Source organism: Ammospiza nelsoni, chromosome 1, assembly GCF_027579445.1.
Source record: "Ammospiza nelsoni isolate bAmmNel1 chromosome 1, bAmmNel1.pri, whole genome shotgun sequence".
In the NCBI taxonomy this organism is placed as follows: Eukaryota; Metazoa; Chordata; class Aves; order Passeriformes; family Passerellidae; genus Ammospiza; species Ammospiza nelsoni.
This window is the reverse complement of record NC_080633.1, coordinates 124,500,034-124,644,212: the sequence shown is the minus strand read 5'-3', so window position 1 is coordinate 124,644,212 and position 144,179 is coordinate 124,500,034. Positions and strand designations below refer to the sequence as shown.

The following is a 144,179-nucleotide window of genomic DNA, read 5'->3' as shown; positions in this document are numbered from 1 at the left end:
CAACCTGCATAAACGATCTCATTTTGTAAACACACATGTACGAAATTGGAAGAACTACCTGCCTAGAAGGAAAGTTGATTTTGGTGACACAGTTTTGTGTGACTGGAGCTTCATAGTGCATTGTTTTCAAAACATTTGACTATTGAAAGTGCAAGTCTCTAAGTACCAGACCATAGAACAGATATTCACAAATTTGCTTGCATTACACCAGGCGCTAATCTCCTCCCATAAGAAGAGTTCTGTGGCATTCTCTGAGTCACACATGCCAGCAAATTGAAATGCACAGAGATGTTTTAAGACAATATTTGACAGAAGAGAAAAAACAAAACAGTAAATGAAAACAAGCAAAAAAGTGACACCTTAAGACACAATAAGAACTAGATAATTTAGCCATGAAAGAGGAAAAATCCTTGTTCAAATTCAAGAACTGAACACAACATCACATCCAAGCTGGCACTCATTTAAGGAACAAGCAAGCACAGGCGCTCCTTGTGTTGATACTGATCCCTGTTCTCTGCAAAATCGTAGTCACGGGTAATCATTAGTGAAATCAAGCAGCTCAGAGCTGAAGGGTGGAAAACCATCTCTCTCTTGAATCTTGACAGAATACTTCTGAAGAAGAATTGACTAAATTCTTTTCCAAAGAAAAAGAGAAATGTATAGCCAATCTAAAGCAGAGTCTAATTCACAGACAATAAAGGGGACAAAGGACCTCCTCACACAGGAAGGAAGCAGCACAATTTCAGTTCAAGAGAATGGGAGGAAGCCATCCTGAGCATTCCACATATTTGCTCCTTAATATTCTCACCTCACTCTCTACCTCCCCTTAGAAAAGCACTTATGTGAGAAGAAAGAGGGGTTAGGGAATCAGCTCTCTGTGCTCATGCAGAGCAGGAAAAGTGATGCAGAACTCAAAACTCAGAAAGTTTTGGGGCAGGACGTGTGAAGGGAACTCTACTAAGATATTTAATACCCTGTTTTATTCCAAGCCTTTTGAACTGCACATGAAAATTTTTGCATTTTGAATTTACCAAGAAAAGCACATCTTTCTACATGTTTGCCTTATAGAATTTGGGTGTCTTCCAGGCTGAAACACCTTCCTGAGCCATCCACCATTCTTTCTCAATCCTTTCAGATTCCACAAAATGATTTTGAGGGGAAAGAGAGCAGGAGGGTGGGGGGGAAAGGGTGCAGAAGACAAACTGTGCAGAAACCGTCCATCTTTCGCTTCTGAGCCCATGCCAAGAGCCTGGGGTAACCCTTGACCGGAGACAGAGCCCTCTTGGCAGTCCCGCCTTCCACAACCGCTCCAAGGGCAGCTGAGGGAGCGAAAGGGCAGCGCATCAGCTTTCAAGCTAAGCCGCTCCCCTCTGAAAAAGACACTCCACAACACGCAGTGATTTTTTTTTTTTTTTTTTTTTTTTTTTTTTTTTTTTTTTTTTTTTTTGCAAGGATATCCTCCCCGCGGATGAGCGGCTCTTTCCACGCGTAGTGCCAAGATCCATCCTTCCCTCCCCGGCCGCACACACACGGCACTCGCTGGGCGTGTAGCCGGGGCTCTATGTAACCCCGGGCGGCACAGCCCGGCCCGCCACAGCCGCTCTCGGGGATGCCGCCCGCCCCGGGGGCCGCGCCGCCGCCCCTGCCCGCCGCCGGCCCGCGGGCAGCACCGCCGCGGCGGAGCAGAAAGTGAAAGTGCGGCGGCCGGCGGAGCCCCATGGGAAAGGCGAAGCGCCGCCGTCCCGCCGCCGCTCCGGACAGCGCCGCGGTGCCCCCGGGCGGGCGGGTGCCGGGGGGCTGCTGAGCCCGGCCCGGCCCCTCCCGGCCCCTGCGCGGCGCTCCGCGGGCTGCGGCCGTCATGGCCCACGCGGCGCCGCCACCATGACCGCGGACCCGTCGGCGCAGCTCCCCGACAGCCTCCGCACGGACCATGTTCCATGGTAAGGAGCGCGCCCCGCACCGCCCCGCACCGCTCCGCAGGAGGCGCCCGCCTCACCTGCCCCCGGGCCGGCCGCGCTGCGCTCCGCACCCCGGCCGCGTTGGCTGCTCACCTGCTCCGCTGCCTCCGAGCCGGCCCGCCCGCTCTGCCGGCGCGGTGCTTCCCGGTGCCTTTTAAACCCTCGGTGACGGCTGGGGAAATTCCCGGTTTTGCTTTTTTTTCCTCTTTTTCCCGTAGAATGAAAGTAAAAGAGTCCGGTTCCCATCACTCCTGCTGCCGGGAAGGGCGGCTCGGGAGTGGCAGAGGCAGCGGGACAGCGTGGGGCGGGGGAGCTGCGGGAGGCACTGCTCGGCGCCGGTCCGCGCTGCTCCCACCGCCCTTTCCATGGGCACCTCCTTTCCCGTGGGCACCTGCTTCCCGTGGGCACCTCCTTTCCCGTGGGCACCTGCCTGCCGTGGGCACCTCCTTTCCCGTGGGCACCTGCCTGCCGTGGGCAGCTGCAGCCCCGCGGGTGCCCGGGGAGCAGGTGCCCCGCAGCGCCGGGGGTGCCTCGCCCCCGGGCGGCAGCGCTCGCCGCTCGCCCCTCCGCACGGGTGCAGCGGGACGCGGAGGGAAAAGAACGGCAGTGACCCATCCCGTTCCCCGCGGGAATTGCGGGCTGCGGAGAGGGGAAGGGGGCAGAGGGAGCGGCCCCCGCCGAGATTGGGGTTGTGAGACACAGGGGCTGCTGCGAGGATCCCGCTGGGTGCCGCCGAGGGGTATATGCACAGGAGGGTGTTTTAACGTTAAAAAGCCAAGAGGTTTGGGGGGTTTTTTGTTTCCTTTTTTTTTTTTTTTTTTTTTTTTTGATATGTGGAAATACTGGAAAACTAGCTCTTCCTAGATTTTCTAGGAGAATTTTTGGGGCTTTCCAGATATGACTTTTGAGTTTCTGGGAGTTTACTGGAAAAATGGGTTATTACCAGTAATGCTGTCTTTCTTTTGAATTGCTGGCCATGTGGAGCGCCATAAACTCCCATTCTTTCGAAGTTACCCAACTTCAAGAAAATCCCTTTCAATTTTCAGTCTAGATCTCATAGAATTTTTTTATGACACATGTCTAATATTTTTTCCAGAGGACTCATTTAGGATTGTGTGAAAAATTTTGATTACCATCCTGCAGTGGCTCAAGGGACCTCATGAGTGTGCAACATGTGATCTACTTTTATTCTGTAATTTCCTCATTTAAAAAAGATTGGTGATCTGTACAATATCTTATCTCTTATCTGTACTTGTTGCTGGGCAAGCCAAGTTTAAAGTGATGGAGTCAGATTGTTTTAATTTAGAGGATTGCTATTTTCGTCCCTTCAAGTATGTTTGTGAAGCAGCATATCCAAATTGTATTACCCTACTGGTGAACAAGCATTGCAGTTCATCTTTTGCACTGGAATCAAGAGGTGCAATGGGAGATTGGAAAAATGTTGCCCTATTGTTGAGTTCTTCAATGTTTTTTGTGTCTTTTAAAATACTAAATCTTAGTCCTTCAAACTGTTAAATCATTCAGCAGAGATACAGTTAGCATAGAGATTTACAAAGATAAAGCTCTGTGGAAGTCAGGTGTGTCCTGACTTCCACATAAGATCATAATAGTCACAGAGTTTTAAAATTTACTACATGTAGCATCCATTTAAGATTCACTTAGCCCATCAGGTTAGATTTCTTGAGACATTAATAGACCTCGGTTGATCAGTATATGAAAAGGTCAGAAAATCTGGTTTTCAACCCATGAAATTTCCAATTAGAATTTCTCAGGCAGCTTGCTCAAGAATTCTGTGATTCAGCTTGTACAGGTAAAATTTTTCCAGTCCTGTTTCTAGGACAGAGCTGTACATAACCACACGTTCACATGCAATCTATCAGAAAGAGAAGGCTTCACTAGTCACTATGCATTCTTCTTTGAGGATTCAGTCTGCTGTGTGTGGTGGGAGCTGGCTGGGATGGGCTGTAAGGGACTGTGTTTCTTTTAATGGCAGTGAGCATGAGGTGTGCCTGTGGTTCTTGCATTTTGCATTGCAGAGGATAGGTGGGTCAATGCAAATTATCGCCAAGTTTCATTGCTGTTTTATTAGTTGCTCAAAATTGCTCTCTGAGGCCATGATTTACTAGTGATGCCCAGGTCCAGAGGTGCCCATCTCTTGAGTGCTGGACTGGCTGTACCCAACAGCCCATCCCTGACAGAGAGGAAGGAAAGCAGCAGCTGGGGCCAGGGCATCCCCTCTTCCTTTCCTGGCTCCTGTCCCACAGCTACTCTGTGTGCAGTTGTTGTTCTTACCCAGTGGTGAAGATGGGCAGAAACACTGCATACTCCTCCAGGAACTTGCTGTGATCTTTGCTAGTCCTCCATCATAAATTTCTACCTTTGTTTTTCCCAAACCTTCAATTTAAGCATTCTCCTAGCCAGACTAGCAATAGGCCAGAGTCCGATTATTCCTGATCATATATTATCACGTACTTGGTCTCCTTCTTTCCCATCACCAGGTGAGTCACCTGCGGCCTCCTGTCAGTTTCTTCAGGCTCTTTTGATGTTTTGATCTTTTCTCTCTGCCCATCCTCACAGAACTCATAGTTTCCTGGATGTCATGCAAAGACAGAAGACCAGGGGTCAGAGCAAGGGAAAGCAGTCCAGTACAGGGACAAAGAAAGTGATGGGCAGTGAAGTTTGCTCAAAAAGATTGCAGAAATCTTGTGGAGAAGGTTGTGTTGCTGCTTTATCTCATGTTATGGCCAGTAAGCATGGATTTGTACGTTTGGTCAGCCTGAAAATGTGTTTAAACACGCTTTTGTTATGGAGGTGTGTTCATGGGGATTTGTAGAAGTTGTCAAAGGAAAAATGGACAGTGAAGATCCAGCTGCAGGTTAAGACACTTGAATGTCTAAACATAATATGATTAAACACTCCTCTAGATGTGTCCAATGTGGTTACGGTCCAATAAAATACCATGTGAATTCAGTCAATCCTGAGGATGAATTCAGCCCAAGCAGTCACCAAGTAGCTGGTCAGCTCAATAGCTGTAGGCTCTTATCTTTCACCATGACATTTTCTGAAAAATTCCTTCGCTAGGATTTTTCTCCTGAGAAGCTGAGAAGCCTCAGAAAAGAAATGTAAACAATAATTATCTGATTGCTTGGAATGTGTTCTGGAGGTGGCTTACCAACAGGTGCATCTTTGATTGGTTCCATGTGAATTGATTTTAATTAATGACCAGTCCCAGTCCAGCTGTGTTGGACACTCTGGTCAGTCATGGGTTTTTCTTATTCATTCTTGTCTAACCTTCTGACGTCTCCTTTCTCTTTCTTTAGTATAGTTTTAGTATATAATTTCTTTTAATATACTATAATATAAAATAATAAAATCATTAATCAGCCTTCTGAGAACTTGGACTCAAATTCTCATCTCTCACCTCATCCTGGGGACCCTCAACAACGCCACAACACTTATCCACACTGGCTGAATCATGTTGTGGTATGGGAGAGTTTAGACACCCAAAAAGTGGCTTAATCTGGAGATGAATCCTTCCCTCTAGCAAGGCACAAGTCATTTGGTTGTACAAAGATCCCTTTTAAACTATTTTAACAGATTACAGAATGTATTTGTTAATACAGCACACAGTCTGTGACATTAACTAACATGTACCTTACTGTTCTTACAATCCAGCCTTTTTTAGATCTACCTTACCAGTTCTGCCACTGCTCCTTGTTCTGTCTCCAGTGAATGCATCTACTTGTGCAATGGGAAATAAAACAACAGAAATCCGTGTGAAGTATGAGAATATACTAAGTCACGACATCAATGAGCTGGTAGGTAGCAGCTCTTGGGCTTCCAAAACATGCTGATTATTTTTAGATGCTAACAATTATTAATAAAAGCTCTAATGTTAAAACATGATAAAAGACCAATTTAAAGTCACATATTATGCTGGAATGGTGGTTTTATTTGAGGAGGTGCAACAATTCAGTCTCTTTAAAATCTCTGAAATCTGTGGATAGTGCCTATTTGCATGTACAAATACTGTGATAGTTTTTTGTGCCTGTGCATTATGTACAGACATGTGTACTATTTGGCCATACATCATATATTTGATTAGAAAGTACTTTTTTCTAAAGTAATTTCATTACTACTTCTCTTTATATGATTTTATCAAGAGAAGAAAGCATTACAGCTGTAATTTGTTCTACTACTTAGAGTTCTTGACTGAAGTTTTATGTTGTCCATTGAATACAAATGCACGGTGGCACAAAATTCATATGACAGTAAAAGTTTGTTTGTGTCCTAATAGGTTTCTTCGTACCTATTAATATATCTTATTTAGCCAAAACAAATTATCTTTTCTAGATAGCAGCAGAGAAGAGCTTAACATTCTCATGTGTAAATCTCCTCCATTATGGCTTTATCAGCCACATTTATTATAGCTTTGCAAAATAGTTTCTTAACAGTTTACCAGTCCATGCCCAAAATTTACCTTCCAATTCTTCCTCATGAATTATTAGCAATTAAATTAATCTGTCAAGAACACTTCTATGGGGGAACACTTAAAACAGTTGTATTAGTAGAGGCATTCCCACAAAAAATGTGATTTTCCTGACAGATTGTCACTAAATGAGAATTCACCATACTGTTGCAGTCTTAAATCAAGATCTATTTGCATGAAATACAAATAATATACAACCTTTTTCCAAGGGAAAAATCAGGAATCATTGCATTTCTTCACACTTATGAACTACTACCATCCTTCAGAGCATTATGGCAGTGGTCTCCAACCCAAGACACATCAACCCTCATCTGGAAACAAAATACCTTTAGGGTCAAGGAATGATCTTTTAACATTTTGATCATGTTATGTTGGTTGAGATTATGAAGAGAGAAAGGTATTTCTCTGCAGATAAATGACTTTATCCTGAATGAGGCATTAAATTTAGAGAGAATATTAATGGCCATATTAGAATAGAGGAGTATTCCCTTTAGTTTGCTGTTATATTTTTGACAAAGAACAAGTATTCCCTAGAGAACAAAACCAAACTCTCTTGGTGAGCAGTTAGAAGATAGCTGACCTGTAAGAGGAAATGATACGAAGGAATAACATCCTCTGGGAAGCAGATCCTGCTGCCTTCTGGTGTTGGGGATCCATGAGGTGCATCCCAGCCCTGCTCAGGGAGGCTGGGGGACTCTCCTGGCCTGGATAGGGCAATGTCTTGCCACTGTCCTATTGTAGGATGGAGCTTGATGTTATATATCAAAATAAATACATAAATAAAACCTTAATGAATTAATATTTGGGAAAACTAATGGGAATGTACTGAGCTCTGAAGCTTTTACTTCCTAGAAGACACACACAAGCAACTACTATGTAAGTTTCCTAATTTTTTCTGCCTTTACTTTTCACTGTTTAAGAGAAATTAAGAGTTGTTTCCTGCAACTGCAGAGCCAAAGTCAGTAGGTTTCAGTTCCTCAGCCAGATGTTTGGAGCAGCTGTGGGTTTACTGCAGAGCAGGATAGTGAGTCATATACTAGATCTCTGTAAGGTAATTAAATTTTCACTAATGCCTTTTCTGAGCTCAGGATTTCCCTTAGGTTGGTTTAGACACAGCCAATGAATTACCTTCAGATGTGGTTACTGTACATTATACTAAAGGTGATCTGAGGAAGCTAGAGAGGATGGGAAAATATGGAGTTAGCAAATAAAGTGACAGATCTCTGTTGTGGTGCAAGAAAAGCTGTGCATTACCTTCCTGATGTTTGTGGTTTGGGCTTTTTAATTTGGTTTTGCTGCTTTGTGGTTTTTCCTTTGTCAGTGAATATTTGATTCCCTAAACTCTTGGTTTTAAAAATGCATTTTGGATAAAGTTCTGTTTATCTTGGGTGACCGTCTGAAATTCAGGCAATTTCTGCAGAAAAACTTTAGGAATTAACTGTCTGATGTGCTCATACGCATGGCTAAGTGAAGAGATCTAAAACAATACTGTTGTGAGCTGCCTTTTTTAAAGCCCTTTGGCTTAACTAGAATGTTTCGATACAGGCTGAAGACAAAGTTTCTATTGAGTTGACTTCCATTGTCATCTTGATGACAAGTGTGAAAGTGGAACAAAAAACTACAAGAGAGGATAAAGTGTTGATAAAATATTATAATCAAGCAAAAGACCATGTGGTGTTGCTTAGGCCATCTTCTGTTATTACATATACAAAGTGGGTGCTGCCATCTGTTTAGAGCTGAGGCATGTATTTATTGAGACAAACATTGACAAACACTGTATTCAATGCTACAATTCAATTGTAAGATTTAAACAGTGCTCTGTGTTTCAAAATTTCCAAAGAACAAAGCAATTTGGTAGAATGTGAAGATTTAAATTGAACAGATTTGTATCCATTTCTGGGCTCCCCAGTATGAGAGAAATATGGAACTACTGGAGAGAGTCAAGCAAATGGTCATGAAGATGCTGGAGGGACTGGAGCATCCCTCTGATGAGGAAAGCTGAGAGAGCTGGGGCTGTTCAGCCTGGAGAAGAGAAGGCTCACAGGGATTTCATCCATGTGTGGAAATACCTCAAGTGAGTGGGCAAAGAGTGCAGAGCCAGGCTGTTATCAACAGTGCCCAGTGATGGGCCCAGGGACAGTGGGCACACACCAGCACACAGAAGGTTCCTTCTGAACATCAGGAAAGAGATTTTTACTGTCAGGATGACTGAGCACTGACACAATACTTCCATGTCTAAACATATATGATATTTTACAGGTAAATATGTCTGCAGAGAATTATGACTGGTGCTGCAAGAAGAAAAAATATGAAAATATCAAAGTGTTTTTCTGCAATGATACTGAGGTAAAATTTAACTTTTCAGAATGTAGAGAATAGAAGCCCAAGTGAGTTCTTTTTACAGTCCAGGATAAAATAGGGTGATAGGGAAGTATTTGGTTTTAAAAGTCAAATCACAGTATTCAGGATGGATGGTTTGTTTTTTGAATCTGGAATTATATGTGTTGAGTAAATTGATATTTTAAACATTTAATATTAAGCAATTCCATATTCAAGAAATATGGGGTTTTATTCCCTACTATGAAGATTCTTCTATATTTTTTAAACAAAATAGATATTTTTCTTTTTACCAATGGAAGTAAATATTACCATTTTCCAATCTCTTTTTAAAATTTTTTTACAGAAAGTTTTATTAGCTAAACTTTTCACTTCAGACCTGAAAGCTTTACAATAGTAGTTTGGCCAGATCTCAAATAACAGAAAGCACAATTGTCAGCTGTTGCTACAGATGTTTTCACGACTTGGTAAAAGGACTGGCTGCATAAATCATTTGTTTTCCTAACTGCATCAATTGATTTGATTACAGCTGTGATTTCTCCCTAACATACTTATGCTACTATTATTACTACTAAAAAATGCTGCTTTAAATATCTCAAAAAGATGGCAGGTAAGTCAGATTACTTATGTATTTTATTGAAAAAGATGTATACTATGAAAACAAGAGAAACCAATAGTAATTGATGGAGAGTTTGGGGTTTTTTAAAGATAGACCAACATTACAAATAATTAATGGTGCACAAACTTTTCAGGACATACTTTCCTTGCTCTCTTGACAGGAAATAGAATCACTACAGAGCATGGCGTGCAACATGCTCAGGTTCTTTTATAAGCAGAGGATCAACAAAGCCTTTAGACAGAAAGCAGCATTTGTCTCATGTGGGACATTACAAGTTCTACAGTGTAAATGTGAAAGACGTAAAAAAGAAAAGGTGAGTTGTACTCAACTTTAGTGAGTAATAGTTTAACTACTTGCCTTATTTTCTAGAGCTCTTCAACACAGACTGCTCTTCAACACATCTGCCTCTAAAAGATACAACCATCTTGCACATGTTCCATGCCAAAGGAAGTTTCCTCTGTATAATATTTGTCTTGTAATAGACATTAAGCCCAGTGCAAAGACTCAGAAAATCACCTGGAGGTCTATGGTGAAGATACCTGCTCTGGTCCAGTGGTGAACTGAATTTCACTAACTAATTCTCCAGTGAGAGACAAGGACCAGACCTGTGAAAAGAAGGCATTTAAACTTCTCTGGAGTATTGTCAGAGTTGTAACTTCTCACTAACTCTAAGAGTAATGTTTAATTTGGTTTCTCTCAACAAACAATTAGGGTGAGATTCTCTCTTTTCTGTAATATCTTTGGTCTTTATTTTAACCACAATCTCTCAAATTCAACAAGAACAATTGGGTATGATAATATTTAGGTTTTTAGTCTTAGGCAGAATCTTCTTTTTGAGGTGCTACTTAAATGTAGCACAGCGTTCTACCGACTGCTGTAGCAAAGGAAGAATGTTCTTTTAAGTGTGGCTCAGTGTTACCTGTTGAACACAAAAATATTAACCAGCATCAAAAAGTCTCCTCATAGGCACCAAAAATATAATGTTTAATCAGATGGATTGAAGGCTTCATTTAGCTTTTTACTTTTCTCTTTGAAGTAGAGAGACAGCCTGGGACACGATCTTCAAAGAAATGTTGGTGTTTTATATTTTGCTTTGTCACCTCTGGTGAATCCAACATTTGCCTTACTTTAAAGGTATCCCAGTCAAGTCACAGAAGTCAGTGTCACCCTTGCAACTTCTGCCTAACCTTATGGATTCCTGCTTTTATTTAAAGATTTAATTTTAATTAAAGTAATTTAGAAAAAAAAATATGAGCAGTCATTGAATATGAACAAGAACTACAGTAGCTTTGTCTGGCTGAGATCTTGAACATTAGAGCACAGCATCAGCCCCTGGAACTGTTCTGTCTTGTTCCATTGGTCTTGACACATACAGTCAAAGTTTAGCTCACAAATTAATTTTCTCAGTCCTTCAGACAATGGAGGATAAATTTTAATCTGTGATGGAGGATGTACATGTTCTCGGTTGGACACGCTTGTTTCAGATGTCCTTATTTGCTCTGAGTTAAAGCCACATTCTCACAGTCCCATGGGCAGGGTCTCTCCAGTACTCAGGTGTAAAGCAATTGGTTTGCTTTGAAAGGTGGCTACAAAAATAGAATAAGCAGTTCTCAGATAACAATTCAATCTGTTTTCTTTCAGGTTTGCTCAGATGTATTTAGTTTAGAAGATACAGAGACAGGTGAACAGTCCAAAAAGAAATGTAACCAAGAAGTTTGTGAACTGAAAGAAAATATATCTAGCCTTCGATCCTGCTGGAATAAATTTGAAAAAATAATTTCCAGGTGATTCCAGGTGAATCCTGCTCTTTTCTTTCAAAGTGGCATTACTTGGTACCTTTGCATTTTATATGCATTCTTCAAGTAAACTTGCTCGCTTATATGAACACTTTATGCCAGAATTCTGATGGGAGGCTACTGTACCTTGTTCCTGGAGATGACAGAAACAGAAATGGCTGAACCAAGCTGCTGAAGTCCGAGAAGTGGAAATAGAAGACCAGCATTTGAAAAAAAGAACTCTGCAGAAGTCTGTGTCCACGTTTTGTGCTCTGGAAACTACCCTGAATTTTCCGATTCTTTGAGTAACTTTATAGTACTGTCATATGAAAGCAGCCACTTACATGTCTACTGGATTTTACAAAAAAATCATGGAATCTGCAGGTGAAGAAAAAAAGAGTATGAAAAAATAGCTGGTTTCTTTATATCCATGCAAAACACACCAAGGACCAAAAGTAACAATTTACCAAAGCAGCAGATTATCTTGGATATGTTCTCCTGACACAGAAGTGGTTTTGGTGTGGGTCCGATGAGTCTGCTAACTGATTTCGGTTTGGAAAAACAGGGAAAAAGTTAGCTTTTTGAAAAACTGAAGAAGGGTACTGACTTTTGAGAGATGCAGCATGCCTCTGCTGGCTGAAGCACAGGCAAGACTGAATCCTGTGGAAGAAGAAAAAGATGCCTGAATGTAAGTTGTTCAGTTGACTGGAAACAGCACTACACTCATTCATTTTATCAACCCAGTGTTAGCTGCAGGAGGAGCTAGAATTCCTTAGCTTCAGATTGTGATTTCTTATATGCAAATATTTTATGTAACATGTTTTAAGATGTTAGGCAAACATGACTTAAAATATGTGAATATTGTCAGAGAATAATATATTGGCATTTAACTAATAAAATGCTCATATTTTATTTTGAATAAATAGAAGTATTTTTATAGTTATTACACTTTTGCAGTTTCTTACTTTGATATAACTCCTTTGGTAATAAAATATTTGTCTTCTATGAAATTGGGCTGTTCACTTTTTGACTACCATTACTCGTTTTTTAGGTTTTATTCAGAGATAGTCAGTCATTTGAAGCCCAGCTTCAAATTCTCATCCTGAAATACCCATTTCTTAGCTGCTTGTAACCTGCCCAATTTAGGTAAACATTTTCATACCTGCCTTGGACTGAATACTTCAGTCCAAGGAAGTATTAAAAGCTTCAGGAAAGTATATAAAGCTTCAGGAAAGCTTTAGTTTAGTCAGCCTGTTGTTTCCTGGTTTGAAGTAAACTAACATAAATTGTTTTGTCCGTGCTAAAAGAATTTTTCTGTAAAACTATTCTGTAAAAATGTTGGTATTCAGAACAAACACCTTAAAAACCAGTAGGATGTGCTTCACAGACATGTTTGCTCAGTTGATTGTAAACAGCACTAGTTTATGTATTTTACTGGAATAAGATTGCTGTACTGAATCTGAGAGGGAAGAGGTTAAGAGCAAAGCATGCCATGCTTTCCTGAAATACACCCTCTCCAACCCCCCATGTATTTATGGTGACTATGAGGCAGGAGTGGTAGCTTTGTAAACTGTGACTGAGAATTTCACATGTCCTCTAGCTCTTTGTGTAAGAGATAGCAACTTGCTCCAAACACCTTAAAAAACTGAAACCAACCCCAACCCATAAATCTTTTATGGAACAGGGAAACATTTCCCAGTATCAACTGCAGATAAAGAGAATGTAACCGCAATTGTAAGGACTTCACTGGAAATCCTTTCTTCTGAAAGAGGACCCAGGAGACTGCGGATTCAGTTGGTCTCCGAGACTGAAGAACAGTTGTTTTGCTATTTTTTTGGAAATTCAACAACAGCTGAAAGCCAGCACTTATTTCCTAATAACCATTTGGCAAGCAAAGAGCAGTGTGAGTTAAAACAAAATACACAGATGCAGTATTAGCTACTACAAAACTGAAAGGTCAGTCAGTTTAAGTTACTTAAGCAGCAGTCCACAACTTAAAGTCTTGAGAGAAATAAAGCAATTCCAGGCCTACCCTGGGCCAAAGACCAAGGGTAGATCCAGAGCAGAAATTTAAATGAAGTGATTATGAAATTGTGGATTTCTTCTGATTACTTCTCTTAATGAATATCCTGCCTGATTTTTGTTGCCAAATTTCCTGTTGTCACCGCTTACATGTAAACATTAACTGCTAAATGCATTGATTTGTGCTCTTTGATTTGTTCCTTCAATTTGAGAACTTCCTCAGGTTTCCTGAACTTACAAATGTGGCACTAAAGCGCTTTTCAGCAACTGGCAAAGGAATGAAAACTGTGCATGGTATCATCACCATCATGCCTACCTCCCTGCCACCTTCACTTATGCATTTAGTTACTTATTTGGCCACAGAAAAGAAATGAGTAGGTCAAAACCATGATTTTGAAGTACATGGAATTTTTGGGAAAGTGTCAAGGATAAATAAAAATAGAGGTATTTAAATGGAAAGGATTTTCACAATGTTGTTGCAAGAGGTTCAGGTTTGAGACCATCTAAAGAACCTGCACAAGTCCATGGGACCTGATGTAATACACCTGTGGGTTCTGAGGGAACTGGCAGAGGAAGTGTCCAAGTCACTATCCATGATATTCGAGAAGTCATGGCACTCCAGTCCCTTTGGATGGCATCCTGTGCTTCAGCTTGCTCAGGGTGCACTCAATCTCACTGTGTCATTGATGAAGATACTAAAAGAGCACCAAAACAAGAGTTTTAAAACAAGAGTCCTGAGGGACAGCGCTCGATACCAGCCTCCACCTGGACATAGACACATTGACTACAACTTTCCAGCTGAATCCATTCAGTCAGTTCCTTTTCCACTGAACAATCTACCCTTCAAATCTATATCTCTCCAAGTACATTAAAGAGCTCAGTAGAAGGAAGTTTCCCCTAAAAGAAGAATTATAAGAGGCATTGATCTCTATTCATCCATATTTAGCAAAAAAAAAAAAAAAAGCAATCCAAACCCTTATTGAAATTTTTGCTCATATAAATGAACTTCTGAAGAAAAATATAAACAACTTTCCTTTTTTTCTTAATAATTTCATCAATACAACAGTGCTCTAATGTCATGAAGGAGAACAAACCCAGATCAAGCTAACTATCCCTTACAGTTTTATTATTAAGAAGAAGAAAAAAAAGAAAAAAAAGAAATACCAAAGATGTCATAGTGATGGGCTCTACATAAAGTAAATTCTCAGTATAGCTGGGGAAATAGTGGAGATAGAGGGTTAACTTTATATAAGCAGATCACACTGATTAAAATATCTGGTATGTTTTTCAAGGTGACTTAGGAATTCAAATCTCATCTCACTCAATTAAAACCCCTATTCTTTTTGTACCTGAGATCAGACATCACAATACAACTGAAATTATATTACCTACCTGTATGCTATGTTATAGAAGATAATTTTACATTTGACTACAAAAAATTGCACATCACAAGAAGCTTTATTGGCATATTTGCTTTATTGTTAACAAGTGCCAAATTAGCATTAGGTGGTGATTTACATTTATTAATTAAAATAGAACTGACACTTTAAAATAAACATAATATAAAAAGTAAGAGGCAAACAAATCAAGGAATGCTGGCAAAAAAAACACCTCACTGGATGGTCGCAAACAAATATCCCATGTACTGAGGGGCAAGGCAAACATAATAAATGCAATGGTGAAAAAATTAATCACGTCCAACACATGAACGAACACACAATTTAAAAACACAGAACATTAATAAATAGACTTATGAAGAGAAACATTTATGTGTCATATGAAGGATAAACACCAAGAGTTAAAGCAATCAAATAAAGTAGGTTTTGTAACAGTTGTACTGTACTCAGCACTTTACAGATCCCACCCAAATCCATTCATGGATCTGCCAGAAAGCCAAACTGAAATACAGAACTATGGTAAACCATGCACTTCTGTTTAGAACGTGCATTCACGTTCAGTGGGTTCAGTATTCAGCCATATTAAACTGAGCATTTGATTTGCTGACTAAAATGTTTAAATTAGGAAAATATAATTTCCCTATTGATTATTTTTGTTAAGAACGTACACTTACTAAGAGAAAATATGAGGAAGCTGCTTTCTGGCAAGATGAAGTAGAATGGGACTGAATAGGATCCTCCAGAAATATTATTCTGGACTGATGTAACCCAAAAAACCAAACCCAAAACAAAATAAAAAATGAACTAGTATGCAAGAGTAATCTCTTATACTGTGAATACTGGAATGAAAATATCAACCAAGTAACTATTGAATTCAGCTAATGAAGTCTTTTACCTAACACTTCTTCCAACAACACAATTAGGTCACTCAAACCTTACTTAGCAAGATGGAAAAAAAACAACCAAACCAACCAGCAACAAAACAATCACAAGTTAGAATAAGCTGTACTTGAAAGGCAATTAAACTATTTTCACCAGTCACTGAAACAAATTTTACCACAGATGAAAATTCCACCTTCTCATACAACCCATTTAACTATTCATAGCTTAGTCAAACTGGATAGAAATAAAATTGAAAAAAGTGCTCTTACTAAACACAATTTCTTCAGCCAAGATTTAAAAACACTCATAACAGGTTTGTTCTTTGCAGATATACAAAGTCTATGTGATGGAAACTAGCACTTCTTGTGACCTTTGTAATACATAGACAATACCATTCTATTTTATATGCAGACTGTTTACACAGTCTACAACAGTGTGCATGTATCTTGTTCATTTAAAGTACTGCAGTCACACCTCCTCCCTCCCGCTGACTCGGTAAGCAGGCATCACGGAAACGCTCTCCCTGCATTTCAGGCACCAGCTCTCAGCTGTGATGGTGAATTAGGAGCTAGTCCCTTGCAGATGGCAGAGCACTTCCATGATGCATAAAGCCTGGGTCAGGTGCTACAATACACCCTGTGCCTTGCCCTGCTGTGAAGGCACAGGACGTGTCGCTACGCTGGAGCAGCCGCTGCCCAACACACGGGAGAGGCTCGGAGCTGGAGCACCAAGGAGAGCTGCCCGTGCCTGACCCCCTCCCAGCCAGGGAACGCTCAGGTGCAGCTTTCCCCCTCCCTCCAGTCTCTTTGGCAAATTTGAAAAATTCTGCCTGTATGTCATTTCAAAGTTACAACCTGAAATGGGGGTGAAGCACTTCCCTGTGCCCACCTCCCTGCAGTGGTGTGTAATTATTCATATAAATACATATTTTAATTACTGTACATTTGGAGATTCCAGTTCTGAAACTACCTAGGTTGTGGGCATCATGCATAAATATAAGCCAGTGTAAGGTACATTATATAGCAATCAAGCTTTATGCTATGCCGTTTTTACTATTGAAGCTGGCATTTTTCATAACTCCATTGCATTTTATCAGCATAGTTCCAATGATCTTGCACTACTTCCTGGGTCAGAGAGGTCCTTCGTAAAAGAGAAAATCCAAAAGTAGAATGGGAATGCAAACTCCCTCAAGCCAAACACCAAAAGCAGCCTCTTCTTGTTTCTATAAATGGAATTTTACCGTTGACCTTTTACCCCCCCCACCTTCTTTAAAGAATGGAAGAACCTTAGTAAGAACATTAGGAAGATAAAATGGCAGACAGTAAATCTGTCATAAGGTTATACACTGGTATGGGAATCATCACAACGATTGCATCACTATATTTCACTATAAACAGACAGTGCATAGTTCATGTTTTTTCTTCCCATGAAAACCAAGGCATAAGGGTGTAGAGAAGACTAGGGCAAGAGGGTTTGGATGTAGATCACCAATAAATTAAATTTGGGAACTTCCTGACACATGTAATATACTAAAGATTGAAAATTCAGTCCAACTCCCTGAATTTTTTTTTCTTTAAATATAACAAATTTGTTTCCCACATTCAGTTCTTTGGGGATGTAATGAAAACCAATCCACTGTATGGTACAAACATCCACTGAGATGAAATTACACCGATCTGTGCTGATACCTTGAGTAATACAGGCTAGGGTCTCGAACATTGCAGAATTCAGAATACTATGTCATTCAGTAACAAAACCAGTTGATAAACACAAAATATATTGGGCCTTGTAAGTTTTACCATACAGCACCAAACTACACAGTCAAAAAGAATTTCATTGTCTGCTTATATTTACTGTGGATTACAACGCATACACATTATCCAGTTTTACTATCAATAGTCAATTTTGTTTCATAGACCTTCTTTGTAGGGCCAGATAAAAAGATCAGTCTTAAAAACCTTTTTTTCTGTTCAGGTTAATTCCCTATCTAATCCTCATGATAAATCACATAAGTGTAAATGAAACAAATTATGAGCTACTCAAGTAATTTACTAAATGCTGCATTGAAAGCAAAGAATCTCACAGAAGCTCACAAAGCAGAAAATACAGTAACTGTATGAGTATTGATTTGAAATTAGGAGATCTGCCACATACAATTCAAAGGAGAAAGAGTCAGTATGTTTTTTCCTGGAGTTACAATAATCCTGGAAAACCTGAAATATATTTAGTGCTGTACTAAATATTCCCTTTGTAGAAAGTATTTTTAACAAATGGAAAAATGCATTTTACAGCAAAAACAACTGCAGCTTCATCAGGCAGGAGTAGATTCACTATCTGATCAAACCTGTTCTGGATTGGTATCTTTGCTGTTGGACTCTCAGCTCACAATACACCAGTCTGCAGACCTCCATGGCCCAAGCCCAGGGCAAGATCTCCAAAGCAGGCTTATCTAAGTAAAGAATGTAGAATTCCAGTTTTTTCTAAATACAAACATGAATGTGCCATAATATGGATCCTAGAATCTAAACTCCTAGAAAATAAACTGGCCAGGATTTGTCAGTTCTAAGTATCATTACCAGTCATCCATCCTATCATGCTCAGTAGCCAGTTTACACCAATTGTGAAAAGATTACACTGAATGAAGTAAAATTTATTTTAAAAAATGTATTAAAAGTGCAAGATATTCACTGAACTTATTTTAAAACATGAATAGCTTGTGGCCTGCAACAAAACTACATAAAGTCTCTTAAATCACTCACTCTTAGATTGGTATCTGCTTTGAAGATGTTTTTCTTCAATCATGCTTTCTTCCAAATTGGCACCATTGATAACCACAATTTTTGAGAATGTAAGCAAGGACCATAAAACTATCATGGAGCACTACATTATATTTTATCTAAGTTGTAAAGAAATTAAATGAATTGAAACTAATGGTGTTTGTGAGCTGAAAGTACCAGTTTCTGACAAAAAATGTATTTACTGTGGGAAAGGCACAGTTATTTCAGATTGTTCTGTTACAAATAATGAAGATGGTGCAAGTACTTCAAAGCAAAACTTCACAAAATAAATTACAATATTAAGATACAAGTTAAGTGATTTGGCTTGTGAATGGTTTTATTACTAAATGTGTAATTTACTAATTTACTGAGTAATTAGTAAAAACCCCTACAACTTTGAGTCTCTCCCTTCTTCCCAATGGATTAATGTGAAGTCTATTACTAACTTGAAGAAACTGCTGTTTTGGGATCAGAAATACATAAAATCACCAAAAAAATTAAAATTCAGGTATTGACACATATAGCAGTGAAGCACAGTTACTCCCCTATTCATTCGCATGTGTAAGCTGTGCTATTTTCACAGGAATAAGAATAAAAAAGACTCACTACTTACATCAAGATCTACTGCTCTAATAGCATTCCTTTTTATAGAACTATTATTTTTTTGGTATTGGATACATCAAGAAGGCTGTTTTCAAAATAAGAGTTCAACATTTAGGTAGGATAAGCATAGACTTCGACTTTGGTTGAGGAAATGAGGGAAAAGGAAAAAACTAGGAGGACCTTTGGAAACAGGTCAAAGCACAACACCTTTAGATATGCTAGGCATGGTGGAGCACAGGAGGAGGAAGACAAGTATTTTGAAACAAAAGGAACTTAATAAAATGAATAATAATAAAATTAATAACATATTTTTCCTTATAAATACATAAAAATATTAACACATTTTTACTGAAAAACAGAACATGGAAAGCCACTAAAAGAAAATCTTGCCTTTCTTCTTAGATGCAAAGAGAATTCTCAGGTAGTCTTTCCACTTTGATTCTTTAAAAAATCCTAGGAAGCAACTGGAAAGTCCTATTAGCATATTCCTGTTAAAGAGTTTAAAGATCTAAACTTTTTACACTTTTATCTAGGAATTTATAAGGAGTTCCTCATGTTGTTTTCACTTAGAACACAGCATCTAAGTTACTGTCATAGATGAAAGAAATGCCTCCACAGAGAAACTTTTGAAGCCCAAGTTTTTCATGGCTAGCTCCCCATAGGTAAGCATTATCCTACATAAGAGATTTAAAAAATCCTTTGCCTAGTAGGATTTACAAAGAAAAATAGCATTGAACCTCTTCTGCTACCTAGGTTATTTAAAGCATTTTTACCTTACTTTTAAATATTTTCAACAAAGAGTAAAGAGTATTTCCTTGAATGGCACAGTTTTAGGTAGCTGCTATTTTATATACAGTATATATCATTGTTTATAAATAACTTTGTAACCAGAAGATTGCACTCAGAAAATTAGGAAGTGATGTTTTGACTTTTTCAGCATGAAGTCTAACTGGATTGAGTACTCAAGCTTTCCATGCACAGTACATAGCAGATGTTCCAATTTCTTGTTTCTGCTTTAAAGAATGTGTTCACACAGCCATTCTTCGAATTCCACACTCACAGCAGAACTTTGCCCATTCCACTGGATACTTCGTTCCACATTCATGGCAGAACTTGGATAACTGCGCAGGTGAAATTCCTTCGCTGCTTTTTGCACTTCCTCCATTCACTGAGGATGCACAGTCTCCATTGTCATACCCAGTTTTCCCATCAGACCTGAAAATTCCCAGATGAAGAACATTCTCTGTTAGTTAGTTCAGTATAACAATGTAAAATTAGTATAATCCTTGCAATGAATATAGTTACTGTTACTGTCATTTTAATTCCATCACTTCCTATAGAGAGTGGTATATTTTATATACAATGCTAGCCAGGCTCCCATACATATCTCCAGATACCCACCTTCCCTGCAAGAAAATAAAAACCACCAGAGTTTGAGGAGCAGGATCAAATATTTCATTGACTACTTAGATTAACTGGAGTGTTTGAAAACTTAAAACTTAGCTTGTCAAAAAAGGAAGACTAAACCAGCAATACAATTTTCATCCTACCTTTTAAAAGGGCAAGACAATTTGTGTGCTTAGCATGCAGATTTAATGCAGTTTCTACTGAAATATTTGGTTATTTTTTCAACAGCTCCCAAGCAGTTTTTCACATTTCCAACAGGGAAAATGCACATGACAAACGACAAAGGCGTGCTGTCAGATGATAAACATGCAAAATATATCGAGCACCTTATACAAGCCAAATAATATTGATCATCAATTAACTGCAGAGAAGAATACATTCCCTAACCTCTTTTGTGGTAGGTAATCCCCTTTAATGAAGGCTCTATCAATGACAAAGTCCACAAAGTCAAAAGGTACCTTAAGTGAATGTCTGAATTGCTAGTTTTCCTTCTGTTTGTCAAAGCACCCGTGCTCATGGCTCTTGCCACACCAGGAGGGGTTGAAGTCCGGGTTTTTGTTGCGCCTCTAAAGTAGAAGAAATATCTGATGTTTTATACACACACAGAGAAATACATCCAAATATATATGTAGATATATACACACATATAAAAGTGCATCAATCTACACATTAGTTATCTGTATGAAAAATAACTCATTTCCGACCAGCAGACAAAGGAGCTTTGGCACAAACTTGCATGGTTTAAACTGTTATGAATTGTACCTTACAATGACAAGCTAAATGAAACAGTAAGTCCCTTCCTGTTCATGTGTCTTACTTACTAACAGGTAGATCCTGCATTATTGATTGCTCAGTACATTCTAATGTCTACCTTGACAAATTGTAAGTCACTTTTTAGGACTGGCAGGTCTCTTAGGGAAATAGAGAGCAGATGACTGCGGCTTTTAATAGTTTAAGATCTGTAGAAAGGATACCATATTTTCAATACTTTGTGACCAATATGAACAAGACTTTTTTTCTTCTTAGATAATGATGTAAATACTTTTTCTTCAAAGCACAATTATATTTATGAATATAAGTAGAAGGAGAAAGTGTATCCAGGTGGGCATTAGGGCCTCAATTTTTTCTAAACTGTCACAGTGTTCATGAAGTTGGGATCAATAGTATGACCACACAGATATGGAAACTGCTCCCCTCTGGACTCATAAGTACTATGAGAAGTCAGTATACAATGATCAGCACATCGCAAACACTGAGAACATCTTGCTGCTGGCTTTGATGAGTAGAGGAACATCAGAATACCGCAAGGAGCACTAAGAAAAATAAATTGGGAGGGGCATCATTTTATCATTAGTGATCAAGGACAGAAGTTTTCATCATTGCTCAAAAGAACTACAATTCACTGGGATTTCTTCTTCTTTGGCAAATTTTCAGACTATGACATCTTGTGCATGACCAAATTTTTCTGTTCTCATTCTTGAACACCAATACATAAATAAAATTTAAGTTGGGACTCACTCAAGGACATTAAAAAATATTAAAACAAGACTCCATAAAAAAAAATTAGTCACCGAGAGACCATTCACCCCTTCAGATAAACCTAATTATAAACTGCCTGGTCTTGGTTTGGTTTTCAAACTACATACAAGGAAATGCATTCAACTCCAGTAACTTCAAATGCAACGCTGACACAATTAAGGAACATGTAATAACTCCTTAATTATAGACATGCTGCATAAAACATTTCTCCCTTCATATCATGCACATGGAATAAAGATGGCTTTTCAGCTCCTTCTATCACTTCAACCAGTGGAGAAGTGATAAAATAATTAAGCACAAAGGTGGAAACCAGCAACTAAATGCAAGATTATTTAAATTGAAATTATATCTAACTAAAGCATTCAAGTTTAAAAATAATGGCTTCTACTTGTAGCAGGTAGAGTGGAATGATCAAACATTATGGATCACTGGGCAGAACACTAACCTTCTCCATTAGTTTCCCTGTCTGCCCCCTTATTTTGCAAGGAGATTCTAAAGATGGACTTAACAGAAAAAAAAAATTGTGCAGACTGAAAAGCACTACACTAGCTATATCAGAATTAAACTTAGTAGAAGTTACGTCAGTCTTTCAGGAGTTACAGAATTCTAGAATAAAAGTTCTAAATGTAACCTAAGTTACACTGCTGCGATGTACAGATGCTCAATACTCATTTTGTGCTATTTTCCCCATCTCATTATACAGTGAAGAGGGACCTTTGCTTAAAATTGAGTAAAACTCTTTAGAGTTCCATAGTAGAAAGAACATACTGGACTGTTACTTTACCTGCTATGGAAGACAGAAAAGCATATAAAGAAAAAAAAGAACATTATGGGAAACATAATAACACAGAAACATTATGGGATCATCATGGATCAGGGATGATCATGCAATGAAGCTAAGAATAGAATTGCGCCTCAATTCCTGTTCAGACAGTTTAAAGTAATTGGAAAACAAAAATTCAAAATTATTACTGATGCCGTTTTCTCTGCATTTTCACCTTGGGACCAACATGCTACTTTTTCAAAACTAACAACATTCATTTCCTAAATTGAAGTCTCTTCAGAGTGTACTTTGAATCAATTTTGAACATTATGTTAGGAGTCCCAGATATTTGAAATAAACTGATGTGAAAACCAGTCCACTATTCTTCCCTGTACTTCAACTGTATCAAACACCCTTATCTCACTAAGTACTCTGAAAATTCACATGGTGCTTTTGTACTAGGTGTATACTAAAGAAATGTCAGAGAAATCAGTGTCTTAATACAGCATTCAGGCCACTGAGCTGGGGAGGGGAGCACATCGAAATACTGAAAAGCAGAGTGCAGAGTCCACCCTGTATAAAGGAGGTAAAGTCCCATGAACAGATAAAACATGGTTCATTAAAGGTCTAACAGGGCATCTTCATTCCAAGATGTTTAAAAACAGCTTTTTGCATATTTCTGCAGTCTTTTTCCACAACTAGTTTTCTAAAAATATAGAAGAAACCTAAAATATGTTTTCAGAACAGAAACTTCCCTTCCAACCTTACCCCTTCCGTGATTTCCGACATTTTTGATGAGCAAATGAACACAAGGAGTAGGCTGCCACTGTCTACAACTTTACTCAGCCTAAATCTGGACACAAAATCAGCATCAGGTTTCATGTATGTTTGGTGACAAATCTTGAAATTGCATCCTTAAGTAACAATCTGATCTCTAGAGACAGTTGCCTTCCAACAAAGTCAGGTATTTTTGGTTATTTCAACTTGTCCCACCACAGCTTGTTTTCTTCTGATCTGCCCCATCTCTGCCTTCTCTATATCCTTGTCCACTTCTGTTACTTTTCCTGTTTGGTTGGGTTTTGTGTTTTGTTTTTGAAAAGATATATAAATTCCTGCTCTACACTGTACCACATGAAGTATGAATAGAGCCTGACAGCAGATGAGGCTGTGTACGAACACCAGCAGGAACTCCTAAAATCTAGACATATTCTGAAGAAATTTATTATCCACTTTCTATTTTAAAAGAGATAAGATTGAAAGTGACTACCCTTCCTAAAGCAGCTCATGTTGTACATCTAGTTGAATTACCACTGCTTGCAAAATAAAAATCTGAAAGCAATTTGTAAAAGAAGCCTGTATTTTTCTATGTATGCATGTATGATTTGGTTGAATTCTATCATAAAACACTGACATATAAATCTTGCTTCTAAGAGTGCTTTCAGATATCCTTAACAGCTGTCAATATTACCCACAACAGCTCATAGTTCTGTGTAAAGTCATAAATAACTTTCTGCTGACTAATGGCATGCGTCCCAAAGTCCAGAAACCTTTGCCATAAACTGCAACCATCCACACTGCTATGCTCAATTTAAGAAAGTTTAGGAACTATTCACACTTGCTGAATGCTGTTGGCATGCAATATACTGAATAACTTACTGCCTGTAAGCCAGATTTAATTCTTGAACTAAGTAGATACTTGAGTAACAACAGGATTGTATGAAGAGCAGAAGAAATGCCTATAACTTTTAAAGAATTTTTCTTGAGAAGAAAAATCAAATCACTGCTCTATGCATAGGGCCTGTTTTAAGCAATTGTAGTAATCCACCAAGCTAAATTTTCAACCTCTTAATAATGTATAACAAAATATAAAACAGAGCTAATTTTTGATGGTTCACAGGATTTATAACTCTAACCAAGCATGCAAAGGAGCAAATAAAAACAAAGAAATTCTGTTTGTCTAAGAAGAGCTCCCATTCCTTTTATTGCTTTTGATTCTTCAAAACCAAAGTCCCTGTCTCAAAGATACTACAGCTTTGGTTACAGCATTAAGAGATTCAGACACATTTCTACTATGTAAAGCAATACATTCCATGTATGTGCCACATAATTCATTACTTATTTCTCTTTTAGAATATTAAAATGCAGCCTATTTGAATTTGGCATCTTCCAAAATACAACAAAAGCTTAGCTACAATTTAGTATCTATTTCCTTTCTAAAAGGTTAGAATAATTGGAATAACCTTCCTTTCTAACTTAGACCTTATAAAGACTTCTGAATATCCAGAAATTTTATATGAGGTAAGTTGGACTTAACCAAAGACTTCACCTTTCATTACAAAGTCTGCATTCCTCATATTTTTGGATCATCACAGCTACCTTACAGATGTAGGAGTTAGAGAAATATTTGACCTCAAGATAATAAAATTACAATTTTACTTTGTCAAAAACCAGTATAGTTATCAGGCATAAATGCTTACTTCAGCTTTGCATCATGCAAATCAGTTTTATCTCGGGTTTAGAAAGGCACCAGTTCATTACTTTTAATCTGCAATCAAGATGCAAATTTGTTACTTTTAATCTGTAATCAAGCACTGACAGAAGAAATCAAATCTGAGGGAAACCTTCATCTACCCTGTCCTAGAAGGCTGTTTACCTCACTCTGATACTAATGATATAATCTACTTTTCTCCCACAGCATTTATATGGAGGGCATACCGGCAAGCTGGTGCTCATCAAGGACACACTTTTCTCCTCAGGAGAAACATTTTTGCAAAATAGATAAACCACACTGATTTTTAATACTCATTTCTTTACTGGCAACAACTCATCTGGCCTTCTGATGGTACTGTCTGTTTTTGTATCAGTGTCATAAAACCTTTGCACATCTCTTCCAGTTCGCAGAGGTGGGCCTAACTTGTCCATCTTACTATTAAAATATATAAAGGGGTGCTCATAAAGATAGTTCTATATTGCTATTCAAGTTATGCAAAAAAAGAAATTAAAAATACTCACAATTCAACAGTTATATTACCAAAGAAATCCCATTGACTTAAAAATAAAAAAAGAGTACAATTAGTTATCCAGCAAACAAAAAGGTTTCTTATTGCTTTGATGAGGAATGGATTTCATAGACACTGGATTTCATAGAGATTGGATTAGGTCTCCAATATATTATTTAAAATTCTTTTTCCAACAAAACACTAATGTCAGTTATTCTCAAACTCTGCACAATTTATTCACATTTGGTTTCTTTAAAGAACAGCTTCCATGATATGATAAAGCTTTCCAGCTTTCATACAACACATCTAAAAAGGGGGGCTCATAATTACAAGTCACAATAAATTTAAACATTAGAAATATTTAAGAGATGCATAAGCGCAACTCTAGAACTAGCAAGAAGTAAAAATTCCTTTTTCTTTTTTTTTAAATTTGTAATAAGAATAGAAGACAGCCTGAAAGAAACCCAGCTTTGTTTTAACAACAAAAACCTTATTCAAAATAGATAATACTATATACACAGCCAATAATTTAATACTTATTTTTTAGTATTATGGATAACATTTCCAAACCAAAAAGAATAAATCAAAAATCAAATTTTCAAAACATTTTTAAAGAAAGGCAATCAACAAAATAATAAAAAAATCCCTCACATCATCATAAGGAAAACTTTTAGATTTTCAGAAATCGCAACTTAGATTGGAAAATCAGATCTTCAAGTTAAGTTCTGCATTTTTATCATCTAATCATCATAAAGTAAAACCTACAAATAGCATCCCAAATAGATGCTGTAGTTCAAACTAATTAACTCCTGTTTGACCCAATATATACTCTCTACATACTCCCAAGAAACTGAGAAGCAAGACTGAGGTCTTTGACACTGTAAGACACATACTCCAACCTAACAGGATTTTCTTAGTTATTTTTGAACTTTAACAAATTATCAGCATAATTTGTGAACTCCAGGCACATACTGAATAGGACATCAAATAAATATCCTAGAAGCCATCATGATACTGTCAAAACAAAGCATTACAGTATTCTTTCACACCTTAACAAAACCAAAAAAACAAAGGTGACAGCGCTTTCACATTCTGATGAAAAAAAAACGTGATTACAAGAATTTTTGAAATGCAAAGATCTTGAAGACAACTACTTACATATCTTGATTTCATTAAACAAAGTCCTGTAAGTTACGGTCTTCATAAAAGGAACAAACCGCTTTAAAAAGATAATGCTTTTAAAGGTTACAAATGCTTTATGGCAAACATGTAAGTGGAATTTAAAATTTACTGTTATTGATTTGGTGTGCTGCTCATATTATATTTCAGCTGTAAGACAGTAGTGGATGTATCACTAGCAGACATGATTCCCAGGAGGGAAACATTAACATTAAAATGTAGGTTTCATCCCCAAAATAAAACAAAAATTAAACATTAATTTCTAAGGGTTCATTTGCCATATTAAAAAATATAATTTCTAAGTCTCATTAAAAAAACCCAAACAAACATACCTGTTCACAAATGAAACATGTACAGACAATCTGTACACACAAAAGATCCCTGTCTGGCCACAAACAGTGTCCGGTTCTGATGGACAAAACAGTTTGCATGTGGGTGTGGGGTTCACCTGTTTGCTTATCCTTAGGTTAGGAAGAACCTACCCAAGTTTTTCTCCTGAACATCTGATTACTTCTGGCAGCCATATACCTCAAGAAATGTAAGACACCACTAACTTGTATACTGTAAAAAAATGCATGTCAAACTTTGCTTCATAACATGATATCAAATTATAAGCCTAATGACAGATAACTTATATAGAATTAATTTTCCTTTTTTCAGTTCTTCAAGATCAAAAGGATAAAAATCTATTTTCATCCAAATGAATGAAGATTTTCCTACCGACTACAACAGTCATATGCAACTCCTCACTCACTTCTGTATGACCCTGAAATGATGCCCTTATGCAACACTTTCATTCATACTGGAAGGACTGTCTGTGTCCTTTCTCTGTCCAGGCAGAAAAAGGAGAACTCAGCTGACACATCCTGATCTACTCACACAAAGCCTGACTGGCACTAGCACAGCTTATGTTGATGACACTGTACTGTGTTCTCTCAGTAGTTCTTCACTTGGGAAGCAGAATGGGAGAATTCAATTTTTTTTTAAAAAAAGGACAGTGCACAGTGAAAATAGCTTACAATAACTGAGGTCGTAAGTTAGGGTTTCACTCCTGCCTGTACACAGTAACAGTGCCAGCTGCTGCTGCGATGCTTCACACGAAGTTTACAGGCAGGGATTCAAAGCTAGGGTTCTACTCCCACCCGTATACAGTAAAAGTGCCTGCTGGGGCTGCTGCGGTGCTGCACACGAGCTTTACAGGCACGGATTCAAAGGTAGGGCTCCACCCCTGGCCGTGCACAGTAGAAGTGCCTGCTGCTGCGATGCTGCACACGAGGTTTACAGGCGAGGATTCATAGTTATGGTTCCACCCCTGGCCGTGCACAGACAAAGTGCCTGCTGCTGCTGCTGCGGTGCCGCACACGAGCTTTACAGGCGGTGGATGGGTAATTCCCAGCTCCCTCCCTGGACCGAGCTCTCCCGGCCCGGCCCGCGCTGCGCCAGCGCCACCTGGCGGGCGCGGGCGGCACTGCGCGCTCAGCACAGCGCCTGCGGCCGCTCCGCGCGTCCCTGCACGAATGGCGACCGCGGCCCCACAGAACGCAGTGGTGTCCTCATCACCCGGTACACAGAATTCATCCTTGATATTGCACAATAGAATTGCAATTGTTAAGCCCCTCTTCTACTACGTCTCTGGGAAAATCCAGAATTACAAGAATCTGGGCAAAGATGGAAGGTTACACACTAAAGTAATACCTCAAAAACCACCAAAAGTTACAGCTTCCCTTACTGCAAACTGCAGGAACTTGTCTCTTACAGCAAAACCTGAAATTTAACCTGGTCAAAATAACGTGTGTAGGCTCTTTAATATTTGTCAAGGAGAAAAGAAAAAGTGATTGATTAACATTCCATTTAAAAGATTGCCTTTAAAAATAACCCCACACAACACTGCTCAGCAAATTGTTTCACTATCAATTCAGAAGAGCACAACATCTTATCCTCCAGCATAAGCTCTGTCTGATTTCAGTGTAACAGAATCCCAAATCTCACACTAAGGCTTCATTCTACTGGTTAAATCATAAATGTAGTAAAAGAAATAGATCTTGTTTAATCCTACTGATGGGCAATGTTCAAAAGTTCTTCTATTTTAGAAAGTAATTCCAGCTGCACTTATCTATAGGCTAAATTGTAAGATGTTTTAGTGTTTAAAATCTGCCACTGCAGTATTAATTACTTTCACTCTCATGCAGGACATTGACTGTCAGCGTCTCTATCCCTGCTTTGGTAAAGTTCTGTAGGTATTTCAAGAGAACCATATATATTTCCCCTTCATGCCCCAATACTGAGGCAGAAGTTGAGATGATTAAGGTCAAAATTGTCACCAGTGACCAATCCAACAAATCTAACTTTCCCATGATGTAACTGGCTCCTACACCTCTTTGCTTCAATATAACTTCTGACAAATTTTTCCCCAGAAGTGAATACAATGAAGCTAAAAAAAGAAATGCCAGGTCATAGATGCAACACTTAGGAACCAGGCACATGTAACAGCCACCTGTGGAAGGTTGGTTAGTACAAGCAGCAAATGCCAGAAGGGTGAGTTGGAAAACAGAAGACAATAAGTTTTTCAGAAGGACTGCAGGCAGAAACACATTCATCACACCCATATTCTTTAAATGTCGAAATTGTGTAGGCAATTGAGGTTATAAGCCAAGCTAACACTTACTGTCTTTCAGCAGAGATCATTATCTGAGAGCTGTGCCAGCCAGAAGCCATCTATTTGTGCTTAGCAGAATGCATAAACAGGGAGAACCTGGGCAAACACCTCCCCAGCTGCTATTTGGCTTCATCATGTTACAGATTCTTCTCCAAGCAACAGTGGAGAAAATGGAAGACTACTGAAAACAAAGTCCAGTAGGCAAATGTGGAAAATTGCCAGACTTATTATGTCAAGATACAGAGATGATGTGAGTTTCTGAATTCTGGGGAATTCATAAAGCTGAGCAAAACTGTGAGCTGAGTCACTTGCTAATCTTGCACTGGGCTCGAGCAAGGCTTAACAACTGAATGATGCCTGGGGTGAGGCAGAGGTCTCACAGCCCAGTGGTGTATCAGGGAAGCACAGGAGTGCTCCCAGACCTCAGTATCAGCCTCACTCCACCTTAGCCATCCACAACCAGCCTCTGTCACAAATCTGCTCCTTTGGGAAGATGATGTGAGATGGTAACATGCTGACAGGAGTAATGTCAGGCGGTCTTCACTGCTCCCTCACCTGGGTGGAGGATGATGCTGAATTATTAGGGATCTGTGCTGCCTTTGTTACAACCAATTCAGCCAAAAGTATCCAAAGATAATTAATACATTGGAAAAATGCACCCAGCAATATGAAAATGAGAAAAAAGCTGCTTCTCCACCAACTAGGATCACAGTAACTGGTAACAATTATATTTGACTACAGTAATACCTCCACTTTTCCAAAAAGTCTAAAATTGGTATTTGAAATCCTCCATTTTTAGAGTATGAGAACATGACCTTACTTCATAGACAATGGCCTTGCTTCTCTCTCCCCTCCCCAAAGCAGGGATGACTCTTTGGTAAGGTTTGTGCCTCTGGCTGCATCAACAGTATAGCTGGGAACAGTTATACAACATTTTGGAGATCTACTTCATTTATCACCAGCAATCTAACAAGAGTCAATGATCTGCTGCTTCAATAAACTACATTATTTGTGAATCTGGAATTGTATAAGTTCTTATTGAACATAACTAGCCACAGTGCCTAACGGGTTACAATCAGAAATGAAGCCACGCTGCACTCAGCCCCTCTGATCTCTGAGGAATAGATGGAACACAAGGGTGTTTATTTTCTACCAAATTTCATATGTTTATTGCAACACAAATGACTGGTAAAATTACATAGAACTTCCTTGTTAACAAGTGAAGATCAAAATTGCTGCATCCTCACTGACAAATACAGACTTCAATTAGGAACGTTCAACAAGAAAAAACCCTTCCCAGACAGCTGGGTTACACTACTGGATACAGAAACATTCCTTCAAATTATTCCAGCTGACTTTTTTTACTGTGGTTTGCAGACCTGCTTGTTTGCCACTCATCAGTAGGTGCTAATTCAACTTCTAAAAAATGGAGAAACAAAGAAAATCACTGAGCAAGGGGCTGGGATTTTCTGACAGTCACAGCATAGATGCCTACAAATGGTAGTGAAGCTGACTAAAGACTAGTGAGACACCAGGAGAGGGGGGAAATAAAAAAAGCAAGATATCTGTCAACCTTATGAACTCTACTTGTGACCTGTGTCTGAAAGAGTGATCATGATTAGACAGAGCAGGGAGGGACAGAATTGAATGCTGATCTGACAGGGCATTAGGAGGGAAGCATGACAGAGCTGTAAATTCATATTCATGCATAACCTGTAAAATTTAAGAGTGATAAATTAAAAATCTCTAGTTTTATGTAATTGCTGTCCAACCCCACGAGTTTTCAAAATGTCCTTTTTCTTCCTCATGAGCTTAAGACACTGGTTTTCTTCACATTATACTGTCTTCATCAATTGGATACTCATTTTTATAGAAATAAATCTTTTTCAATCACCAATGTTATAATTGCAATCACTTCTATGTTTTGTGTTTTCAGTGCTCCTTGGTGCTCCTCAACAATTTCTCTTCAATGCCCTCCACAGATTTCTCTATGAGATTCTGTGAAATGTCTACCCCTCCCGCAAAGCATGAGTCACAGCCTTGATCACAACAGCACTTACACTGAACAATAATAATCTCCATGTAGCACTCCTTGCTGCTGTAAGTGCACTGGTTTTCTCTTATTTGTGCTCACTAATTTGTTGCCTCTTAGGAAAGGGAAAAGAGAAAGCCTCCATCCTTTTGTGCTAAGAAAGAAGATCCTGTCACAATTGCCTTCTAGTCTATGGCAGAAACCTCTTTCTTATATTTCCATGCAGTGTAGGAAATTATGCCTAATATTTTCTCCTTTTTTAAGACTCTTCACTTTTACCGACAAAAAATTCATTACTCCAATCACATCTGCCTATTCTTTCATTTTTAGTATATTTTATTTTTATCGCTTGACCACCTTTGTTGTTAAATCAACTTGATAAAACCTTTGACTTCTCCAATGTTCCTTAAACATTAGCTGTATTTACAGATAAAGAATAAATGCAAAACACTGTACTTCCAAAGCTCATAGGAAAAAAATAAAAAGTAAGTGAACCAAACCATAAATATTTCTAAAACTAGAACAACATAAACATGAAATAAAGGACAAATGACAACATTAGATGGAACTCACCCTGCCTGTGGGTTCACCGCTCCTGGTGAGTTTTTATGACCTGGTGATAATGTCTGAATTTTGCTCCCACTGGATCCAGATGAAGACAGTGCTTTACTTGAAGAGACACCTTGCAGTTGAAAAGCAAGCACAAAAATATAAGAAAATGTAAGATTTTGCTGCTGAAATGATACAATTTATTAAAAAACATTTTAATTGCAAAATTCCTAACAAGAGTTTTAGAAATACAGAGGTGTGAGTCAGTATCAAGATAATACAAAAAGAAAATGTTTCATGAAATGTATAGAAAATAGGTAATTGAGATATAGTATTTTATTCTAAGAAAAGATACTGTATCACAATTACTTTGCTCAGGAAAAAAGGGGGAAGAAAAGTCCAAGTATGTACAAACAGAACATGCTTGATATCTGATATCTGAAACCCAAATTAGACTGCTGTTTGCATCATTCTAATATACACGCCTTGACTATGTATTTTCACCAATTTATGATCACATTCAGCAGACAAATCAGTTACAGAATTAAGCATGAGAGAGATCAGTTTTTGATACAATCATGCATTACTACTCCAAAAGATTTTTCATACTCAATTCAGAAAAAAAAAATAAAAAGACCTGGTATATAAACCAGAATCCTAAGTGCTCAAGAGTCTTTTTAGACAGATGACAATCAATGCCCCTTCCAAATTTATTTTAAATGAGATTTTACAGACCACTATATCAAATAAACAATCAATTTTTACTGCATAGTTTGAGAATTATTATTTAGAAAAGACATGGAACACTTCATAACATCCATTTCATACCTACAACAGTTTTGCTAACACCACTTGGCTGTGGTAAGCGTGACGATGGTGATGGTGTTGATCCTACAGAAGGCATCTTCTTAACTGGAGCAGGTTTGTACTGTAACAAAATACAACCTAGAAATTTAAGCAATTAAATCAAGCTATCTCTATAACACAACAGGTAGTTCTTTCAGGTACTGTGGGAGAACAGAGGATGATTTCCTACCAGATAACCTGTTTCTGGTATGGGAACATGCAAACGGTTTCTGATAGTCTGTTTTCTAATACCTACAGATGATACTAGCAGGAAACATTCCCTAACTTAGTGGCTTTGTTAAGATTAAAAGTATCATCTCATTGCAAATTAATTAATTAATTAATAAAAACCAAAGCGAATACTCAAAGGTAGAATTATTTTTGTCTTTCAAAAATCCAAATCTTACTTTCACCTGTGTGGTCCGGACCAGTCCCTGCACTAATTCAAAATACTGTGTAATACATGTGAATCCCTCTAAAGTCTCTAATTAACCACTATACTGCTGTCAGTTGTCCTGTAGTCAGGTACCTTTGTCTGCCCCTTAAGCAAGTCTTCAACTGAATTTAGAAACTAGCACAACAGAAATTCAACTTCCTTTACAAAAACTGCATCTCTCTTTCCTCCTGCTATCCTTACCTGACATTTGAACATTTCTCAATTACATTTATGACTGGTTTTCATTTGCAACTGCTGCCATCTGACTTATGGATCTCTGCAGTTTAAGAAAGCAAAAGCCTCATTCGTGCTTAGTGTCTAATTTCAGAGAGTGCAAATAATAAAATTACAGAATGAAATAGTTCATTCTTTTTAAAAGCAGCACACTATTTAACCAGCTTAATTTGCTATTGAATGCAAGTTACAAGTTAAGAAAAGTGTTTTAGCTCACCTGAGTTCGAGCAGGAAGCTTCCCTTTGGCATCAGCTGCCAATTTCCCCTTATTGGTAATACGTGCAGCTTGCTCCTTACAGAAATTGATGTGCCTGTCAGCTGCATTTTCATTAAATCTCCTCTGACAGTATGGACACTGAATGTAATCTTAAAAACATAGAAATATAACATTAATAATCTGTTTTTAAAATGACAGTGTTTTAAAGTCTTTTAAAGACCAACCTCCTCTCCAGGGGAAATGATAGCTTTTTGAATCTGAAAATGAAATACAGATTGCTAAGTAAAAGCATATTCTGATTTGATGGATAAGAGTAGCTGAGGATTAGAAATAACCTAAGCAAAATCAGAAACACTTTAAGTGATGCTATTGTGCAGAGAAGGTAGCCAAAGAGGTAAAGGGACATGGCACAGAGATCAGCTGGAAGGAAGTAGAGAAGAAGCTAAACAAACAAGCAATCAAAAATTTAAAGAAATTATTAACAGTTCTGTTTGTTCAAGATACAGGAATACATTAAAACCTTTCCCACACAAGCAGCAAAAGACAACAAATCTGTTTTTTCTGACAAACTTGAAACAACTGAGAAATACCAACTGCAATACTGGAAGTGATCATTATAAAAAAAATTAGAAATTTAACAAATAAAGAGAATCAGAAGAAAATCAGCCAAAATAAGGAGCTATCTCTAGAGAGATGCAAAAGAAAGTAACAGGTGGCCATGTTACTTCTGCAAGATTAATTTAGTCACATTGCAAACAGCATTACACACATGAATCTTACTCTCATTGGGGATAAACAGAAAGAGCTACAGAAAAGCTTAATATATTAAAAGATACATAATCTGTACACTGGAAATACACACCTTAAAATACAGTGCCCTTGGAAAATGATATGTTTGGACTACAGTTTCAGACAACTGTGTATTTCAGTGCCCAGAGATATAAATGCTGTATGCTTAGATTAGACCATTCAAAACCATGCAAGCATCAAAAAAGCTTGACACCAGCAAAGCAGGGTAAATTAATGTGTTTCTAGGTCATTTTAGAAATGTATTGAAGAAAATGAGATGAAATCCAACAGTCACTGCCTCCAAAATTACAATTAGATATCATAAAATCTAAAATAAGTTTTGGATTACATGTTACTAGTCCAAATGCAGATCAGGCTTAAATACTTGCTCCTTTAAATATTTATAAACAGTTTTGAGTAAGTTAAATGATGTAATGGCCACCAAACCATGAACTGTGACCCAAGAAGTGACCCAAGCTAAGGACAAAGGAAGAACACAGAGAAGTGACAGCACGGGAATCTCATGTGGTAACAACAATAATTTTTTATTTATTTATTTTACATATATTCTGCTACTGTCAGAACACTTGAACATCAACTATACCTTAGGAGACAAAAAATCCAGAAACAGAACTGTAATAGATATGTAGTTAAACCAAAATTATTCAAAAGAAACAAAAAAAAAAAAAAAAGGAAAAAATAAAAATAAAGCAGCTGTGAAAGCCCTTGGATAATATGCCATTATTAGCTAATGCACAGCTCAATTTCCACAGAAAACTTTCAAAGCCCACAAATGTATCAGACTAGAGAGGATGAAGGTATACTTTCAGGAATCAGGAATTGTATCATCCTTTTGTAAAAACATAGTGCCAGTCAGACACTTTGCTCTCTGAAAGTACTGCTCATACTGTCCAGAAGAACCTCTAGGATTCAATGTAAGCTTTATAAAACAAAAATTAATCAAAATAAGAGGGCAGTACACATACAGTCAAGTTCAGGGTGACTTAAGGTCCTTCTTAACCTGAGGCCATTCTGCACTTTCTCAGAAAAAGTGGAAGAGGAGATGAAAGATGCAGCGATACTTGCCAGCTCAGAGCAGTTAAGTAGAAAGTATGAATATGAGACTCTTTCCATTAAAAGGAAAAAGACTTGCTGCTTATTAGAAACAAGTGTGCCCAAGACAGAGCTGAGTAGGAGAGGAGGGATACACATGTTCACAATCTTCCCACTCTCCTACATGATAAGTAGAAAAGGAGCATCAGTAGCTGCTCCTGCTCTGTTTGTAAGAAGAATATGCACTGATCATTTTGTGCATGGTCTCTTCATTCCTGGTTTCCTCTTCCTAAGTCTAGCCCACTGCAGTGGATTGAAGCAAGGAGACTAACAACTACAACTAGACAGATTATAGATATGCTTTATAGATTATTAACGATTCTTTCCATGATCAAGCCTTGTGATTCTCATCCAGAAGCATTTCCAATTGGCTTTAAGATGGCTTTACTTTTTAAAATTAGTTATATGGTTTTTCAGGATGGTGAGTACAGAATGATGAATAATACATCCTCTTAGAATGAATGCATCATTACAATCCTAATGCTGGACTAACACATCTTCTGCAAAGAAACAGGGTAGGGAACACTTCACACCCTCACTTGACCACAGAGATAGGCAGAAGCAAACACATGTTTTTTTCCAATCCTGCTGGAAATAGCCACTCAGCTAATCAAATGGTTTAGCTCTTAGGACAAGAGGAAGAAATCTATTCTTCAGCCTATTATCATATCCCAGAAGTTAAATGAAAGGTGTGTTTCCTTCTCATTCACATCAAACTGCTTGAACACTTTACCCAGGCTCAGTTCAAAGATACCCAAGGACTGTCCTGCCCTTGCTAACTCCACACATCTCACATACCAAAAACACATGAGGCATTAAGGAATACACTGCATACATTAAACTAAATGTGAATTCAGCAAGAAATGGCAGAGATTACATTTGAAAAACACAAAAGTGCATTCCCACAATGTAGATATGTTGTGGGTGTCAGTTAATCAAAAGGGCAATCTGCTACTGCTGTAAGCACAAACAAGGTATTAAACAATTTGTCCAGCCTATGATGTACAGGACAGTAGCAAGCTGCAAATTGGCCCCAGCTATCTTTCCACACGTTAAAAACAAACTCATGGGCTTTGAAATCTACACAGGGTGTGAGCCAGCCAGACCCAAAGCCACAATCCAGCATCTGCACAGGGATAGTAAGTCATCTTCAAGAACCTGTGAATGTTGCATTCCAACAAATTTGTTTTCAATTCAAACTTCTTCACATTAACTTAAAAATCTCTAAGGAACTTGACTGTTTTACATACCGGGGTCATATGATGGTGGAGGTGGTGGAGGGAGTTTTCCACCGTCTTTGAGATTCAGTCCTTTGGCTGCTCGTATAGTTGCTATAAATTCCTCATGCTTTCGTCTCCAGTTAGAAGGTTTTTTGGGTGGTTCTGGCTAAGAGGCAAAAAAAAAAGCTTTCTCTATTTGAAGTTTTTACTTGAAGCTAAGCATGCACCTTATTTTAGCACATAACATCATAGTTAAGATTTCTTCCAAATCTTAGTTGATCTAATTAACACGAACTGCCAGCAGAAATAAGTCTTACTAAAATGCATACATAGTATGCCTAAAATGCTCATATTCAGAGTAAATTATAACATACCCGTGGCTTAAGAGGTTTTACTGTGGGAATGTCAGTTCCTTCTGCTCTCTGTCGGCTGGAATCGAATGTCTTCCTTTTCTTGGCAGAAGTTTTTTGGCAAATGGGTCCATGCTTTTTCTGTAAGCAGAAGCGAAATAAAAGGAGAATACAGAAATTAGTTTTGAAAACAGAACTTATTAACACATTATTTCCCTCTTTCTTGATAAAAATATTAGCAAAAAATCCCCAACTCTTGATGAATAAGCTCAGACTGTTTTCCCTCAAACATTTATGCCAGCCACTACCTTTAAAACAGAACTACAGGAATTCACAGATGTATATAGAGAGTCACAAAACCACACGTGATAATGAAGAAATGTTGAAGGCATCTACATTTGCTCCTTACACATAAAAAACTGATGATAGGTAGGCAGCTTTTGGTGGCCATTTGAGTGCAAAACAAATCCCAGGTGTCTGAAATTCATATTCACATTTAAGGAGACTGATTTCTATTATCAATGGAGATGACAGCCATGGAAATGGCAAACAAAACACTTCATTTACTAGCTGAGACTTAAAACTACAGAAGACAAGGATTGATTCTGTAATCCTAGAAAAGATGCTTTTAGAGGCATGTATTTCATGTCTCTAAAAATGATGGGATCTTAAAAGAAAATTAAACCCCTTCTAAGGAGCTTCAAACCTGAGCCAACTGGAATCAGTAATTACTTGGGAGGGGAAAAAACACAAAACCCCTACCAAAACAAAGCACCTAGAACCATTTTATTTAGCTATAGTAAGCCCTGCTTAACTTTCGTATCAACTTATCAAATCTAAAAGACAACAGGGCTCACACCACTTACCAGCGCTGCTGGAAAGAAAGTTCTTCCACAAATCTTACATGGCAACAGATCTCCAGTTTGCACTGCAACCTCACCTTAAAAATAAAACATACTTCTTTAAGAAAATTTGATTAATGACTAAACATTATTTCAAAAAATGCTAACCTCATATACACTTAGCCATAATAACATTTGTTACTGTAACACTATACATCCTTTGACTTGTGCAGAGGCTATGCAGATGAGAAAGGCAAAAATTATACCAAAGTCTTTAGGTACTTTTGGAAGCTGTCAGGCCCAGCAACACGTTACCAGCAATTCTGTTGACTTATAATACATAACTCCCCTCCCTTAAAAGAATGCATATCAATATGGAACTAAAAAATCCCTTGTAAGTCCCAAAGACAGCTCAAATACACATCAAGAATAAAGCTGGTTAGTGGGTATTTCTGTGCCTTTGGAAAAGATCAAATTTAGTATCAAATACAGAAAGGACACATTCCATTATTTATTTTGCTCTACTAAGACAAACTATTCCACTTTCCCTGGTAAAGAAAACAGTCCTGATGCTGTTTTTACTATATATTTTATTCAGATTATTACTGATGGTTTACAGAAGTATTTCTGATGCTGCTATTCAAGCATTGGTAACAAAAATGTAAACAGTACATTTGACATACAGCAGATCCACAGAACCAGACAAAAGACCAACAAGTCTAAGTATCAAGACCTGTGCAAGCAAATATATTTATATGGCATGCATTATGCAACAGAGTTGTGGCAGAGACAAAAAACTGCAGGGCTTCCCAATAAAAGGCATCTATTATATCTAGTAGAATACCAGAGGAATACAGGGATGTTTTTATATCATGTATACATCAAGAAAGAAGCAGTAAATTTGGATTATGTTTGAGATGTACTAGTAGCTTTCTCTGTACTCAATCTGACTATGGCAGACAATAAAACTGCCTCTATTAACACCACATTAAAATAAAACCACTGCAAATTGACTTGTATTTTAGGTGAAGCAGCATCTTAAACTAACAAAGTTATTAACATAGCAATGTTCAATCATTTCATCAGCTTTTTTTCCCAGCTTCCCAGTACAAAACTGTTTTCCATCTAAACATATACACTTGCTAACTAAGTGTATGACCAGTCCTAAAAAGTGAATCATTTAATTAAATACTTCAAAGCAAACATTCAGGCAGCCATGTTTCCCACTGAAAACCTTTTTTGCCCAAATGCAAAGATTAAAACTGAGTGAGATCTGTATTACCAGTAAGCAATTATTGTCTATTTCTGATTTTTTCAATTCCTTAAAGCAAATTCACCCCCAGTAACTAACTGTATGCAATGTAATAGTTGTATGAACATACTACAGAGCACAATGCATTTTAATAATCATAAATCACATGAAAAGTGCAGTTTAAAACATTTAGTCCATACCTTTAATTAATTTATATACCTTTTCCATGTAGATATGAACACAACTATCCTTACCACAGCACAGCAGGACTGCACTGACAGTAACCAAGTTCAAATGGAAACCATAATCAAGTTTCCTTTTGTGCCATCTAAATATCTGTGCATTTAGATGCACACAAGTACGAGAAGTAGGAAAAAAGCGAAACAGGCAGATGAATCTTGGGTTTTTTCTATTCATGTATTTGAAGTGTACTCGAATGCGATAAGGATTTACTAGGAACTTGTTTTTTAACTGTATTTTTTCAAACTCTTTTTTAAAAAATCACATCTGAAATTTTTTCCATAGGTCTGTTTTCTTAAATCCACAAGGCTGAGCTCATGAACACTGGTACAAAGCTTAGATGGCTGGGAACCTGCCCTCACCACTGATCTGAATGAAGGGTAAGCAGCAATGATTTTAACCTTTTCTCAATTAGTTCACTCAAAAATACAAAATATGCACAGATTTGTTTATTTTATTACTTCATTCTTCAGACTCCCTAGCACTCTTAATAATGATAACCTACATCACTGCAAACTCACTTTTGCTAAAGAGTTCAACTTTTTTTTATTATATCACTCTGATACAGCCCTCAACTTTGCAGAAATGAGTGGGAGAGCCATTTTCCAAAAATATGAAGTGACACTGTTTGTGTCTTCAATAAATTAGCTGAAATAAATCAGAATTAGTGGTCTTGACACAAGGTATACAGTATGTGATTAAGAATTGGGCTGAGAAGAGAATTCTTTCAAATATCTGCCTTTGTAAAAGAAGCTACATATCACACAGTTTTCTTCTGTGTTGTAGAATTTGAGCTGGTGTTTAAATTCCACATGAAAAGAGGCAGACTTGAGAGCTGCTGACCTGAATGAGCAGCATTTACATATGACATACCAAAGCACAAGGAATGCCAATTACCACTTAGTGCAGCTGCAGTTACAGAGCTGGATTTCCTCAGAGCATTCCCACCTTCCCCGGGTGCTGGCAGGTAATCACATCTGCCTAGAGCTATTTCTACTGCCAACACCTCCCATGTAACACAAATCACTGACCCAAAGCATATAAGGAAGTTCTTTTTAAAAAATGAAAGTTCCTGAAGTTTTGTTGAAAATGGAAAGCCAAGTGTCTTTTATGAAGGGGCACACTCACCCCTTCAGCTTAACTCCTCTGTGATTTTCCTCATTTTCAAAGCAAAAACACCCCAAAACCAAATAAATCAAAACCACAAAACCTTAACATTTCTTTCTAGGAGTCCATGAGTCTTCCCTTACAGAAGGGTTAGCAATGTTATCCACATGAAATTTGATAACTTAAAATTAAGGCATGGGAATAAAATTTTGAAAGTAGCAATTGAGTTAATTTTGGCTTTGTTTTATTTTTTACAAAAAGACATTAATGTGTGATATCTACTGCAATTTTTTTTCCTGAAAAAGTTAACTGAAATAGTTTTCAATCTGGGATGCACTGCAGAGAGGAGGTTAAGGAAAAAAAAAAAGGAACTCTCAAATCAAGAATCAGAAAGAGGATATGCTTGAGAAATTGGTCTTGAGAATAGAAATTGGTAGTAAGATAGTGTCATGGCAATTTTCTTCAGTCTCTTTAAATTTAGCAACAATGCAGGACTTTTTAAAGTAATTTTATTTATACAGCAGCTACACTTCTTTTCCTTTTTACCAACTTTAATATCGCTAATCACCAGCAGCTGAGATGCTTGTATTAAACATGAATGAATCTACTTAACTTGAAGAAGGACTGAAATATTTATTACTGTTTATCTAATCAAAACGCACCTTGAGAAAAGATAAATATGATCAAAATTGTTATGTGAATACCACAGAATACTGAGATAAGCTCACAAGATGCTGAGCTTTACATCCTATTCTACTGCCTTCCTGAGACCAGGTCTCAGACAAAAACACAATGCACAACCTACTATGATGCTTAACCAGACTGGAAGCTCATTAGCAGGACTACAATAATCTTATCATTCATGTTTGTAAACTGTCCCTGTCAGGGCTCCTCCTCCTCCAGCTCTACTTCCAAATCACAGGGTTGGCAGCTACACAAGTTACTGCACACAACCCTTCTGAGTATGGCTACAGTCCAGTTGCCTGTACTTTCTGATCTTGAAGTTAAGAGTTCAGTTGTAAAGTCTGGGTGGACCACTAAGTCTGACAGCACAGCTATACAGTCTCCAGATGTATCATAGTACTTTCAGTATTATAGATAAGCTTAGACTTCTTTGAAACCTAGATTTCAGGAGAACAACTTCATTCTTTCTCTTCTCTCATATTCAAATAGCACAATTGATTAACAGCAGAAAGGGCAAGCTGCCAGTTCTATTTATCTTTCTCAGTACAATGTGGGGACCCATCAATACATACAAGTTTGATCTGACACAGTTACAGCCATAGCTGTCACAGTCACTTGTTCTTGCTGTCATGCTTACAGATAAACCAGTTGTGTAAACAGACTTCACACCTAGGGGGAGCAGAAGCCTCCACTATTGCTGAATAACTGAATTTTTTTTTACACTTTTCTCATCTGGAGAGCTCTATATACCCAAATATGTGGTTAAACTTAGATACAATTTGCAGAAAACAAGGCTGCACCTTGCAACAGTATTTAATCAGGTTGTAAAATCTGACTGCCCATCAAAACCTTTTATTTATGGACAGCAGTGATAGTAGTAAACTGTTTAGGCCAGACAATAGCGATAATCAGAATCATCAAGCCTCTCTGAATTCAAACATGCAGAAACAGCCTGGTACAATTCCCTGCCTTGGGACTACTTGAAACCAACAAGTAATCTGCAAGTTTGAAAGTCATCACTTGAAGAGCACTTGCCAAATTATTCCACTAAACTGTATTTATTGCTTTTAGCATAACTCCATTCTCATCCCCAAAGGCAAGGTATTTGTCACTTATGAGTACCACATATTTATAGTACAATAAAAAATGCTGTTCATTCCCCACATTAGTTAGAATCTGCATCAGCAAGCCACAGCATCTGCTTCTCTGAGGGACTGCCCAGTCTCTAACATATGTCCAACAATCAATAACAACTAGGTTATATTTTTTAATCAACACACTAACTAATCATAGCCTAACCAATGGCAAATACCACAAGCAAGAGCCACCTAAAAATTAAACCAATGCAGTGACACAGGTAGGGAACACTTCACAGAATCATAGAATGGTTTGGGTTGGAAGGGGACCTTGAAGATCATCTAGGTCCAACTCCCCTCCTGTGGGAAGGAACACCTCCAACTAGATCAGGTTGCACAGACCCTTGAACATTCCTTTAAATGAGAGGATTAATTTTTTTTAATTTATAGCATTAATTTTTTAAAAGCAGTTTTGAAGAGAATTAAACAACATAATGGAAATATGAATGTACCAAAATAGGAAAAAAGTATTCAAATTACGATCAAAGTTTTGCAAATTTGCATTATTTTGCCAAAATGAATTTTGAAATGAAAATGCAAGTAAGGTAAATACACTGACTGTAATTCTTAACAACAGACAGTACTTGCTATACCTTGGTCAAGTCTGCTTGATAAATGATACTGTGCATGTTTTATCCCACCAAGCACATCCCTTCTCATCTGTGCTATTCTGCAGTTTGCAGAAAAGACAGAGGAAGAGGAAATCATAGTAAGTCCTGCTTCTTAGTATTCAACCATCCATATACTTTGAAATTTTTAAGCAGCTAAGTTTTGACAATTGTCTAACAGCAAATCAATCTACTTTTATCTATCTACTCCCAATTTTATAGGAAAGCCTCATGAATTCTCCTGTACTCCTGCATTGACAATCTTGTATAAACCTGTCACTTCTGTTTCCAAAAGATAACACCTTAGCACTGTAGCATCCATTCCCTCAAGCTGAAAAGACTTTCATAGTACCTCTGCACATTTTTGTACCAGCTTTTCAGTCTGACAATGAAAATGCATTATATTTCAAAAACCCTGTTATTGCACTGAACATGAATGAGTCTGATGATGGCAAATTTCGTTTGCATTTCTTGAAAATAACACATCAAGGTGAGACCCATTGCCTCAAAGTGACAGCCTGGAGGAGGATTCTGTATAGGTTTTTTTGGTGACTGAGAAATGAGTTCCATGCAGTCAAGAATGATTGTAACAGCAGCACACACAACTCACATCATAGTGAGTTTACTATACCTTTTACTGTAACTGTCTGTCCTTCTTTGCTTCCTTCCTCATATGAAGTGTAACTTTTAATGTGAAAATGTGCCACTCACATTACACATCCTTAAAAATAACCAGCTCTCTCTATGGCTGTTTCTCATGGGACTCTTGCAAGCAGATCCCTGAAGTCACAGACTGCATTCCTGAACTCTGGGGCTGAGATCTATTTACCCAGCTCCCTCCTCTCAGGATCCTGAATTCAACCATCCTACAGTCACTGCAGGAAAGGCTGCCCCTGACCTTTGCATCTCACACATCTGTGCTTACGAAGTACTGCAGCACTGCCTCCCCTTGCCAGCTCCTTGATCACCTGGGTCAGGAGTTTGCCATCAATGCATACCAGAAGCCTCCTAGCTACTTGCACCTTACTGATTTGTCCCTCCAGCAGATTAAAAGTCTCTTCAGAGGTTAAAGTCTCTCATGAGGACCAAGGCCTGTGAATACACTGACCTCTCCAATTATGAGGGAGACTTCATCTTTTTCCTGATGAAGTGGCTTTTAGCAGACAGCCACAATAGCTGTTCCCACACTGGTCTGCCTGCTAACCCTGATTCATACTCCCCAGGTGGTTCTCTCCCACGTAAAGGGCAACTTCCCCCCATGCTGTCCAGCTGGTTCTTCCTGAAGAGCCTGTAGTCATCCACCACAGCAGTCCTGTGTAGGTCTGTGAGCTGTCCTACCACCTACACATGATCCCAAACAGATCCTAGCCCTGCAACAGAGAGCAGACCTCTGACTGCTCCCATTTGTTCCCATACTGAGGGTAAATGTGCAGGCATTCTAGAGAGTCACTCAGTCGTGACGGTCACCCAGAAAAATCTATGAAACCTTCCCCTGCAAAGCCTACAGAAATGCAACTCAACCAAAATGGTGAACAAGAAGTACAATTTGACAGATCTGAATTCCAGATAAGGCTTGTTAATAGAAAGCCAGATGATGCAAGATCAACTAGAAGCACTAGAAAGCATGTGACCTGCAAAACCTATGTAAATGTTACACAGTTCTGCTCTGGCTTCATAAACACACTGTTCTCCTGTATTAGGCTACAGGCACTGAGATGATGTGAGGGCAGTCAGGCAAACACTTGCCTTCTCACACCAGCCTTAAACCAAGACTGTCTTGCCATAGTGATCCCCAAAGCAAATCTGGGCTCAGGCACTCTACAAGTGTAATTGGACAGAGCAATCCATACCTAAGTCTGCTTGCTTATCAGAATCTTAATTGGCAAAATATGATGTGTTAAAAAAAAACCTGATAATAAACTTAATTTGTAACATATTGATTCCTAGTTTGCCCCTCCCTCAGGATTTCTTTAGAAAGCAAGCCCACTCCTCAGCTGCTCCAGTCAAGTGCTTACCACAGTCCTGAAACAGGTTTCAATGAGATGCAACACCTGCCTTTGATGACAGTCACACCGTGTTGTGTGCAGGTAAAACATGTTCATCTTTCCACCATATTCAAACAACTGACGTCAATTAGTAGATCAATCTAGCTTCTTCAATTTAAGTTAAAAATGCAAGAAATCTTAAAAAAACTATAGAAAAGGGCATAAAATCTATTACTTCTAAGAAACTGAAGAAACTAATCTGAAACATTCCAATTCCTGTCTACACACATTCCTGTCTACTTCCTCTCCTTTAAAAGGTGAAACATATTCTGGTAGTGCACTTCTCCATATTGTATCAGCCTAAACTAGCTTTTGGGATTTTTCCTTAAGTAAAATAACAATTATTTAAAAAAATAAAAACATTATGGCCTTAAAAAGAGTAAAATAAATTGACCAGTTATAGAGTGCTCAATGTCAAATTCAGATCACTTAACAGAGGTTCGAGTATGCCCAGTGAAGCATCAGTTCAGTGGAGACACATTTATCTTTGTGTTTAAATGGCTACCAGAGACAAATAACTTATTTTTAAAACTTACTAAAAATTATGTACATTAATATCAGTTTTGCATTTCAATCTTTAATAGTTTCCAAGTTGCTGATTTAAGAACAGTGCACAATAAAACAAATTCTTTTTTCTGTTGGACAAAAGATACACCTATTAAAAAAAATAAAAGCTGAAGCCTGAAGTCAAATGGAACTAAAGAAAATGGCCACCAAAGCAAGGAAGCTGCTGCATGGATCCAGTGACGCAAGACAAAGACCAACTCTAAAAAGGAAAAGAACACTCACATTAATATTATTTTTAAAACCTAATAATTTTCTATACTATTAAGGAAAAAAATAAGATTGAGCATTCAGAAATTCTGACAAAGCAAGAATAAGCACTTGCTCTCAAGAGTCACATTACTAACACAAAACCCAAAGGGGGGATCTTGTGCTGTTAGGGGTGGAGCAGGGCATCTCAGACATTCCCCATGCCAGGGACAACTGGCAGCACAGACCCCAGCTCTCAGCCGAAGATGCAGTACAGAGAGAGACCTCGAGGACACACCCAGACTGCTCAGGGTGTAGTCCCTAGGCTGACCAGCAAGGGAAAGCTCTGGGTTTGACACTGCAGGCTATTTCCTGAGGCAGCAGACAGCCAGCCCCTTCCAACCACAACCAGCCTTCCCTGGCTGCTCGAGCTGGGGCTGGGCAAGCGCTGCTATCACCTACCACAGAGAGCTGAGCTTCTGCCCTCAGACACAGCTGCCCCTCTGCCCCTTATTCCTTCTGCCCTCAGACACAGCAGCTCCTCTGCCCCTTATTTCTCCTGCCCTCGGACACAGCTGCCCTCTGCCCCTTACTCCCTCTGCCCTCGGACACAGCTGCCCCTCTGCTCCTTATTCCTTCTGCCCTCGACAACAGCTGCCCCTCTGCTCCTTATTCCTTCTGCCCTCGGACACAGCAGCTCCTCTGCTCCTTATTCCTTCTGCCCTCGGACACAGCAGCTCCTCTGCTCCTTATTCCTTCTGCCCTCGGACACAGCAGCTCCTCTGCTCCTTACTCCTTCTGCCCTCGGACACAGCTGCCCTCTGCCCCTTATTCCGTAGGCTGGGATGGGCTGTGAACAAGTGTGGGAAGCGGCATTTAGCCGGCTCAAGCAGCTGTCGTCGGCTTCCTCCCAGAAAAAACAACAGACTGGAGAGAAGCCGATCAAACACCACCATTGGACTGCTCTGGCTTAAATGAAGTCAGGAATTCAGTGCTTGGTTCCATCTTGCTCAAGCAAAGCAGAGAGAGCAACAAACAAGCCAGTGTGACAGCTTTCTTTCTGACATCCAGCAGTGAAAGCAACAAGAACATGTTAATCCATCAAAAACGGCCCTGAGATTCACCACATGGTGAACTACTCAGGAACGGATTTTTAAGCTCACCTTAGAGATCACTAGGTTGTCAGACAGAGCCAGTCTGTGGCTCTATTTTCATCAGTAAATTAAATGAAAATTAAAAACCAGCCAAGCAGCATGCAAGCTGCAAAGTAACAAATGTTGAGGTAGCGACTTTAGACTTAATATCAGATTTGTCATCTCTAATGACAAGTATGCACTCATTACTTTTCCAAACCTTTAAAAGTACAAAGTTGACTCAATCTAGTACTACAACAATACTGATAAAAAATAACCTAATAGAGCAACAGCCTTAAAGGAGCAACAAAAGTAAACTTTAGAAGGAACTTTAAAGTGACATAGAAACATACTTTGCCATCTCACAGAACATTTAAACTTGCACAGAGTGAGAAAATGCAACTGTGACACTGAAAATATTATTTAGCATTTTAAATGTCATTAATGCAGCTCCACATGCCAACCATTACACATTCATCTCTCCACTTTTTGGAAAGATCATTATAAACTGGGTAGAGCTCTTTCTTGTTAATAGCATGCTTATATAAACCGAAGTAAAACAGATCTCTCATCTATAATGCTGATCCTCAGCAAAGTGAAAGCACCAGCACCTTTCTGAGGCTGGGAAGTCCAGGACAAGCATCTTGAGCCTGAGGGTGTCTGCCACCATCACAGACTCACCAAGAGACTGCTGCCAACAAAGTCCTGCCCTTCCCCACGACCACGACCCTCGCAGGCACAGCTGCCAAGCTCCTACTGCCCCAGCCAGCTCTGGGACATGACATTACTAAGCACTAATATAATGAGGCAGCAGGCCGAGCCAGATTTCAGAAGCTGCCCATACTTCTATGTCAGATGGGTATGACTGTGCAATTGCACATCCAAATATAAATTTAATCCAAGATGGCAGACAGCAACACTCTTCTGAGTTGCCAGTGGAGCAATAACTGAATAAAAGTGCAATATCCAATGAAATAATTTATTATTATTGTTATTGGCTTTGCTTACATTTCTTCTGTCCTAGGGCAACCTTTCTACAAAAACTTAATCTGAGCATAAGCTAATAAACATGAACAGAGACAGCCTAAACTGAAAAACTGTAAATATAAGAAAACCTACTTGCTTCACATGTTTTGAAGCAGAAAGAGAAGTATTTTATTTTGTGGTGATTTAAAAAAAATAAAAACATGGCATAAAATGACCCATATAAATGCACAAAATTGTTCTTCAGTTTCAAAAACTTCTGCATTCAAGGACAGTGGATAACAGTGTGAGATATGAGTGTTCACAAGGCAAGGATAACTGGAGTTTTAGACATAACTTATGTCCTGTGATAGTCTGAAATTAATCTCAAGCATTCAGAAGAATAATTTCACATGATGGAAAAAATGCTTTGACAAGCTCTAGCTTTTGAAAGAACTTTCAAGAAAAGGTTAAGTAAAACATGAGATTTCACCTATAATTTAGCAGTTCCCTCCACTCTCAGTACCTCCTGAAATACAAGCCATTTCCAACAAAGTCAGGAGCGGGACAAATTTTATGAAAAAAATCACAAGTTTTTTCAGGATTCTGCTGTTATCTGTAGAGACTTTTCTCCTACCCCTGCAATTAAAGTGCTAGAGCTTACACAACATAGCAAGCATAGCTGGTCTTGGTAAATTAGCACACAGCCAAATCAATTGACAGATGTACTGCAGATGATGTGCAGTCTCAATTGCAGTCAAATGCACAGCTTACTCAAAATCAAGGCAAGCTCTTCCCTTCTGGAGAGGTAACATACCATTGTCCTGAGAGCTGGAATGCCTGATAAGGCATTATTTGATAAACACTTGACACTACGTTTCAAATTTCAAAGGCATTAATAGTCAGCAAAGAATGCCAAGTGAATCAAAGAAAGCTCTTGGGATTTTAATGCCAAGTTATGTCCAAATTTAGAGTCTTGATGAAGTCACTAGGCTCAGGAACAGGGTCTGATTACTGTAAAATCTACGAAAGACAGAACACAGGTATTCTGTGAAAATTACTTCAGTTCTCCAACTGTTCCAGAAGGGATAAAGAACAAAGGCTAGTTTGTGCATACTCCTATTTAAGCACTCAGTTACCTCTAGAGAAGTAGATCATGAAGACTTAATGACTCTGTTGTACAGTTTTTCAGAACAGGTATTTTTTAAAGTAGTATGGTTAAAGCAGCTTGCAAAATGTAGTAATGACAGGCCTACAAAAATGCCCAGATTGCAAGCTGTAACTTCATGAATTCCAAGCTGATATCCATGTTATGATGGACAACATCATCGATGAAAATGATGCTATCGCTCCAGAGAGCAAGAACGTTTCCATTAACTGAACCGGCACAGGATAAAGTTGAAAATACCCTGTCATCAAATTCATACCTAGTTTTCTTCACCGCACCGAACATTTCCCTAGCAAGATAAGCTGATCTTAACACCCACCTCAGCCATCTGTTAGCAAAAAGAAAAACAACCACGGGCTCCTGGCAGAGATGCCCGCACGCCGCGCCGCACCCAGCCCAGCCCGCAGGGCCCCGGCGAGCGGGCTCGGAGCGCGGCCGCCGCAGGGAGGGGCCGCCGGGGCCGCTGCGGGAGGGGAGGGGAGCGGAGCGGAGCGGAGCGGAGCGGCGGGAGACAAAGCGCGGGGAGCCCGCTCTGCCGCCGCCCGGCCCCGCCGCCTCCCGTCCCTGCCCGCTGCCCCCCCGCCGCCTCAGCCCCGCCGCCCCCAACACTGCCGGCCGCGGGGACTCCGCCAACGGGCAAGGCGGCGCCCGGGCCCCGCTCCCACCGCCGCCACTGCCTGAGAACGCCCCGGCCGCAGCACAAAGGACCCGCCTGGCCCCAGGCGCCCGCCGGCTGCCCCGGCCCCGCTGCTGCCGCTCACCTTCCATCTCCTCCATGGCGCGCCCCGACCGCCGGCTCGGGCTGGGCTCGGTTTCCGACCGCCGCTGCTGTGGCAACGCCGCCACCGCCCGGCCCGCCAACAACCGCCGCTCCCATTGGCCGAGCGGGCAGGCGGGCGGCGGCCACGGCCCCGCGGGCGGGCGGCCTCTGCCTCGGCACCGGCACCGCCCCGGCCCCTGAGGGGATCGCGAACCCCGCTCCGCTCCGCAGCCCCGCTGCACTCCTCCCGCCCGCTGAGGGGATCGCGAACCCCGCTCCGCAGCCCCGCTGCACCCCTCCCGCCCGCTGAGGGGATCGCGAACCCCGCTCCGCTCCGCAGCCCCGCTGCACCCCGCCCACTGCCCGGCGCCCGGTACGGGGGTCGCCAGCCCCGCTCCGCCTCGCCGGGCCCGGGAGATGTCCCCCGCCCTGGGAGATGTCACCCGCCCTTAGGCTGCGCCCTGTTGGGCTCCCAAGGGAGCAAGGCACCGGGTCTGGGCATCTCCCTGCAAAAACCAGGCGTATTCTGACTCAGGTGCGATCTGACGGGTCCTGAAGCCCATTCGTTGAGGTTATGCTGTGATCAGCGATCTCCTTCCATGAAATACAGGATCACAGAATCGTTAGGGTGGAAGAGACCTCTGGGGATCGTCCTGTCCAAACCCCTGCAAAGACAGGATCACCCAGAGCAGGTGATACAGGGACGAGTCCAGGTGGATTTTTAATATCTCCAGGGAGGGAGACTCCATGACCCTCCCTGAACACGAAGACCAAAGCGAAGCACACAAGGAGAAATAATCGTGTAGTCGGCAAAGCATCCAGCGTCTTTGGATGGATACAGACAGCAGCTCGGATGGTGTCAGGGTCCCTCCACCCTCAGCACCCAGTAGCTGCACAGATGGGTGCTGATGTGTGGCCTTACTGAGTGTCCCCTTGCTAATGAGAAAACTAGGGCAACTACAGGAAAAACAGAGAAAAAAATGTTTTCAGGTTCATGTCCTGAAAACAGACAATGTGTTCCTGCACCCTTTTCCCCCCTTATTTTCTTAACTGAAAGAGATGCTAATTAAAGATTAGTTATCTTGATGGAATCTCCTGCTACAGGATAAGATTTGAGTATGGATATTTTTGGAAAATAGTGCTGCTAAATTGCCGTCAGCTAATGAATATAAATAATGCTTGATACATATGGAAATTTTTTCTGATTCTTTTACAAAAGGTCTCCACATTTTTAGCAACCAAAGCATTTCAATCTTTCTTTCTTCAAGCCATTATTTTAGAATTACTTCTTAAGAACTTTTATTTGTCTTTCTTGTGGCAATATGCCATGAGCAACTAATGAAGTTTTTCTGAAGTACAATAAATCTTATAGAAATTACTGCTGTCTTTACAGGCACATGCAAATAATTTCTCTTCTTATGCTAGACAAGTTGTTTGATACAGATTCATTTTTCCATAGAATCACAGTTACTGTCCTTATCACAGCACATCTGTGAATGCAACACAAAGAAACAAATACATTAAAACTACATTAAATTGGAGATTATGGTCATGTTGTTGTTTCTGCATCCCCTTAGCACAGAACAAATAGATCCAGATGCTGCATGCCAAACAGCCAGCATGTAAATCATGACTAATATATGATTAAAATCATCATTTGAGACCAAAAGCATAGGTACATATGGTAGTTCCAGCTGCAATTTTTTCTAGTTAATTTAGTAAAAGTACATTTCAAATTTGCCTTTGGTCTCTAGAGTTTACACTTATAAAATTACAGGCCATGCCAGAAGTAACTAGTTTGCCACCAAGTTGCAAAGTTCTAAACTTTGCAAATGATCCTTTAAATCTTTGACACAGAACTTAAACAAGCCTATAGCTAGCAAGCATTTCCTGATAAACTTACAATTTGGACATTGTACCAGAAGTGCACTTCCTTTTATAATATTTCCATATGTGGATTGCAAATCCAAAACCAGAGGAGATGTTCTCAGTTTAGTGAAGGGTTTCCTATTAGAGGTGCATTTTGTTTGGTTTTCTTTATCATTTCTCTTTGAAATTTTGGGTTATTTTTGTTAAAAGCAGGGGCATATATATAACAGGGGCATAATAACTTCAGGCCACCTACCTCCAAGTGTCTACAGTGTGCTGTTCACATCTGAGGTAACTGTCAACTTCCCCAGCACAGTCTGTAGAGATTTGTCCCTGTTGTTGATATGGTCTATGGGATCTGCCAGGCCAAATTATCATCTGTTCCAGGATAAGAGACAAGTGAATCACCAATACCTGCCTCAGAGCAGGATTCTGCTGAAAAACTAAAAGATTCTTTTGGCTCTTGTGGCTGGTGTCCAAACATGAGTTGTGCAACTGTAGCTGTGGACAGCACACTTTAAAGGACTCCTGATGCTGAACAGGAGCTGTCTTTTAACTGTGGTGTCATGTGGGGAGCAGGGGACAAGTCCTCTGTGATCACAGCCACTGTGCTACATGAATGCCTTCACAAATTTACCTTCATACTGACTGAAAAAAACCCAAGCCCGTGTTTTCCTTCTGTAGACCTACTGTGCCAAACTCAAGTCTTTGATGCAATGACATTCTTATAACATTTAGGATTTTTTTCTCAAACCATATGCTAAATTTATTAATTGCTAGTTAGCATCATGTATACTTGTGCCAAGATTTATTTCTGGCTTATGAATTTTATTGTTTATCTCTTTGATGCATTTATAGGGAACTAGCATCCGTTCTGTTTCAGTATTTGGCTTGTCAGCCTAAACAAAATAGAGCTCTTCTGCACTGACTTCAGAATCTATGCTTCCCATTTCCATAGCCACCATGGTACCCTGTATTGGACCTATTCCTTGTTAGTTCATATTTCATGTCTGATCAGAATCTTAAACTGTCCCGGGAAGGTGATCTTATTGCATCACTGGACCTCTTTGCCTCTGCTGGGAATGTTTCTATGAATACATCTTAGGTTACATTTGCTATGCTATGGTAAGCCTGTAGGCACCAGTATATATTTAGCTCCTCTTCCATATCAGTTGTTTTGTGGAGTCAGCAATGATGATAGAAATTTTTGCCTCTAAAAAGTAATGCAGTCTGAACAGCTTCCATCCTGAGTGTTCAAAGTCCTGAGTGTCTCTGAGAAGAATCAGGAAAACACAGCCCTAAATCCAAAAGCTATATATTCCTTACCTGAACTTTTTTCAAAGAATTGAAATATAAATGCTAGCACAGCCATGCTCACCTGTGCCCAAACTCCAGAAGTAGTTCCAAAGAAGAGAGATAAAAGTCAATCTGAGGTTTGCTCAAATATTAAGCAGGTGACACAGTTTCAAAAAATACTCAGGTCTCCTTCTGCTGGCCAGTAAAGGGACAGTTTTTCATTTTTTGTTGGTTAAAAAAGGAGCCTGCCCACAGGGATAAGTTGCAAGAGATAAATGATGAGTTTGTGATATATTAGAAAAACCCATTTTCCCTATGGTATGTGGGCATAGATAAAAGTTACAGGTTAGTCTAGATCATTGGTTGCATAAGTCAGTCATTTTCAAGTGCTTAGAGACATGGAGTCATGGCCTAAGATTTGAAAGTGTCCTGAATTTCAAAACTTAGGGAAGCAGTGACACCAAATCTTTCTGCCCAAATCTGTCAAGGCCTCTTGCAGAAGGACTGGAGGACGGTCCCCACAGGTCCCAGGTGTACTGCTGAGATGTAATCAGTGATATGTTGACCGATGTTGATAGTATTAGACATGCTACTCTTCAAAACAGAGCAGCCATTGATTTTCTTTTACTGGCACAAGGACATGGTTGTGAGGAATTTGAAGGATTGTGTTGTATGAATTTGTCTGATCATTCTGAATCCATTCACAAAAGCATTCAAAAATTGAAGGATCTGACAGCCCAAATTAAAGAAGATGGAGGTTCCTGGTTGGATGATTTTTTTCAAAATTGGAGTTTTGCACCTTGGCTAAGGCAACTTTGCAAGATAGGTCTTTACGTATTAGGTGTTCTAATACTGATATTGATAGTGGTACCTTGTATACTCTGTTGTGTTCGGCGAATGATGAACAAAACAGTCCGAGAAGTTTTTGTCATTCAAGCAGGAGAATTAGGAAGTAGAAGCACGGAGAGTGTACGAAATCTCACGAAAGCAGTAGATGAGGGTATTGACATGAACGAAGGTTTTGAATTAAGGCCTTGGAATCGATCAGAGTTTTTCAAACGATGACTTGTGACTGTTGCCAAACGTGAATCATATCTCTTTCAGGAATTGGGTCTTCACAGCATTAAGTTGCTGTGCCATAATATAGCAATGCTTCAGTCTAGTGCAATTAGGTCTCTAACAGATAATAAGCAGAAATTTTGCAATAGAGATATGAAACGCAAGTAGCAAGCGACAAGAAAATGAAGGCTTCTGGGTCAAATGGAGAGGGGGAAATGTTGGAATCCATAAGGTTAGAGGGTTTTTAAGAAATGGTTAAAAGAAGTATGTAGGCCTTAGATTGGGGTTTTGTTAGCATTGCGGAAGAGTTTCCCATGCAAGCAGAAAGGTTTCCCAAGCTGTAGACGTGACAAACAACAATAGGCCTCTGTAGAATTGGCTTTAGGATGGCAACAAGGTTATTTAATGTATATCTTTAGAGGTTAGCATGAATAGAAGTTTGTTCTTTGTCTCTTATGAACTAGTCTTTGTTTTAGCTACAATTACATATGTTTTATAAGATTGGATAGAATGCTTGTCAATACATGTTTTTGGTGTCTGATTGGCTGAATTCTAGACTGAGATGATTTTATGTATTTCTGTATCAGTCCTGCTGGAGGAGACATTTTTTGGTGTGGATCAGTGAGCTGTCATGTCTCCATTTTGTATTTTGAGACTGGTGTGCTGGAAATAAAAGCAAAAATCTCTTCACTGGTCTGGTTATAATGTTATCCATATTTGGATATTTTGCCGTGGCCTAGTAGGTTCCTTTATTGAGACGTGGGTTCCTGACACAATTGGACTTATATCTCCCCATCTTTTTGCTTGTTTGTGACCAGCAGATGTTTATGGCTGGCACAGCCTGACTGGCAACAATAAACTCATTTCCTATATGTAAGCCCTATTTGTCATGTAACCACTCTTGAATGAGAGATGCCTGGAAAGGTAAAGGGTATATTTGGTAAAATGTAATGCGAAAAGCTCTGACATTTAGAAATACTCATAGCTCCAACAGTCACTCCACATGAAGGGGGTTTGCTGTAGGAAATGGGCTATAAATCTTATAAGCAGCTTAAACAGGCCAAGAGGAGCTGTGGAATAAATATGTCTGCCTGTATATATTAATATAGAAAAATCCCTATACTGTACTTTTCCAAATCTTTAGTCACTTTAGAAAAAGATTCCGGGATCCAGAGTTTTGACAATACCTTGCCCCTGGTTTTTGGGAAGCAGTGCAAATAATTTCTTTGGGGTGGAAGTGTCAAAAAACTACTAAGTCCTGTAAAATGATCAGAATTTCATTAACATTTCAAATGCTCTTTTTCACCATTTGAATCCCTGTCACAATGACTAAAATCTTTATAAAAAATCAAAACCTTTCCACTATCTTCCATGTTAATAATGAACACTGGATAAAGAAGGATCTCCCAGAGCGGTATTTTAATTAATACACTTTGCACTGTAACTAGCTTCTGGGAATTCAGATATGCTTGCACAGGGGGACTTTAAAATTTAAATATTCCTAATAAGCTTTTTATTACAGTTAACATTAATTGAGGACTACAGACAAGAATGATTACTCTCCTACTAAAATAATTCCTCAGTTGAATTCCTGCAAGAATGCCTTTTGTTCTTTTGTGGGTTATAGTCAGAATTTATATTCAGGAATGGAGTATTGTGATTTTGCTATCAATCTTTTTAGCTACCCAATTTTTTTTCAGTACAGTTCTGTAGTTTTGTTTGGTGTGGTTGTCCCAGATTAGACAGAACAAGACCAGAAACCACCATAAAACCTGGTAAGCAGTACTGGAGTAAACAGTTTTTGCTCTCTCAGAACATGAACTGCTCAATTTATAAAGCTGATTCTAAACTGAAAAAAATAAGAGTAAATGACTTATAATAATGCCCAAAGGACCAAGAAAATATGAGTTTAAATTCTTGTTTGTCAGCTGTTGGGTAGATCTTCTCAAACTGAGTAGCCAGGAATAGAAGAAGACAAGTGACGTGACTTTATCACTGGATGTAGTATCTGCTGGTTTCTTTTTTCCATATATTGGCTTTTACAACCTGTATAACAGTCTTTTATATGTTGGGATGTTATCTTTTACAATTCTACTAGCAGGGTAGTTCTTAAAAAATAAGAGGGAAATTCAGAATACAGAATATGTAAGCTGAACAAATTGACTTTTGGTAAATCCCCTGGACTGTGTTTATTTTCCAACACACTTTCATGCTTCAGCTTGCTGGTTTAGGACATAATCTGTTTTATAAGGCAAAACACAAGCCAAAAGTGAGAGATTACTGAGGAAAAACAATGCTGCAAAGTTGATTTTGCAAAGCCAGAGAGTTCCACAGAGCACTTTATGTGCTTGTCTTTCCTAAATGCTCAATTAGAAGATGGACTTTGCTAGGCAGACATGTAAAACTGGGGTGCATCTATGTATTCTATGATCAAATTCATCACCCAGCTGGTGAAATACTCTGCTCTTCTGGAACCCTGCAAATGCCTTGCATGGTGAATAAAATTAAATTTATACATATGTACCATGATTCTGTCAACAAGATGAGGTGATTTCACCCTTCAAGGCAATTTTTTTTTTAGATTAAGAAATTAAAATGGCTTTATAAATTAATCTACGTTTATATTGTAATTTGATAGTTTATTTCTTCACTATGCAGAGGAACAGGTCATATTAGACAATGGTAAGACTAGAAATTCTGGCTGAACTTAGATTTTGTTTCAGAATAAAATATTCTGAAGGGGTAGATGGAAAAGTTTCCATTTTTATTTATCACCTAAGATACTCAGCTTCTTTCCCAGAATGTGATCTTGTGATCCATCTGTTCTTCAACAAAAACCTGGACATATTATGCAGTGCACATCATCCCTTATCACACTGTGAGATACGACTGAATTTGCACATTTGCAGTTCTTTCAGAATACTTAGCCATGAATATGCCAGTAGAAGACCTTCTTAAATCATTTTTACCTAATAGTTTTGCAAAGAAAGAAAACACTAAAGTTTTATCTAGTTGTAGATGAACATTTAGTTTTGTCTAATCCAAGTATCATTAAATTGAATGTACTTTTCCATAAGTTAAACAAAGAGCCCAGTGAGTGAATTCTCCAGGCCTGTTCCAGTTGTAGCTGATTTCCCTGTGATTGTCTCTTTTTATTTTTCCTTTCAAAGCTACAGCCTCACTCTCTACATTTCTTTGGCCTTTCTTGCTCTATTTCTTACCCGTAATATTTGTGCATGGTCAAGCTGAGAATTCCCAGTTCCTCATAATGATTTGTGATTTTTTTTCCCCCAAAAGCTAAATATCTGCATGCCCTATGTTGTTTTCTAGTATTAAGATGTGTCAGTGATTACATCTACTGAGAGTGTGGGGGGAAAACTGATGCTCCAGCCTCTCTAACACCCAGCTCCACAGTGTATTGCAATCAATTTCTTTTTAAGTATGGATCAATACACTAGAAGTTTTCAGCAAACTGAAAATAATTGTGACAAATGTGGTGGCCCTCAGTCTGAGCTACTCTGAGATGGCTTTCTCTGTATAAATTTGCTTTGCTCCGTAATTAAATGCTTGGAAAAAAATTAATTTCACCATATGATACAACTCCACTGATCTTTCCAGCTTCATGTGAGAACTTATGGAAGAATCTTGACATATTTGGCACAGTGTGGATTGTAAAACATTACTTGTGGTGATGAATGGTTGCTCATGAGTGACTTTAATAATTACTGTAAATTTTAATATAAAGAAAAAAATGTTGCATTTTATTTTCTAATTTGCCATCTGGCAGGAAGTCTTCTGTGTCTTTATAAAAACTCACCAAATATACACAGGCTTGAGCAAGAAACACAGAAATATTAGTCCATGCTTTCACTCTGGGGAATGGGCCCCTCAAACTGAACCATACTGGAATATATCAGCAACTGGGCTGTAGCATAATTCTGTTTTTAATCTCAGAAACAGAGGGGACATATGCTAGGTCAGAATAATTTTCACAATGTATTTTTAAATATTTCATGCCATTTGATCAAGCTGTAGAATTTAGAGATTTAAAAAAATCTTTAATTATTTGATTCACTGGTTAATATTTGATTAGACATAGCTTTTCCTTGATTCTTCTTTGGCTTACTGTGATATTTCATATTGATTTAAAAGATTTACATACATTGATCTCAGAAATTGAGTCAAGGTTTCTGTTTTTATTCAACAGCATGAGACACACTTTGAATTCAGAGCCTGCTTAAAGTGATATTTGCTCTAAGATACTGAGTGTAAAAAAAACACTATTTATATATAATAGCTGTTACTTGTGAAAATAATATCCAGCAACTATGGAAGTTTCTTGATCTCAAGCCATTACTGACACTTGCAGAGTAAGACATGGGAAGAGGAAATGAAAGCATGAAAAACCACAATCAGTGAAGAGGTGAAATTGTCTCCTCTGCCTCTTGTTCACAATCATCTTCCTTTTGCTTGAGGAGAGGTAAATATTTACAAAATAAAAACTTAAGTATATGATTTTGGCTTTCATATCATAATGGGCAGATTATTAATGAAGGAGATTCTGAGAATCAATGTATAACACTTTAAGATGGAATTTTTGTTTCTTTCATTTTCCTGATGCCACTTCTGTGATATTTGTGAGAATTTTGTTGATTTTAAGTGGGATTCAATTTTATTTTCTCAACAGATATATATAAAATAAGATAAAATGGGCTGGGCAAAATTCCTCCAATAAGTACTTTTTTATTTTGTGTCTCTGTATATCAATATTTCTTACGGGCCTCTTCTTAGTCTTTAACACATAAACATGTTTTAAGTGTTTAGTGAATTTTTGTGTCCATTTGGGAAGGCCATTTAGATCATAAACATATCAGGTGGTGCCAAGTATTGTCAATTAAAATGCAAAGGTGTCAGTCAGAGATCAAACATAGGGAGTACTGAAAGAAGAATAGTGTTTTGCTGGCAGGCACTGCTGGTTGTCTCTTTCCTTATTGAACCCTCCCTTAGATTTTTCTTTAAATACTTTTGGAGAAATAATTCTAAAAAACGTCTAATTAAAACTGAAGGGAGAAACAAGGAACTGAAACTCAGCTTCAGGCCCGATTTTGTATTTTCAAATATGCTTTTTGTGTGCATCTAACTTCAACTAAGCCAGCAAAAATCTTTTGCAGCTCTGGATACTGCTTACACTTCCTGAAAATTTTGCAATACAGAGTTCTCTTACCTACATCTCTGTCTACCTCCCTCTGATTCTAGGACCACTTCATTCAATTTCCACCAGCGTGAAACTCTTGATTTTTGTGGACCTAATTCATTAGCAATAGAACAGAAAGTCCTGGCTTAGCAATGCTGTGCAACTGGCAGTTCAGGGAGAAACCCCACTGAATTCTATTACTCCTCTGAATACTTTAAAATCAGTCTCTTGTGTTACTTTCATGGCTTGATTTTCTCTCGATATTTCAGATTTGGCTATTTCCTAAGTACTCTCTCCAGGTATTCAAACGTCTATTTCCAGAACTTTGCTCTCAAGAATTGCTCCTGCAACCTCAGGTTCTTCTCTCTCATTATTATCTCCCTCACTGATTTCTGTATTGTAAGCAGACTCAAATGAGGCCAGCTCCTCATTTGCACTTCTGATCTGGCTTGGATGACTATGTCTGTATAATCCCTTGTATGCACTTTATGCACCATAAACAAAATTTGGGACAGCAGAGTCAGTAGAAACTATTTACACGTACCTTTTCCTGAGACCAAACTTATGCATACAAATGCGATTTGACCTTGTGAAAGGAGATTCTGGGGCATCTCAAAGTACCCCAAGTTCTCTCACCTGTCCAGTGTCCTACATAAAATCACCATTTGCAGTTGGGATAGATGGAGCCTCTTCAGCCATGCCTTGAGGGGCTGGGGCTGTTTGCATTTCAGAGAAATGTGTGACTAAGTGGGTTCCAAAGTGCCTGCAGTATGAGCAGACAAATGAGGAGATTTGCTTAGAGCACGGTGGGGTGGCTGAGTCACCGTAAAGCAAGGCCCATTTATGTCTTACAAGTCAGCCCTTTGGCTACCTGCTGAATATAGCCTTTAGCCCATACTTACAGATAGGCATGCCCTCCCTGCTGACCAGTCCTACAGGATATGTACCTCAAGTCTTGGTGTCTTCACCCTCATGGCAGAGAGAAGGAATGATATCCTGGGCTGCACTGACAAAGCATTGCCAGCAGGAGAAGGGAGGAAACAGCTGCTCTGCTCAGCACTGGTACTCTGTGCCAGTGAATACCACACTGCATTGGAGTACTGCATCCCATCCTGGATAGCTCAGTGACACAGAAATGTGGATGAACTGGGCCATCCAGTGGGGGGCCAGCAGGATGCTGAAGGGACTGGAGCATCCCTCTGATGAGGAAAGCTGAGAGAGCTGGGGCTGTTCAGCCTGGAGAAGAGAAGGCTCACAGGGATTTCATCCATGTGTGGAAATACCTCAAGTGAGTGGGCAAAGAGTGCAGAGCCAGGCTGTTATCAACAGTGCCCAGTGATGGGACCAGGGGCAGTGGGCACACACCAGCATACAGGAGATTCCTTCAGAACATCAGAAAAGAACTTTTTACTGTCAGGGTGACTGAGCACTGACATAGGTTACCCAGGGAGGTTGTGGAGTTTCTATTTTTCTAGATATTCAAAATTCACCTGAACATGGGCATGGTGAGCCTGCTGTATGTGGCCCTGCTTGAGCGAGGGGGTTGGAGCAAATGACCTCCAGAGGTCCCTTCCCTCCTCAACCATCCTGTGATTCTGTAATTAATTTAAAACACGAAAGTCTAGCACAGTTCTTAGCAGAACCTGAACATCCCCCTGTACTATTATTCATCTGTCAGAACTACAGTGTTATATGAACGACTAGATATCTTTTAGGTCATTCAGCTTCCTTACATTCAGACCTCAAACTTTTTGGATGTTGGACCTTATATTTGAATTGCCATTTTAGCTCTTTCCAGTTCTGTACTTCCCTCCAAGTCCTCCACAGAAATCTCAAATGTAATTTCCATCAGCTGATGTGTTTATTCATCCATTATCTTAATCAGTCAGCTTTTGTGTATGTTATCCTATAGCTGTGTGCGTGCCAGTTCAGTTAATATGCTTGATGCATAAACATCTGGTTTGCTAACATAATGATTATTATTTTTGCCATAAACAAAAGCAAGAATTAGAAGCAAATGCTGCCACTGACATTCTTTGAGGTAATTGGGTTTTTCTTTGCCAATGGCTTACAATTACTGTGTAGCTATTTTTGTATATAACAGATTTCATGATTCGAGTAGAAGGGATGAGGTCACTGTTTCATATCTATGGAGATATGGATCAGCATGCAGTATTCTACTTGGTACAGTAATTGACAGGAGCTCTGCATTGTTTCTGTTTGTACTATGAATTCAGAAATCTGTACTTGCTATCAAAATAGCATATGCACACCCTTTAAGGCAAATTCTCCCCCTTTTTTTTTTTTTTGCTGAGAAATTTTTGTTTGCAGAGAAATTCTTTCTTTCTTTCAAGGCTTTTGTTTTCACATTTAAAACTCCTGCCATTCCTAGTCTGAGGAAATGCCATTTTAACAAAAAGCATTACTTATTTATGAAATATTCCCATTATTGCTATGGATCATTAAACCACCATGAAAATACCAGAGAATTTGGATGCTGCTGTGGTACAGATGATTTTCGTCCTTATGCTTCTTTTAGTAATGCTTTGTGAAGTGATATTGACACACAAGGTTTTCTATGTGCCATATTGTTGTAGGCCTTGGCAATGAAAGTATTTTAGCTTCACTTTCAGATAGGCAAGATTTTTTTAAAAACAAAAATTTTTCTTTTCGCAGTAATCACATTTAGCTACAGTTCTTTTGAATGAACACTCACCTTTGTATGAATGGAAGGACATCCCTTAAAGTATGAAAAAATTTCTTGGTCCAGTGAGATGCACGCTAAATAATCAATACTGCAAAGTACCATCCAACCAAAACCAGGTCAAAACCTGGTGATTCGATATGGGTATGCATTGTTGTTGAGTATCAGAATAACAAAACAAGCTTATTGTGCCTTTTTCTCAGAGCAACTCCATTATTCCAGAAATATTATTAATAAAAAAATATAAATTCTTCTCTATGCTTAAGAAGAGATGTGAAATACCATTTTTATATGTTTTGATCATGCTGTGTAAGCCCATTAATCTATCTGCTGTGGGGGAGAAAAACACTGCAAAATCGTTTTTTTTTTCAGCCTCTGCCTTTCATTTTGCAAGATATGAACTTTTTTCCCTTAATAATAACTAGAAAAGTTGTTCTTAAAAGGCTTGACCTGGGTGCTTGACTTTTTGTCTAAAGAAGGCTACACCCACATAATTGGTGTAGAAAAAATGTGACCCTTTGTTATCGGCAGATGCTAACGCTCTGTTTTATCTTTTCATGGGTTCAGTATGTGCCTCCAAAGCCATCAGCCTGAGATATGACCTCACATTCTTACAGTTTCTTATGTTATTCTGAGATTCTTACAGTTACTATGCAAACCTTTCCTTCTTTTCAAATAGGATTTTACTTGAAGGAGTTGTGAAGAAATGTTGCTGTTCTTTATTAGAGGTGAATTCCTAAATTTGTAAAGGTTCAGTGCAGTTAGGAAACTTGTAAGCAGGAGTAGAGAGTGAAACAATGATGTGGCCAAATGCCATTAGAAAAATTATATTGGTATTTGCCTAACAACCTTCTTGAAATCCAGACAGGCCCTCAAAAAGTATTCCTTTTCCTTCTCACAGCAAAGGCATTCAATCCCAGAGCTTTTTAGTAAGGCATGAAGGGATTGCTCCATACTCTCCCCTTCTACATTCCTTAATTAACCTGTAAGACTTAGTTCGTAAGGGTTATCATTCTCTATCCAAGTCTTACTAACAGGTTACAAAAAGCAACTGTCACCAATTACAACTGTCATAACTGCAATAATCTATTTAACTTTTTCATTGGTGAGTTCTTTCATGGTTGGTAATCTGTGAAGGGAACAGAGTTCTCTCTGCAGTAGTCTTTTCCATGACAAGTGTTTACAGTAAAGCTTGTGCTGCCAAAGTGAATGTGTAGTCCATTGGCACCTGAGCCTCTGCCCAGAAAGGATGTTCTGCCTGACTGGCTGTGCTACCTTTCTCCTCAGGTCTCCAGAAGCATAAGTTGTCTTTGTTTTGGTACAGAGCACTGGCTTACAGGACAAGCTTTCTAAGCGTTCTTTCCTTAGTGCAATACAGTCAAGAAAAATGCTTGAGGAACTTGACAAGAAATGTTTTTTTTGTAAAAAGAGGAAGAAGAGACTGACATGATCTTAATAGGCATCCATCTGCTATGTGACTTCATAGCTTGTGGATGTTATGCTGCATCCATCTGCTATGTGACTACAAATGGCTTCCTGAAACTCTTAAAGAAAAGGATCTCACTATCTCACTCCACAACTCAGGCTTGGAAGACTTAAAAGATGAAAGGGGCCAAGGTGAAGTGTCAAAAACAGAAGATTCACCTACAGCTATTCAGGAAAAAAAATTCTGACTTGTCTGTGTAATTCTTGGAAGATGAATTGTCTGGGACGTCTGACTTGCTGTTGGAAGGTCCAGTCCCACCTGGAAGAGAAAGGTAACATTTTCTGTGACCAGTAGGACTGAAGACAAAGCCCAAGACTTCTAGAACCAGAGTTGCTAATGACACAGTTCAAAAAGAGGAATGAGGCTGGGAAAGTCAGAGGAAGGGTCCTCACAGAAGCAGCAAATAAACCTGCCATTGCAAAGAAATCTAACCCTTCTGCTCTTTTCATAAAAATGGTGCTGTAAACCAGAAACTTGAACTAGAAGTGTGATGTTTATCAGGTTTCCAGATAGGATAGAACTTGAAGACATGTAGAAGATGTCTGTTGCTAATGCCTACCATTATATTAAATTAGCTAGTTCCATGTATTATATATATGCATTAAGTGGTCTTATTTTTTACTGTTATATGGATTTCACCACAGTTCCATTTAGGTGACTATTTTGTGAGACAGTTTTGCATAATCAAGCTGTGATGAAAGAAAAATGAACTCAGCATTAAAACAGTAGCAACAGCAACATAAAACAGTAGCAACAACAATAATAATAGTAATCTCCTCTCATGACTCCTTAAAGCCTCAAAGCTGAATGTCAAATAAATATGAGGGGAGTGAAAATAATCAAGATTTTGTTTGAAGAATGGGGATTTTGTTTGTGTTTCAAATGTATTGTTTGCTCTTCTGAACTTTCAGGACAATATGCTATTCTCAGATACTGCCATACAGCTGTAAACAATAACAGTATTTGTCGTCCTATGTTCAAAGAAAGAGGTGAGCTTTGAAATACCTTCACTGGATTCTGTTAAGAATAATTTTCTAAGATACAGACATTTTGCATTAAAAGGAACCCCAGTACACCACTGGACACCTTCCCCTCCACTGGTGGACTTGTAGTAGCAATTTTCAGCAAATGCCCAAGAATAAATGCATCTATGTGCAGATTTAGATCCTGATAAAATATGAAGCTGTTTTACAGCATGGATTTGATGCAGAAATTACAGGGTACAGTTGACTCCTGCCCTAAAAGGCAATAAATAAATGTAATACTCACTTCAATACCATTACCCTAAATTTACATGACAGGAGCTGAATTTGCCTCAGCAGTCTCACATCTACTCAGGAACAATAGACTTTAGAGAGATGGAGTCAAGGGAAACTGCCCAAATTTAAATTTCTTTTTTCAGCTGACCACCTAATTTCAGTTTCTCACTTCATCAATTTCTCCAGTCATAGATTTATGCTATATTTTTCTGTCACATATATACCTATTTATATGCACATCAGATAAGTCTTTCTGTTAAACACAGCTGTAAAAGTTATATTTTTTACTATTAGTCTTAAATGTATTTTCTTAGTGAAGAAAAGGTCTTTATTTTTAAAAATGTTGTCAAAATATTTGTTTGGAATACTATAAAAGCAACTGCCAGGTCAGAAAAGGACTAAATCCAATGATTTTGTGGATTTGTTTTTCTTCTGTTCCCAGATTTCATTCTTCCAGTTGGTAAAGGATGTTCTGAGATTTTTTTATGAACTATCAACATCATACATGAAAAAGACAGGTTGTGTTATTAAGTTAAAAATCCTAGGATGGAGAAACAAGGAGTAACTGACAGCTTCAAAATGAGCTGTTTATCACCCACCTCACCCAAAATTAGCCTGGAATATTTATGCCAGAAGGAAATCTGCTCTTGGATGCCAATGCTCAGTTAATAGTTTAAGGATGTTTTATTATTCTTGTTGTTGGACAGAAAATGTTGGATATATCTAAACTTCAGATCAGTTGCAGCTTGCGATCTCTCCCATGAGAAGTTAATAAATCTTGGACTGCGCTCATAAGGAGGATGCAACGCTTGCAATTCCTCATCCTTTGAGGATGCCTAGGTCAGCCCTGGGTTATGGGCATAGAAAAGTGATCTGCAGAAGTCATGTGCCTCTACATAAGCCTGCAAAGAATAGCACAAGGTGATGTCTAAGACCTGCTTGTCAAGGATGGAAATGTCTCCTTTTAAGCTTGGGATACCTTTCTCTTCTTTGGCTTGACTGCAAATTCCTTTGAGTAGCTCCCTTTGAAGATGAGATTATCAATCCTAGTCTTTTTCCTTAAAAAAGATAATCAGTGTAGTTTTGGACCCATTGTGAGGTAGTCTAGTGGTTATGGCATTCACCAGGGAGAAGGTAAGTAAGGATTTAAATTTCTTTTTACACAGTAGGGAAATGCTTTTAAAGGAAGTCTTGAGAATCTCAGCACCAGAATACTTTCTTGTCCAGAAGGTAGATGGTGGAGATTCAAATTCTCAGACAAAGCATGGGAATTATGCTAATGCTTTGATGCCATGGATCACAGATTTATTTTTCAAACTGTTGTGGAAACAGGCACTATTGCTAAATCCTTTAATAAAGTGGTGAGCTAGGAAGAATGAATGACTCTTATATTGAGACACAATATATTGTCATGAGCATCTGGCCTTTTTTTTAATGTATGGTACTTTTAATGTATGGTAGCTTGAGGTACATTCCTTAAAGAGCAAAATGCCCCAAAGATCCTGTGACTTTCAACAGGAAAGAGATCTCACCTTCAGCCACAAAGGGACATGGCATCTAGACCTTGAGCTAAGTCTAGGACTCTTACTTAAGGTTTTGAGTTTTGACTTTAAAAGATCATTGGTAAAAGCGATGTATAGCTGTCCAAAAGAGTAGGAACTTGACTTTCTGGAAGAACAAAGGGTTACAGGAGCAGTTCAGAGTCTTGTACTCAGTGGCTGTTATATTCAGAGCCACTAAATGAGCTTCGTCAAAAACTATCCTGGTGCAGAACAATTCCCTCCAATGTTTATTTCAGCTCTCTGGCAAGGACAAGTGAGCATATTGACTTATGGCTACAAGATGGTGATTGAAAGAGAGAGCGAGAGAGCTAACCTTTCCTACATGTGAAGATTCAAGGTTATATGCAGCACCTTCACTTCATGCACAGCACATTTGTACTTCCTTGTGATGCAGCCTGGCAGACTGGTTCATAGAAATCACAAATTTTAACGCCCAAGCTGTCAAACTGCACCCTGAAAGCTTTTAAGATAAAATTGCTTCCTTGTCCAGTAATGTGTCTTCAAAAAGCTTAGCATATTATCTTTACTGGAATATAAAAACTAACAAAGACATTTGAACAAAGAAAAAAAAAAATCTCATCCTACCTGGTCTTGTTAGGTATTATAATGCTCAAGAAAAAAATGTTCTGCTTTTCCTGTTGAGGATGCTGAAAAAATAATAACTGAACTGCTGTGTGATTATGGTTGGTGAACAGAGCAATTTCTCTGCTTGGGGAATTGTACTCAGATTATAGACTACAGAGATGTGTAATATATACATATAATATCCCTATATATCTATATGCTTATATCTGTATACAGCTGGCTAGTGTATCCCTATATGGCTATATCTAATCCATATGATTAGATGGAGATATAGATATATAGTTCTAATTGATGCACAGCATGGTTCAAGAAACAAGTACTAAGATGGGCACCTTTCACTATTCTGAACTCATTCGGATGTTAATTGGGGAAAAAAAAACCTATTGCTCCTGGCTGACTGGTGGAACAGATTGATTTTCTTAATCCATATGCCCCCACGTTATGAAACAAAGCTTCAAAGTATCCTTCTGAAACCCTTCCAAAGTGTTCCCCGTGCTGTAGGTAAAAGAGCAGAATCACCTCAAAGGTGTTAGCTACAGAGTGCACATGCTTCTCCGAAACTGTAATTTCCTATGTAAAAATATTTTTGTATTTTAGATTTGACTTTAATATTTGACTTAAGCCAAATGGGCTAATTTTTAAAGCATTAAAAGTAGACATCAGACTTAAGCAAGCAATATCTTCAGAAAGTAGAGTGAGAAGTGTAAATATACAGTACAAAAAAAGTGAAAATGGAAAAAAAATTATTAATATTGATGAAACATGTTGCCATCTTTTTGCAAAAGTTCCATACCTTCTTGGCAATTTCTCACAGACAGCTCCTCACAGCACTGACTCCTTCCTCACAGCAAACAAACTCCAGCTGCCTTCTCACCCAGCTAACCCACTCTTTTATAGCACTCATCCTCATTGGACACAGCTGTGGCCTGTTAAGGGCAGGCCTGTTCCTAATCTTTGGTGATTAGTACAGCTGCAACTCCTCAGGGGTGAGACTACCTTCTGCACTATCTCTATTCTGTAACTTTCCATCCCCCCACAGAAACATATATAGGTAAAAAAGTTTTAGATTTAATTGTATTGAATTCTATTAAATATATTCTGTTTCTGATATTACCACTGGTTTAATTAATTATGCTAATTCTGCTACATTCACTTTGCAGCACCAAAATGTTCAAAGAGGAAAGAACACAGTATAGATGGAAATACCTTCCAAGTTGACATTTATCTTCTATCTTCTACCTTCTTCTATAGGTAAGCGCAAAGAAATAAGATGATATGAAATAGTGTCATCCTGTCCCTTTACACTAAAATAACTGGTACAACTTAATCCACAGCTTTTTCATAAAGGCAGACATTTTCAAGATTTCACATCAAATATCACTGAAGGTGCTCTAGGATGACCCTGCTTGAGCTGGGAAGCTGGAGTAGATGATCCACTGTGGTCCCTTCCAACCTGACCCATTCTGAAAAGCACAGACTTGCAGCTGCTACCACTGGAGACACTTAATTGCCAGCTCAGTCATGTATTTTATGTGCAATGCAGTTGCTAAAGTGAACAAACTCCAGATGCCCGTTGCTGGGGTTATTGATGTCCTTTCTTTAGAACCTTGCACTGCTGGTCTAATTAGTGTCTTTTGAAGTACTGCTTTGATTGCCAGGTCAAATTGGGTTTTTTCAGGTTGGTAGATTGTCATCTATTGAGCAGTTAATCACTGTGTTTAGGAACCGCAATCTTGCTGTGAATCATCTTGTGTCTAAATCTGCAAAACCCCATGCACCCAGTTAATGTGGTTCATAAAACATAATTACTATAGTGAAACTGGTACATATGTTTGAAATACCTGTTCCACTTGTGATATGAGCCTTTGCTATCTCATTTCAAGAGAAAGGGAAAAATTAATAGAATGTCAAGTTGAAAAGACAAGTTTGTGAGTCCTGATTCTTCATTGTGTAGGTATAAAGAAATATTTGGGCTAAAATATTTTCCCACTGAAGGGAATTGTCCATGTAACTAAACAGGAAGTCCCACCAAACACTTCTTATAGGGTGCAATTCAAAAAACCTAAACTAGATTGTGCTCCTTAATCATCCCCTGGAGAAGCTTTTCTTTCTCTCTCAACTCTCTCTCAGCCCAAATCAGTACAATTGGTTGGATGAGGGATAGGAATTTCTGAGTTCAAACTGGGGCAATTTATTTGGTGAAACTTCAGGGCAACAACTACACCATTAATTCTCCTTGTGATTAAAACTTGAACACCAAAACTTTATCAGCTGAATCTGCTTTTGGTCAGAGTGTATCTCCATATGAGTTTTATATTTCTCCAAATTTGTTATCTTTAGCGAAGATGATTTTTATGAGATTTCTCTATAACCTGTATAGGTTATAACCTATATAAATCAGATCCACATTTTTTTTAAGTGTTATTTTTGCAGAAAGTGCTGAGCTGTCTAGTAATTACTAGTGTATATGTATGTATTGTGCCATAAAACTCAAAGCAGTTGCTTGCTTTTTTTCCTAGCTTGAAATAAACTGCTCAGTTCTTTACATTCACTATTACTGTGAAAATATTCAGGAAGCTGGAATATTTACTGAACAGTCTTATATGTCCTAAACAAATAAAAGCATCAGAGGAAAAAAATCAGTTTTAATACAGCAGATGAAAGTAGTAATCTCTAAATATTTTCTGACCTAACAACACATGAACAGCAGTCACTTGAAGTATTTTAGAGGAACAGAATAAAGCTTCAGAGAGCAGCCCCTAAATATCTGAGTACGACAGTAAGGAGGGACCATAAAGAGGCTATGAGGTCTTGGGAAGATGTTGACTGGCTTTGAATGTTGCTGACATGGAAGCTGGTCTCCTGCAGGTCAAACAGCAATAAAAATATTATTTTGATAGATCTGCGTGCAAGTTTTGCAGAACTACTGTAATTAGGGCCAGGGTTTGCTAAACTACCATAGTAGAATTAATAAGGTACTTTGTCTTTTGAGAAAAGTGTCTTCAGGACAGCACAGTACAAGGTGCTGACATTTACATTAATGTCAGATATTTTATGGCCAAAATTTGGTAGAAGAATGCTATTTAGTAAAGGATGTGGATTTTTCTACAATATTTCATTTGTGAACTTGTTTTTCTTTGACAAAGAGTCACAGAATTCCTGAAAAAGCTGAGTTGGAAGGCACTCTGAATGATGATTCAGCTCCTGGTCCTACATAGCACCATCCCCAACACACACCATGTGCCCAAGGGTATGGAATGTCTGCCTAATTCTCCAGTCCTTGAATACTTACACAAACACACATATACATATATGGAAAGTAAACAGCTTTCATCAGACAGATCTGTAATTTTCAGCTCTGAAAAACCAGGAAGTTTTAGGGAAGAATGTGTTCCCTAACAAAAGCAGCAGAATTCACAACTGATATGATTCACAGGTAGGTGGCTATGTACATTCAGGTGCCTTCATTTCCTTGGGAGAAAGCTGTGCATGCAGTAGAACTGTGTTTGCAATACTAAAAGAGCAATTTGTGATTTTAGAGTGATACAAGGACAACACTTTTGCTACATATTGAAGAAATTCATTACTATGAAGGTGGCAAGGTGCTGGAACTGGTTGCCCAAAGCAGTTGTGGATGCTCCCTTCCTGGGAGTATTCAAGGATGCGGCTCTGAGAAACCTGGTCTAGTGGAAGGTGTCCATGCCCATGGGAGGAGGGTTGGATGATTTTTAAGGTTCCTTCTAGCACAAACCATTCTATGATTCTGTTTGGAAGTGCCATTGCAAAACAACTTACCATCCCTGTCATAATTGGTGTTACAATATTCTGTGGACTCTGTATTTGTGAAAGCATAGATAGATAAAGGGAATGAAATTTCTCTGTGGCTTTGTCTTATGCAGAACTGTTTCATAATCCTAAATGATTGGTCACAAGACTTGGTGGAGAATAAACATATTCCAGACAGTGAAAAGAGAAAAAAAAGTTGAAATAAAATTGAACCTGCTGCAGCACTAAGTCACCTTTCAGACATTAGGAAAGAAGGTAGAAAACAGGTTTACTCACCAAAACTCTCTTCTGTTTTCCCCTTCTCTTTGAAGCATCTTGGGTTACTTATGGTAATAGCCAAAAAATTCCTTCATTATTTTTCCTTTTAAAGCCTAGTTGTTTGGCCTGGATCATGGAATAGCACAAGGAAAGAGTAGTCTATCATAAACACTCTGTAATAATTTGGAATTTCCCTTCTTATGAATTTGACTTGATGACATTTCTGAGGGTTTTTTGTTTGGGTCGTTTTTTTTGTGTTATGTTCTGAGGTTCTTTTCGGGGGGAATTCCAGTAAGCACAAACATTCCATAAATTTCAGATGACTATTCTTTGGTTTTGCTTTGATGACTATTTAAGTTTATAGCCTATTTGATATACTCAGATTGTTAATTTCCTGATAGTAAATATCGCCAGGAATGTACAGTATTTTGTCTGTGCTGCCAGACTGGTGAACACAGGCTGGAATCTTTTTGGTTGTCCTCAGAGCTATCAGAGTTTGCATGAAGACCAGCCAATAGTGCATTTCTGATTTCAGTTCAACTACTGAAAGCAGTTGCAAGGCCTACTTTAGAACTCCTGGTTTATTTCTAGTAGTTATGGAAATCTTATTTATGGGGTATGGGTGCAGTGCCTGGGGAAGTTCTGAAAAATAATTTGTTTTAAGAGATTGAGTACAAAAGGCAAGGCCATAATTCAATCATGTAAAAGATATAATTACAATGCTCTGCTCTCATGATTTTCAACGATTTTTCTCAACCCATTAATCACCCTAGATCAATCGTGGCTGTTTGGACCTTAGTTTCTATGGGTTGGTTTAATTTTGAATCCTTCTATTTAAAAATACACCCCAGTGCCACCAGGAGGTGTCCGTGTGCCATTTTTTGGTTACTTTCCGGGGTGCTTGCCTTTTTTTTATTTTTTGCGGGGAGAGCTCCATAATAATGCCATAATAGCAGTTTCTAAAGAATCATTATTATTAATACTATTATACACTGTTGTTGTTTGCACTTCCAAACAAATAAGGATGTTGTGTTTGTGTCCAGAGAGTTCTTCATTCTTTCCACAGATGAGAGAATTACGGATGAAAAAGACCTGTTGAGTCATCCATCTTCTTCCCTTCTGGCATGCCCTGTTCTCTGGAATATACTGTATAATGTATTGAGTGAGGATATCAGTCTGTTGCTAGGGAAATGATGACTATAATCAGATGTTACATAGTCTACATTTTGACTGCATTGCAGGATCAAAAATGAGGCTGTGAAAACAAAGATTTTTACTGAAACACTTAAGTTGTGCCCTATTTGTCCTTGTGTATAATTTCCAGGAAGACTGGAGTGTATACCTCAAAAAGCTAAATATCTCACAGTATTTTTATGTTGCATATTCACATTTAGTCTGTGGTGTTTAATTGTAAAGTATATAGTGTAGTTTCAGTGCAAATACAGGCATAAAATATTTACAGATCCATAGGAAATTACAAATAACTACAAGAAATTCTATTACATTTCAGCCTAAAGTAGAGCCATTTTTATTACCACATGGAAATTTAGAATTATACATCAGAGTGTATCAGTTCAGATGAACTGATGTTCATCTGAACATCAGTTTGGGAGAAAAAAATTAATAAACCTGGTGATAGAAGGTATGGTTCAGTTGTACTCCAGAGGGTATCTTGAAAATCCTGTTCCAACTAACCTAAAATACAGTGTATGGCAACAGTCACAAGCATTACCTGCAGATGCTGTGTCTGAGGGAGGGCTATGTGCAGGAATGACACTTTTTTCATGGCTGTACAGTCAGATTGAGTTTTTCTACTTTTTATTGCATGTTCCGACCTATTTTTTTGATAAAGTGCACACAATCCTTGTTGAGAAGAAATAGCATGAAAACAATTTCCAAATACAATGGCGTGTTGTATGGGTTATGGCAAAACTTCTTAAAATGTTAGAAGCTTTTTAAGTTTGCCAGATCTAATTTAGTAGCTACATTTCTGGGAGAATATGCTTTTCAGGCTACCTGTGTAACACCCCAAGTTTCAAGCCCCCCTCCCTTCCCAAATTTATGCATAACGTTGGTGTTTTACATTCATCTGTAACTATAATTTTCCACTAAAACCCCAGCATAGCCTCTTCCAGGGCCAGTTATTGAATTCCCACAAGTGATGGCAATCCCAGGACATTTTAAAGTAGATCCTGACACCAAGGACTCATCTATGTTCTGTTCTATTGATAGAGAGAAATATTAAAGCAGCAGATACCTATCATCACAGTACATGTGTTTCTGCATCAATAGCCAGCTGCTCACTGAACTGGAAAGAATGTGGGGAACAGAAGACATTTTACAGCCAAGTGAGTTGACTAAACTAGTGGGAAACACAGTGAAATTTCACTGAGACTTAATTATAAGCTTCCCATATCAAAAACATGTCTAATACACATTGTCTAGATACTTGCCACTTGAGGACCCTAATAACAACTGAATTCTACTAAGAGAAATGCATGGTTTTGCTGATGTGAACATTCTAACGCTGAGTTTCTTTGCACAATCATGTGTTCTTTTTTATTGAAAAGAAGAACCTGCAAATAAAAATATATGAGTAATGAAACTGACCTATTAGCATGCTGTGTGGTTAAAAATATCCTGTTTTCTTTGCTGCCTTGGAAGCCTGTTTTTCTGGACTCATACTTAAAAAAACTGTCTTGTGTATCTGTTTGCAATACCCATGTTTGATGAACACAATGAGACATAATTTACATGCTAATACAACAAACCAGATGTAGAATAGATCAGCTTACATGCAGAGCAGCTCAAGATCTGATCTCTCCACAAGGATCTCCCATACCTCTTGTAGGTGATATGTCACTATTTCCTATAAATTTCTGCCAAGCTACCTTTTTTAAAAATTTCATCTCTTATCCTTTTGTATGCAAAAACCTGATTAAGTTTTCAGGTTCAATAACTTTTTTTCACAAAACTAAATCTAAGCATTAACTGATTAACCACTGATAAAACAGGTTTATTATTTAGCAAATACAAAACACTTATTATCTGTCTTTGCTATTGAAAGAAGGTGGTGTGGGTTTTGTATTAATGTTTTTGTCTCAGAAATTTTGGGAGCACTCAGTTGAACTTTTGTAAAACTATTTGCTATCACATTACACCCATGGATCAGCAACACAGAAATTCCTAACAGCAAATAGGATTTAAAGTGTATACTGATGGCAAATTTGCTAAAAACTTACCTTAAGGACTCATAAGCAAATCATCACTAGCACTGATCTCTTTATAAACATTTTGTTTCAGGGGACTGAAGCATGTGTTGCCTGAAAATACCAAGAGATCATTTATACACACACATCATGCATTGACAAGTCTGTCCTGTTCTCCATTCTAAAACATCAGCAGCTCCTAAGCCTTAATGTAAAATCAATGTAAAAGGATAGAACATGAAGTCCTGCTGCTTTCAGAAGATGGGGATGCTTTTTGTAAGCATAAGTGCACTATATTTTTGTTTAGCTTTACCCTCTGCTTTAAAACTTGTTCATATTTTGTTAACTCACTATCAGATAGTGAGCTAGCACTCATCCACATTGATAATCTCTGTCCCTACTCTCTTGCAGGAAAAAATAAGTTCGGCCTGAAGATGTAGGGAACACTGAGAATGTTCCTGCCACTACCCTTATTTCTATAATTTTATTATCTGTTAAGCATTTCTTCTTTTTAAGAGCATTCTGTGTTCTATGTTGGAGAACAAGAGACATCTTTGATTTCATTAGAACCTGATGATACTAGGATTGGTCTCAAGGGCATGTGCCCCAGATTTATGGATGCTTCTGTTCTAGATTACTGTTGAGAACTGAAGTTGGTTCTGAAATCAAAATATCACCTAACATTGGAAGAATTTGTCTTCCTTTTAGCTATTACAAACACAACCTAACTGCTCATCATATGATAGAGGAAGCTATTTTGTGCACTGGGCCCACTTGCCTTGCTATTAAGAAAAGATATCCTCCTTACATTGCTGGCCTGTCTTCTTGAATTCACACTTCCTTCCTGGCTCTGTTGCTTCTCTCATGGAAAGAACTTCGAAACAAATCCCACTCTGTGCATTGACCAAAAAGATTAGGTGACAAAGTCTTTCTTCTACTCTACATGAGCTTTAGTCAGTCAATATACAATAATACAGCACTTCATCTATTTCTAGGGTATTATTTTACATCAGGGAACCACAGGAAAATAAACCAGCCAGAAAGAGATGCAGAGTAAAACAAAGTAACAAGTCAGCAAAAATACAGCATGCAACGCAGGAACACTGGTGAGGTAAGGCAAACTCTGTCAAAGCTGAGGTTACTACACTGTGCTCAGTCTCAACAGCAGCTCAGTCTTTTCTCTGGACAAAATTCAGTGATGTTTCTGAAATATAAAATTAAAACATTAAGAACATCTGAATTTCTCTATTTTAGCTGAGAAAGGCATTCATGCTGTAGAATTTCCATCTTAACCCCTTTGGTAGTTGCTCCTCCTAGGCACCAGATAATTAATTATCCATTTGTACTCCTATGAGGATAAACCTTTTCCCATTTCAAAATTTTGGAAAAGAGAAATTACACAGATGAGGATCAAGTACACTGACATTTTTTCACATTCAGTAATTGTGTTATCAAAGGTCATGGTGAACTTTTGGCTCTAAAATGATGGTTTGATGAAGTAACAAACATGTGCTTGCTGCTGTCTTTTAACACATGCTTTTTGAAGCACAAGGCCAACATTAATGGAAATAAGCTGAAGAAAGAAATGCCACTATCTCTGTCCAATTATGGTGCTAAAAGTTCTGTTTGTTTGAAGTGGACAGGGAGCCTGAACCCTGCGAGTGCAATGATTATAGCCATAGACTTCATTATGGAAACAAGATGTGAATGCAGAGACTTTTTAAGAGATGGACCTTCAGAGTGACCAAAGCACTGAAAACATCTGTCTAAAGAGACTGTAAAAAAACCCCCAAAAATGAAACAACAAACCCACCATCATCCTACCAAAGCCAAACCTTTTAAGGATAAAGAGTATTCTATTATGCTGATATTCCAGACCTAACTTTGTTTTGTCTATATAGCATTTTGGGAGGATCTTTCTAAGATAAGCATGGATTAAACAGACATTTAGCTATAATGAACACAATGAAATAGAAAAAAGTACTGGAAGAGAAGCCAGAGTGTCAGGTAACTGAAATAGATAACTAACAAAAGCAAAAATAACCCAGTCAAAGTCTGGTTTTGCAATCAGTTTCCCTGTTATATGATGCAATTACACAGAAGTAAAGGTGTGAATATATTCAAAGCAGCTCCTCTGTAATTGCTTTGGTAACAATAATACTGAAGATATTGTGCAGTGACTTGGCACAGACTAACCACATGTTTACATTAAGTGAGGCCTCCTTGTAGATGCTACAGAAATATCCAAAATTAAGACAGCAAGCACAGTTCAAGGGATAAATCAAGCACTCATACACTTTTGGGGGAAGAGGAACATAAATAGCCTTTTACTCCACTAAAATTAACAACCCTATTTTCCATCAGAAAGAGATGGGTTTCAAAAACCAGCAAAAGACACCATAATTTGTTTAAAAACAAGGAAAAAAAAGAGGAGAAACAGAAAAAACAGATACAAAATAGAGAGGAAAGGCTGAAATTAATTTTATTTAACAACACAAAAGAATTAAGAAGGGAAGTATAATGAAATAAAGAAAAGCAGTGAAGGAAAATAAGGAAAACCATCACTTTAATATACTGTAAGTACTTATTTTACTATTGCCTTTTTCTGCAACATTTTACTGATGATGTTTCATGGATCATCAATAAAGTAACAGTATAAAAAAACCTTTAGAATCCTATTTCCTTCTGGCAATTGTGCTAGATTGACAGTAACTAGTCCATGAAAAAGGGCGACCAGTTCAGCTTGAAGATTTGATGCAAGAGCGAAAGGGGGAGGAAAAATTAAAAAAAAAGGTGAATAATAATGTGTTAAGTCTGAAAGGGACACCAAGTGAAACAAAAGAATAAGAATTAAGGATAACAGTATTTCCAAAGCAAATGGACTACTTCTCTTGCCAAGAAGATAGGGCATTTGACAGCTAATAAGACAGCAAGGCATTCAGCTTCCAAACACCAGAAGGTGAGAGTTAATATTACACGCATGAGCCACAAGCATACGGCTGGCTTGTTTTTATTAACACTAATAAATGATCTCATAATACTGATCAGAAGTGGGTTTTGTTCCTCCACATATCTCACAAAAAATTTTTAGGTGACAAGTACTATGATACATATGGTAGAAACAAACATCTGTGGCCACAAAGATGTTTTGTTAACTGATGATTAATATATTCAGGAAGCAATCACACTATTCATTAGTAAAAGTTTACAAACATTAAAAAGTGCATAACATTTGAAACCAACAACACAAAAATATATATAATATATATATACTATATATAAAGTGACATCACCTCCTATTAATAAAAGAAAACAAATCTTCTGACCTTGTGATTGGTGCTTGTGTGATTGCCATGGTTTACTATCAGTCACTCTCTTCACTCACCTTAGTCACACAGAGGTGTGGCTGCCCCATTTTGCAGCATTGAGCCTCATGAATGGCCTTGTCTATTGGGGCAGGACAAGGGGGAAAAACAAATCAATCAGCAATAGCTACTGCAGAACAGGTTATTAATCTGTAGATATTTTAAGTGATGTCCTGGATGGACAAGCTATCCTGGTATTTTGATGAAGGCCCAGTTTGGACTGCCATTTGGAATAGATGAAATGGGAAAAAATCTAGTCTTTGGGTGCTAGATGCCAAGTCTCTCACCTCCCTTTCCAACTCCAAGCCACAAGGCTACTGTAGCAGATTCTAGCACTTGGCTGTTCAGGTGCATCAGTAGCAGGCTACTGGCTGTGCAAACCCAACAGCCTGATCAACTGAGGCAAAGGCAAGGAATAGTAAAAATTCAACCCCTTGCTGGATCCAGCCCGGGAGCTACTCATTGGACTATACTGCATTCTAAAACTCCTTTCAGAATACATACTTGGCAATAACCTATGCCAGTTATTTTCTCATGTGTAAACAAGGCCTATCTTTTACAATGTGAATCAGGAAAACCTCTAGCACCATGGAATTAGTTTGAATTTTAACCCATATAAGGTAATAAACGTATTCTTAAAACTACCATAACAATAAAATACTTGGAATAACATTTAAAAAAAATATCTCAGAGAAAGATTAAGAAATTGGGACCAAAATTAGAAAAATGGGGAAGAATAACATAAAAGATTCAATTTGAGTCTCTGATATGCAACTAACTACAGGCGAGTGGCAAAACTGTACCAAGGACACAACACACGCTCAAGTATTCACATTAACAAATCGTTTTGAAGGCTCATCTAGTAACAAATTCGAGTGTTGCTGAGTCATTCAGGTTTAGGCATAATCAATTTAGCAGTTGATGTTTAGATCTATCATGTGCACATCACCACCTTATGCAAAAAACCAGCCCTTTCAAAATGTGTTGGTAGAAAAATTCACAGTAACAGAAATATTCTTCATAAGCAGTTGAGAAGGGGCAGTGTGGAGCATCTAAGTCGTACAATACAAAAACCATTGTAAATAACAGAGCTGTAAAACAGATGCAAAGTTCTAAAAACAGTGCTTTCTTTACAGTTCTTATAATGGGCAAACACTTTGGCCAGAGAATTTTAAACTCTGAGGATCACACAAGCCTTTGCTTAAGATACACAATTAGATCCTCTGATGCTTCAAAGGCCATTTGCTACAAGATTTACCTGTTCTACTTTCTAAAAGTGTTCCCATCGAGTAGTCATTATGAAGGGATCCATCTGATGACACTATCCCAAAAAATCAATACATGTTCAACCATTGCTGATGACAGAGGTAGAGAAAATTCTGTCTTCTGTCACAGCTTGTACCCAGATTTTTAGCATTGTGTTGAGTGGGTTCCAGCAGTGAAGACACATGCACTTTCTTTTCTACCAGCTTGCTCATGGAAACAAATTTGTTCCAGCACACTCTTGTAGCCTGAAAACATCCAGCAGCTGCTCCACTCGGTCAAAGTCGGATGTCAGCTCTCTTGCTTTGCTGCCTCCCCTTGGGCCTCCCCAGTTTGCTCACTTGGATTTCGCTGTGCATCTCCTTCTCCTTCTACAAGACAGGAAAAAAAGATGAGTAATCCACCCTAAAATAAAGAGAACCCTGATTGTTCATCCATCAGCTTGAAAAACAAAGTAAAAAGAAATTGGAACTGAAATATGAAACTCCTCACTACTAAGATAGCTATACTTTGTTTAAGAAATGTCTGTTGAGATGCAAATTACTAGCTGCAATCACAAGTATCACTAAATAAATACCAAATGTAGCTTAAAATTATTGACTTTAACAAAAACAGAAGAGTATTTTTGAAAACCTCTTCACTATGATGCTATAACAGTATAAGAGAAAAAAACCTCATTGCACCAATCTGAACAGATACTGCTACAAAGAGATGCAATTTCAATAAAAACAAGAGTTTGTTAAAGCTGCTTTAGTTCTATGCATCCATTTTCAGCATCATGTCCATGGTGTTCAGTCCAGCTGTCTCACTACAAACCACAGAATGACCCGAGGAACAGCTCACATCCTACAGAGGCACAGTGAGCAGGCAACTCACAGTCTGTCTAAAGAAGGCCAAGAAAAGCATTGTTCAATGATTTTACTATCTGTATGCAAAGTATTGTATTTTACATAACAATTAAAAACCTCACAGGTTCAGGCAACAGGAAAGTGAGTGCAAGTGAGACACAAGTCCCTGAACACTGGACTGATCAGCCATAGATACACAACAATGAATAATGTTAAGACATACATGTCTCATGTATGTTGCAAGGATTCGGAGTAATTTGTACTGAAATGGCGTGATAAGGGAAGAAAATTCCATGGCTAGGCTGTAAGGAGGTTTAGATAGATGTAGCAGTGCCTCTTAATTTTAATCTGTAGATCTTTAGAATGAAGATAGGGTTCTCAGTGCAGATATTTATTGTTTCCTTCTTTCAGATCACATGGTGCATCTCCAGATTTATTTCTGTTTATAGAAAAAAGCATCATAAACGCCTTCTCTTTTCTGTGTAGAAGAAAGGGCACACTGGTAGGGGAAAAAAGTTCTTTGCCTTGCAAAGAGCTTTGCAAACAGCTTAGACATGACAGCTGTGTTTTGTGCATGCACTGAGTAGGCAGGAAAATGCCACAAAAGATACTGTAAACTATCACATTCAACCTGATAAGAAGTTGCATGGAAAGTCAATTACCTATTAAACAGTGAGGTTTGTTCTGTTCATTATGGGTTGAGTAGTAAATAGACAATTGTTTTACAAGGCGCTTTCCCAGAAAACTCGTTTTCACTTTCACCTCTCAAATTAGAAAGGATTCCATCAGGATGGATCCACGTGTGATTATTTATTATTAGACAAAAATCCCTTTTGCCCCAGTTGTCTAAACACTTTTTAAAAACCTCCTACATTTGTTCTAATACTGCAGAAGATGCGATTAGCGTCATTTCAGGGGGTCATTTCTTTTCTGCCTGCTCTGCCCTCCATTTATTCTGACTACTACTACGTGGGCAAGCCAAACTTCTGTGGTGGAAATCTTATTAACAAGAAGAATAGGAAACATGTCCCACTGAAGAGCAAAAAACACTCTTGCAAGGTATTTGTGTTTAAAAGAAAAATCACTCTTGGACAAAAAGCCCAAACATTGTTAAACACAGAACACAGAGACCCAGAGAAAGAGCACTAAGGTTCTGATATAACACTCCCTGAAAGATTCTTCTCAACTTGCTGAAAAAACTCATTCAAATAAACCCATTTAATCTATAATACACTATCTTGGTACCAGCTTTTTCTTTCTACTGGCAGAGATCTCCTACCAAAGGCTTTAAAATATATTTACAGAGATAAATTTGCTTTTAAGTTCTGAGAATCCCAAAACTACTAAGCCCATGGCTGTTCTTCCTTTAAAACCTGATGGCTAGAAACTCTCAAGAGCAAGACTGTAATTTTTACACAGCATTTTGAAACCATCAGGCAGTATTAAAAAAAAGAAACAAAACTAAATAATACAATACTCTGAGCCACAATACAGTTGTGTGAGTAGGTCAGCTGGCTAGAATAACCAGTCCTGCTAATGTACAGCTTTTAACTCAATTTTCTTCCTGTAACATTACTGACTCTACAGTGTCTATCACTGTTCCCCCTGCTTACACCCAAAACATGTCTACCATGGACTAAAATCAATTACTTTCACTCACTAATTTCTACAGCCAGTTCTTCATTCGGGTTATGTAGGTGTTTAACACCCTATTACCCCCATTATTTGTAGATGCTTGGACCACCACAATTTTTACAAGGAAATGTCCTTTTCTGTGTTCTATAGCACCTATAAAAGCATCAGTTTGTTTTAGACATTAGATCTGCAGAGACTTGTCATTCTTCATTGTACTTTTACCTCACTACTTCATTTAGCTACAACCTGCAAGATCAAGTTTCTTGGATTGTACTGGTTACCTTGAGAGTGTTGAGCAGGAGAGCTACCTGCTGATTTCTGTGCTAAATATCTTTCTTTTGCTTCTGAACTTACAGAGTTCTATCTGTCAGATGTACATAGTGTTGCTTTTACCTAATTTATATAAAACATGTTGACACAGACCTTGGAACCTGTATTTTGGTGTTTGGTAAATATATCCATTCCATAGATAATAACAGGTTGTTAGCTTGCTATGGACAAAGAAACCTGGGACAGCTGTTTTGAAGGGAGAGTGCCATACAGTAAATATACTTATTATACATAATTATGCAGTAAACTCTCGATTATCTGTTGTTGGCTCATTGATGAGGGGATTAACCAACACTCACCTCAGGTATCAGCTACTGAGTAACAGAAAAATACATTGTCTTTGAACAAGTCTAGTGCTGTTAAAAGCTGTTCTGGTTTTTTACAGGAAACTTATCTGCAGGCTTTCCGAAGTGAATGTACTAAATATGCTAGGGTAGTTTAATTTACATATGTTTTATAACTACCTTTTTTTTCCTTTAACATCTGCATTATCCTACTCTGCCATTACTCCATGCAGCTGAAAGCAAACACATTTGCAGTTTTGCAAGAAAATGCATGCAGCTGTAAGAGAAATAAAAAGAAGGAATCGAAACTTGATGTCTATATTTATATAATTAAGTTGTACTTAGCATAAACTGTTTGACATGCACCTTGAAAGAAATAAGATATAGCCCCCAAACGTGTTTTCTTCTTAATCCTGTCAGATGTGATGCACATATGCATCCTACAAGCATTAATATATTCTGAACTGGGATTTTACATGCAAAATATTCTTTAGCCTCTCTTGATTTGGAATGACATGAAGTGATAATACTCACATGAATACTAGGTAAGACAATGCCTTTTTCCAGTAATTTTTTGGAGGCTTTTACTTGGCCCCTAGTTGTACTAATAATACAGAATTTAAATGTGTTTTCATTTTATCTAATGGAAATTGAATAACCTTCTGAAGAAATATGCAGATGTTTCTACTATCTAAGGTAATTTTATGAACAGCTCTGTATGTTTTTCTGTATTGATTAGGTTACCTGGGCATCAAGAAGAACTAAAGAGACTCCTGAAAACACATTTCTGGCTTATAAGAACTCCACTGTTTAACTTAAAAATAGGGACTGTTTTTCTTTTCTAAATGGACAAGATCAAAGAAGATTTTGATAAGTGTAAATTAGAGACTGAATGTTGGCATTGTGCCATTCAAACAGCAGCTACTTTTTATTTTTCCAATATTTTACACCTGTCCCCACTAAAATAAAATGACACACCTACACACATAAAGCATTTTTAAACAGAAATAAACTAAAGGCCCTGCCCAGCTAGAATTGCATGCATATAGAATCTCTAGGTCTCAAACTGGCAAAAGGAATGACTTAGGATGTACATTAGTCCAGAAGCCAAAACAAAAAAAAAGCCCTCCTTCAAAACAGCACTACAACCACCTCAACACCATGGTGCCCACATGTGACTGACCTGTGAAGAGACTCCCTCTCAGAACTCTTGTCTTTATCTCTGAGAAAAGTATGTGCACAAACAGGGCAGCTGCTTACCAACAGTTTCTACTTTGCTCCATTTATTATCTTCTGCTATTATTAAAATAAGTAAAACCATGCCTTCCCTAACATCTGAAAAGGGCTTCCTAATACCTGTAACATCTATTCATTAGCTGCTACTCATCTAACATAAAAATAAATACCCAGTCATATTACTATTTTTATTTCATGTAAGGTCCACTCTCCCTCCCTCCACTCAACTGAATATGCAGAAGCTTTTAAAAATCTTGGTAATATTAAAGATTTAGGATTGCATTACTGCTTGTCATCTTAAGAGAAGGACAAGCATCAGCAGAAAAGAGAAAGAGACAATTTACGCAGAAACAAAGATCCAGGTAAAACAAACACTAATGCATTCCTATTGCTCTGTCCTTTGGCAGCTAAAAAAAAGTTTATTTCACAACAACCTTTCAGCAGACATATGGTTTTTCTTACAGGCCTCAAGTCAGATAGATACACAAAAGGATATTATGCAGACTTGGGTTTTAATAAAAACTTCCCTATTTTCTTCCTTATACTCTAATTTTCATAAATTTTATCCTGATTTGGACCCTGCCACTAGACACTCACTGCAGAAGAACTTTTCTTTATTCAGGGATGTGTTGTACTTGCAAATAACCACCTTTTCCATTATGAAGTCAGTGATTCTTATTGCAGGCAACCCATGTTTATTAGAAAAAAAAATAAATTTCTTCTGCTGAGGAACAAGGGAATAATGTGGGCACATAAACCATGCTTTCTGTACTAGTTCTCATTTTAGTTTTAAATAAATACAATAAAATCCCAGAATATACTTACCTGTTTTGTTTATATCAAGCTCTGATAACTTTAAGGCTAGTTCACTAGAGTTCCCACCTGGAGAGGACACAAGGATGTCATGTAATGCATTTCTTCTACCTGTTCTTCCTGAAGCAATAAAGTCTGCATATGTAGATTCCACATCAGTCATTGCTAACAAATATCCACATAGCAGTACCTGGATGGCAGGAAAAAAAGAAAAACAAAAATCACCACTTAGACCACCAGAAAACCAGATGACTTCATGGATTAGGAACAGAAGTTCCCATTACAGAGTAGATTGACACATCTTCTTTTAGACTTTGAGACTGGTTAGCCAGTCTCAAAAATTTGGAGAAATTAGAGAAGAAACTGAGTAAACTGAGAAAGCAAAAACACTGTGTGTATTTTATGCCAGCTGTATTCAACAGTATTTTAACCAATTTTCATTTTCCATGCTTTATAAAGTGATAGTGAGTACTTTATAAAAGCAATGACCTCAGCAACATAATTTCTTTATAGAGTTGTCTCCGCTTTTAATATTAGCTGAGATGTAGGAGGTAGGCAGGGGGTGGAACAAAGTTCTTTTCTACAAAAAGCAGAATGTAACGAGTAAGAAAGTACAAACTGATAATGCTTTTGTGAGCAGAACCCTGTGCTCATACACAAGACACTGTTTTGTTTTGTATATTTACTTTCCTGTTGGTATTAGTTTTGACATTGTATAAAGACCTTTTCAGACTCAACTAATTTTGGTGTGGTACATTCCCTGATGCAAATGCGTTACCATAATGCTCCTGAAATGAGGGGAGATGTGCTACCAGAGCAAGCAGAATAGCTAAACTAGACTGCAGAAGTTTGAAAGCAGTGCTCTGTAAGCTAGGTATAATCTCAGAACTTCTTTTCATTAGAAAATAATTATTTCTTGTGTCATTATGGAATAAAGTGATGATGTGCATTAATGCAAGATCTGACAAAGACACAGGAAATACAATATGCTATTTCAATCTCGGGAACAGAAAGAACTGCCTCTCTGCTGCAATATATGCTACAGATCTAAGCTAGCAGAATTTTATTTTCTTAATTTATAAAATCTTAAAGAGTATGGGGAGGAGCACTTTCTCTCACTGATCACATTGCTTTTACTGTAGTTTCACGTGTACGTGTCTAGGGTTTCCTGCAAAATGCTAGGCAACCATGCTTTCCTCATGTTTTATGTTTCCATGTCATAGGGGAATCAGGGAAGCTGTCTGCTAGAGGAGTACTTAAAAGAGAAGAAACACTGCAGAACCACTCAACCAAAGCAGCTCCCCCACAGTTGTATGCCTCCTTCATTTTAAGCAGAATTTCTCTGGTTCTGCACACTGCAGACAGAGGATATGGCCATGCAGGCAGCAACTCACAGCTGCCTACAGCAAGAGGCTTTACCTGTTATTACTAAAGTGGCCAAAACTTCACATTGGCATAGAATGGATAAATCTTTCTAATCAGCTCCTACTGCAGCTGCTGGACACTGAAGCAGCTCTTGAAGTCATCACAAACATTAACAGCAGCTAAAGGTTCAGCTTTCTCTCTTCAAATAAACAAAAAAAGCCCTCATTTTTTATAAACACTTTTTATTTTAAAAATAGATACAAAAAAAGACAACAGCCAATCCTCTTCCACCCTCACCTCTGAATAACTTTACAAACCCTGTTCACTCCTCATCTTCATTCCATTCCTCACCTCCCCAGATTCAGTCAGCTGTATGAGGGTGTATGTATGATGTGTGTGAGAAGCCAAGAAAAGAGCTCTACACCATATTTTATTTAGTCTAAATATAACTACATCAAGTATCATTGCAAGACTGACTGGCTCGGAAAGAAGTTCACTGCTATCAAGCTTTGGTGTCCCAAGCCAAACACTGAATGGCTGACAGGCTAATTTTACTCTTAGGATCAACCACTATGATACAGGAAACTGCTTTAAAAAACCAAAGCAACAAAGAAATAAAAACTCCAATCAAATAAAAAAAAAACCAAAAAAAAAACAAAAAAAAACCCAACAAACAAACCAACCAACCCAGAAAACCTAACACCACCACCTAGGGAGGGAAAAGAGGTCAGCATTGACTGAAAGCCTGCCTGACACACATAAAATCATGCAGTGCCTTTGTTTAATAACAAAAGCTTGCATGAGAATGAGATCCCATACATTTCTTCCTCTGAACTGCCCTCCTATTTAAACACTGCAAGAATATTGAAGCAAGTGAGAAGTCTACCATTTGTTCTTTGCCCAAGGTGCAGACACTGAAATGCCAAATACATCAACCATGTAGTAATGCAGCATGTAATTTGCAAAGGTTCAGGGAAACAATGAGGACAGTTTCTATAAGAAAACAGCACAAGTTTTCAGACTTATCTGACCCATTCACTGAATAGCATTCACCAAAATCAGAGACTAAATGATTTTAAACAGAAATCCCTTATATTTGTGCATGCTTTTTATTGCAACTGGCTTGTAGAAAAAGAACTGCAAACCATGAAAGCAATCAATAGTATTACAGGCTTGGATTTCATATCAGTGTAGGACCAGTCCAAAGTCACTGTAGCTATCACTCCTGTGAAGACATTAATTTATTTTTAGTATAGAAAAAAACACCACAGAGTTGTTTTCTTTTCTTCTTTGAAAGGTGCATATGGAGTGCATCAGGCCCAGAATAACTAGAGAAGACCATGACTGAGGTGGAACAAGCTGCAGGGCTGTAAGACTTGCAAAATAATCCAGGTTGTACTCTATGAGAAATTCCCTGGATGTACAAACTGCACTCCACTCCACAGAATATGCTTCTGTGAGATAATACTTCTCTTGAAACATTCCATAAAAATGGAGAATACCAGGGGAAATCCCAAGCTTATTTAGTTTTAAAACAAGCTATATTTATTTAGCTACAAAACAAGCTATAAAGGCATGGAAAAATGTGCTTGTAGAGAACTTTTAAAATGTTCATTTTCTGTATGCTCAATATGGTATTACTAACAACATTCTGATAAAAAAATAATGTTATCAAACATACATTTATGACACTTCCAAATTTTCCTGTCTGTGTCTCCTCCTAAATAACAAATACCATTCTGTTTTGTATTGGCATTATCTTGAGACATTACTGCATAAATATGGAACTACAATGATATCACCCAAGAGCTCCTCTTCCAATGAATGGCTCAGTGCCCAGCAGTTTGTACTTATTCACTGAACCAGTCATTAAGGAATTAACATTCACTTCAAAAAAATCTTTTTCCCCCCTGCAGTCTCTGTGCCAGGAGTGGAATTTGCTAATAACTGTGAAATATAATTTGAATTTCCTAAATAATTGCATAAACAGGTACTCCTGCATTAAAGATTGTGGTCACAGTCCCGCTAGTTCTAAGAATTTTAATTTTTCAAAAAGTTGTGAAACCAGTACTCTACTATATGAAATTAAACTGAAACAAGAGGGCTGCAAACCTGACTGTTTCTGCCAACTGAGCCAGCAAACTGAAGAAAGGAGGTCTGGGAGAATAAGGATTAATGAAACCTGCTGTTGCAAGATTGGATTCCTTGGTAACTGATAAGATACTATCCCTTCAGAAATCCCCCCCAGCTGTGATTTACCTTTCCTCCCATGCAGAGTCACTATGCCTGATATGGGTTAGAGTTTGCATCACAGCCCAGGGGATTTTCATACAGCATTTTTTATTTCCTCAGATTCTCAATTTCATAAACATCTAGAAATGTGGGTATCTTAGACTTTTTTCTCTTTCCCTTCCCAGCCCCTTCCTCACAACAAGTTGTGCTGAAAATTATTTACTTAAGAAATTACAGAGGATGAGAATGGTAGAGTTGTTACCTTGGATTTTAGCCAGTCTATCAAGACATGCCTGTATTGTTAATGAATATTCTATACTGAACATAAGGGGTGGAGTAAGTATCCAAGGAATGCAGAAGGAGAAAAGAAGGGTGCCAAGGATAAGTGCAACAACGCCAAGTGCTTAATTTGCACCAGAACAACTCCATGCAATGGTACAGGCTGGAGGAAAAGTGGCTGGGAAGCTGCTCAGTGGAAAAGGACCAGAAGATGCTGGTCAATATCTGTGGAACATGATCCAGAGAGTGCCCAGGTGGCCAAGAAGGCCAATGGCATCCTGGCCTCTGTCAGAAACAGTGTGGCCAGCAGGAGCAGGGCAGTCACTGTCACCCTGTACTCAGCACTGGTACAGAGTCTGCACCCAAATCCTGTGCTCAGCTCTGGGCCCCTCACAGCAAGGACGCTGAGGTGCTGCAGAGTGTCCAGAGAAGGGCAACCGAGCTGGGGCTGAGTCTGGAGCACAAGTCCTGTGAGGAGTGGCTGAGGGAGCTGGGGGTGCTTAGCCTGGAGAAAAGGAGGTTCAGGGGGGATTTTATCACTCCAAACTGCCTGAAAGGAGGATGTAGCCAGGCAGGGGTCTGTCTCTTCTCCCAAGAATTAAGGGACAGGATGAGAGGAAATGGTCTCAACTTGCAACAGGGACAGTTTAGATTGGATACTAGGAATACTTTTTTCACTAAAAGGGTGGTCAGGCATTGGAACAGGCTGTCCAGGGAAGTGGTCAATCACCATCCCTGGAAAAGTTCAAAAGATGTGTAGACATGTCACTTAGGGCCATGTCTTAGTGGTGAACACAGTGATGTTTGGTGAATGGTTGGACTTGATCTTAGAGGCCTTTTCCAATCTTAATGATTCTATGATGAGAACATTATAATTTAACAGGTACAGAAAGGATCAGTATTTGTGTTTTCAGAAATTTACCAAAATACTCCTTTAACTCCACAATCCAATTTATGTTAAATTTTCCATTTCCACCCTATATAAAGCAAATGTTGTCCCACAAGTCTCAGAAGATAACAGTCAAATCTCTGTAACTGAAAAAATAAAATCTTTACAAGTTACTGATGAGTTCACAAATGTAATCCAAATTTGACTGTGTTCTATAATCATTCAGTGAAACCCAGTAATACACAGTGCCACTGCTCTCAGGGGTTTGGGGGGAAAAGTAAAGAAATTATACCAGCATGAATTAAAAATCAGTGTCTCTACTGCTCATGGGCTAGAGGTACCCAGGGTTGTTGAACTTAAGTCTGTTTAAGGGACTAGATACCTAAAAGAAGCCCAAGTGAATGTGAAGTACCTGTGCTAATTGGTTTCATTATTATTTCAAAAGGAAGACAGAACTAGAGCCGGCACTTGACATACATACAGCTTGTCTATGAATTTGGCACATGCTCCTGGCAAGCACCAGAGAGCTGCCATTTTCTTGGCAAAGCTGCAGTGTAAGGCTAAGAGGTAAAATCCTTCAATGTATGCTCCCGCTCTTTCTCCATCTATGCTTAATGGCAGCATCAAATAAAAGATTTTCAAATAAAACTCTCCCAGGCTTTGGCTGCTAAATGTTGTATCACGATCAGCACATTATTTAAATGTAATTATCTATATTCAGCTTTCACAAGGGAACAAAAAAAAAGGAAAAAAAAAGGAGAATTTGTCATTTAATAGCATGTCTGATTTAGAGAAGATGTATAATTATGCTTTTAAAATAAATTTTGGTTCCAAATCTAGCCTAAGAGACAGGGCTACAGGGCTCTTTCCAGTGAGGATACAGACCTATTCCACAGCAATCTGTAGCTAGATTTCTACCTTATGCATGGTCTTCTAAGCTGAAAGCAAAATCAGAGGAAGAATTTAACAAAAGCGTTTTCTTCCACAGAGATTCTATCTATTGTGTTATACAATAATGTGTTTTTGCACAGACAGATGAACAGAGAAGTATAATTAACTCTTGAAAGCAAATGAAAGAAAATATTAATAACAATGCAAGATATAAAGCTGGGCAGTATTTCAATCTGCATTTTGAAAATCACTCCTGTAGTTTTTTTCTGTCTGATGTTTCTGAAGTGACCAGCTCCTTGAAACAGTAATGGAGAACAGGTCACTTGCATTTGATAATTAGCATACTTTTAGGGTGCACATTCTATACATAGCCATCCTAGTACTACTAAGATCATAATAGAAATTAACAGGCAATTCAACTGGTTAAACAATAAACAGAATGAAGAAAAACACCTGAGATTTTATTCAGAAAAAAAAGCCAAACTTGTTTAAACCTGCATAAAAAAGCACTATGAAGTGAGATATCCTTCAGCTCACAACCCATAAAGGCAGATTATTCACAAAGACAGTTAATAGGTTCTCCTTTTATATTATCTTAATTGCAGTTTTCCTAAAGAGATCTACAGAACTAAAAGCCAAATAGTTACAGTTCTTACCATGTCCTTGCCCAAGCAAATTTCACTGTGCCCAAGACCATAAGAATTTGGTGTATCATCCACCACTTTTCTGAGGTCACAGATTTAGTTTTAGCTTCCAGTTTTCCATGAAACTGGGCAATGGAATAGCAGCAGCAAATTAAAAAAAAAAAAAAAAGGCAAACATAACCAATAAAGCAATACTACAGGGACCTTGGTTCTCTGGAAAGATGCAGTGCAGATATCATTGATGGTTTGGGGAGTAATTAAAAACTAACAACAAATGTTTTGATACTTTGAAATTAACACCCTATGGAAGAAACTAATCACAACATTTAAATATCTACATAGGGATACTACGTTAGGGAGCAGAAGAGGGTGACCTAGAATCCACCATCACTGTTCACTGCCTAACCTAAAGAACACGAATGGCAAGCAATGTGTTTGTGAGAAAAGGCATCCACTGCTGTGTGACTTTTACTTGCAGCTTGGGAAAGGACATCTTGGCTTGTGAAGAGAAGGAGCAAGTTAAAGCACTACTTTCCAGGACACTCTCATACTCTCTATGAACAGAAAAAAGCATTGCAAGCACCTTATAATGACAGATAAAGGCCTCAAGCCAGGTGAGAGCATTTCAGCTCCTCACATGACACACACCTGGCAGCCCTGCTGAGCATTCACACATCCATCTGAGCTGAAATGAGGATGAGGCCAGGTATGCAGCACCTTAGAATGCTATGGTGCTTTGAACCAAGGAACACAGGCAAAAGAACACTACATTGAACAAATACAGTGTTTGTTCAAAAGGACTAGTTTCAGCCTTTGGAGAAAGCCTGTGTATTGGGGTCTTTATATGGCAATTCAGAAGCACTTAACAGATAGATGAAATAATAATTTTTGTCATGAAGACTATGACACAAAAATCACCCCTCAACAATAAAAACTGGCTCTTCCTCAACTGCTGGGTTACTGGAAAAGACCAGTCTACTGAGAATCCATTAACTGACTGGCAGCTTGGAAACACTCTGTGCAGAAAAGACAAGAATTGCTGTAGAAATGTGAAGTTGACATCTGCTCAGGATCAGGATGTTTAGTAGGGGGGATGGGGATTAGGGGGGAGGGAAATTTGTGTGGGCTTTGCTCATGAAGCTCCTAACCTTGCCTTTAATTCAGGATTTGTGCTGTAATCAAGTTTATTCTCTCAGACACTTGTCAGTAGTGCCAGCATTCACAGCCAGTGATTTAAAGGTATTGATCAACACAGGTCTCATTAGGTGAGACTCTGTTCCTTAGAGAACTTGATATAAGCACTGCAGTGACTATTTTTATCTCCTTTAGTCACTGCTACATACAACAGGCTGTATACAGCTTCACAGGGGATAAAACTCCCAAAACATTCAACAGTCATCATCAGTAACCAGCAAATATTTTGGCCCAAACTGCTGTGAGCACTGTCTTCCTTACAGACAAATTTCCACTTAAAAAACCAAAAATACAGGTTTAGCAAACTTTTAACTGAAGCGCTGATAGCAAGATAATTCTGTGAATTACCCACAGACAGGTATGAGCCTTCCAATCAATGGTATATAGGCAGTGATGTGGAAGACACTAAGAAAAAGGGTTTTCTAAGGAACACATTTACAATTTTTGGCAGAAGTTTAATGCTGTGGAAGGGGCTAAGAATGAGATTTTTAGACCATGAGAACTGCATTTGTTCAGCCTTGAGGAATGAAGGTTTTAGGGGGCACCTTATCACCATCTTTCAACATCTAAGGGGTGGCCAGAAACAAAATGGAGACTCCCTTTTTACAAGTCACATGGAAAAAATGAGGGGTGATGAGTACAAGTTACTACTGGAGAGATTCCAGTTGGACACAAGAGGAACATTATTCACAATCAGAACACACTCATCCACTGGCAGTGGTGCATTCCCTAGTATTCTACACCTATAAGATTCAGCTGAACAGGGGGCTGGGCCATCTTGTCTACAGATGCTTTTGCCAAGAGAGGTTGGACTAGAACATCCTTGAAGTCCCCTTCAAACCTGGTATCATGATTCTATGAATCCTAACTCTAGATGCCCTAAAAGGATTCTGGTCCATTAATTTTTTTTAATTCAGCATCCATAAAATGCTTATCCATGTAAGATCTATTTCCCTCACTATCTCTTTTTTTTTTACTTTGCAGTTATATATTTTGTTAGATATTACTTAACTAGTACTTTGGCTTTTGAGGTCAAAACAATAACACCAACATGACCTCCCCCCCAAAAAAAACCTCAAAAAAACCCCAAAACAAAATCCAAACAAATAAAAGGAAAAGCCTTCGTTCTCATTAAAAAAAAGCAAAAAACAAAAACAAAAAACTAAAAAATCCACACAACCAAAAAATCCAATGAACAAACAAGAAGTGGCATAAAGACTGTATGCAGTACATTGTGCTGAACTTTTCCATTTAAATGGGAACCAGCTCTGTTTTCCAAAAAATAGTTCCATAGCACAAGGCGGCCTCCATTTCTTATAAGGGCTCAAATACTCAGATGAACTATAGATTGGAATGGCTGAACATTCCTTAGTAATTCATTACAGTTGTTGCAATTCCTAACAGCAAACCATGAAACTAACATGAAGATTCATGCTCCTTTGTCACAAGCCAAGAAATGTAGCCCATTTCTTATATATTAACCTATGCCCAGTCTGGTAAAATACTTTGCTATGCAAAATACAGCTTTGTTATGCAAATTGTAAGAGCTTGCTCTTCATTGTTTTAAAATATCAGTAAAGGTAATGGCTAGCAAGAAGATATTAATGAGCACTGCCAGGACTTGTCTATGCATGTGCTGGGCTAGGGGAATATGATGGCATTGTAAGAACACAATATGGATGTGAAAGAATCAGATCTCAGGTGGGGAGGCAGCATCCAGAAAAGGTAGTCTGTCTGCAGAACAAGACCAGAAATAAAAAAGAAGGCATATGGAGATGGGGAGGAAGCAGCAATCACCTGAGATAATTAGAGTTCAGTTTGAAAAACCAGTTTACAACCAAAAAGGAAGACTGTGATGGACTCTTCCAGCTGCTCTACCAAACAGCTCCCAGTGGGATAACTTGACTCAAGGACTTGACAGAGCCACTGATGTGAGTGCAGGGCTTGGCTCCCCCATTGCAATGGGTCGCTCCCATCCCCAAGTTAGCTGAGGTTTGCATTTTGTGATGCTCAGCACTCTGTCAATTTGACTGATATGTTTACAGCATCTACAAGAGCTGTCTGCAGGTAACAAAGCCTTTGAAAGGGAAAGCATGCAGTTAGAACAGCAAGGAGAAAATGTCTAGATAACAGTATCATGACAGCATTTTTAACTTAGCATTTATAACAGGAGGATGCTCCAGCATTTTCATAAGGTTCCTTCCACACCTATTTGCTAGGATTCTTCAATCTTTTAGTACAATGTGTAGTCTGGCCATCAGATATTCAAGCTAAATGCTCTACAGTTAAGCTGTCCTTTAACTCTTCCTTATTATTAAAACAAACAGCTGTCCCCCCTCCAAGGCACTTTTCCTCAAATCTTTAGGGTAATGTAGGCTACTAAACAGAAGCAACATTTGTTGTATTACATATCTTTTCAGTAATTTCTGGTGAAATAGCTCAACTGTTTGCATGTGATTACCTTTTAAAATCATGCAGTCATGACTCATCAAGAAAGTATGTGTTGCAGCATCCAGAACAGAAAAGCTTCAGCTTATTACTGTTTCTTTTTGGGCAGTGGCAAACACTGTACTGAAAGGAAAGCATTTGCCCTCTTTGATAGCTAGATCAACCATAACCATGTATTTCTAAATATTAAATATTGGTTCCTATTTGCTTTTAATAAAATCAATTACCTCTCAAAAAAAAAATAAAACTGCTATAGGATAATTTGCTTCTGTGAAGATCTCACATCTCACGTGCAAAGTTGGAGTTTCCAAAAATATACCCAATGACATCACATTTTTCAGTGTTTGCAAAGATAAATACCACTGGGCTAGCCTGAAGACCTGTGAACATGACACATCTAAAGTATATTTTCACTGCCTGGAAGAGAAAAAAAAATAGATGGAAAAGGCAATTGATAAAATACTGATTAATGTATTGTGGCACAAAGATATTCACATTCCTGGTTTATCTGGTCAGCTTTTTGATTTGTTAATAACAAACTGCCTTTCCCATCCTTTTTTTTTGTCCTGTGGAAGGCATTTAAAACCTACTTTACATTTGAATTAGTTTTCTCAGCCATCAGACATTCTGCCTTTTAATTACTATCTAGAAGCTGCAAAAAAAAAAAAAAAAAGCGAACAATTTGGCTATCAGCATTTCAGTTTTTTTAACTTAAAAGCAGTTCAATGTATTGTACCTCACAAAATAGATCCACATGTTATATTGTATATCATTTTACTTTGGTTTCTCCTATTCTCAGCCTTACATTTTTCAAGGTTTCCATCATTTTTGCATTCTGTTCCCATGTGTACACTGACTACTTTAGAGACTAAGGACTGCCTGGCTCTGTTGCTATGCAACAGCATAGCCTACTTAGGGCTTCCTGAAATAATTGTCTCAAATGTGCTTTTTTTAGACTTGTTTCCAGCAGGAATACTTTACAGATTCTTTATAATGGACCACTGATATTACCACAATGTTAGATAGTGGTCAGCTGGGAAGTATTGGTAGATACTTAAGATTAAAACAAAGAATATTATTGCTTGCAAAATTCTGGACATATCTGCTGCATTTTCACAGGGAGGTAAATATCAAAAATATCCCTATATTTTTGCCAGATGTTATTCCTGTGTATGAGAGCCATATATTTATCAGAGGAAAAAAAATTCTTGATTGTTCTTTGTTTTATTTTATTTCATTTCATTCAAGGGAAAAAAAAGTTCTCTATTTAGAGTATGTCACCCACCACTCGGGAAAAATGAACCATTTTTATACAGAGTCTATTATAAAGTTAATAATCTCAACAGAATGAACACATATGCAAATACTCTTTATTGCAATTTATTATCAAATAAGTTGATGTCAGAATTCTTTAGGACAAAGCTCCAAATTTTTAAAATCACATTATGGATGCCAAAAATTGGATCTGCATTTGCTTTTTGAGGTATCTTCAAGCAGCCCCTGAGAAACTGTCCCATGAAACCTTCAATCTTTCCAGCCTTCAAAAGCATTTTTCTTGTTACAACCTTCTAGTGCTCATGCTTCAAGAGTGGAGAAATATGTTGTTTTCTTATAGCTGGCATAATTGAGAATCTAAGGTTAATTAATTTCTGTAAAAAAATATTGAGCAATATAAATACAAGTCTCTTAAAAACAGCATTGATTAATTCCAGAGGGCCAAACGTCTTACAATACTACAGGCTGAGGGATCAAAGCAAGGAGGTCTGACAGCACAGAATATTTTAATGAAAGAAAATATTTTACCTCTTATTCTTTTTTCTCTCCTGTTCACCTTAGCATGTTCAGCAGCAGTTGCATCTACAGAGAGCAGCGTGTCAGTCCAGAATTGTGATAAAGAGAAAGATGTTTGTCAGAGCCAGAGAAAATAAGAGCAAGGTTTAAATTAAGGTCCCTGCAGAGGCAAGTCCACCTGCAGCCTTTTAAAGGAAGATGGGGAAGAGAGCAGCAATTTCATACTGTTTGCAAGATCCTAAGTCTTAAAGATGACTTTTTCTTAAACAAAGTGGACGGTTTCTCAAAACCAAATGCAGGAGGTGGCGTAAAGGGGTAATTTTCCATATTCATATGCATAACCACATACATGCATAATAGCCAAGCTATCCAAGAATATGAGTCAGCAAGGTTCAGTGAGTGGGACACTCCCAGACTTCAAGTCTCTGTTCTTTAAAACCACGTAAGTAGCACAGCTCAGACTCAAATCTGTAACGATACTGTTTTAAAAGATAAGATACCATGACCTGAAGAGCAGCAATGCTTGGAAGAGTCTCCTTTGTGGCAAATAACCAATTTGAAACCTCAAAAATGACCCAGAATCAGGTGGGGGAGAAGAAAGCATTAATAAAGACTCTATAATGGTGATATCTGTTGTTATTATGGGCAGCTTGCATTTTATACTTTGCAGTATTTATGGGCATTTGAAAGAAAGGTCAAATAATTTCTAACCTAGGAAAAAAAAATCCCTTATATTTGTCACAAAAGGCTTGAACACAGGAACTGCAGCAACCTCTTTTGCAATGCCCAGGTTAAAACAAGAATTTCATTAAACAAAGAGGAAAAAAGTGAAACTAAGTCCCTTGCTAAATAATCCTTTGTCACCTAGGATACAACACCTTTGTATTGAAAACTGTGCACTATAGAGTACTTTTCTGATAAGTTTCCATATGCTGGAACTAGTTGGAAACTAATTGGCTTGCACAGACTAACATTTAATTAAAAATTGTGTTGCATTACATAATCTGTCCATGACACTCAGATTTAAGATGCATTTCTAGATGCAAACCCAGGTACTCTCACAAACACATTACCCAGCCACAATCGAGGAACATACAAGTTCTGCAAACCACAGCTGCTTAGAATCACTGTTACTGCTTTGAACCTGATGGTCAAATATTTCTCTTTGCCCCAATTTCAAGTGAAATTAAAGCTCAAATACTGAACTCATATTCATCTAATGTCCCAGTTCTTCATCTACAAAAAGAAAATGCCAATCTGGGCAATTTACAAGCCAGTGATGGAAGCATATAAACAAAGTAGAATTTTCTGGACTCTCACACACCTCATCGATTTCAGGCAACCCTAACAAATTGCTCAATAACTTTAAAAGATGGCCTATTTAAAACCACATACAGTAGACATTTTATATTCATGCCAAGAAAAGTTATCCAACCAAACACATATTTCCTGCAGCTCAAGTTCTTAATTCTGCTGCGCAACTTTGCCTTTCATTGAAGTTGCTGTCCACTAAGAAATGTTTGAAAAGCCTAAGAAGAATCTGAACATACAGTTCCTGCCATATGCATAAAGTCAATAAAATATAATAAAGTGTAAGCCATGTTTTCTGGTTATGAGCATAAACACACAGGTATAAGCAGAAACAGGAGAACTTACAGAACCCCTTACAAAATTCCTGAGAGGAATTTGTGTTGTCAGACTACACAAATCCATCTGTATTTGAACAGCTTACTTGAGCTTCAGGGCCATGCAAATTGCAGATTTCCTCCTTTTTACTACCTGCTGGTGGATAATGAAAGGAAGTACCAGCTGTCTGCTTACAGTAAGAATGCGTATGTGGGCAGAATACTTCTTAAGTCTTCCAATTTTTAAATCCTGGCACAGGGAAAAACCCTTCAAGAGCAAGAAGCACCCACAGATGTGAATTCCTGGATACCATATTCCCCATAAAAGGCAAGCTGCAGGTATAAATTCAGAGAAAGAAGGTAAAAATATAAAAAATGTTGCTCAAAATCTGAGGCAATGAAATCCACATCTCATAGTCACTAAGGAAGTGTCTTGTTTGAGTAAAAGCTAAACTTTAGCAATAAAGAGAATAAAATAATTAAGTAATTGGGAGACGATGAAAAGACATATGGGCAGAGCACAGTAAAAAAGTGCATGAAACAAACCCAAATGGACTCTCAGACTGAGCAGATAGAAAATCAACTTGAAGTATTTCCTGACAGAGATAAGACTTACTTGATTTTTATTTATTTTATAGTTGTCATTCTTCCTGGCAAAAATCTTGAGATGCTGACAGCTGTCTGTAAGACTCTATCCCATCCCAAGTACAACTATCCACCTTTATACCTAGAAAAACATGAAGGACCATAATACCAGAGAAAACTGGTAGAAACCAGTAATGTTCCTATGCAACAGTTTGAGTGTTCAGGGTTAGAGAGCTTTGAATACCACTTTATCTACCCATATAAATATATGTATGTATACCTGCTGAGATGGGCATCATTAAATATTCCCTCCATCTGCATAACTACTTTCATCTAGACATATAATGTAGTAGAGTCTGTAAGCTTAGTAGATTTCCCATAAACTGTAAGAGAACTGCCTTACATCCCAAACCTCTGTCTATTTATTTGTGAAATAATTAGCTTTAAAGAACCACTTGTGGGCTGACCTTGGCTGATGTTCACCCTGCTCTCTCATTCCACCTCAACAGGGGGACAAGGGAGATGATGGTAAGATGAAAGAGTAAAGAACCAGTGGGTTGAGATAAAAACAGGGAGATATTGTAGTAATTATGAGCACTAGCAAAACAGACTTGACCTGGGGAAAACTAACTTACTGCCAATTAAAACAGTTTGGATAGTGAGAAGCAAAGACAAGTTAAACCAACACCTTCCCTCCACATCAGTCCCCTACCCGCCCTAACCTCCCTGTGCCAAGGCTCAGCTTTACTTCTGTAGTTTCTGACTGCTCTTCCCTTCCCTAGCACCCAGCAGCAGCCCAAGGGGACAGGAATGGAATGTGCAGTTACATCACTCCCTAACAGTTGATGGTCCTGCTGCTCCTTCCTCCCCACACTCTTCCTCTGCTCCAGCATGGTCCTTCCCATGAGCTGTTCCCACAGGCTCCAGTGTGGGCTGGAGCTCTTTCAGGAAACACCAGGGAGCTCTGCTGGGGCACACACTGGCAGACAAATGCCTATTTCTATACCTACTCCACTGTGGTCTCCTCCAGGGGCCAGGAGCAACACATCCACTTCTTCCTTTTCCTGCAACCTTTGCATTCCCTGTGCTGTGTCTCACTATCTTTATTTCTCCTCTACCTGTGTGTTTACGTTTTTTTAATTCCCTTGCTTAAATATGTTTTTCCAGAGATACCATTGTCATGGCTGAGGGGCTCAGCTGCATCCTGCAGTAAGTCCATGGAGCAGACTTGATCTGTGTCCAGCATGGGACAGCCCTTTCCCCACAGAGGCTGCCCCTAAGGCACCTCACTGCCAACACCTACCCAACAACAAACTTCCTATCTGTCAGAAGATACTCAATGGCTATAAATGATCATTGGCTATAAATGACCATTACTGTGCTTTCCAGGGTCTTCCTTAAACTCCACTAACTGCTGAGACTGCCCTCCTGTCACTTTCCTTCACTTAAGACTTAGAAATCACAACGATGCGAGGACCTCACCCTGGTATCTCACAGCTGATGGGAGGCAGCCTCTTTCCAAGCACAGGCTATGTGGATGAGCACGTTAACACCATGAGAGACAGTCACTAAGGCACTATTATCTACTCACCAGCTTCTACCATCACAGACCAAGAAAACCTCAGTGCTCATGATCACTGTAGCTGGGACTTTTATAGCACCAGCATCGATGTGTTTTTTCCTCGAGACTGTAGCCTTGTTTTACTTGAGAGAGGACAATGAATCTTTTCTGTTATTTTAAATAATATTAATACAAAATTAACTTTGACATTTTAAGGTTTCTGTACCAAGAAAGGTAAGAGAGGAGTATATACCAGCTTTTCAAACTCAACAGCTACTTCCAAGAAAGCATACACTACAGAAACTAAATTACAAGGTTTTTTCAAGATCACACCATATTATTCAATTGAACTAATGCTTCTCAGAAGAGCCAGAAGTGCCAAGAATGCAAACACACTGCAAGAGGCAACTTAGGGTCTACTCTAAGCATTGATTAGCTTGTTCATAAAGTAAACATTCCAAAAGAACAATAGGTAAGAAGACAATACTTGCCCATATGCCAAGTTTGCATGAGTAATTAGAGTATATAGAGACTCATATTCTCAGTTTCAGGTGGCCAGCATGGGATACTACAAAGAACCTTATGCTTCCGAAATTTGTATGAACTAACCTTTATAAAGTATTTAGGGTTAAGTAGTGAAATAAACTACCAAATGCAAGCCCTTTTATCACTTCTGAAACTTTGACTTAATGTAACATTGAAATGTAGGACACCACCCATGAAATTTGAAGATAAAATGCAAATTTCAAGACCAAACGTTGATGAAAAAATATCCCACTTAGATTTCAGCTCAGTCAGAAGTTCATCCAGACTGTAAAAAACATTAAGGGAAGAAATATAGGGGGACAGAAGAGAGAAGGCAAAAACCTTTTTTTTTTTTCTACTCCTAACCAATTAATGGCCACATTTTCTAACCTGCCTATTTACACCTGGATTAAAAGCTTCACTGAACGTGTACTCCACAGGCATCATTTAGGTAAGCAAATTTTAACTTTTAGTGCAATACATTTGAAATTTGCTATCTCAACCACCAAGAAGCATCTTTTCTACCCTCCCCTTTAACAAAATTTTCCATTGCTACTACATACCTTTTACCTAAAGCCTCCTCATGATCCAGGAGAAACACTGCTAGTATTTTCAAACAAATAGCACTGATATTTGCACAGCAGATAACATCCCGTATTTGTTTTCATCAGAGTCCAATGAATTCAGAGCCAAGATAAAAATGGAAAGGCAAGGTATCTTCAGTTCAGAAAAGCTTTTCAGTAATCTGAATGAAATAATATTCTGGTAAGACACAACTATACCATGCTCAGCCTCAAAGTCTTTTAAATCTTTCTGCACAAAATGCTTCTACCTCCCCTTAATAATTTGCTTGTTAACCCTTTGTGGGGAATATCTTTAAATATGAGTTTCAGAACCAAGCAATATTTTCTTCCTTTTGTATTTTGCCACTTATCTTGCTCAGCCCCCTGTAAGGGTTATTCAAATGTTAGCACTCAAATATTAAAAACAACTAAATTACAAAAAACATTTATCTTGAGAATTATGAAATATAAAAATTTAAACATGCAAAGCACTGAAAGGAAAAAAAAAATCAAGAATCTGGAAGGCTAACTGCAATAGAAAACTATTTCCCCAGGGATAACCTTTGGATGAAGACTCACAAACTCTGGGTGCTACATTCCTGTGTAGCTGAATCCACATGTCTTGACATGTGTCCCCTCCTTTCCACAGAGCTATTTTTCATGATGGTCATTACAGGATTAACATATTTGTAACCAGACAGAAATGATCTACATGTGACAAGATGTGTTTTGGGAATCACTGCAAATCTTTTAGCCATTTGACTTGTATGCCAAATGAAGCAAACTTACCTGTAAAGTCAAATTTGGTTATTGCCTGAAACTCCACATCTATCACGCTACATAACATGATGATTCTTAGGCTCATTAAAGCTATTTTACATAAATTTTCCCCTTGTTTGGCCTACTTCAGGATGCCATTTAAGGGACTTCAAAAGTTAATGAGGTCAACAGAAAGTAATATCAAACTTAAACAAAATTTCCCCACAAAAAAAGAAATAATGAAGGATTTTTTTCCTTTTCTTAAAAAGATACAACTGAACTGTAAACATGCACAGATTCTCTGAATCTTACATTCAAAAGAGTAATATGAAGACAAGAATAAATTAAGTGCTATGCCATCCCCAGTAAAAACAGTAGAACAGGAAAAGGCATTCACCATATTAGCTCTAAGAATATAAGGAGAAAGAAGGGAGGGCTGTTCATCGTTAAAAATCAAAACAACTCTCTATAATTCCAAGAAACACAAGCACACCTCTACCACTCATTACATCCAAGACCAAAGAAATGCTTCTTACCCAATGAAGTTTAGTTGGAACAATTTTAACCAGTTAACTTTCTGGTTAAATGACAAGTTGAAGGAAAAATAACCCCAGAGAAGCTAAACAAAACAAACCACCACCTGTAATTTGATTAAACAGAGATTATGATTACACTGCCAGCAAAGGCAAACTGGTTTAGTCTGATTATTAAGCAGGTAATCAAATATTCCACTGAGCTCTAATGTTACTGTATGAAGTTTTAATGAAGCAGCACAGCATCATGTCTTTTAGATGTTCCACCAGTAGCAAGCAGCTCTTTTAAAGCAAAACCATATGAGACTCAGGTAATTTTTCTCTGCTCAGTTTCATATCATGATCTTTTCTCTGCATTCTTCCTACTAATCTTGGGCACTCTACAACAACAGCAATAGAGCAGAGGAGGTCCAGAGATAGAACCATGCCTGATACTAGGTAAGAAGGTTCTTAGAAAAAATTGGTGATGAGGTACCTCTAGAAGAATAAGTACTTCAAGTCAGATCACATGCTTCATTAAGAAAATTACTCTCATTATGCCATTATAAGGCTGAATGTATTTTTTCTTAAAACAAACTGAGCTAGAAACATGCTATGTCACAAGGGTATTTCTATTTGCTTTGAAGAAGACTGGAAAACATTGTGCTGATCGTGGTTCTCACCTAACAGATTAGGACAGAATTTAGAAGATAAAATCCAATTATAGTTTTGTTATAAAAAAAGCAAGAATTACAAATAGGAAAAAACAAAGTATAAACTATAATAGTGCAGCATGCATAAATAAAAAAAAACCTGTGCTTTATACAAAGTGCTTTACTTCATATAATGCCACTAGCAAAATTACTACCAAATACACTTTTTTTTTTCCTGTGAATTGGGGAAAAAAGTGTTTTCTCTATCCAGAATGAATATTTCTTACTAGCTTTCCTTAACAGATCTGTACAGAAAGAGTTTGGCAGTTGTTTAAAGTGAATGCAATTCAGGAGAAAAAGCTACAGGGTCTCCTAGAATAATGTTGACAATATTCACAATTAAAAATAACAAACCAAAACACAAGAAAAACCCCAAACAGTCTTGAAATTCCAAGTTCTTTAATGGATTTATGTGGTTTCTCACGTCATTCCCTCCCAGTACAATATGAACAATATACTGTTATTAATTTAAATTAATTTACTTCCCAGGGTTCTTTTATGTTTCACAGATTTCAGCATGTGATGGAGCTTTTCTTGAATATCTTCTACGTGGGTGGATTTTATAGAAGGATAAATTTAGTTTGCAAGGCCTGTTGTCACATATCTGTGTTTTTCTGCACCAGAGTAAGGTACATTAAACAATGACAAAGTCATTAATACCTAAATATGGAATTGCTTATTATGTTCATATCTCATTGTCTTAGTAAGAACTTCATATGGAAAACAGGAATCATCTCTTCACAAAAAGGCTGTGGTCATGTCTTGCAGGTTCAGGCAAAAAGGAGCTTGCCACCATTCTCTTCTACACGTGGGAGTTTGAGACCCATTTCATCTCAGCACTTGAGCATTGCTCTGCTGAATTTAGATACTCTCAGGTGTAACTGAAGCTCTGTCTCTTGCACAATCCTTGATCAGTTTACTCCTGTGAAATAAGCATTGTGTGATGGAAAAACTTGTCTTAAGCATAACAACAAAAACTAAAAGGATTTCCAGAACTGCTCATGTATTTTACTCCAAAGATCATTAAAATCAATGCACTTAATTTGAGGAGCATGATCCAGAAGTGGAGGTCTCCTGGTCTTCAGCACACAAATCACAAGACTACAGAGTTAGGCATCCTCATCTGCAAAAAGGCACAGGACCAGAAGGAAAACAATTGTGCTTGTAACTGATAAAGCAATTTCAACATACCTTTTATCCTGAAGGCTCTGTCCACGGGTTCCTTGAGACTGAGAACTGTCTGGATTACAAGTCTTGTCGTTCTACAGAATGAAGCTATTATGTGGAAGATAAGCAGTGACATTCATTCACTTCTTCCCCACCTCCACACAGGTTTTTGAGTTAAACTTGAACCCTGAGTCAGGACTGATAGGTCTGTATGGACACACCTAGTAAACCACCACTCTGAATCACAGAAAAACTTTGGAAGGGATATCTGGAGGCCATCAAGTCCAACAACCACTTGAGGTTAGGTAAGCTAACAGTCAGGCTGCTCAGGGACTCAGAAGAATTTCAAGTATCTCCAAGGCTGGAGGGTCCCCAGGCATTATGCCAAGCTGTACCCGTGCTAAGCCATTTTCTAAATGAAAGATTTTCCTTCCAGGCATCTGGAATTTCTTATTGCAAGCTGTGGCCATTGTCACTTATCCTTTCGTTGCAGAGCTCCAAGAAAAGTCTATAATATCTCCACAATGCCTCCTTGAGTAGTGCTGTTACATCTGGTAGTGTCCTTTTCATGCTGGACAAACCCAGTTCCCACAGTCCCTGCTTGTACACCATGTGTTCCAGCCTCCTGTTTTCTGTAGCCTGTACTACCCTTGAGTAGGCATGTCAATATATCCCTGCTGTAGCAGTGTCCAAATGACTGTGATGGCACACTGGTGCCTCTTAGCAAGTTCAAGATCAGAAAGTCCTCGTTACCAGGTCTTAGGTGACACAAATACAAAGCTATGCAAAAACAAAGAGTCTGGTCAGCAGTTCTAGATACTTACTGTTTCTAAATAAAATAGGAAAGATTAGAGTCTTGAATTCAGTTTTCTGAAGGCTGTATGTAGTTCTCATATATTTTCTTGGCTCAAGAGTCCAGTCTCATTAAAAGCACTGGAGAAGTGAAGGGTACAGGAACATTGGTCAATCCATGATTAGTGAGTTAAAGTTACCACCATGTCATGGGTGAAATACAGCCCTCAACTAAGACACACAACTGTGTCTTGACAAGACAATTCTCTCACATTAGTACAGCCTGCTACATACTTGCTTGTTCCTAACATACGGTACAAGTGACTAAATATTTTCTCTGTAATCACACAACTGCATGGTATTTGTAAAATCAGATTTTAGCTTTCTGCTTACTGGAGCCCAGGTTTACACTGAAGTTGATATGCCTTTGAATCCTGGTACAATGCAAAACGGTAACATTACAGCCCATTAATCTACAAAGGATTAAACTACAACATTAATCCACAAAGGATGAGAGTTCTAACTACACAAGAAACCTGTCCTCTCAGCTTGTGGTCTCATGCAAAGACTACCTGGGTCTCTGCTTACAGGCCTGAGACTCCAGGAGGCTGCCTGCATGAGCCAGGCTCTGAAAGATCCAACTGTGAGACAAGACAGCGTGTTTTAAATTACTGTCTGTGTAATTAGGCACAGTAAAGGCCACCTTCTCATGTGGAGAAAGACCTGTTAATTACTTTGCTGCCTCTCTACCGCTGCCATTCCTTGCCCTGAAGGACCAGATGCCCTTTTCATCTTTGTCTTCTGCTCAGAATCTATTTCCTCTTTAGAAAAGGGGACCAATATCTACCTATCCCTCCCCTCCCACATAACAGTATTCAATTAGGAACATACCCCTTGATATTTTTAAGCCCCAAAATGTGCAATAGATTGAGTAACCATTAAAATTTGATTAATTAAGGTTGCAGAAAGTAGAAGTATAATCTGATACAAAATTAATGCAAAGTGTTCTCAGGATACCAGCCTTAATTAACTTTACTGGAGAATTTTCACTGGCTGAATTCTCATCAGATTCTACCAATACAGTCAAAAACATGTAATTTCTCAAGAGAAGATGAGGATTTGCATACTTAACTCCTAAACTTGCAAGAACACACATTCTCTGGCCTTCAGCTTGATGATAGCTTAAAGGCAGTTATGCATTTTTCTTTTAATACATATACTATTCTATCTAATAAAGTCTTACATATGTACTATACCTACAAGCTCAGCAGCATAGTACAAGAGGCAGAACAATGATCTCCTTTATAAACTGGCCCACAAAGTGAGCCTTTGGGCAGACACTGAAATAAGATTTTCTTTTTGAAAGAATTTTTGAAGTAGTAAAATAAAAAAAAAAGGTAAGAAATTGTATCTATTAACAGCATCTGGAAAAAATGACTTAATTATGCAGTTTTGTAGAGAGGTTTCCTCATCAATACATTGCAATTATGAACTTCCCAAGCCTTTGTTTTCAAACTAGGAATTTGTGAAGGAAGCTAGGATAAAAAGCAGTATCTAATAGTACAAAACAATCACTTAGACATATGGATTGAGTCCAGAGATGACCTCCATATTTGTTCTTAGAGATAAAACAAGAAGAAGGGGGAGGGATACAAACACAGAGTGATCTCAAACTGCTAGAGGGCGAAAACAAAGGATTCTGAAAAAGCAATTCTCATATCGTGTTCTGGACACAGCACTGCAAAATACATATATTCTAAATTGGGAGAGCTTGGGGACTTTCTGTTTGGTGTTTGGGTATTTTTTAGTGGTTTCTTTTGGTTTTTTGGGTTTTTTTTTTTAAGCTGCTTCTCAGAGACGCCTTGAAAGTTCTTTTTCATCACAGTTGGTGAGCTGCTTCTTTGCGTTTCTTCATGTTGTGTTTCATATGCCAATTTCAACAACTGATTTGAAAGACCCACTCAGCATGCTCTGACTGCAACAGACACAAGAGGTTCTCTTCATGCTGCTAGAAAACATGCATAAGGCAGAGCTGGCAGTCTTCTGTTTCCACAGCAGTCAGGATTTCATTATATCTCCTACAAGAGGAGTAGCAAAGATAGTGGGACATTAAACCACTCCCTTGATTTTAGGCAACATGCTGAAGTTTGGAAGAATCTTATCCTGTTGTAGATGGAACAAGGAGCTGTAAGGGAGAACAGCCTGTACCAAAGTTTAAAATGTAAAAAGACAAATAAAACAAAGTTCTTATTGTCCAGTACAAACAAACTAGAAAGAACCAAGATACACAATATAATGTCAAGAAATTAATGAGGTGCAAAACATTTACTGAGGCAAACAAAGTGATGAGTGGTATGGAAAGAAACGGAGATGTCCAGTTTCAGTGTTTCAATAGTTTGACAGTTTTACAGCAAGAAAGGGACCGTTTTAGTGGATTTAATAATATATAAGTTTGCAATGAACAGGAACACAGGTGCATTACATGTAAACAGACAACATTGCACTAGTCATGCAGGTCTTTTAGATGGTCTGGGAGAACTCTTAATCTGCTTTGTGCTGCCTTTGAATTCTCCTAACAAACATTCTTAGCGAGCCTTAGGGAGAGGTATTTTTAAGATACTGTTGAGAAATTTGCTATACTTATGTATTCTGAGTAACAACACTTTTGAACAAGTAAACTTGGTATGCATTTCTTTGGTTTCAGAGTTTTATTTCAAAAGAAAGATTTGTGTCAAGGTAAGTTACCAGTAGGAAGACGATTCTTTCCAACTGGTACAAAACAGAAGCTGTATGTGACATCATGCAGCTCTCCAGATATTCACAGCTCTTTTGAGCACTTCTGAATTCTGTTTCTACTCTCTGCTGTAGGAAAAACTTCCCTCTTGCTTTATTTCTTGGCAGGGCAGGTGAAGGAGGGGGTGGTAGTCAGGGAAGAGACAGAAAAGAAAGGGAACACTCACAAATATTGCAAACTATTGCAGAGACAGAGCAAAGAAGGGAAAAGCAGGCATTTGCCTTCAAATAAATAGTCATTGGTATTTTCTGAGGAGGCAAGACTCTCACTCCATCTTTTAGGAACCTTTTCACAGTGGACACAGAAGGAGCTATTACACTCTGGGCCAGTGCTGATCTAAACAGCACTATGAAGAACTTTTTGGGAAGTTATCACACATATAGCATATAGGACAGGTACAGAAACAGCTGCAGTGGGTAATTCATAGGTATGAACTGAACACATCTGAATGCTGAACAGTGCTGAAACTACCACTGTGTTTGCCTGGTCTAGGGGAAATAACATCAATTTCTGTTTTCATTGAGCAACATAGGCTTAATAGTGTATTTCTTGTAATCTCCAAAATATGCAAAGCCAGCATGTCAGGGTCTCTTCGACAGGATCTTTTTTTTCATTAACCATAAGTGATTTGCATTAATTATAATCCTGTCTCTCAATATACTTTACACTTACAGCTTTGCTTTTTCTACTGTTTTGCCAGAGATTTATCAGATCAACAAACCTTGGTAAATAAGTCATTATATTCACCTTTTTTTGTAGAAGAAGATCTTAGATTAGCATTCTTTTGACTTCTGTAATTTCTTTGCTATTCCAAAAAAAATTTAAGTGAAGAGTACATAAGCATGGAAGAAGGAATGGTGAAAAGTTCAATTGAAATTTGAATGACACTGTTGGGCTTTTTAAGCAAGTTTATCCAACAATGGACAAACAAATTCCACTCTTTTTGGTAGCTTATATACACATAGTAGGAGAAAAAGACTAGAAAATTGGTCACAGATGCCATCTGAAGATGAGAAGAATACCACAAAAGTTCCATAGAAATAAATGGATGTCATAAAAGGCTTGTAGAAAAATCTCCTTTGAATACAAAAACTCTCTTGCCTATGTCTTCTCCCAAGAAGCTTGAGGAAGGAGGCAAAATTATTTCAGTTATTAGGTGAAAAAAGTGTCTTTTCAAAAAGACATTTTAGCTCCCTAAAAACACCTGGCAGAAAGTTTGCATGTTGAGATAAGTCTTGTAACTGTAAATACACACTTTTTATTCAGCTTCAGATAAATGGAAAAGCATCAAGTACATCCTCTTCCAAGCAATTGTGGAAAGAGAAACTACTTGCCAAAACAGGTATTTTCACCAGAAAACTAGGGCTAAACCACACTTTCTGAAAGGTTTGAAGTATTACTCAGTGCAAGTAGCAGACTGTTTTTTTTTTTCATTTTAAAAATTATAAGAAATTGCAAAGAAAAAAAAGTCCGCCTCTCGAAAAAGCAGTAAGACGTGACAGTCAGTAAGACCAAACAACAAAGTCACATGTTTTACAATTACTTTGCAGATTTGTCATGATTAAATGTCAGGATGAGACCTAGGCATTCCCATTCTTTGCACCCTGATTCCAGTTTCCATGGAAAGGACATACACATGAGCACAGTCCAAGTAAGTGCGCTGGGCATTACCCAGGTGCACATGGTGAGGCACTCAGTTGGCACTTTAGAGCTTATTCCAGTCTTTGCTTATTCCTCTGGTGTTCAGAGACAAAAGGATTTTCAGAGGACAATAAAAGACCCTTCAGGAGTAACTGGTTATTGTCAGATATAGCTGTGTGCAGATTTCCCAAGTGAAATCAAGCAAATAACTACAAAACAAGAATTATGTTTTCATCAAGTTTGACACGAAGCCATGGAAGCAATCAGTAAATAGGGAAGGAGAAATACAAAAAGAAAGTAGCAGGTGTTCTGCTTTGGCTAGGTTTTGAACAATCAAGCATTTGAAGGAACAAAACTTGAATTGAACTGGTGAGAGTTAGCCCTTTCAGACAAGCCAACATTCATCAAGGCCTTGCATGCAACCTTCTTTATTTATAGAACCACATGGATACTGACTTCAATGCTGGCTCACCCTCAGATGTCATTCATGCCACCTTAAATAACCAACAATTCTGGGCAAATGTGTGTAAAACCATCCTCAAGGGTAGGACAGAAGAGACTCTTCTTCACTTAGCTGATTGTGAGCAGGTATGTAACATCCACTTCAACAAATTTACTTTGTCCCTAATAGGCTTCTTTTCTATCTCTGTACTTGATCACTTGTAAACCTAAGACCTTGATTCAATGCTTTCAGTTGCTGAAAGGATTCGAAAAATCATTTTCTCTGATTCCCATTTTACATTAACTTCCCACAATTAATGCCTCTTTCTTTAGCTTGCTTTTAGCTTTCAAAGGCTGCTCCTGCATGGAGTAAACCCTTACGCTTTGCTATTTAATCCTACTGAATCTTTTCATGCTTCTCTGAATACTTTTCCCTTTAGTGATACATCAGCTGGGTTCAATATAAACAGCCTTCAAAAACCAAATATAAGATTTTGGCTTTCAGTGAGCTGGCTAGTTGGAGAGAATAGTAGAAACCTGTAAGAAAACCCACACAAACCTTTGTTCCTTAGCTTACAAGAGGTGTTTATGCCCAAACTGCAAGATAAAACACCTAACTAATATACACATACAAGCAGAAAAGAAAAAAAGGAGAGGAAAAGTTCAGAGCAGAGATCATGGCTACCTTTACTTTGGGTTACTAAAATTTTGCTATTACTAATCTTCATAAAAGGAACTACTCCTTCACTCACATTGGGCTCACAATTGTTCCACAGAGATGGCACTTCATTTGGAAGAAGAAAGAAAAAGCCACCGGACAAACAACTGACACATCGTTACCATGTGCACACAATTACGTTTTTAGATCTTATGGTTTTGCCTTATCCAGAAGTGCATGCACTAGATCCACCCTCCCATTCTTCTGCTGACATTTAACTCCTATTAACCATTTTCCAACTTGTCCACATCTATGTCCTTACTTACAAAAGGATCTCTTACAACAGAGGAGTGTTGGTGACAAAATAAACATCTAGTATTTTGGCTATGGTTATCAGAAAGTTAGTTACATTATAAATTAGTTATTAGTTACATTAGAATGTTAGTTTCATTATAAATTAATGTAACTACATAGGGATAATCCAGAAATTTAAGGTGCTGAATTATGACATCTTGGATTTTCACATCACTCACAAAAAACCCCACATCTAGAAGTAAATCTACTGAAAGTATCTACACCTGTTACTATGAAAACCATGATACTCCAAAATATTTCTGCTTTCCTGAACAAGGCTTTCAAATATGCTCAAAAATAGAAATAAAGTAGAACATTTTACTGAAATTACTGCTCCATGAGCAGAGCAGGAATATTTCAGAGAGGGGGATGGGAAGGTGAAATTTCTTCAACAGAACAAATGGCAGATATGATTACATGTTCAAGAAGAATGTCACAGGAACAACATTAGCTGAAAGACAGGCATCACAGGATGCAGGATGCATAGAAAGCTTCCACTGATTTCAGCAATTTGAACAGAGAAAAACCAGACAAATTAGCTAAAAATCTGGCCTGCTTCAACAGCAGCCACATCAAAGGAGAGACAGGTAAACTAAGAGGCTTCTAAAAGGAGAATTTATTTTCTAAACAACATTCAAATCACCTACTGGAAATGGCACCTAACCCACAACAATTCCAAGAACAAGTTTTGTCTTGTTCAGAAGAACAAGCTGACCTAAGTCAAAAATGCACAAAAAAACACTTGACAACAGTTTTAACAGTCATGAAACTGTCCTAGTCCTCAGCAGAATTCAGAGACATTGTTTATCTCAGAACAAAGAGTGCCACTCTGATCCTGCTGACAGCCATGCCATACAAAAAGAAAAAACAAAAAAAACACCCAAACTCAGAAACTCCATACTTGCCACCAAAATTCATACAAGAATAGAATTATGAAAGATGACACTGAAGAGCAGCCCTGAGAGTGTAATGAATCATTACCAAGCACAGAGACACAGGCAACTGCTCCTCTCAAGAGGAGCTGCGTAAAAGAGTTCACTCACCAAAAACATGCTTGGACACCAAAATGAAGTGCTCAGGTGCTGCCTTAAGCTCAAAATATACAAAACACTCAGATTACACAGTCAGGAAAGCAGAGGAAACTTAGGACGTTTTTGTAAGTTCTTTATTCTCCCACTGCAGTAGGAAATAAAAGCAGCAAACCACCATAGGAATATGGGCATTTATTTGGACATTGACCTCAGAATACTGGTAAAGTTTTCTTTCTATTCAGCCTTGTAGTTGACTTTAGAAATCATATGCATTTATTTAAGGTGTGCAAACTGTTAGTCTCCAAATAAATGTTCAAAACAGTAGTTAAGAAATATGGTGCTACCAAGAGGGACAGAACTTTAAACTCAAAAATTTTACACAAAAAAAAGTCAGTAGAAAAATACACTTGCAAAACGAGTACCAGTCCCTACCTTAGCCAAACCAAGAAAGCCAGAGGGAGACGGAGGAACAGAAATGCAAAGAGTCGACTTGGAAGACCTAGAAAACTTACACAAAATATATTTGCATAGTGTGTTATCCCACTAGAAACACTGCTTAACAAGCAGAGCAGCAGTCTGTAACGGATGAATGGTCTTCAAAAATTGCTTCTGTGAGGCACACAAGTGAAAGGAAAGAGAATTTTCTGCCTGGAAGGAAACAGCACGGGTCAGCGTGCTGCAGCAGTCATCAGAAATCAGTACCTTTTTCTGGAGACTCGCATAAGTAACTCCCTGATCTGCAGCCTTATCGGCTATACAACTGGGAAAACAATGTTTAAATAACAGCTTTCATCCCTTATTTCCAAATATTGTCAATGAAAATGGAAGTGCTGAAAAGCATTTTGAGATCTTCCATGATTAAAAGGGCCACATAAATAATACATCTCTCCAGTATCTGAGAAAAAGAGGATCACAGAAGTGTGTTTCTTCTTGCAATTCCCTAAGTGTGCAGAGTGTACAGCTGAAAAGTATCTTCTTGAGTGACAATTAGCTAATGAATTATACTATGCAAAACACTTTCAATTCCTTCCTTAAATGCTAATGAAGTCATTCCCCATTATTAGCTAATATTAAAAGCTTACTGTTACATGAACATGTAATGAATGCTAAAGTATCAGCAAGGAAGTGATATTACATGCTTAAATTTCTTATACAGTATCTGTGTTCCTCTGGGTGCAGGCTATCATGTTCATCTTCTATAAATATCCATTCAAACTTTATCTGTTCTGGAGATGCTTTGTGCACGAGTTGGGGATGACTGAAGGCTTTGCACCTGTTTTTCACCATGTAGCAGGGATTTTGCTTTTGTAAAACTGAAGAGAATATTGCCATTGCCCCAGTCAGGCCCAGTCAAGTAGTACCACATTAGATATAGCAGACGAATTCGACTTTAAAAGGACACGTAGCAGTGGTGGCATTATTTTTGCCGATTGTCACTAGAATCAATGTAATTCTTACTATCATGTAATATTATAACTGCCATTCAATAAATCACCACCTGTAGTCCCTGCAGGCAAATAATCACATAGAAAAAGGGGTGGGGTGGGGGGGGGGGGGGAAGTGTTCTATAAAGCCTAAAGCTATTCAGAATTGCTTAAGAGAATTCCCTATTCAGGCCAAATACTTTGCTTGGAAAAGGCTTTGGTGTTTGCAAACATTATTAACTTGTAAATAAACAAGTATATGATAAAATGGGCTTATTTCACTGATAAAAAGCTGTAGCTCCCTTAGGCTTTACAGGCATGCTGTAATCATTTTGATAAGTTATGTCTCTCTCTCAAGTCATACAGCTTCTATATTTATGCAGACTCCATTCACATCTCTTATCACGCTTTGACTCCACGAGACCTTACAAATAACAGTTACTTAAAATGCAGCAGTCTATTTTTGGTTTTGTGTGGTTTGTTTTTGGAGTTTTTTATATAAAGTGTTTCACATTATGCCTGCCTTTTAGAGTCTGAATTATTTTCACATGCTCCAATTCTTATATGCATTAACAAATCCTATTCACTTATTTTCTGCTTCCCATGCCTGAGCTGAAAAACATTAGCCAAATCCAGTAAAGCTGCCATCATCCAACTATTTTAAAACAAGAATAACACAAAAAAAAGGAAGGGTTTATGACTGAATTTCTCTGTAAGGCTACACACTACAGTTTGTTCTTTCCTACATTTAAAATGCATTTTTGATATCCAGCTATCAACTTTTATGTCTCCTGCTAATGGCACCAGTACCTTATTGTCATGCAAACATATTGTTGTATCGATCCAGCAATGAAAAGGAACCTCATAGGGACACAAGAAATCAGCCCAATTGAAACATAATGAGTAACTGGAAAAAAATATGCTTGGTAAAAAAAGTGGGAAAGAAAAGGGACATAAATATGAAATTATTGCACTATTAAATAGAGTTTCTAAATCCTGCATGTCAGAAATAAATTTTCAGAAGATATAAAAACAGTGTCAAAGAATAAATCAAATATGAAATAGAGTCCATATCTACAGAAGGGGTGTATACAGTAAGATAACTCTGTTTTTGAGGAAAAAGAATGTGACAGAAAATCTTGACTCGTAAGAAACTTAGAAGGAAGCAATTGTTTAACATTACTCACATCATGCATGTCAATTAAAAAGGTGCCCAATTAAACCACTAGGCAACAAATTTTGAGAGAAAACAAAGAGACTTTCTTCCTTACACTCCACATGCTCTGAATCATGCCAAAGGATACTGTGGAGCCTGAGAACAGAAATCAGATCAACCAAACACATGCAGCAAGGACAAGATGTCTCCTGCAATTAAATGTAATAGCGCAAACATTGCTTTGTGCCCAGGGAACTCGTAATCAATGCTGAGCAACAAACACTGGGAGACTGTATCAAAAGATGATTACTCCACCTAATTTAGTCATTACTTCTCAAGAATTCTTTACTGGAATCTTGCCAGCCATCTTATTTTAACAACAGAGCTACATTCTTACAAGCTACATTGTAATATGCCACAGAGTTTTTTCTTCTTGAACAACAAGAGGTTTTTGCCCATCCTATAGAACTGGAACTGGCATCTGACAGTCACTATTCTAGTGTGAGCAACTATTTCTTTAATTTATTAGCAACACTAAACTCAAACAATCAATGCCATCTGTCATGTACCCCAGGAAAAAAATATTTCATATTTCATTAAAAATAATCACAAAAAATCCAGAGCTACTCATACTACTAGTTATAAGGAGTTTTTGCTAAACTTGAACGAAACATTCTTTTGTTTCTTTTTTTGTTATATATTTTTTTCAGTGTATAATAGTGTTGTCTTGGAATTCACTAGCATCATACAGATATCAAGAACTTTCTGTGCCTCAAGTGGGCACCTTGAGAAAGTTGAAAGTAGCTGAGTCTGTCTGGCCTGACAGCACTTTCACATTTACATCTCAGCAAACTGACCCTTAACGTCAAGAAGTTTTCTTGGTATACCTACAGATAGACATTTTCGAAGGAGAAATACATTTTTACCTTCCCCTTTGAATGGGTTAGAAAACAAAATCCAAGACAAATGTAGAGAGCTGCAGATCAGAAACATTAAGCAGAACTCTAGAAATTGTTTAAAATGAAACCTGAGAACCCAAGTGACTCATGAGATTGAACAAAGAACACGGGAATTGATGGAACATTTACGTACCTAAACTTAATTTAGTGAGTTTAGAAATTACTTTTCTATGGCAAAAAGATATATATATTAGGCTACAGTCTTAGTCAAGGTTAGAGTTTTGCAATTATTTGCTTTCCCTTGCTTTGAAGTGTCAAAGTGCTGTTGAGCTTGTCCCCAAGGAATTCACTTCAGCTGAGCACAAAACTTACAAGTGTATATAATCTGTGTGCTCATGATTTTTGTAGCTCTTGGGGTTGACTAGCTGTCTAATAGGCAGCAGGCATTTCCACAGAACACCTTGTGAAGGATTCAATGACAGCTCACTTGATGAGCATCACAATTTTGACGCTTGTCTGGAGTTTATCTCACTCCTACCTACTAATGACCAACAAGTTAAGCCAAGATGCTGAACAGGAATCAATTTAAGGCTGCTGCTGAAGTAATAATATCCTTTACCAACATGATCCACAGTATTTTAAGTGAGGTTTCATATGTACTATAAACAGCATCATGGAAGGACCACTAATAAGCATCTGTGCTATTTTAAAACAACAGGTGGTGAGATCGTTTCACCAAAGTTATGTGCTCACCATATGTGTAAGTGGAAATACTGTAGGAGGTAGAAGGCAAATGAGTGAATAGTTAGCAAATATATATATTATATAATATATATAATTATATGGATATATTAAGATCTATATGATCTCATTAAAGCTGCAGCACATTTCACGGACTAGCTAACAGCTGCCAAAATAACTTCAATATACCTTTGAATCTTTTGGAATAGTTGCTAGAACAAAAATGTGACAAAAAGAAGCAGTCAGAGTAAGAGAAACTAAGATTGTATGTTGGCATTAGATCTATTTGCCTCTAATATCTGATGAACCATCAGGACATGAGTGCAGAAAGGGATACAGAACTGTGCAGAGACCAGGCAGTTGCCATAAAGGCAGGTTAAATTCCTCATGAGTCCTGTAAAGCCAAAGAACAGCAATGCCGTCAATTTTTTAATTCATTTTAATAAAGGTTAGAAAACAACTAAATTCTGCTAGAGAGAACTACACCCCAGCTGACATGGAAATTCTTCTACTGCAGCTCTTCCTCATAGTTCATGTTTTATACTTAGTCCAACCAGGGAAAAAGAGCAGAGATACCCAGGAATCCCTTTACAATCACAGAAATTGTGATTAGAATTAGAAATGCAGCATGTTAGAATTAGAAATGCAGCATGTCTAAAGTATTTTAGGGAAGACAAAACCCACTATCATATCTTATTAGTTCTACCATAAGAATAAAAGGAAAAATAAAAAGTGTTTTGATCTGGCATTTGGCTGAGAGATTTGCACCAACTGTCCTATGCGAGTCCATTTTGTGTCACTTTCTCCTCCGATATGATTATCTTTTGAGACTGGGATATATACTAGAAACATACAGTTCTTGTACAATCAGATCCTCTCTTTTATAATGTTGTCTTAATAAAGTAATTTTCTCAGAGTAGACAATATTAAGTCTCTGAAAGCTAGTCTCTCTTTAATGACACATCATGAAAGCAATACATATAAACAGATCCATGCTTTTGCTGCTGTTTACATGCAGTTCCCTTCAAGGGAAAAGCTTCAACCAGCTTTCATTTGCAAGAAGCATACATGAACTCTGCATTTCTATCTCTATATTTCATATTAAACTCAGGGCCTCATTATCCAGGTTGTGAAGTGCTGACTTACTTGAATGTGTCAAATTCAAAATAAGATTATCAATACCTGGTTTGTTGCCACCACTAATATACTCTAAATGGATAAAACTCTCAGCTCTCTTTAATGATTGCTACCTTTGCAGTTTAGTGGGCACTCACATTAAGATCCTCTATTGACAGTTAGTCCAATATGGAATCCATCTGCATAGCAGGAGACAAAGTTTCAGTTTGTGCCTGACATTTATTTTCAAAAATCAATTTTTTTCTCTCCCAGAAACATGAGCTATTGCACATGAAGGACATGCATTTTGAAAGTGTGAATGCATTTCTTCTTCAAAATAAAAATGGTATGTTGAAATACTCTTGATTGTTTGCACATGCTAAAGTTTTAAGTTCATTGTGTAATATCTGTCGCCTTTTACCCTGCTCAAGCCTTTTTAAATAGAATTCTTAAATTGGAAAAAATAATCCAACTGAAAGCCTAGTAACAACATAAGTAAAAAATGACCTGCTTGCTCTGACACATGGTTATTTCAGTTAGTTCAAACAGCACTTGATAACACAATTTTTAAAATTCTCATAATAACAGAAAATATATTCAGCTGAAGTGTTTCATCTTAGCCCTCGGAAAGGACCAGAAGTGAAATCAAACCTCTGCAACTTCAAGTGCATTCAAGGTCACTGGGTTTTCCAGTTTGTTCTACTAAGGAAACAAGCCTTTTGCAAACATACCCATCTGGTCCCCACTAATAAAATTGGGTAAATGAGCCTGCTGGTTCAAAGGCTGACAGCAGCCTAGAAACCTCAAAGACAATTAAGCTCTTACATATCTGAAGAACAAACCCAGATGAAGTATTCCAAAATAGGAGAACCTCTGAGGAAAAAGACAACTAAATCTCAGCTGCTCCCCAGTCTGTCTGGCACCAACCAGCTGGCCAACTAGGCTGTTCTTCCAGCCAGTGGTGCTGCTGCCCCAAAACAGCCGCAATAAAGATGCTCTCCTTTGGCTGGCAGAAGTATGGAAAGTTACAGTAACAGAAGGAGCAAGAGTTCTGGGAAAGAAATCTGTAGGCAGTGGATTTACACCAGTTATACCACTGAACTATACTCACATTGATAATTAGATGTACTTTTTCTTCTATGGGCAAGCACGCATTACACCACCTGCCTTTAGAGTACACAAGATAAAAGCAATTCAAGTTTGCAGCGGGGCTCTTGATCAACCACTGTTTCATCTCTGCTACCATATTTTTAAAAATAAAGTTATTTTTTTGAGAATGAAGAGTCTTGAGAAATTAGGTTTGCCAGGAAGCATGAAGAGGTAAATTTGCTGTGATAACATTGTGCCAACATTAGTGAGTAGTCATACTACACCGAGCTTGTAACAACTGCCTGGGGGGCCATTATTTGATTTCTTCACTCCGGTGAAGAAACTAGCATCTGAACTCAGCTACATGGTTTCTTTTTCCAACTAAATGCAACTAGAGAAGAACACAGCAGCTCTGAAACTGTCAGCCATGCTTAATTCTAGAAAGGAAAAAGCAACAGAAATGTCCTAACCAATGCTTCAAAGTTTTTACAGGGACAAAATAAATGTGTGGTCGATGAATGACACAGGTTTGACAAAACTTTGTTGCTTTTTTTCCTAGTATACATTGCATGTGCCACGACTTACTTAAAGCTTACACAGGATCATAGTTAATGACCATGCTTTGGAGAAAAGATTTGTCTGTTGGACTGATTTCTGACTCTGCAGTTCATCACTCGCTCTTTGTTTCAGCCTTGTGAAAGCTCAATTGGTTTTTTTATACACATTTTCTGTCTCTGTAGCTGTCATTTGCCTTCTGCATACCCAGCAACAGTACAGACTGCATTTAAATATCTTCCCAGAAACAATGACAACAAATAAAGCAACTCCCTGTTACGTCCCTAAGGATTAATTGTGTCACTCTAGCACCATGACCAGAGGCTTCAACCACAACCGTCTGAGCTCCTGTGAACCCTTGGGTAGCAGGATCCTCGAAGATGAACATACAGGTAAACAGACATTGAATAAAATAACCTTCAGCTTCCAGCATCCTGCTTTCTTTTCATTCAGAACAGATTAATTCCCAACTCTTTACTTCCCAGAGACACAGTAATTTCTTCCATTTCCAAACCACACAGAGCCATTAACTGTTGCATACGCAGATAGTGCCTATTCTAATGAGCTATCTCTGCATGCCAACCTCCTGTATTGCTATACCGGCTTTAGGGCAAGTTTTCTTTTTAAAAGCAGAACAAACAAAAACTAAAAACAAACCAATCAACAAAAAATAAAACCAAAACAACCCAACAAAAACCACCAGTGTATCAGGCACAGAAATAGGTCAGGCAAATTTTTTTACCTTCTCAATTCCAAAATAACGTTCATTTGATGTTAAGACCTATCTACGCACCACAATGTGCAATGTTAACAGCCAAGCTACAATATGCATACGTTCATTTTTCCGCTTCTACAGGTGATTTGATAGAACAGCAATTCACTAATTCTTCCATTAACAAACAAATACATTTGAATTTTGCTGCTATTTTGTTTGTCGGGAACCTTAGGCTAGATACAAATGAATAACGGGAAAAAACACGCAAGTCTTGGAAAAAGACGACAGAATCCATTTTGGTGTAAGAGCCGGTTCCCCAACTTCTACACTCTTTAGTTTCCTGTGTAGCGACTTCCAAAGCCAGGAATGTGCATGAAATGACATCTTTTTTTTGCTTCTGTTCCCCTGAAGCCCTTCTGCCCTAAGATGTCTTCCCCGTCCCTTGAGGAACGCCGGGGCAGCGCGGGGCGCATTCCCGCACCTGTCGCAGCCCTGCCGCTCCCGCCCCCGTCCTGGGCTACGCCACCGACAGGGTGCCCCGACGCGGGCACGGAGAGCAGCCCGAGCGGGGGCTGGCACCGAGCCACCGCACATCCTGGCCATGGAAGATAAAACGCACCACTGTGGCGCTTCAGAGAGCGCAGCCTTGCCGCTTTTGGAGGGAACCGCGGCAGAAAAGAGGACAGGGAAAGAGAAGGAAGCTACTAGCCCCAGCACCGCTCCAGGGCGGCCGGCAGAACCGGAGCGGGGGGCTCGCAGCGGCAGCGCCGCGCTCCCCCGGCCGGGCAGCGCCGCAGCGCTCGCCCCCGCACTCGGCAGCTCCCGCTCACCTTTCAGCGACCGGCTCAGCGCATCTTCCTCCCTCCCTCCTTCTCTCCCGCAGCGGCTGCTGGTGGCGGCCCGGAGCCCCCGGGCTCGGCGGGTGCCCAGCGCTGTTCCTCCCTCAGCCGGCGGCAGCTCCCGCTGTCACTTCACCCCCACATCCCGCCGCCGGCGGCGGCAGCTGCTGCTCCTAAATTCACGGCGCTCCGGCGGCATGAAGTCATCCTCCCCGCCCCCTCCGCGGGCCGCCGCACTCCGCTCCCGCCGCGGAGGGGGAGACGGCCCCGCCGCCCGGCGGTCCGAGCCCCGCGGGGCCCTGGCCCTCCACCCGCCCCGGAGGGTCCGCCGCTCCCGCGGGAGCACCCGTGCCCGACTGCCCGGGAGCCTGCGAGGGGCGGTACCGTCTCCCGGGTGCGGTGGCGGTCCGGGGGACCCTCCCCAGGCACGGCGGCGGGATGGGCCGCTCCGCCCCGCGCCTGCCGTGCCCTCCCGGGACTCCCCTCCGCGGCAGCGGGCAGCGCGGCGCTCCCGCCCGGCTGTGGGGCTGCGCGCCCCGCTCCGGCCCCGGTGTCGGCACCGCCCGGCGTGTGGGGCTGCGCGCCCCGCTCCGGCCCCGGTGTCGGCACCGCCCGGCCGTGCCGCGCTGAGCGGCGGGGAACGCGAGGGGGCAGCTACCGCCGCGCTGCAAGGCCGGAGCCAAGGGAGAGCGTCCCGGGGCAGAGCTCTCTGTGTATCTGGGTCTCGCCGTTTGAAGGAAAAGGCGCTGTAATCGCTCGGGCTCGTGGGTGGGCTCCCTGTTCCCACTCTCACCTCCCGGCCTCAGGACGCCCAAGCACTCCAGACTCGTGCCCTAAAAAATGCAGCGCTTCCTGGGACGCAGGAGAGCTCCCCTGGCAGTGGCTCCTGCTCTGTGCCTGGCAGGGGGAGCAGGGGACAGGCACTGTGCTGTGCTCAAGGTCACCTGGGCAAACTTCCCCCTTACCAAGGGCGTCCTGATATTTCTGAGACCCAGCAGTAGGCAGCATGTCTATTTTTGTTACTTACAGAGAGCTGTGCACATACTGAGTGACCGACAGGCTTGTAAGGAAGGCCGGATTCCTATCACAGTTTACAATTCCATGACCCATCCCATGTGCACAACAAGCCCAGCTATGTTGGTGCATAAATGACACCAGGCAGTGTAGTGTGGATGTCACCAAATGCATGTCAGCAGTGCATGCCAAATCATTGTAGTCTGAGAGCTCTTCATATCTTACCAGCAAGGCAGGGTTGTGTCTGGTCGAGAGAAGCTGTGCTGGATGAGCTCCCAGGAAAAACAAACACAGGAGTTTCCCAGGTGCTGCACCTGCTCAGTTAACCCAGTGGTCAAGTGGTGCCTCAGCAAGGTTTAGGAGTGGACTCGTGCTGGAAATGTTGACGATCTCCATTTTGGTAAGGTCTGAAACATGAAGAGCTGCTTCAGTGGCCTGGGTATAGGAAGGAAGCTTGTCTGTAGTGGTAGAGGAAAACAGCAAAGAGAAATCTCATTAAGTTCTTAGTCTGTCAGATAAAATATAAAAGCTCTGAACCTCAGTTCCCTTTTGGAAATTCATTGTCTTTTTTTTAAGGTGGTTATGGTATGGCTTTTCACCTGTGCAGTTCTACAGTTGCTCTATTTTGGGCTGCTCCTGTTTACTCCCTGCCTTGAACCTCTTCTGTTGATTGGCATTGCAGACCTAAATGTGCAGCGCCGGCAGCATCTCAGCAGTGTTACTTAATCTCAGTTGACAGTGTGTTAGCTGCTGACAGTGTGTTTGGAGGCTCATCTCCACATGCACAGAGGAGTTGAGGGGCACTTGGGCAGGTGGGGGACCCAGGTCAGGCAAAGGGAACCCATTCCCAGCCCCTCCCAGGGAAGCCTCAGTTCCCATGGAGGCGGGGGACACACCCAGCACTCAACCAAAATCTTCTGTGTGGGTGTTACTGCCTGGGGTTACGCGACACGCTGTGGAATGGATAATGGAGCGTTTTGGGATTAAGATTTATGAGATGTTTAGGGCAAGAACCAAAGATGGGGAAAGGAAGGGATCAAGGTGATATGGGAATGAGCACATGTGAGAACGTATGGGATGAGCAGGTAAATAGGGCTAGTCTGGGGTAAACAAATTGCTGGTCAGACTGCTTGTCTGGCTATGCCCTGCACCTGATCAGTGCAGTCTCTCCTAGACTAGACTGTGTTTCTAAACCTTACTGTGTGAGAGGTCTCCCTGTGCTATATGTGTGCCGCTGCATGGGTGTAAGCGCCAGCAGCAGGAGTCGCACCTCGGGTTACAGGGACTCATGCCAGAGAGGAGGGCTGGATTTCACCGTTCATGCCATCTGTGTTTGAGTGAGTGCTTCTGTCTATGTTGATCTGTGTGGTTGGCCTTGGGCTTATTTATATATATATATATTTGTGTGTACATACTTTCTCTGTGTGTATGGCTGTTAGGAATATGTGTTCAGACTTGCTGCTTACTAGGCCTAGGAAAACGTTGCTATGGCAGCCTCCCTTCTATTGGACTATATTGTTCAGCAACTCAATGCAATTCACTAAATGATTAGCATACTAGAAAATCCTAGATCTGTGCAAAAGCAGGAATTATTAGTATTTAATTTTTATTATTTCCTTGGTAGCAGTAAATTCCAGAGTGAAGAGAAGCAAAATGCTCTTGGCCCAAGGGTTTTAATTAGTATTACTCAATATACATGAGTGCGAAAACAAGGCAAAGAGGGAGACACCTGTAGGATTTTATTTTAGTAGAAAAAACACATAGATATTCATCATTTAGCAACATTCAAAAGCCTCTTTTAGTCGGAGGATATAATCTTTGATTTAGCAATCATGGGTTCAAACAGTTTAAACTGAATGTCAATATAAATTGATTGAAATGTAAGCATTTCAGCTTTAAAAAGTATGCTGTAGGGAAAATAAAAGGAAATAAAGAGCTCTCATGAATATCTGAATATGGAGAAAGTCTGGGAATGTCTAGTAAGTGAGAAGATTGTATAAGGAAGACTGTTTGTTTACAAAGGGAGTGACTTCAAAGAGGATTACAGAAGTGTTAGGAGAAAATTGTGTCTTAGAGGTTAGAAACAGCAAGGATGAGTTTTTTCAACATTCAAATTGAATTAGATTGTTAAAATAAATAATAAACAGCAAAAGGTGCATTGTAAAAATGTAAAGAAATCATGAAATGAAGTTGAGCTCTTTATTTAAGTGAGAAAGGGGTGAAAAATCAAGGCTCTCTTACTCAAACTGAATACTGGCTTTCCTGATAATTGCTGACTGGAGTAAAAGGTGAAGCAAAAGAAAAACAATGAAGGGGAATAAATGAATCTATAGAAATGGATGTTACTATTTTCACAGGGAGATTAAAATCAAGAGTTGTTCAAGTCAGAGGAATAAAGCTTCATCTAAATTTGTGAAGTCAGAGGTGCTGCCCCATTCTTGGAGATTGTCAGGTAGTACCAGTATTTATGAAATAAAAAGAGACACAGGAATTTACAGTTACATGGCTTAATTGGTGATAGCATGCAACACCACAGCCAGTAGTACAAGAACGTAAGAGACAAGGACCACTGCACACAGGCTTCTTTAAACTTTATACTCCTGAAACCAGAGAAAATTGGTTGTACTGAGTATAAAAAAAGAACTCTAATCTCCCATGCACTTTTATTTGTGCCTAAATAGCCTACTTCTTATGGACCTGCTTGTGTGGCAATTATTTATGGTAAGTTATATTCATGTCTTCCAAAATTCAGATTCTTTGGGAGTTTCTGCAGTGCAAGCCAATGTGCTGTTTCCTGAAGAGCAATAGAATATACTGCCAGTGTTATAAACAGCTATTTTAACTGTTATAACCAGCTTTTTTGTCACTTTGCCAGAAGCTTTTTGTTTCCTTTTAATATTAAACTGAGTACTAATGTACACTTTAATAATAGGGTTTTTCTGAATATCCTCAGACTGCATTTAAATAAAAGCAAGACAATGAAAAAGCAGTTATTATGAATTTTTGCATTTTTTTAACAGATGTAGGAAAAAATTTTACATAAATATTCAAAAAATGATTGAAAAAAATTGTCTCATGTCAACAGCAGTGTAGCTTAAGATACTGAGCATTATTTTATGGTTCCCATGGAGAATATAGTATAGTAGAGTACAGTAATATTCATACTGGATATCAAAACAGTCTTATTCATGTTGAAATATAATATAGGAGTGCACCATAAGAACCCTTAGTTACACCCCTTAATAAGTTAATATCCAGCTGATCCATCTGTTTATTTGAATTAATTTCAGGTCCCACAAATAAAATTATGCACAAAATAAAAATTGCTATAGGCTTTCTACTGAGAAAAGACAGTATTTAAAAATCTTGATATTATAAGCATGGTGTCTGCAGATATTTTTTAAAAGCAAATAGATTAAGCTGTTTTTCCATGACCAGTTTCACTTACTCTTCTTTATTTATTTTTTCTTTCCATTATGGCTTTATAAGCAGTTGAGTAAATTGAGTAAGTTAACACATTTTTTTCAATTGGTTGGGGTGTAATATATATGCCAAAAACAGTGACTCAAAAGTACTGTGATGAAGAAGAATATTGCAAGATGAACTGCAATGTCAGTAATACTCAAATAGACTTCTTTATAACTGAATCATTATCAAGAAAACATTTTTAAAGGAGTTCTCTATTTCTCCAATAATTTCCAAACCATTTGTAAGGGAATAATTTTTAAAGTAAATTCTGGTTGATCATTTAACAGCTAATAAAAGAATATGAATTAAAAAGCATTCAGTATATTATTTTCTAATTCTCAGCAATAGTAAATTTAAAGTAATATGATCTGGTTGTACGTAGTTTAGAATAACCAAATTCTGGATGCAGTCAGTCTCTGCCAATGTTTCTCAGTATCCTCCTCTTAATGCTAGTTGCTTATTTTCTTAGACTCAAACTTTCAAGGCAGGGACTGTCAAAGATTCGGTTTGTACAACATTGTTAGGCATGAGCAAAATCCATTGATAATAATTTATGGCACTTGACAATACTGTGAACTTTTGACTTGGATGCACAGGGCTCAGCTGCACCCTAAGTTACAAGTTTCTTCAGCTGACAGCAATGGTAGCTGTGTGTGCACAGGGGCAGAGCCTGGCCCTTGGCCTCCTTGATGTCTGTAGGAACAGATGTGTTCTCCTTTCTTTTCTCTTGGGGCTTCCAGCATTCTCTTATTACAAAGCAGTCTGAATTTCTTAATGCTTTAAATTGAAACCTGCTTGGGTTTTCTAATTTTCCACTGTCAGCTTCATTGCTTGCCTATATGTTCTCTGAAGTTGGTAGGAATAATAGTCCCATCATAGCATTTTCTATGCTTAAAAATACATTACTAGAATTGTAGTATAAAGCATCCCTCCAAGTGGGAAAAATAACTTTTAACAAAATAATGTTGCTGTAATGCATATGCCATAAGGGGAGAAATTAAGACATTAATCAATCTCAATCCTGGTATTAGCTACAATATTTTCTGAGTTCTTGACTTGTCAGCCTCTGCTTTCTCACATTTTTTGAAGTAGTATGTGAAATCTGTGATTTTTTTAAAGAAAAAAAAAAATAGTGTCATGACAATTCTGATACCTACATAGATCTTCAATATGTTAACTTCCGTGAATGGATATCTAGTGACCTGGTGTAAAGTTGTCCTTGCCCGAGACAGGGGGTGTGGATTAGGTGATCTATAAAGGCCCATTCTAACAAAAAAAATTCTATGATTCTATGATATTAAAGTAAGATGTAGTACTTTAACTTTTGCTTCCATAACTGTTTGTCAACAGTACAAAAACAAAAATGGGAGAATCCTGACATTTGTTGTTCATGTCCTCTTCTAACTCTGTCTTTGCATCCTACTGGATCTTCAACCTAATTCCCATCTGCAGGTTTCTTATATCAGCCTATTTCTTTGACTGTTTAATACAAATTTAAATTCTGTAGCATTTTAATCCTGATTTCAGATTTCTTCTCTTCCCTGTTTGTTTTGGTGGAGGAACCCATTTAAGATGGGTCCATGAGTCCAGGTGCGTATTGTTATGTAAAAGTCATTAAAAAGAGATTTGTCCAAAAGATTGTCTTCTCTTCATTTACTATGCAGCAGAGAGCCTCTTGCAACACATATCTTTAACTAAAAAGAAGAAAAATAAGAAGATTGCTACCAAAATTTGCAGTGCACAACAAGGAAGAGAGGCAAAGACCATGAGAGCTGCCAAAACTCGGTGCCTTTGCAGATGCAGAAAATTTGACAGCAAAAATGTGTCACAGTGCTTCTGTATATCTTTATTATTATTCTCTGCCAAAACAATAAAAACCAGCCAAGAAACATGAGAATCCTGTCCATCTGACCAAAGAAAATATATATTTTCCTAATTCCAGATCTAGCACATCCCATTTCGCAGTAATGTCTCAGCACCCATAAACTTTGCCTAAAGCAATTTCTAAAACTGAGGACTGCTTGTTTTCATTCTGTATGTTAGGTTTGCTTCCCATTTCCCTTTCTGTATCCCTTACTGTTTAATATTCTTGGGCAAAAAAAATCAGTTCAGAATGAAATAAAAAACCCAATGATTTTGGATGGTAACTAATCTTAGTTGGCTAAATGAAAGAAGCTTGTGGGTTGCTTGTAGTTTTTCAAATGTTGGTGAGTAGGTGGCATTTAAACATATCCAGTTCTCCTGGGTTTCAAGGCATTTATAGTTCTCAGTTGATTCTTTGGGTACCATCTTTTGAAACTTTTGATTAGGTCTGTCCTCCTGCCTTTTCTTGTACAAGGGTAATTTTCCTGACTTTAGTGCAGTCAGGACAAAATTGGACATGTGGAGTTCAAGATTTTATCAGTTAAGTCAGCTGCCTGTTTTCTAAGAAATCTTCTCTCAGTTGTACAGGTGTGTATGTTTTGTGATTTTTTTTCTTCCCTATAGACTAAAAAGAAGAAAATTCATTAATAATTGCCGTGCCAAAAGCTGTGTTTGATGGCTTTGCTAAAGCAGTTGGGGTGTTGGAGCTTTCTTCTTAAAAATAAATTTCCCAAACCAAGTGTTATTGTATCAGTGCTAGCGAATATTCTTTTCCAAAACATAATTGTATAAAAACTAATTGACTTGTGTCGCAGACATTTCTCCACAGAAATCCTTTCTTTCGGATTTCTGTGTCTTTGGGAGGCCAGAGGCCTCCGAAGACAAGGTAAACAATTATTATCAGCTGCTGGGGAATGCAACAGGGGCACCTATTTTGATTGGTGATTGGTTCATGTTTTATGTTTATAATTAAGGGCCAATCACCAGTGCAAGCCAGGGGACTGAGTCCTTGGCCACAGCTTTGTTGTGGTTTTCTTTTCTATCTCTTCCTAGCTAGCCTAGCTGCTCTGCAAAACCTCTCTCCTTATTCTTTCTAGTATAACTATAATGTATTATATCTTATATTAATAAATTCAGCCTTCTGATTCAAGAAACAAGATTCACCGTCTCTCTCACCAGCCGCGTCCACTCAGGCGCGGTAATAGACTTGTAATTTGTTTTGGTTTAATTTTGTTATTTCATTTCTGAGTGTGTGTTAGAGAATTCTGTAACTGCTACTTGTGCCTGCCCACTCACAAGCTTGATGCCTATACAGAAATCCCACTTTCAAATCACTCTTCTGTTATGATCGTGGATTTCTTTGAGTCTGTTTATGTTCCTAGAGCAAACTGTGTCAGACATGAAAGAGAAGAAAGAACAGTTTTTGGAGACTACTTTCTCAACAGTGGGCTAGTGGGACATTGTTTTGTGTTATGAGGGGGAAAACAGATGCTGGAAAAGTAGACCATTTCAGCAAGAGCTGTATGGAAGATACAACTGTCACAAAATTCTTCTGCAAGGACATTTTTTTCCAGTCAAGACAGAAAGAAAGGATTACCAAGGAACAATTTGTAAGAGAAGTAGTAGGTGTTTTAATGAGCTCAGATATTAGTATTGTGATAAACAGGGGAATAAAATGTTACTATCAGTGGAGCATTGACATTTTATAATGCGTGGAATTTCATTGTACTTGTAGAGCGATGAACACTCAGACAGATAAAATTATATGAAATGTCCCTTGGATCCAATGGTAATATCAAATTGCATAATATGGGAGCAGGAGAGCATGCTCCACCTGAGAACTGCTGCTGGACAGTGTATGCCAGCTATCTCAAGGCAATAAAAGATTATTAAGTGGATAAGTAGCTGACTAGCAGACTTGTAACTTTCAATTTGTAGGGCAAATATTTTTTTTCCTAATCTGACCTCTGATGCTGATGCCCAAAGATATAGTTTTATTCACTTCACTTTTATGAGCAACAACAATTTTTATCATCCTTTGCATATGAAACTACAGATGTAGGAATGCACAGAAATGCATGCTGCAATCAAAGTTATGGGATGGAAAGTTCATTGTTGTAACAATGTTATGACTTTGTAGGGCATGTGGCATAGCCAAAAAAAAGGATATTGTGGTAATTCATAAGAACATAAATGAGATTTCTGGTTGCATAGCAAAATAGAAAACTGAAACCTGAAGCACATTTTAGAAATGTTTTGAAGACAGATCATGGCTGAAATAAAATCTGAAAGGACAGCAGAAGAAGAGTAAGGACACAACTCAGAGAAGGCGAAGACAGGAGCTAAGAAAACTAATTTGAAGGCCGCCCTAAAAGAAGTGGGAAGAGACCAAGGATGCTGTTTCACACAAATGAAGGAAGAACAAGATTCCACAGTAAACAAGTTAAAAATCAGTGGGAATAAGGTAGTGCTCCTGGTTCTGATATTTTGGTAGAATGGTGGTAGGAAAGAGGAGAAGCTTGTTTTTTCTTGCTTTTCCCCTCCTTCCCCCTGTAAAAATTTCCTTCTTTTGGTTTCTTAATATAGCTACTGCATAAATACTGTCCATTTTTTTAGTTTTCTCTAGAATATGAGTGGATATATTGCTCTATATTGCAGCGCTTTCCAGCTGAAAATTGTCCTTATATAGAGACTATTTTTGCAATTATTTATATTTCAAATGTCTCTAAGAGACTTTTTATTATGATCTTCCATTTAATTATTGTAAAAACCCTTTTCTAAGTGAAAACTACATCCAAAATGTAACATACTTACGTAGTACGGGCTTGATGATCTTATGAAATGTAAATATAATTATCAAGGAGTAAGACCTTAAAGAAAATCCTTTTACAAACAACCACAACAACATTTCTGTGTCTTAAGTGTTTGATGCTGGTTTTCTGTAAATTTTCTGCACAGATAATGTTCTTATGTTAATTTTGCAGCTACAAGAATCTTCATTAAACCAGCTGATTAAATGTAGTTTTTATTTTAAAAGAGACAAAATTAAAAGACTTGTCTATCAACTTTTTTATTCATAGATTTGTCATTATTGCTGCATCTTCATTGAGAAGGAACTCTGCTGGGCAAACGCTGAGATACTATCTAAAACTCTGAATAGGCAATGTGAGTAGCAAATCTATAGAAATAAAACTAGAACTTTCATTCCCTGGTATGCAGTAAAGTTCTCAAAGGAAGTCTGGACCCCACAATGTTTTGGATGTGGTACCTATGCATAATGATAAAAATGGCATCCATGTCACCTAGATTCTGCCTTGCCTTGACTCTCAGAATTTAAATTTTTCTCAAGTCCAATTTGGAGTGGGTCTCCAGAGAACATTTAATCTCTTTTGCTGTCCTTAAAATTCCTTGTATACCTAAAATTAGGACATGGATATACTGACTGTATGGATAGACTGAGCATGGAAATCCTTGCCTCTTGCCTAAGCCTTATGCAGTCTGCAGTTTGTGCCTGCTTGCTTAGAGTAATTCTGCCTTGCAGCCTGGAGAGCAGTTAACTGGTGCTGACAGCACTGCCATCCCTAAAAAGTGTGGCATGGAACTCACCTCATGCAGCCCTACAAGGGCATCAGTGTATAAATGGTGTCTATAGGGGTGTATATCTCAGGTATCTCATACTCTGAATCATTAATTCACAGAGAGGTAGAAGAAAGAGAAAAGGAGTCTTTCATTTTTGCTTTACCAGTGGAGAAATAGAGCACATTAAAATTTGAGCAAGATTTGGAATCTGCTGAATAAGGCTGCTTCAGCTTGCCATTCTGGGTAGGTACGATGTCTGCATGGGAATTTAAAGCTTTTCCTAATGTTTCCTCAAAGCTTCACCAAATAGAAAATAATGACAGTGCCAAAATTCATCCATGTGTGCCTGTCTCTGTCAGGCTACCATTGACTTTTCATTATTCCAGTTCTAAATTGAATACAGCCTCCGGGAAGGAAATATTTATGTAAGAGGGTGACAGTGAAAGAATCTCTGTCCTAATCCTGCACATGAAAAACAAGCCTTGGAACCAGCATGCCTTCAGCTATTTAAATGTAGCCATTCTTCCCCTTCAGGAGATGTTTTTTCCTGCAAGCTACCAGGGAGCTTTATCTTTTTTCCTTTGTCACAGAATAATTTTGGATGAGGAAAATAAAACTCAGCAAGTAAAAGTCTTGATAGAATTAATGTTCTGCAGTATTTGTGTGCTTGTATAGGTGAAAAATCTCTAAAGCATATTTGTGTAGGGAGCATTCCCTGACAAAATTATTTTTCCTCTATTGCTTGGTTTCTCTTCTTCCATTTCTCTCTTTATTTAGTGTTTGGAGAAATAGTCTTTTGAGAAGGGTGTTTATACTGATTTTTTAGGGAAGACTTAGCCTCTTTCAATTATGCCAATGACATAAAATAAAGAGATTCAGAGGACTAGTATTTTTTAGGCTATGTTTAATTAATTTATCGTGTGTCATAAGCATCATTTTATGGATGTCTGATATCTCAAATTATGTTGATTTGAAGCAGCACAACATTTGAGGCCTCTTACTGGTTCTAGAATAGGTAGCTGCTGGATGTGGCTATTCAAATCTACATTATGTGAAAAACATCATGGAAGAATGAATGTTTAATTACAAAGGATACTGAAAATAATCCAGACGACTGTTAAAATTCAGAAATACAGCTTGTGCACTTAATGACACAAAAGCTAAGTTCATCACTTATTCAGCATTCTTTGTGTCTAACAATGCAATGGGAAAACAAAGGCATGTTTTTTCTCCTAGAATGGACTAGGCAGCTCTGTTTCTTGGCTCCCTTGTTTGATTTACAATATATGTATTGTCTGAACACTTTGCATGAATATTTTTTGCAGTGGATGCCTTGTCTGTCTTGGAACTCTCTAGCTCCAGTGCTTTAATATTCTGAAGCTTTTATATGCATCGAAATCTATATTTTATTGGCAACTTTCATATCTAAGCCTCAGGAGAAGAGGCAAAATAATTGTGAAAACCAGACCTTGTTGTCTGTGACAAACATGCACTATAAATTCACACACACACACATATGCAATGCAGGGTATGAATTTTATGGGTAAAGATTTTATTTTCCCTGGAACATCTAGTAAAGTAAGAAAAGCTGCATTATCCATCTGTTTAAAAAAGAAAAAATTCTAACTGTTGTAAATAAAGTTTCAAGAGTAGTCATAATTATGGGTATAAGTAAAAGGTTTTTATTAATGATCATATGATAATCAAATGGTAATTAATTGATGATTGAATGAAAAATGGTGATAAAGAAATAGCTTAATGTTATTAAACCATGATGTTAAATTGATAGAGAATTATTTAAATGTTCATTGAAATGATAGTTTAGATGGTGATTAGATGTTAATTTAGACAACAATTTAGACAGTAGTCAAACATTGTTACTTACCACACTTCTAATAATTAAGCTACAGCTGGATATATGTAAAGGACTTTAGCCTACAATATATTTGAGGCCTAATGTGAGGTATTACTTCCCTTGTTATAGTTATCAGATGCTGGGACCTTGAGCAGAGGCCCTGCTGACGGATGGTTGAGGTGGCTGCTGTGCCACCAGCAGTGCTTCAGGAGAAGACAGTGGGGTTGGTGGGCCATATGTTTTCAGAGTGTAAAGTGATTGACCCCAGGCAGCCCCCTCCCTGGGTGCAGGCACAGGTGCGTGGCTGCAGCAGTTTTAGTTCTGTCCAGCCTCAGCTTGGGCTCCTGATGAGACATGGTCTGGACTCCTTTGTTCCTGAGAAGATGCAGCCCAGCACAGAGCTCACAGCCTGGCCAGCAGGGCTGGTTCCAGTCCAGGCACACCAGTTGGTGATGCTGGAACCATGGTGCTCTATAGTAAAGGCAGGGCAACCCCAACAATGGAGACAAAGTGTTGTATCTGACTCTATAGATATCAGAATTAATTAATGACTTTATTATACTATATTATTCTATGTTATGTTAGACTATATTACATTACATCTAAACTGAATCTGCCAAGCACTCAACTGCCCAGAATTTCAACTGCCCAGAATCTCAACTGCCCAGAGACTGTCTGCTAACAGTCCCGACACACATGCTGGCCCTGATAGGCCAAGGAAACAAAACACCATCACTTTGAGGAAGCAATCTCCATATTGCATTCTACTTTGGCACAACACAGGTGCAGCAAATGAGATAAGAATTGTTTTGATCATTCTTATCTCTGCTTCTCTCACTGCTTCTCTCAGGTTCAGAGAATGTGAATCCCACAGTGCTCTTCACCCCTGCAGGGAGTGCGTTCATCATGCCAACTTGTTCTTCAGACAGCACAATGAGAAGCAGCAGCAAAGAGAATGAGGAAAGAGGCTGCGAGGTCTTCTCTGGAGTTACTAAAACCTGCCTGGATGCAATCCTGCTTCAGGTGACTGTGCTTTAACTGGGTGTGTAACCAGACAACCTCCAGAGCTCTCTTTCAACCCCAGCCATTCTATGATACTTGAGTTTTGACTCCCCTGGAAATGCCTATTTTGAGCACAGCAAAACATTTTGCATGCACTTTGGGTTTGGTTCCTTCCTTTTTTTTTTCCAGTAAGTTGAAAAATTAGAATGGCATACATAAATTGAACCTTTTTAAAGACTGTATAAAAGCAAAAGAGAGAAAGAATACAGCTGACCTAACAATGCAAGAATGCTGGGGGTTTTGTAAAAGATCAGGTTATGACTGGTCCTAGGACTCAAATACAAAGAACTGATTTTTATCAAAGTCATTTAAATTTGCCAAGCAAACTAAATTTGTCAACCCACATGAAAACCTATTGAACAAAGTTAAATTCTTGATAGCATGAGCGTGAGAGAATACAAAGAAAAAGAAAAAAAAAAAGAAACCCAAAACAAACCCCAAGCCATTTTCCAATTCAGAAAATAGAATCTGCAACTAAAAGAAGAAGCAAAGGCTAAATTTGGAATCCATGAAAGCTGTGTTGCCAAAATCACACCAGTCAACATGAGATCATCCAATGCTAATGTCTGTAATATGGTAGTGTAACTACAAAGGACTGCTCAAACTGCAAGAGTCAGGAGAATATATCAATATACCATACACAAAAGAGGACCCTCCAGCTCAGAAGAGACCATGGAAACAAAAACATCAGTACAGCAAAATTTTAAGTTATTCCTAGTAAATTATTAATGCATATATTTGCAAACTATACTCACCCGTTATATGTCCCTCATTGTGTTTAATAATCCTTAATCTGTTGATAAAATTTAGTTTTGTCTTTCTTTGTCTATATGCATGTGGTATTTTCTAATATATACCATGTGAAAATTTTCGAAAACACAACCAAAGTTCATTAATGTGGAAAAGTGATGCTAAGACATCCTTAGTAATTTGCTTGCAAATATATTAAATGAAAATTTATAAATGTTACAAATATTATAAAGCTAATATGGCATGGTGCTAACTGTTTTTATTTATTAATTAACAAAAAAAACTTCCATTAATTATTTTGTGGTGAAACATATCCTAACTTTACTATTATGCATCTGGTCCTTATGCCTGTGTGTCTCTATCAGGAAATAAAAACCACTTATTTGGATTCTCCAAACCTTGGCTGCTATTTGATTCTATTTTTTGAAGAGATTTATCAAGAGCATTGTAGTTGACTTGTGATGAAAATGCTGTTTGCACAGGGTGTAGTTGTTGGAGTTCACCCATACTCCAGTTCCCGCTCTCAGGAACTGACAATTTTTTCAGGATCTGAATTTTTTTAATGCAGAAACTAATGGATTGATGTTATAATCTGCAGCCTTTAGTATTCAAAGAAGGAGTGTTAAAATAGAAGAGTTAGAATATACCCAAGATAATGTCAGAAACAAGAAAAAGTACCTATTTATGCATAAATCCAAAAGCACTTGGCAGGGCCTAGGTCCATATCGACATTTTAAGATCTTTGTATTATCAGCAATTTTGTTGAAAAGTGCAATCCTGAACCCCCTTCACTACTGTAGGGAAGTATATGAGATTATACTTGGTAACTTTCTCAAAGATTGAGAACTGTAATATTCATGGTATGGCTGTTGTGATATCAAATGAGCCATGACAGTAAAGCAGGCATTGGAGGCTTATGCATATGCCAAAATACTAAGGCAAAGTCTGCAGCTGATAGGGATGGCACCTTGGAAAAACTGAATTCCAATTGGCTGTTTTGTATTGCCTGAAAGGAGCAATAAGTTTCTTTGTGGTAAAGTCAGGTAAAGGTAGGACATGAAGTTCTTTTCCAAGGTAAATAATATTAGAAAATTCTCTTCACCGTTACATATACTATTACCCTTCATTATTGCAAATGGGGTGGTGGATGATGATATAAAGGAAGAAAATAAGTTTAAAATCATATTCTGGATCAAAAGAATCGGAGGAATCTTTGGTGCATGTCCCTGCCCTTGATGGGACGCCATGCCTTTTCATGGCTTTCACTAGGGCAAAGAATTTTTCCTTTTATTTTATTTTCTTTAAGTATCCATGGACTGTCCCTCACATCTTCCCCTCCAAGTTGTGTCTTCCTCCTTGACTTTTTCCCCTGCTTTTGCAACGTCTCTGAGCTTAGATTTAGCTTTTTTGATCCTGTACATTGCACCAGATAGAATCCCTGTCCATTTTCTGGAAGTCACTAAATTTCCCAAATTTTCCACATTTGTTTTTTTTCTCCTCCAATTGCAATTGCTTGGATGGAATCTCCATTCCAGAGTGTTTGTAAGTCCTTCTGATTGGGTTTGGCCTTCAGCGGGGATCGATTTAGGCAGGATTTTCTGCAAGTGCCTGCACTTGTTGGCATATGCTTTTGTTGGCTTTGACTTTGGACAAGATTTTATTAATTTTCTTTTTGTTTTTTTTTCCTAAGTATCCATGGCATGTCCCTCATATCTTCCCCTCCAAGTTGTGTCGTCCTCCTTGACTTTTACCCCTGCTTTTGCAACGTCTGTGAGCATAGTTTTGTCATGTTTTGGTCCTTTGCACTGCAGCTCATTTCCTCACAAACGATTTTTTGAAGACACTAGATCTCCCGATTTTCTGTTTTTTTTCAATTGCAATTCATTTGATCCTATCTCCTTTCTAGATTGTTTCTTAGCCTTTCATTTCCTTTCGGGAAGGGAAACGGAATCTTGCGGTTTCAATGGGCACAACTAGAGGAATCTTTGGTGCATGTCCCTGCACTTGTTGGCATGCCACGCCTTTCCATGGCTTTGACTTTGAGCGAGATTTTTTTCATTTTTTTTCTTTTTTTCCCGAGTATCCATGGCATTTCCCTCGTATCTTCCCCACCATGATGTCTTCCGCCTTGACTTTCTGCCCTACTTTAGCAACGTCTCTGAGCTTACTGTTGGCATGTTTTGGTCTTTTGCACTGCACCTGATAGAATCCCGGTTAATTATCTTGTAGGTAGTAACTTTCCCACATATCCCACCTTTGTTTTTTTTCTCGTGCAATTGCAATTGCTTGGATGGAATCTCCATTCCAGAGTGTTTGTAAGTCCTTCTTATTTGGATTGGCCTTCAGCGGGGATCGATTTACGCAGGCTTTGATGCATGTGTCTGCACTTGTTTGCATATGCTTTTGATGGCTTTGACTTTGGTCAAGATTCTTTGGATTTTCTTTTTTAATTTTCCCAAATTATCCATGGCAGGTCCCTCATATCTTCCCCTCCAAGTTGTGTCTTCCTCCTTGACATTTTCCCCTGCTTTCTCCACATCTTTGATTACAGTTTTGTCATGTTTTGGTCCTTTGCACTGCAGCTCATTTCCTCACAAACGATTTTTTGAAGTAATAAGATGTCCCGATTTTCTGGTTTTTTCAATTGCATTTCAGTTGATCCTATCTCCTTTCTTGAGTGTTTGTTAGCCTTTCTTTTCGGGTTCGCAAGATTCCATTTCCCTTCCCGAAAGGAAATTTCATTTCCTTTCGGGAAGGGAAATGGAATCTTGTGGTTTCAATGGGGACCACTAGAGGAATCTTTGGTGCATGTCCCTGCACTAGATGGCATGCCATGCCTTTCAATGGCTTTGACTTTGAGCAAGATTTTTTTATTTTTTCTTTTTTCCCCAAGTAAAGATGGCATGTCTCTCATATCTTCCCCTCCAAGTTGAGTCTTCCTCCTTGACTTTTTCCCCTGCTTTTGCAACATCTCTGAGCTTAGCTTTCGCATGTTTTGGTCCTTTGCACTGCACCAGATAGAATCCAGGTCCATTTTCTGGTAGTCACTAAATTTCCCAAATTTCCCACATTTGTTTTTTTTCTCCTCCAATTGCAATTGCTTGGATGGAATCTCCATTCCAGAGTGTTTGTAAGTCCTTCTGATTTGGTTTGGCCTTCAGCGGGGATCGATTTACACAGGATTTGCTGCATGTGTCTGCACTTGTTGGCATATGCTTTTGATGGCTTTGACTTTGGTCAAGATTCTTTGGATTTTCTTTTTAATTTTCCAAAATTATCCATGGCATGTCCCTCATATCTTCCCCTGCAAGTTGTGTCTTCCTCCTTGACTTTTTCCCATGCTTTCTCCACATCTTTGATTACAGTTTTGTCATGTTTTGGTCCTTTGCACTGCAGCTTATTTCCACACAAACAATGTTTGGAAGACACTAAGTCTCCAATTTTCTGGTTTTTTTCAATTGCATTTCATTTGATCCTATCTCTTTTCTAGAGTGTTTGTTAACCATTCTTTTCAGGTTCGCAAGATTCCGTTTCCCTTCCCGAAAGGAAATTTCATTTCCTTTCGGGAAGGGAAACGGAATCTTGCGGTTTCAATGGGGACCACTAGAGGAATCTTTGGTGCATGTCCCTGCACTAGATGGCATGCCATGGCTTTCAATGGCTTTGACTTTGAGCAAGATTTTTTGATTTTTTCTTTTTTCCCCAAGTAAAGATGGCATGTCTCTCATATCTTCCCCTCCAAGTTGAGTCTTCCTCCATGACGTTTTCCCCTGCTTTTGCAACATCTCTGAGTTTAGCTTTTGCATGTTTTCGTCCTTTGCACTGCACCAGATAGAATCCCGGTCCATTTTCTGGTAGTCACTAAATTTCCCAAATTTCCCACATTTGTTTTTTTTCTCCTCCAATTGCAATTGCTTGGATGGAATCTCCATTCCAGAGTGTCTGTTAGTCCTTCTGATTTGGTTTGGCCATAAGCTGGAATGGATTTAGGCAGGCTTTGCTGCATGTGCCTGCACTTGTTGGCATATGGTTTTGATGGCTTTGATTTTGGGCAAGATTTTTTTGATCCTTTTTTTTTTTTTTTTAAGTATCCATGGCATATCCCTCATATCTTCCCCTCCAAGTTGTGTCTTCCTCCTTGACATTTTCCCCTGCTTTCTCCACATCTTTGATTACAGTTTTGTCATGTTTTGGTCCTTTGCACTGCAGCTCATTTCCTCACAAACGATTTTTTGAAGACACTAGATCTCCCGATTTTCTGGTTTTATTCAATTGCATTTCATTTGATCCTATCTCCTTTTTAGAGTGTTTGTTAGCCTTCCTTTTCAGGTTCGCAAGATTCCGTTTCCCTTCCCGAAAGGAAATTTCATTTCCTTTCGGGAAGGGAAACGGAATCTTGCGGTTTCAATGGGGACCACTAGAGGAATCATTGGTGCATGTCCCTGCACTAGATGGCAAGCCATGCTTTTCAATGGCTTTGAGCAAGATTTTTTTATTTTTTCTTTTTTCCCCAAGTAAAGATGGCATGTCTCTCATATCTTCCCCTCCAAGTTGTGTCTTCCTCCTTGACTTTTTCCCCTACTTTTGTATGTCTGTGAGCTTACTTTTGGCATGTTTTCGTCCTTTGCACTGCACCAGATAGAATCCCGGTCCATTTTCTGGTAGTCACTAAATTTCCCAAATTTCCCACATTTGTTTTTTTTCTCCTCCAATTGCAATTGCTTGGATGGAGTCTGCTTTCCAGAGTGTTTTTAAGCCTTTCTTATTTGGTTTGGCCTTCAGTGGAGAAGGATTTAGGCAGGCTTTGCTGCATGTGCCTGCACTTGTTGGCATATGCTTTTTGATGGCTTTGACTCTGGACAGGATTGTTTGGATTTTCTTTTATTTTCCCCTAAATATCCATGGCATGTCCCTCATATCTTCCCTTCCAAGTTATGTCTTCCTCCTCGATTTTTTCCCCTGCTTTTGCAATATCTCTGAGCTTAGCTTTTGCATGTTTTGTTCCTTTTCAGAGCACCTTATGGAATCCCGGTCCATTTTCTGGTAGTCACTAAATTTCCCAAATTTCCCACATTTGTTTTTTTTCTCCTCCAATTGTAATTGCTTGGATGGAATCTCCATTCCAGAGTGTTTCTAAGTCTTTCTTATTTGGTTTAGCCTTCATTGGAGATGGATTTAGGCAGGCTTTGCTGCATGTGCCTGCACTTGTTGGCATATGCTTTTGATGGCTTTGACTGAGGGCAAGATTTTTTTGATTTTCTTTTATTTTCCCCTAAATATCCATGGTATGTCCCTCATATCTTCCCCTCTAAGTTGTGTCTTCCTCCTTGACATTTTCCCCTGCTTTCTCCACATCTTTGATTACAGTTTTGTCATGTTTTGGTCCTTTGCACTGCAGCTCATTTCCTCACAAACGATTTTTTGAAGTAATAAGATGTCCCGATTTTCTGTTTTTTTCAATTGCATTTCAGTTGATCCTATCTCCTTTCTTGAGTGTTTGTTAGCCTTTCTTTTCAGGTTCGCAAGATTCCGTTTCCCTTCCCGAAAGGAAATTTCATTTCCTTTCGGGAAGGGAAACGGAATCTTGCGGTTTCAATGGGGACCACTAGAGGAATCTTTGGTGCATGTCCCTGCACTAGATGGCATGCCATGCCTTTCAATGGCTTTGACTTTGAGCGAGATTTCTTTATTTTTTCTTTTTTCCCCAAGTAAAGATGGCATGTCTCTCATATCTTCCCCTCCAAGATGAGTCTTCCTCCTTGACTTTTTCCCCTGCATTTGCAACATCTCTGATCTTTGTGTTGGCATGTTTTAGTCCTTTGCACTGCACCAAATAGAATCCCGGTCCATTTTCTTGTAGGTATTAAATTTCCCAAATTTCGCATATTTGTTTTTTTTCTCCTTCAATTGCAATTGCTTTGATGGAATCTCCATTCCAGAGTGTTTGTAAGTCCTTCTTTTTTGGTTTGGCCTTCAGTGGAGACGGATTTAGGCAGGCTTTGCTGCTTGTGCTTGCACTTGTTGGCATATGCTTTTGATGGCTTTGACTTTGGTCAAGATTCTTTGGATTTTCTTTTTTAATTTTCCCAAATTATCCATGGCATGTCCCTCATATCTTCCCCTCCAAGTTTTGTCTTCCTCCTCGACTTTTTCCCCTGCTTTTGCAACATTTCTGAGCCTAGCTTTTGCATGTTTTGATCTTTTGCACTGCAGCTCATTTCCTCACAAACGATTTTTTGAAGACACTAGATCTCCCGATTTTCTGTTTTTTTTCAATTGCATTTCATTTGATCCTATCTCCTTTCTAGAGTGTTTGTTAGCCTTTCTTTTCACGTTCGCAAGATTCCGTTTCCCTTCCCGAAAGGAAATTTCATTTCCTTCCGGGAAGGGAAACGGAATCTTGCGGTTTCAATGGGGACCACTACAGGAATCTTTGGTGCATGTCCCTGCACTAGATGGCATGCCATGCCTTTTCATGGCTTTGACTTTGGGCAAGATCTTTGTCTATTTTTTTCCCTAAGTCTCCTTGCCTTTTGTTTCATGTCTTCCCCTCCAGGTTGTGTCTTCCTCCTTGACTTTTTCCCCTTCTTTTGCAACAACTGTGAGCTTAGTTTTGGCATTTTTTTTTCCCTCTGCAATGCAGCTAATTTCCTCACAGCATATTTTTGGAATACACTAAAACTCCTGATTTTCTGTTTGTTTCAATTGCATTTCAGTTGGTCCTATCTTTTTTCCAGAGTGTTTGTAAGCCTTTGCTTTCATATTCGCAATATTCCTTTTCCCTTACCAAAAGGAAGTTGCAGTGTTGCAGAACGATTGTGTCTTTGACTAATTTATTATTGTTTGAACAGTGAACACCTCTGTCTGCCTGATAAGGAATTATTTCGGAGCTGATGGGATCTTGCTGGGGTTCTGCAGATGTCTCAGGCAGTCTTCCAGAGAGACTCAGAAAAAGGATAGAAATAGAAGGAAAATTCAAGAATATGAAGATGATGTTTAAAAATGGTATTATTGAAATGTGTGCCTTTTTTTTCAGAGTAATAGGACCTTTTCTTTCAAATATATTTTTTCTTGCTCCTATATATGCAATTCAGCATGTGTCAATTTGCTATTTAAATTTTTTCCAGTTTTAATGTATTTCAAAAATCACCCCTCAAAAATATTTAGTATGTAAATATGTATTTGTAATGAGTTTGAAATTCAACCTTAACAGAATTTATATTTAGCAAAATTCTGCAGTGTTCCCAAGACTGTTTTCTTGGGAAAATCTGATATAAAGATATTAAAATTCCTAATTTCCTAATTTTCATACTCTGTTGACTCTCAATTAAAATGTTCCTTATGGAAACAATCTATTGTATGTCTTCTTTCAGACTCTAACTTTATCACAATTGTAACAGTTTTGTGAGATGTAAACCAGGTACTTTATACTGGAGTTTGATGTTTGGTTTGTATTTTTTTTCTGACACATTAATTTTGAGTTTATAGCTATATGGAGCTACATTAAGTTTGAGACTGTATTGCTAAAATAAATTTCTTTATGTTTTGTTGCTGTTGTTTTTGTTGCTTAAGGTGTATTAAATTTGTGAAAAAATAATTTGCCATCAACTTTCGTTTGGTGCTTAACCATCAATGCATTATGTCATTAAATAAATGGGAATGGTTCTCACTTCTCAGTCATGGAAAGTTTATTCCAATCCCTCTTCTTCATCTTTAGAGAGACTAAAAATTGCAGTTTCTTCTCTGGGGATAAATTTGATATTGGAGAGTAAGAAACCATTTTATGCTGCTTTCAGCTGTAGAGAAAGGGACGCACATAACTTTTCTAAGTGTCTAAAAACTAGCAAAATGACATAGCTCCCATTATCCTGAGATTTTGGAAGATGAGAAAGAAATATAAAATGTATTATTACATCACTGGCAGAATCATTTTATGACTTATAGTGCATTTTGCTCTGTAAGAAATGGGCAATTAGCTAGAAGTAAATATTTGTTTTTATTCGCCATTAATTTGCAGACAGAGTAATATCTCACCAAGGTGATAGCTGCCCCAGGGGACCCCCAGCCCCAGTATCCTGGCATAAAATCCATCATCATGACTCACTGGGAGTAGGTCTCCACCTTTCCGACTAAGAGGGGTCAGTGCCTTGTGACGGGACACGTGATGGGATGCAGAGAAAGAATATCTTGGGATGAGGCAATAGTCATGGAATTCCAAGCAGGAGCCAAAGATGAAAAAGGAGGGATTTAGGAGATTTGAGGAGAAGCAAATGTGGAAAATAGGAGGATAAGGAAAAAAAAAAAAAGCCTGGTAAAATATAAAAGTTGGGTGATTGGTGCATTTGTCCAGCTGTGCCCTTTGCCTTAGTAGTGCAATCTGAAATTCGGAATCCTTTCTAAAATCACTGTTTTGATTGACTTTCCATAAGAGGTATGTGGTCTTATTTAGATACTGTAGGCTACACATTTCTTCGAACAGTGGATAATTTGCCCACATTTTCTTGATGTTAGACCATGACTCTACTGCAGAATTGCTGAATCCCATCCAAATATAACTTAGACTTACATTAGCTAGCAACCTAAAGCAATCACACAAGATTTCTTGGGATATCCTGGAGAGGAAGAATGCTTTCAAATTAGTGATGCTAATGTATCTGTTTTACTAAAAACTGTAATACCTTTCTATCACAAGGCTTGCAGTTAGCTGTATTTCTCCTAAATAGATACACAAGTATATACATGCTGCCAATAACCCAAATCCAGTAAGAACTTGTGATTAAGTATTTGATGTCAAAAAGCACCTGAATTTACATCAAAAGTAACTGCAAATTAGGTCATGAAAATTAGAAAGGTGGCAAAACAACCCTTTATCAATACTGGAAGCTGGGTAATGTTCTGATTTTCAAGGGCAAAGAGGACCCCAGAAACTACAGGCCTTTCAGTCTCACTTCAGTGCCTGGAAAAATCGTGGAAGAGATTATTCTGGAGGTGTTGAAAAACACCTGAAGGACAACACAGTCATTGGTCACAGCCAGCACAACTTCATAAGGGGAAAGTCCTGCTTGTTGAATTTCCTTCTACAAAAGGGTCACCCACCCAGCTGATCAAGGGAAGCCAGTAGTTTTAATATTTTGGACTTCAACAAAGCTTTTGATACTGCCTCTTTCAGTGTCTTACTGAACAAAATGTCTAGCCCACAGCTAGATAACCACATCATGGGATTGGTGAGCAACTGGGTCAGGGACAACGGTTTACAGTGAATGGGGCAGCATCAGACTGACCTGTCCTTGGTGGGGTTCTGCTGGGCTCTATCCTCAGCCCTGAGCTCTTCAATGTCTTCATAAATGACATGGAGGCAGGACTTAAAGGACTAAATTTGCTGACAACACCAAATTAGAAGGGGCTTGAGATCAGAGAGGCCCAGCAGTGAGACCACGAAAAATTAAAGAAATGGATGATCACTAATTATATGAGGTTTAACAAGAGCAAGTTCCAGATTCTGCATCTAGGACAGGGCAGCCCTGATTGTGGGCATAGACTGGGGAATGAGAAGCTGGAGAGCAGCACCGTGGAAAAGGACCTGGCTGTCCTTGTTGGTGGCAAGTTGAATCTGAGTCAGCAGCGCCCTGGCAGCCAGGAAGGCCAGCTGTGTCCTGGGGTACACCAGACACAGCATCACCAGCTGGGCAAGGGAGGGGCTTGTCCTGCTCTGCTCTGCTCTTGCACTGGGGTGGCCTCACCTGGAGCACTGGGGGCAGTTTTGGGCACCACAATATAAAAACATCAACATTAAACTATTAGAGAGTGTCCAAAGGAGGGCAATGAGGATGGTGAAGGGCCTTGAAGGGAAGCCATATGAGGAGTAGCTGGGGTCACATATTCTGTTCAGCTTGGAGGAGAGTGAGGGGAGACCTCACTGCAGTTACAACTTCCTCACATGACGAAGTGGAGGGGCAGGCTCTGATCTCTTCATTCTCTTGACCAGTGACAGGTCCTGAGACAATGACCTGAAGTTATGCCAGGGGAGGTTTAGGTTGGATCTTAGAACCCATACAGTGCAGAGGGTTGTGCCCTGGAACAGGCTACCCAGGGAAGTGGTCACAGCACCAAGCCTGACAGAGTTCGTGAAGTGTTTGGGCAGTGTTGTCAGGCACATGGTGTGACTCTTGGGGATGTTCTGTTCAGGGCCAGGAGGTGGTGTCAATGATCCTGATGGATCCTCCCAACTCAGTATATTCTGTTTCTATGATTTTAATGCAGTGGAAACAGCATTACCTTCAAAGTTTTGAACACCATTTTAAACTATTCCTGTTAATACAAGAACACAGAAAAGATTGGTTTTAGCAAGTATTGGAGAATCAGGTTCCTAAGTTATAAGGAAGAAAAAATGTATTTTAGGGCAGTATGGTTTTGGAATTTAGAGTCTTTAAGAATAATTAAGCTGGTGCTTAGTTATAATGAAATAGAACCTATATTATTTTCAGTACTATAAAAACATTTTAATACCACTTTTCTTGCAAAAGTGTTTAATTGAACCATTGCTGTGGATTAATTCCAGAGCATTTAAATAATGCAGACTGTATGACCAGGCTGACTATCTGTGTTCAAAATGCTTCCCCACCTCTTTTCAGAACTTTCAGAAGGTCTATGTTTAACAGTCACCCTCCTCCATCTCAACAA

The 144,179-nt window shown here is 38.6% G+C and overlaps 3 protein-coding genes and 2 long non-coding RNA genes across 7 annotated transcripts; 2 read left to right on the top strand and 3 right to left on the bottom strand.

The window, feature by feature from the left end:
* The first annotated feature begins 792 nt into the window (after positions 1-792).
* IL7 (interleukin 7) lies at positions 793-12,134 on the top strand. The gene is made up of 5 exons (XM_059489810.1): positions 793-1,940; positions 5,634-5,776; positions 8,707-8,793; positions 9,564-9,716; positions 11,045-12,134. The coding sequence occupies exons 1-5, from the start codon at positions 1,931-1,933 to the stop codon at positions 11,189-11,191; spliced, it is 540 nt and encodes a 179-aa protein (XP_059345793.1). The 5' UTR covers positions 793-1,930; the 3' UTR covers positions 11,192-12,134.
* Positions 12,135-14,657: 2,523 nt separating this feature from the next.
* ZC2HC1A (zinc finger C2HC-type containing 1A) lies at positions 14,658-50,442 on the bottom strand. The gene is made up of 10 exons (XM_059470848.1): positions 50,396-50,442; positions 49,881-50,308; positions 38,055-38,128; positions 37,213-37,329; positions 36,869-37,004; positions 33,717-33,865; positions 32,812-32,911; positions 32,008-32,116; positions 20,725-20,832; positions 14,658-20,074 (listed from the first exon to the last, which is right to left on the bottom strand). The coding sequence occupies exons 1-10, from the start codon at positions 50,440-50,442 to the stop codon at positions 19,888-19,890; spliced, it is 1,455 nt and encodes a 484-aa protein (XP_059326831.1). The 3' UTR covers positions 14,658-19,887.
* Positions 50,443-63,479: 13,037 nt separating this feature from the next.
* On the bottom strand, positions 63,480-67,747 carry LOC132079884 (uncharacterized). Its single transcript, XR_009419476.1, has 2 exons — positions 67,687-67,747; positions 63,480-63,745 (listed from the first exon to the last, which is right to left on the bottom strand). It is a non-coding gene; the product is annotated as an uncharacterized LOC132079884 (long non-coding RNA).
* A 161-nt stretch (positions 67,748-67,908) lies between these two features.
* Positions 67,909-68,406, top strand: LOC132069590 (uncharacterized). The gene is made up of 3 exons (XR_009417805.1): positions 67,909-67,944; positions 68,054-68,144; positions 68,228-68,406. It is a non-coding gene; the product is annotated as an uncharacterized LOC132069590 (long non-coding RNA).
* Positions 68,407-76,603: 8,197 nt separating this feature from the next.
* PKIA (cAMP-dependent protein kinase inhibitor alpha) lies at positions 76,604-120,218 on the bottom strand. Of its 3 annotated transcripts, none has more exons than XM_059469226.1 (3): positions 119,900-120,218; positions 83,933-84,110; positions 76,604-79,145 (listed from the first exon to the last, which is right to left on the bottom strand). In XM_059469226.1, exons 2-3 carry the CDS (start codon positions 84,081-84,083, stop codon positions 79,066-79,068), a joined length of 231 nt encoding a protein of 76 aa, XP_059325209.1. In that variant the 5' UTR covers positions 84,084-84,110; positions 119,900-120,218; the 3' UTR covers positions 76,604-79,065. The 3 variants fall into 3 exon arrangements, with proteins under 3 accessions (XP_059325209.1, XP_059325215.1, XP_059325224.1); XM_059469232.1 differs by lacking the exon at positions 119,900-120,218 and adding an exon at positions 100,513-100,647; XM_059469241.1 differs by lacking the exon at positions 119,900-120,218 and adding an exon at positions 95,666-95,867.
* Between the last annotated feature and the right edge of the window lie 23,961 nt (positions 120,219-144,179).

Coding starts and splice junctions, on each gene's coding strand:
- PKIA (XM_059469226.1), bottom strand. CDS start 84,083: ATGACTGATGTGGAATCTACATATGCAGACTTTATTGCTTCAGGAAGA. Junction 79,146..83,932: donor GCTTGATATAAACAAAACAG/GTAAGTATATTC, acceptor CCTGTCTTGTAG/AAGGAGAAGGAGATGCACAG.
- ZC2HC1A (XM_059470848.1), bottom strand. CDS start 50,442: ATGGGCTTCAGGACCCGTCAGATCGCACCTGAGTCAGAATACGCCTG. Junction 37,005..37,212: donor TAAAACCTCTTAAGCCACGG/GTATGTTATAAT, acceptor TTTGCCTCTTAG/CCAGAACCACCCAAAAAACC. Junction 20,075..20,724: donor AATTCAGACATTCACTTAAG/GTACCTTTTGAC, acceptor GGGAATTTTCAG/GTCTGATGGGAAAACTGGGT.
- IL7 (XM_059489810.1), top strand. Junction 5,777..8,706: donor GTCACGACATCAATGAGCTG/GTAGGTAGCAGC, acceptor GATATTTTACAG/GTAAATATGTCTGCAGAGAA. Junction 8,794..9,563: donor TTTTCTGCAATGATACTGAG/GTAAAATTTAAC, acceptor CTCTCTTGACAG/GAAATAGAATCACTACAGAG.